The 137,500-nt window shown below is 39.2% G+C and overlaps 7 protein-coding genes and 1 pseudogene across 16 annotated transcripts in view; 4 read left to right on the top strand and 4 right to left on the bottom strand.

The window, feature by feature from the left end:
* LOC146487759 (uncharacterized) overlaps window positions 1–9,480 on the top strand; it is a 32,631-nt gene extending 23,151 nt beyond the window's left edge. Inside the window, exons 15-21 of one of the 3 annotated variants that reach the window (XM_085126730.1) lie at window positions 667–735; window positions 2,317–2,419; window positions 2,704–2,763; window positions 3,756–3,812; window positions 4,134–4,217; window positions 4,811–4,876; window positions 8,711–9,480. In XM_085126730.1, coding sequence (XP_084982856.1) covers window positions 667–735; window positions 2,317–2,419; window positions 2,704–2,763; window positions 3,756–3,812; window positions 4,134–4,217; window positions 4,811–4,876; window positions 8,711–8,808 — 537 coding nt within the window. In that variant the 3' untranslated portion in view covers window positions 8,809–9,480. Of the gene's footprint in view, window positions 1–666; window positions 736–2,316; window positions 2,420–2,703; window positions 2,764–3,755; window positions 3,813–4,121; window positions 4,218–4,810; window positions 4,877–8,710 lie in introns of all 3 variants that reach the window. The other 2 variants (XM_085126718.1, XM_085126724.1) reach the window with 2 other exon arrangements.
* A 2,814-nt stretch (window positions 9,481–12,294) lies between these two features.
* LOC146487758 (uncharacterized) lies at window positions 12,295–13,398 on the top strand. Its single transcript, XM_085126110.1, has 2 exons — window positions 12,295–12,672; window positions 13,278–13,398. Exons 1-2 carry the CDS (start codon window positions 12,331–12,333, stop codon window positions 13,377–13,379), a joined length of 444 nt encoding a protein of 147 aa, XP_084982236.1. The 5' UTR covers window positions 12,295–12,330; the 3' UTR covers window positions 13,380–13,398.
* Window positions 13,399–28,991: 15,593 nt separating this feature from the next.
* On the bottom strand, window positions 28,992–31,580 carry LOC146487757 (mediator of RNA polymerase II transcription subunit 29-like). Its single transcript, XM_085126835.1, has 4 exons — window positions 31,472–31,580; window positions 31,085–31,143; window positions 30,931–31,015; window positions 28,992–29,824 (listed from the first exon to the last, which is right to left on the bottom strand). The coding sequence occupies exons 1-4, from the start codon at window positions 31,556–31,558 to the stop codon at window positions 29,627–29,629; spliced, it is 429 nt and encodes a 142-aa protein (XP_084982961.1). The 5' UTR covers window positions 31,559–31,580; the 3' UTR covers window positions 28,992–29,626.
* A 17-nt stretch (window positions 31,581–31,597) lies between these two features.
* On the top strand, window positions 31,598–53,946 carry LOC146487756 (WD repeat-containing protein 27-like). 2 transcript variants are annotated; one of them, XM_085126772.1, is made up of 24 exons: window positions 31,598–31,766; window positions 32,703–32,844; window positions 33,500–33,627; window positions 34,292–34,405; window positions 34,770–34,821; window positions 35,312–35,382; window positions 35,822–36,144; window positions 36,546–36,649; window positions 37,233–37,324; window positions 38,037–38,138; window positions 38,848–38,966; window positions 39,712–39,800; window positions 40,291–40,369; window positions 40,806–40,892; window positions 41,562–41,668; window positions 42,089–42,178; window positions 42,874–43,049; window positions 44,276–44,412; window positions 45,750–45,847; window positions 46,402–46,523; window positions 47,711–47,911; window positions 50,174–50,272; window positions 51,528–51,594; window positions 53,807–53,946. In XM_085126772.1, exons 1-23 carry the CDS (start codon window positions 31,626–31,628, stop codon window positions 51,585–51,587), a joined length of 2,733 nt encoding a protein of 910 aa, XP_084982898.1. In that variant the 5' UTR covers window positions 31,598–31,625; the 3' UTR covers window positions 51,588–51,594; window positions 53,807–53,946. The 2 variants fall into 2 exon arrangements, with proteins under 2 accessions (XP_084982898.1, XP_084982907.1); XM_085126781.1 differs by lacking the exon at window positions 31,598–31,766 and having other exon boundaries at window positions 32,709–32,844; window positions 33,504–33,627.
* A 4,655-nt stretch (window positions 53,947–58,601) lies between these two features.
* On the bottom strand, window positions 58,602–68,976 carry LOC146487755 (uncharacterized). Of its 5 annotated transcripts, XM_085126826.1 has the most exons (4): window positions 68,859–68,976; window positions 68,104–68,177; window positions 64,716–64,881; window positions 58,602–64,437 (listed from the first exon to the last, which is right to left on the bottom strand). In XM_085126826.1, exons 3-4 carry the CDS (start codon window positions 64,858–64,860, stop codon window positions 63,884–63,886), a joined length of 699 nt encoding a protein of 232 aa, XP_084982952.1. In that variant the 5' UTR covers window positions 64,861–64,881; window positions 68,104–68,177; window positions 68,859–68,976; the 3' UTR covers window positions 58,602–63,883. The 5 variants fall into 5 exon arrangements, with proteins under 5 accessions (XP_084982952.1, XP_084982951.1, XP_084982947.1 ...); XM_085126825.1 differs by lacking the exons at window positions 68,104–68,177; window positions 68,859–68,976 and adding an exon at window positions 66,918–67,051; XM_085126821.1 differs by lacking the exons at window positions 68,104–68,177; window positions 68,859–68,976 and adding an exon at window positions 65,336–65,477.
* Window positions 68,977–70,552: 1,576 nt separating this feature from the next.
* LOC146487754 (pleckstrin homology domain-containing family H member 1-like) lies at window positions 70,553–103,137 on the bottom strand. Of its 2 annotated transcripts, XM_085126740.1 has the most exons (31): window positions 102,437–103,137; window positions 95,656–95,718; window positions 94,162–94,236; window positions 93,187–93,270; window positions 92,891–93,065; window positions 88,630–89,697; window positions 87,756–87,820; window positions 86,707–86,742; window positions 85,723–85,935; window positions 85,457–85,567; window positions 84,697–84,783; window positions 84,192–84,261; window positions 83,989–84,077; window positions 83,752–83,832; window positions 83,410–83,586; window positions 82,996–83,104; window positions 82,040–82,152; window positions 80,790–80,966; window positions 80,123–80,331; window positions 79,352–79,445; window positions 78,836–78,919; window positions 78,160–78,216; window positions 77,726–77,821; window positions 77,097–77,191; window positions 76,457–76,520; window positions 76,074–76,151; window positions 75,324–75,433; window positions 74,141–74,270; window positions 73,497–73,610; window positions 72,537–72,689; window positions 70,553–72,085 (listed from the first exon to the last, which is right to left on the bottom strand). In XM_085126740.1, the coding sequence occupies exons 1-31, from the start codon at window positions 102,593–102,595 to the stop codon at window positions 71,906–71,908; spliced, it is 4,416 nt and encodes a 1,471-aa protein (XP_084982866.1). In that variant the 5' UTR covers window positions 102,596–103,137; the 3' UTR covers window positions 70,553–71,905. The 2 variants fall into 2 exon arrangements, with proteins under 2 accessions (XP_084982866.1, XP_084982875.1); XM_085126749.1 differs by lacking the exon at window positions 95,656–95,718 and having other exon boundaries at window positions 102,437–103,136.
* Window positions 103,138–106,199: 3,062 nt separating this feature from the next.
* LOC146487749 (uncharacterized) overlaps window positions 106,200–137,500 on the bottom strand; it is a 101,962-nt gene continuing 70,661 nt past the window's right edge. Inside the window, exons 4-5 of the mRNA XM_085126025.1 lie at window positions 108,697–112,396; window positions 106,200–107,742 (exon numbers count right to left, since the gene is read on the bottom strand). Of these exons, the coding sequence (XP_084982151.1) occupies window positions 107,677–107,742; window positions 108,697–112,396 (3,766 nt within the window). The 3' untranslated portion in view covers window positions 106,200–107,676. The remainder of the gene's footprint in view (window positions 107,743–108,696; window positions 112,397–137,500) is intronic.
* On the top strand, window positions 122,264–124,369 carry LOC146487753 (kynurenine formamidase pseudogene; annotated as a pseudogene). The gene is made up of 2 exons (XR_014867791.1): window positions 122,264–122,472; window positions 123,639–124,369. The product of XR_014867791.1 is annotated as a kynurenine formamidase pseudogene (transcript).

Here is a 137,500-nt window from a genome sequence, read left to right as displayed (position 1 = left end):
TCAAGCCGATTCGAAGCAATTTTGGCGATTTGCAGGTATATGGCAGTGCTACAGATTTTTGAATGTTGCTGATTCCCATCCCGCGCGACATCAACAATAAAACAAATCGGTTACAAATTGTATCATGCAAATTGGCCGCTGCGATTGAACCTACTCATCGGGCCACTCGAGCGGTTTTCAAATGTTTTGGTGTTGCATTACTACGCTCTGTGTTTGGTTAACAAAAACCGCGCCACTTTCTCAACCAATGGGAAACCAAAACCACACGCCGTGCGCGTGTGCCGCACGCGTTTTCCCGCGCTTGGCGCCAGTTACATGTACTTGCTTCGGATTCTGATTGGCTTGTTGTGTTGTTTACATCAGTTGCAATTGGCCAGAGTAATTACTTTGGTTTTGGTCTCTCGACACTCACCTGGAAACCGCTCTAAACTGATCAGCGCGTGCAAATTAGCCTTCAGAGTTACTTGTAAAATTGATTACTTGAACTTAAGTTTGCAAGGTTACTTTATGGACATATATAGTAGTGAGTAATTTTCTAAGTTGAACTAAATTTTCTAAATTTCTTTCATGCACTTTTGCCAAAAGAAATGAAATATTCCATTCGCTAAATTTGCTTTATCCGATTTGAGTCTTACAACTGAACTTTACGTTCAAATTATTTTGCAGAACCTCTCACCCCGCAGCAAAGAAGGATGGGCTTATTTAAGTCCACGTGGCAGAGAAGTTTTCAAGAAGGTAAAACATTCACATTGAGACCTTATTAGATTTTCCAGGTGAAAAACATCGTAATAGGATACGGGGTCAATTGCAAAACCAAGTTGTGCAATGTGAAGGGTACAAATAAATTGCCCACGACTTCTGCCGTCTGACCTAGCAGCTTAGTCGGTAGAGCAACGGGCGATCATATCCGGAGGTTTTGGGTTCGAATCCCTCGAGGTCGGAGATTTTTTTCTTTGCCTCGTTTACTAGGATAACGTTCAGTAGGAAATTCATGGGTTCGCTTAGCACTTTAACATACAGAGTTAAGTCTCTAATCCATCATTCAAATCATACAGTGGTTGAGGTTCCACTTGCGTTGTTTGCAGTAATGTTACATCAGTGCCTTTTTCAAGTTGTATCCTGTTCCATGTTCTCAGGGTCGGCGAAATGCGCGAGCGCGCAAAGCTAGTTTCCGCGCATTTAAATTTTGCGTTTTAGCCTTTCGCGTGCTCCTACTATGTGAGGGCCAGTTTGTTGCCAAGGTGACACAGTAAGATCAAAGCATATTTGCAACGAAGCGTACCATTTAGCAGAACTTGACGTCAGTGAGGACATCTTGCTAAAAATAGTTTTAGTTTGGCTGCCAAACAATTTAGAACAGCTATTGCTTCTCAAAAATGTTCCTCTAGAAAGTGGTTGTTGAGGATCGTGTTGGCAAGCATTTCTTCTAGGAAACGTTAAACTCGTATTTCTCGAGCATTTTACAGTGCTTAGTCTGTCAAACGTTACGAAAGTCGAAAAGTAAAAAAAAAAAAAACAAAAAGAAAAAGAAACAGAAGAGAGGAAGGGTAGAAGTTCGGGAGGGAAGGCACAAAACTAACCAGGATGTGAGAGTGTGTTGATAAGCCATTTTTCCTGGAAAAGAAACGAAGTAATTCCAAGCAGCTTAAAGGGGCAGTATCATGGGAGATATCATGATTTTGGGCAAAAATTTACTAAATTTAAACTTTGAACACTGTGTTAACGTAATTTCTAAATCGTTAATTTTAAGAAATATTAACAGTGATTCTACTGAGACGAAAGGTTGAACCAAACTATAGTACAACCGATTTTTAGTGCGTTACAACAGCGGTAATTAAAAACGTCGGCCCGACGTTTTCAAATTTGAACCCATGTTTATTTTGGTCATCTGCCGGCGCAAATATCCTTGGATAGTTTCTTGGCATTCTGATAGTCTTTAAATGGAATTTTGGTCATTATATCTTGGCTGCTATCAACCGAATAGCGTCTTTTCGATTTTCAATGTGGTGCTAAAAATAGTGTGATTCTGTCCCTTTAACTTTAACTGTCCAACCGTGGTGTCAACAACGACAAGTGTGACCACGAAGGAATTGACCTGTTGTTACAATGACCTGCTTTGAGAATCCCCGCTGTATAGTGGAGGCAAAACCGAAAAAAAAAATCAACATCAACTTTTCTCCAGAAAGCTTTAGCTTGGAATTATCTTAGAATTTTTGATGAATCTAACTATAAATGGTCTTTCGTGTACCAACAACATCTGTAAACTAACTTGTGACTACACAATACAGATGGCTTTCTTTTCTTTCATAATCCCAGGGTTTTTATGCAAATCCTTCAAATGTCCAGGGGACGAAACGTCAATTGGACTTCATGGATGCCACACCATCGACGTCTAGTTACAGTCTTGTTCGTACTAAAGGTTGGCTGGAAAACTTCTGTTGTGTTATTCACAAAAAAAAAATACATTAGTTACAACTTTGTGGGCTCAACCGTCGAGAACGCCGAGACGTTTTCATATGTAAAGTAAACAAACTATACAGCCGAAGATTTGTTTGCAAAGGACACCCCTTCTAAGCGGTTCTTCGCCGCAACCAAACTCAAAACAATGGTTTGAAATTTCTATAAACCTTTGGTTTTCATTGCGTACCAGCATAGGTTAATTTTATCAACTTCATAAATGATAACTGTTTGTGAAATCTTTAGTTCCGCAAAAACGGTTGAGGCTCAACGAAGGAACAACAGAAGTTTCTCCGCGTTGGCAAGGCAATTTTTATGTTTTCGTTTTTAAGATTTTTAATTTTCATACAGGGACTAGCATAAGGAGAAATTATATTTGGTAATACGTCAAACACAAGAAACAGTATTTCATCCGAGAAGTGAGAAGTGGGTTGTAACAACGAGGCACAGACGATTCTTTTCTTACCAACTTCAAGGTGTTTGGAAATCGGATGAAATACTCTAACGAGTGTTTATGTAGCTTTTCAAGCCATTGATAATTCTTGTAGAAATTCAAAGCAAAAGTTCACCAAATTTTATGATAATTAACACAACACTTCCAAACCGCCTTCGCGGCAGGTTTTTCCTTCGTTTTAAATTCTTGAATTAATACTTATTTGAGAAAGTGTCCGCGTGGCTTTTCTGCATTTAACTTAATTATCTTCTTGAGGTTTTACACAATCCGTAAATGAAATTATCAGTTGTGTAGTAGAGGGCATTACTTTGAGAATGTTCACAAAAAGGTTCATCGGAGAGGGATCAATATGTAATGGCTATTAAAGTTAAAGGTCTTATTTCAAAGAGAAATAGAGATTGTGTGCTAGATTACGTATGAGTTTGTTTCATCCAAATTAAACCGTGTTATAACCCTTTCATCACAAATCAGCTCATTCGCGCCTTCCTTGGACCAAAGAAAAAAGTAGATTTTTAGTGTTAAAATAATTTTAAAAGAAAAATTAACGAAAAAAAGTTACATGACGTTTCGATGACTTCATGTCATCATTATCAAATGCTGTAAAAAATTAAAATAAGTGGCATATATATATACATATATATACATACAGATAGAGATGTGTACAGGTATAAAGGCTTTATCAAGGGTCCATTGTCTATCTTACGAAGGCGACAGAGGGTTATAACCCCTTCATCACAAATCAGCTCATTCGCGCTTTCCGTGGCTATTATTATTCGAACCAAAGAATAAAGTAGATTTTTAGGGTTTAAATAATTTGACAGTGAAGAAACGCTTTTTTTTGAAGAACCAAAGTCCGAAGATAGTGACAGGGACAATGAAGCTGAAGCAGAAGATGAAGAAGGTAAAAGTCGTGATCTTACTGAGCTCATTTTCCCAGGTAAAGTGCGTTTCCACAGTAAAAATCTGCCCTCAATACATCCACCGTGGATTTTCATTTATCCGTGTAAAGTTGGTTACACGTACAAAGGCTTTCTCAAGGGTCCATTGCCCATTGTCTATCTGACGAAGGCAACAGAAAGTTATAACCCCTTCATCACAAATCAGCTCATTCGCGCTTTCCTTGGCTATTTTTCTACGAACCAAAGAAGAAAGTAGATTTATAGGGTTTAAATAATTTGACAGCGAAGAAAACACTTTTTTTTTTTTGAAGAAGGGGAAGAAGAAGATGAAGATGACGAAGAAGAAGATGAAGATGAAGAAGATGAGGAAGAAGATTGCCTTGATATCCCTGGGCTCAGTTTCCCAGGTAAAGTGCGTTTCCACATACATTTACCATGGATTTTCATTTACCGGTGTAAAGGGTTTCACAAGGGTTCATTGTCCATTGTCATTTGACGAAGGCAACAGAAGGTCGCCGAAAATTTAGTTTTTAAAAGTTTTAATAAGATCATGTTTTTACCGTTTTTTACATCAGTTTCAGAAATAGTTTTAATTGAACGTTCATTGTCCACTTGATAGTTTCCAGCAGCGCACTTGTACCAAACATGAACCGTCGATACAAACACACTCCTTGTGTTTTTTACTCTCGTGTTTAACTGCCGCGGTAACAAATTTTAATTTGTTAAAACTCCATTACAAAAGGCATGCCTTTTCCTGAGTTTACTTCACCAAATCAAACCTATTATAACCGCTTCACCACAAAATAACTCATTTGCGCTTTCAGCGGTTTTTTTTTTCTCGCACCTTAAAAAAGGCTTTTTTTAAAAAAGCTTTAAAAGACGATTTTTATGGTTTAAATGTTTTGCCAGTGAAGTAAACTCCTTTTTTCTCTATTGAGGTAACTGGGATTTATTTTTAGAAGAACAGTGGAAAATTATCTGTTTTTCTTTATAAACGCAGGCATTGATGGGAGCGAAGATAGTTACGGGGATACGACTGTAATGTGGCCTCAAGTCGCGAATGAAGGTATTTACCACAGTTATGAAAAGGGGTCAGGGGAAGCAGCACAGATTAAGTCAAATCAAATGTTATCAAAGTAAACTCCATTGTCTAATGACAATGGTACATACAAGAGTTAATATTAATTGATTTTGGAAAAAAAAAATTTTTAACGCAATGTAATTCTAACGCCTATTTTAATAGGAAACCTCTACTCTTGAAATATATTTCTTTTTTAATTGTTGAAAATACAATATAACTTCAAATTTCGTTTAAGTGCCTATGAAGTAATTTTATGTCACGGTTTGTTAGTTTATGAATTTCTCGGTCTGAATATGTGGGTTTTGCTGAACAAAACCTTCTCAATCCGCAATTATGATTCCTGAAAGGTTCGAATTTAGCGCCGGAAAGTGTCTCCGTTTGGCGCGCGGCCAAAACGATCGTATTTCAAGGTTGTGACGTAGAAAATACTTTGGAACACACGAGTGTCATGGCGGGGAAGGAAGTTTCTTCGATCTCGGCGACTTATTATGCGGCTGGTAACTCCAATATGACAACTGCGCGAAAAAAACTGGCATGCCGGGAATAAGTATACATTACTTCCCGAGAGACGAAACTTTACGGCAGAAGTAGATTCGGTTTGCCCGAATTCACAGGAAAGATTCAAGTCATAGCTCTCGAAAGCGAAAGACAACGATGATCAGATGTGTGTGGATATATTAGGCCCGGTTCATACGTCGAACTTTACATGAGCCGAATCTAATCATTTGGTTCGGCGCATGTAAAGATCGACGTATGAATCAGTTAGGATCGACAGATTTGTATTTGGGTCGACCCGCCGTTCTATTCGACTGCGCCAGTCGAATAGAACGTCTTTTGACGGGTTTATTTTGCCAAGATGTTTTGAGAGGAAGTCGTTGGCTGTCCTCGAGATGCTGACAAACTAACAATAAATTTCTACTCAAAGAAAGCCAAATTCAAGACAGTCCCTTTCTTAAAAACAAATCAAAACGAAAAGACACCAATTCGACTGCGCCAGTCGAATAGAACGGCAAAAGTTCGACTTCGATTCAGTCGTCGAACTTTTACATGTGCCGAACCAAATGCATGCGTTACGTATAAATTATATAAATTATATCTATCCCAGATGTCTGCGCGTTCTATCGACTTGGCATGCGCAAAGGACTTCATTCTGAACAAGATGGCGGAAAAAGAGGAATGTGCTTGTTCTTCTTGTTTCGAAACAACTAAATACACTTGTCTGAGATGCGAAGGATTAAAAAAAAAAAAGAAAAGAAAAGAAAAGAATCTATTCTTGATGAGCACTTGCACTTCAAACCGACAGTAACTTTCCAAAGCGGGCTATATCAAAGGCGAAGCGTCAAGACTTCTCAGAACAAAATTTTCAAAAACAACATTTGAAGAAAACATTGCTGTATTCAAACAGAAATTACGCTACAGAGGTTACCTCGATAACCTTATAGACAAAACTCTTTCAGAAGTCAACTTCCGCGAAAGAATGTCCGCACTACAAAACAAACAAAAAACGCGCAAAAACATTTTGCCGTTTGTTACGGAATATCGCCCTTCTGTGCCTAACCTAAAACAATTCAGATGAGTAAATGGCACTTGATAGAAAATCAGCCTCTGATAAGAGAGATCTACAAAGACCTTTCTTACTTTTGTACAGAAAAGGGAGATCTTTGAAAGACGTACTTGTAAGAGCAAATTAGCTTTGAAGGTCATATTCTTCCTATCTTGGCCAATAGGAGTCGCGTTTGGCCTGCCTTTATTATTTTACCAAACAAGCTCTTCCATGTCAGAATTCATCTTTCCCGCCATTTTGAATCTTGCTGCGTAAAAACAACAGCCGCTGACCACGAAAATCTACTTTCTCACTTGAGCTTTAATTAAGTTCGACTTCAGTTAGGTTCGACGTCTGAATCAACTGCCGAATATTAGGTTCGGCTCATGTAAAGTTCGACGTATGAACCGGGCCAACACTCTCACATCCATGATAAACAAACATCCTTCAATCTTACTGCAGTTAATAGCATAAGCGTGAAATCACGGGTAGAGAAATCCACGGATCCTCAGTCTTGGCAGATAACATTTTTTTTAGCGCTCCCAGAAATCTTGCTTAATTCGAGCCGATAAACCTAAACAAATGCCACAGAGCTACGACTGTACCCGGGAATTGTAGCATAGACATTGTCATGCATATCGAAAACTAATCCTAACGAACAGTAAATAAACATTCAGAATATTTGAGGATTTCCCCTCACGATTACAAGCGGTCACACCACATTTTGATCAAAAGGGAAGAATCTCTTTTACAAGAAAGCAAAACTACAAAGGCGTTTATCAACACAACAGACACACAGCGGGAGTCGCTTAGCCGGGTCTGTCAACCTCAAATTAAGATCTTGCGTAAGGACTATCCTGTTGGTCATCACAGAAAATTCATCATGCTTTGTGAGTTAACGCGCTCGATCTGACTTTTTAAAACTATTACTCCCATCAAAAGTGGGTTTTTGACGGGCCTGCGCAATTTCCGCTCGCAGCATCTGTGCTCTCTCGCATTCTCAAATCGAACAAAATCGAGTTTGGAGAGACAATTTCCAGTAAACTACAAAATTCTTCGCCTTTTCATTTCGGCAAAATACATCCAAGTACTCAACAATCATTCACTGAAACGTCGCTTTCGAATCGAGCGCGCAGAACGGTAGCGGAAAGGCCATCTTGATCTTCGTCCTTGTCTTTTCCTTGAGCTGTTCGACGCCAGTATGATCCGCATCGGGTCGAACGATTGCAACAACTTCCATTTTGCCTGAATCGCTCGACGCTTTCAGTTATCCGTTGGAAAAGTTTCTGTTAAGGACATTACTTCGTCATTGTCCGACATATTTTTTTTTTTTTTTTGGGGGGGGGGGGAACCTTAAACACGAAAATTTTCGCGATGAAAATATTGGGTGATTCTGTGTAACAAGAAGGCGAGATGTGTTGTAAACAAATCTCTGACGCATTTCCTACGTCATCAAACGCTAAACTAGTTCCCAGTCCCCGAGACACTATTTTTCTCATTTTGGGCTACTTTGTACGACTGAAAAAGCACCTTATTGTTTTTTCTGGCGCATTTCTTTTATAATTTCGTAATTAAGACATGGTAAACTTCAAAAAAACGCAAAAAAAAAAATTTTACTTCATAGGCACTTTAACAAACATGGAAATAATATTTCTCTGTCGGACAAAACAGGATAGTATCGCGTATTTTCGGTTTTAAATTTCTCGGGCGCCGCTATGTTAAATTCAATGAGGTAATAAGTGTAATTTTTTCACACTAAAGAACTTCTGCTTACTTTCAATACCGGCAACTGTATGACGTCAGAAAATCTGAAATGGTGGCGTACGGGAAATTTAAAAGCGAAAATAGGCGACTTACATGTCTAGTTTTTAGCACACTGGAATGTTATTTCTACTTTTCAAACGAAAGGCCGAAAGGAAACATGCATTTCTGATCGTCTTCATATACTATGACTGAACAAAGCATTAGCAGGTACTTAATTACTGCCAGACCAAAATACAAAAATCCGGTTTAAATTTTCCACCCCTTTCTAATCAAAGGTCAAATTCCCCCCCCCCCCCCCCCCTCGGATACAGTGCGAAGTCAAATGCCCTGCCCGGGAGAGGTGGGTGTGTTGAAATTTCGAATTATTAAGTGGCGCATTAACGAAAATTGGCAAGAAAGTAATCCTTGTTATTGCTTTCGTAGATTGGGTTAACTTAAAAATTTACTTGAACAGCAGTGGAAATTTCACTGTAATGTTTTTTTTTTTTTTTTTGCTCCCTTGATAAACGCAGCAAGTGACGAGGACAAAGAAAACAACGTGGCCACGTTAGATCAAATGTTGTTGCGTGATTGTTACCCAACATGGTACACAAGCGGAAGTAAAATTTGACGCTTTTAATACGCCGCAAACGCCGGGAAGAAAAATTGACAAGGATTTTTTTTTTCGATTGTTATACGAGAACAGGATTAACATTTGATCAAACTTTTACATAGTGATAAAATTCTTTTTAAAGTTTCTTTTATAATTTTTAGGATTGTATTTTTAACGTAATTTTATTGTAAAGCGCTAATGGATTATAGGGAATAAGCGCCATACAAATTGTTATTATTACATGAAAATGCTTTCATGTAAACTTAAAAAGAATATCTTGAAGACGGTGCCTACTAATAAAGAAGTATTTTTGCGCGGTTTATGACTATGTGGGAAAAGCAGATCTTAGTATGGGCTATTGGAATCCAAAAGGAAAATTGGGGGAAACCTCGCATTTTTTAGGGATACTAAGCAACAATGTTTCTAAAAAGCAGTAAAATACAAAGCAATGTATGGCGTTTTTTTTTCCAAATTAAAGCTTTATTATCTCTGAAAAATGCATGGTTACCCTCAATTTTCTTTTTGGATACCAAGAGCAATTGCTAATTTCCCTTTTAGTTCAGTTTAGTTAAGTTTATAAGCTTTATTGGGAAGTTTAATATAAAGAAAAGAAATATATCTAAGAAAAAATCGAAGACATATTCCAAAGGGAAGAGCGCGAACGGGACGCAAGTACCCATGCGAAGCCTGAAAAGTTTTGACTTGCACGCCTACGCTCGTGACTTAAGAATGTGACGTAGTCATTAATATTTAAATATACAAACCCGTGCAAGGCCTTATAGAAAAGCAAGGTCTTTAACTTCTCTGCCTTAAGTTAACGGTAATACTAATGCTAGACGATCTTTGTTAGAGGTGTTTCCAATCCTGGTTTTCAGAATCCATCTCGTTGCTGGTCGTTATACGCTTTCCGTATTCCTTGTCTCTGTATGTAAATAGTATTAAATTTCCCTACATAGGCCTTTTAGGGAGTTGTATTTATTTTTTATTTGCATTAATATTACATTGTTTGATTTAAATAAACACTGCTTGTGCTATCACTCTTCGTGGTAAGAGTTTGTTAAAAATGAAGTCTTCAACTGGGCTGTGTCCGTCAGACATAGCTAATCAGTGACATCAGTGAGTAATCGATGGATTATCAGTGAACATTCCGATGATCAATGAGTAATCGATGATTAATCAAAGACATACGTACATACATACCTACATAGATGCACTTTATTTCAACTCGAATTATCAGAGTAGCTCTATTGAGCTAATATCTTCGAGAAAGAAAAAATACATAAATCAATTAAATTATTACAATATGTTTTGGACAATTCGTTCTTGTTTTTTCTGACATTGACATTTCTATATGTCTACTCTTTATTGTTGTATTTTTATGTGTTAGCCGCGCGCGCTCTTAGCCTTGCGCCGCGCGAGGACTGGACATTAATTAACTTGAGACGCGCGTTCCGCACGCAAGATGGCGTGGAGAGTGGCGTAGACAGTTTTTTGAGTTTTTTGCTTTTCGCCTAAAAGACAGTGTTTTCTTGTTGCTGGAAAAACAGTGTTTTTTGCTTCCAGTCTTGCTGGAAGCGATTGCCATTAAAAGCCAAGAAATCGTCAAAAACACAATACTTTAATTAGAACACTAAGATACTAAAAAGCAATTTTTTGCTTTGGCCTATCGATTACTCATCGATCTCATTGATTAGATGTTAATGATTACTCATTGGGAAATCAGTAGCTGGCGTAGCTGGCGGTTTTGTTGGGGTTTGGTGGCCCACGGAGTCGCGAGAAGAATGGGGATCATAAACAGATCTTCAAAAACTCGTTAATAATTCATAAGCCCATTGACCTATCAAATGGTCGATAAAACATCACGTGCAGTGGTTTTAAAACCCGATAAAACCTCTTCCTTATTAGTATGCGGTGTTTAAAGGAAACCTCCACTCTTGCAATAAATTAACGTTAAATTGTTGAAAATACAATCTAATTTCAAATTTCGTTGGAAAACATGGAAGTAACATTTCTGTGTCGGACAAAACAGAATTTTGATTATCGCCTATTTTTCATTTTAAATTTCCCGCGCACCGCCATCTTGGATTTCATGACGTAAAACGGTTGCTCAATTGTTTCACACAAAAGAACTTCTGCTTACTGACAATAGCGGCAACCGTATAACGTCATAAAATACAAAATGGCGGCGACCGGGAAATTTAAAATCCAAAACAGGTGATAATCATATCTAATTTTTAGTACACTTGAATGTCATTTCTGTTATTTAAAGTAAAATTTAGAATTTAGGCACTATTTCCGACAATTCACCGTCAATTTGTTTGTCGGAGTGGAGGTTCCCTTTAATGTTTTTGTCAAATGCTTATTTCCAACGTTCACAAAAGCATCATTGTTATGGACTCTCTTGACACACGCTTTTCCAGGAATGTTTATGACGTGGTTCAAAAACACTCGCAGCATGTGTTTTTCCCGGTCTAAATCCACTCGGCTGCTCCCCGTGGTTTTAAATCCCGATAAACACTGCTGCTCGTGTTTTAAACATTACATAAACCTCTTACATTTGAGGTCACTCTGAACAATGACTGCAACGAATAGCGACACGGAGGTCAGATTGTGAGTTCTGAGACGAATATAGCCCGGAAAGACACTTGTTTATAATTCGGATAAAACATCAAAACACCTACGATCCCCGGAAAGAGGCACTACCAAGGCTGTAAATCAATGCGTGAATTTTGTGGCTGCAAATGACATCCCCCAGGCAATCAGCAAACCACCATACTAATGGCCTTTGTTTTGACACCATGCAACCGGCTGAATGTCCACCAGCATGGCCGACTTCCGGTGCACGGGCCATTGCATAATTAGATTTGACGTCACGTGGAAACGAAGAATAGGCATAATGTCAGCAGCAGCCTCGGCTAAACCAGGAGATCAGTTCCAGCCAGAACTTTTACATGGAACACTATCTGCAAGGACTTTGAGCAACACTTAGGAAAGGGGAGGGGACGGGAGTGGGGTGCCGGGTCTCAAGAGACCGCTAAGAGAAACAAGAAACTTGAAGCGAAACTAGCAATCTTGCTCCACTTCAGTCTGGAGTTAAGACTGTTGTAAATTTCACGTGTATGCCACTGAGAAAAGTCTGCTTGAAGAGCCAGTTAAGGAGGTAGGCTCCTCCCCCAAAAAACTGCGTCGAAACACTACAAGTGACAGTCACAATGAGGTATCGGAATATATTTTCTCCCAACTAGCCGTCATTATTAAGCCGTAATGTCGTCTCAAAATCAAATTTAGTTTATAGTAATGCTACTAAAACGCCGGAAAATGAGATAGTAACACAAGTCTTCCAGTAATTTCTGATGGCAAAAGATAGACGGAGGGAAAATGTGGGGATGGTGGATTGGCCTATTATACAGGGGGGCACAGGCCCGGGCCCCTCTCTATATTACGTCAATCACACAGTCGGCCAGCGGTCACTATAATCACACAGTTGGAAATGCGGTCACTATGCAAACGCAATTTGCATTGTTAATTTATGCCCTGGGGATGAATATTAATGTATGTATAAAAGACAAGCATGTGCTCTATTCAATGCACTTTGCTCTAGTCACGGTCAGTGATTGTTTGGCGTGTGTTCTTCTGCAAACCCGCCTTCTTCGACGGCGTCTTTCGACTCTGTTCTTCGACTGTGTTCTCCGCCTGTCCTTTTTGCTGTACTCTATGGCTGACCAGGTTCCACATCGCCCGGAGATTCCTGTCCCGGGTTTGGTAGCGGCTGTTGACGTCCCTCCGCTGGTGGCGGCTTTGGCGGACCAGAGAGTCGAACAAGCGAACGGAGGTCAAGCAGGTCAACAAAATCTCCCTGTTAATCCGGCGAACGCTGTTGAGGTAAACGGTAGTTTTTCTTCATTAGTGGCCATTTCTAGTGTCGTTATTTCACCAAGAGTAGTCGTGTAAGTTTCGGTTTTCTTTCTTAGGAAGGTGCAGTTTCTTGCATTCCGTTACATATATTTTCTGCATGATTTTGTGCATATTAGACTTTGTATTGCTTGTGTGGCTAAAGACTGTTTTGCCTGTGAGGCTTTAGGGATTTAACTGCCTCTGTGGCTAAAGAAATTTAATTGCCTGTATGGTTAAAGAGATTTATTTGCCTGTGTGGCTAAAGACTGTTTTGCCTGTGAGGCTTAAGAGATTTAATTGCCTGTGTGGCTAGATACTGGTTTGCCTGTGTGGCCAAAGAGATTTATTTGCTTGTGTGGCAAGTCTGGCAAGAGACTATTTTGCCAGTGAGGCTTAAGAGATTTAATTGCCTGTGTGGCTAGATATGGTTTGCCTGTGTGGCCAAAGTCATTTAATTGCCTGTGTGGCTAAAGTTGGTTTGCCTGCGCGGCCGAAGAGTGGTGTGCCTGTGTGGCTAATAAAGACTATGAGGTTTAGAGTAAAGAGAGAAAGAGTTAGCCTTGAAGGTTTGTGATTTTATTTCCTTGTTCTAGGAGGGGCATAACTTCGATGAAGTTTTGCAGAGGTTAAAGGTTGGAGGAGTCCCAAAAGGCTTCTGTGGATTCCACATTAGCAGACATCAGGCTACTTCTTAAGGCTCCGTCTTTCAGCAAGTATCAGGCGTTAGATCTTCTACTTAATCTAAAGATGGTTGCTAAGGAAACGAATCACCCTAGGGCAGGGTTTTTTGATGCGGCGATTACAAGAGCCTGTTAGTGAAAATGAATTTTCTCAGGATTTTGGTTTTCTCCTTCTGGCTTCGCAACCAAGAACGTTTAAATCTTGGGTTAATGTAAATGGGGTTCCCGATCGGGGGGAGGCATCTTGTGTCTACAATTGGAAAGATGTTTTAAGTCTCTGAAACTGTTCCAGATCTGGGAAGAATTAGACTAAGAGATCAAGACAAGTTCGTTGCTGGAGGTATCCACAGGCATCCTGAAGCTTGGGAGTCGATTCTTGAAGGTCATTCGCTTGCTGCATCAATCAGTGATTGGATCCGGAATAAAGTGAACATTAGGCATTTTAGTTTAAGGGTGCTTATAAGGGGTTTGATTATTGCTGCCGCAAGAGATTTACAGAATTTGTGTCGCAGGAAATTTTGAAGCGCATTATTACTGGAGCAGTTAGGGTGTGGGGGAAACTCGGGGTTGATAGTCCACCTCATTTGGTTTTACCATTAACAGTAGAACCTACGAAACCAAGACTCTGCCTAGATGCTAGGTTTTTGAACTTGTGGATGAGGGATATGCCTTTTTCCCTGGATAAATTAGTCGATGTTCCAAGGTATGTCTATAGGGGGTTCTACATGACAAAATGCGACGACAAGTCAGGTTATGATCATGTGTTACTCTCCGCATGCTCTCAGACATATGTTGGTTTTGAATGGAAGGGTTATTGGTTTGTTTGTGTTACTCTTCCATTTGGATGGAAAATTTCCCCCTACATCTACCATACCATAGGTTTGGCGGCGTCCGGTTTCTTAAGAGCTCAAGGTGTTCCCTGTTCACTGTATATAGACGATCGTCTTAATGGTGAACTCCTCACCTCATCAGGGCCATGGTCAGTCCTCCCGGCATGTCGACAGGAGCAATTTAGACGTGATGCAGCGACTGCCGCAATATTTTGTGTCTTATCAGTCCTCGTTTATTTAGGTTACACAATTGGTATTAGTAAATCGGTTTTCATCCCGACTACCTCACTGGAGTACTTGGGTCTTGTAGTGGACTCTGCAAAGCAATCTTTCCTAATGCCGGAACGGAAGATTGCTCCCTGGGCATCCTTGAGAGAGCACATTTTGGCGTGTAAGAAATATGTGGCAGCGTTTTCAAGGAAAATGTGTGTCATTCTCATTGGCTTTCCCTGCGACCAAGTTGTTTATAAGAGAAATGAGTTCAGCAATTGCATCTGCATCAGCGAATGGTCTTGTTTCGATCTCATCGGTCTTGCGAGAAGAATTGACGCATTGGCGTTTTTTAGACTCTTGGCAGAAGTTCTTCCATGGCGAGAAGAGAAGCACTTAGGACTGACTTTGTCTACGGACGCTTCGGGATATGGCTGGGGTTGTGTCGTTCATCTGCTCTCCGGTGACCAAACTATGAGTGACTACTGGGATGAGCAACACAGGGATCTCAACATCTCTACCAAAGAAATGTTCGCTTTGGTAAACGCCATAAAAGCTCTTCCCGCTGGTTTGAGGGATTGTCGAGTTGATGTTTATGTTGACAGTACTGTTCTTATTGACGTTTTGGAGGGCCAAGGGAGTAAGAAGTCTCCTCAATTGACAAAGGCTTCTAAGGACCTGTTCTACGCGCTATCTGATCGCAATTTTCAGCTTAGCCTGTTCCATGTCAAGTCTAGTGACAACCAGGCAGATGGTCCTTCACGTCGTTTGTCAAAGTCAGATTCAAAATTGTCGGCTACGGCATGGGCCTTGGTGGAACAATCATTTGGGAGCACATGTGGGCACTCATTTGACCTTATGGCCTTGGATTCCAATGCAGTAATTGGATTGGATGGAAGCCCTTTGCCACACTTTACACCTTTTTCAAGTCCACGTTCGCGAGGCATCAATTTCTTTTCTCACGATTTGCGTGCAATGTCCAATATGTCTAATCCATATGTTTTCCCTCCCTTTGGATTAGTTGGTCCAGTTTTGAGGTTTTTGTATGGCTTCCAGATCCCATTTACCGTAATCGTCCCAGAGATCTGTCCACACCTTTTTTTTGGTGGCCTGAGCTGATGGCTCGTTCTTCCTCTAAAGTTTGCCTTGGTACGAAGGGTAGTTTCGGAGTCCTTCTGGCACCGTCCAAGTCTGGCTATAAACCAGCGCCTTGTCCGTTTAACATTTGGGCTTGTAGAGTATCGTTTTGATTCTTTGAGTGATTTTCTCGTTTTCTGTCTTTTACAGTCGCTTCCTAGAGTTCCGAAGCTCTTTACTCCGTCGGTGGCTTGTCCTAAATGCTCTCATGCCAATGATGAGCAGTTTCGGTTTTGTCAACAATGTGGCTATACCAGGGGTGGTGCTTATGTTTCCGAGATCGTACCGCAAGCCAAGAAAGTCAAGATTGATGAGGAAAACATTGCTCAGCGTTTGGATCAGTTATCACAACAGCGGGGATCCTCGCGTTATGTCAAGCAAAAGAGTGCTCTAGAACGGGAATTTTCTATGTTCTTGCGTAATCTTGCAACTCCGAAATCCCTGGCTTCAGCTCTCCCAGCAGATGTGATAGCTTCTCTAGTTTGGAAAGATCATGGGGGGAAAACACAGGTTCACCTTTCAGAGTGCCCAAACTTCTCACATAAGAGAGTTGGCCAGGGTGTTTGTCAATGTCCTAAGAGACTGGCCTTTGGGACTGTGGACTCCCTCATAGGGAAGTTGCGGGCAATTTGTGTGGAACATGGAAGGGGTTCCGAATGGCAGTCAGTGTTGAATATTGGTAATCCTGCTTCTGACTGGTCGGTGAAACGGTATTTAGCGGTCGTCGTGAGGAGCAGTTAAAGGCAAGAGTTGTTCCGCGCCAGGGTGAGCCTTTCCTTCTTGAAGATTTGATGAAGATCTCTCGCCACATCCATTTCCAGCTTATGCTTTCTGCGAATTTAACTCCCTCTCAGATTTATATCCTGGCACGCGACCGGGCCATGTTTAAGGCCTTATTTTTTGCGGGAGATCGCGCAGCCGATTTGTTGGGTTTAAAAACTGTGGATACCTTACGTTTCCCGGATAATTCTGGTTTGTTGTTGAACCATCTTTGGACAAAATCATTAAGGTCGGGGGATGTTCGTGTTTTTGCTTTGAGGAGGGTTACCAATACGTGTGTATGTCCTGTTAGAGGAATTGAATTGTAATTTAGCATTTCTAGGTCTATGGGGTTAAAGTTAAATTTCGGTTTTTTTTCCGATCTCTAACTAAATCAGGGAATATTTCACCCCAGGGGTTGGACTCAACTGCAGCCCAAGCTAGATTAAATGCATATACCACCCCTTTGTCTCATAGTTTACCTAGTGCGCATTTTACACTTCATGGTTTTCGTAGTGGTGCCGCGGTTTCTTTAGCGCTCGCGGGTCTGAGTTTGCATGAAATCATGGATCATGTGGGTTGGAAGAATAGTAAAACGGCGTTGCATTATATCAAGTTATAACAAGTAGTTAACCCGGCAGGTGCGGCTGCAACATTGGCGGACCTAGATATTGAAACTGGCCAGACATGCAAAAGGCTTAATAATTTAAAAGATTTTTCGCAAGCTTTTCAAGATTAGGTATGAGGACAATGGTTTTTTAGACTCTGATTCTAAAGTTTGATATAGTATCGGTTATAGAACTCCTGTTTGACCTGTTTCTATCAGAGAGTCTAGGATATGCGGATAGTCGCTTGATATTTCTTTTACTTTGTATACGTCAAGCCAAAGCGTTTTTTCTTTTGTTATATAGGATATAAGGATTGGGAAGAGAGTGTTAAATAAAGGTTATGCTGAGCTGGATACTCTGTATTGTTTTATGACGAGCGGTGGCGCTGGGCTTGGAGAAGGCCAGAGCGATTCCGCATACCTCATTTACATGTAATAAATAACAATACCCAGGGCAGAATATTGCACTGTGCAAACTCAATTTGCATTGTTAATTTATGCCCTGGGGATGAATATTAATGTATGTATAAAAAACAGACATGTGCTCTATTCAATGCACTTTGCTCTAGTCACGGTCAGTGATTGTTTGGCATCTCGCCCACCCTTCCCGAGAAGAAGGCGGGTTTGAGACCCATGCTACTTCTTTTCGCCTTGGTTTGGGCTTGTCCCAGGCCAGAGCGATTCCGCATACCTCATTTACATGTAATAAATAACAATACCCAGGGCAGAATATTACACTATGTTCTTTTCCCGCATATTATAAATGACCGTTATACAGTAACATTTCTTTCTTGTTTGCCCATGAACTCCCACAGGAGTGGCAAATTTCTTTTTATAAAACATTTTGACAATGTCTGTTCTGTGTTGACATGTCATATCTGGGTTGTTTACGACATCTTGAATGAGAGTCCACAGATTTTGCTCATTTACAGTGAAGCGACTCTTACCCCTTTTCCCAGGGGGCATGTGATTTCTTTTCATATGTTCAACATTAAAGGCATCCTCGTTCCCAGAGCCTACGATCTTCTGGTCAGCGGTTGGATCGTAGGCCCTGGTAACAGCCGTTAACGGATGTCGTGAATTTCACGACATCCGGTAGCGCACGCTCAATGTGATAAATTACCATTGCGCTTGCTCAGTACTGCTCAGTTTTAGGAAGTAAAGACAAATGCACAGAAGCGTAGCATTTTTCACCTTAAAGCGCATCGGGTTTTCGACAGCCAATGAAAAAAAAGATATTTTTGGATGGACCCAGAGCCACTCGTGCAACAATTAAAAAAAAACGTTGGAGCTCTGGGGACGAGAATGCATTAAGGGGAGAGTTTCACGGTTCGGCGCATGTGCGAGCGATAGCGTAAGCGCTGTCAAGCTAATTGTTTTTGGACCAATTAGAAGCGAGCACACAACACCGGCGGGATACGGCGGGCAAGTCTTACGACTTACTGGCATAAAAATAAAACTGACCGGCCAGTGTTTCGGTCACGTTTCAGAAGGACAAAAAGGCTGCCCATGTAAAACACATGGGGATTTTTGCAGCGCTTCGTACAAATGTCCCATGACATTCAAGAAATGCCAGAACTTACGAAATTATGCGAACGTATACGGTTTTATTTTAATACAATGTGAATATCTCGCGGCATCGACCTTTTCTATTACGCGCGGTTCGAAAAACCGAGAAGCTCCCTCAAACTTACGTACTTAAATCCAGTATTTCATCAGCATTCAATGATAAACTTACTATAGTGTGTTCGTTCGATAGCCTGATTTTATGAGACCAGCGAGAAGGCAAAGAACTAGAAATCCGCAAGCTTCAAGAAGCGATGCGACCGTTTAGTAACAACAACACTGAGCGTCCTTCCGAGATGCTGGAATGCATTTGCCGGAGAAAACTCTGCCATGGTGGCAAATCAAAACTGCGTTTGCCATTCGCAATAACCATAATTTTATAGATAAATTGATACCTTACAAGAGATTTTGTAGTTTGCCGCAAATCTTTTTTTTTCTACTGCCCGCCATTCGAGCCCGCTAATAGACAACGACAACTAACTCGCACATTTGGTCACATATTTATTCGCTTCGCGTCTCATTGTTGTACAATTTTTTCCATTCAAAGCAAAACGCTGATGTTTGATACTGTTTGTCCGTCGAATTCTCTGTTTTTGACAGTTGACTTCCATATGAACAAACAGTACGATTGAAATCTAGAAAATCCTCGCAAGTTCATCCAAAGCCAGTTGGTGACCTTTGCCATTACCAGCGAGAGCAGATGTGCCGCGAAATCGTTGTCTATTTTAAACAGACTTATCCCTTTACCAATTTACCACGTTTGGTGGACGTATCTTGTTAACCACACAGGATTTCTACATCCACTCCACTCTGTCCGCTTTAACTTCTGTGCTTCCAGAGAGTCCTCAGAACGTCCCGTCGCCGGTCGGCCGCGACGTCTCCTTTGACGATCCATCGAAATGTCCTTTTTGCATGCTAAAACACTTTTAACCTTACAAAAATCGAACTAATATTTACAACAGGAAACAAAGATTATAAAAAGTGAAGGACGAAGAGCGGATGATCCAAATACGGGCACGATTTCAACAAATTGTTCCACCACTAGCTCGCATCGAATTCTGTGTCCACCCGTAGAATTTATTTTTAAGCGAGTCTGCTCGCGCATGCGCTTGACCATGAACATCGGACTGTGCTTTTCCTCTCCAACCATCCCCGTTGAATAACAACGCAACGGCTCCTATATATTACACTCAGTTGTGTTATTTCCTTCTTTGTGGTAGCCAATGCTCCAACATTTGCTATTACATTGAAAACTTCTACAAACGCATGCGCATTACCGCTGTTCCAGAAAGACGCTTCAGGGTTCCGATTTGAGCGAGCTGTATAGTGTAAGAAATGTATATGGTCGATTTCCTATTTTCCCTATACACATTTGATTCTTTGGTTCCTACCTTGCTGAAGGTATCTAGCCTTTCATCGTTATTTTTCTGTGTGTAAACTAAACGTCGGGTGTCGACTTGTGGCAAATCTAGGTAGCGTTTATCGTGATTGGTCGAACGATCCCGCCGGTTACTGCTGGCTGGCACCAAAGGAGTTTACTTCATCGCTGTCTAGCTCGCAAGTGAGTTTTGTCGTTTCATTTAACTTATCATCTAAGTATTTAGATTGACTATACACCACGTAAATCACCGCAGAGCTACGTAAATCACCGCAGAGCTAGGGAAAGTTAATTTTGTCAAAGAAACAACCTTAGTTCGCAACATATCCATCTGAAGATAATACCATTTTCAGATCGATTTTCAAGAACAATCCAACATGCTTCCGATTCAAAGAAGTAGGGACTTCCCACACAATATTTGTTTTATTAGTGAGTACATCCCATTTTATTCACTGCCTTTTATATAGAATAAAGCTAAAGCCGGCGACACACCTGGCGATTTTATACGCCGATCGCGGCGAATTTGATCGCCAGCGAAAATCCCGAGCGATTTTCGCCACCGATTGATGCGGACACACTTGGTGAATTTTTTTCGCCGATCGCGGCGATGTGGCAGTTTTGAAAAGCCATGTGATAAATTGCCCAACCTGATGGGTTGGCTTTACTAGCGATTCGCAGCAATGACCGTAGAAAATACAGGAACGGGCACACTTGGCGAATGCCGGCGTGTCGCTGGCTTAAGCGTTGTGCTGAATTTTAAATAGAGCAGCTATCTGAGTTGTTTTGAAAAATTTTGAAATATGTTAATTTCTACAGTTAGAAGCTGATATTTTGCTTGTGGATTTTGTATTCTCCGTCTTCACGCCATCACATAGAATATTGTTGTTATCGTCTTGAGGACAGTAGCTTTCTCTGTTTGGCTGGACGCGATTACTTGTAAAGCCACGAGATTAAAATTTTTGTTTTTCCTATTGTTTCAGGTTATCAATGCAAATATTTGTCATCACGTTTTAGTTTAGCTTTTGGAATTTAGTTTATATGTGCATTTTTTCTATCAAGTTAGTTTCTCAGCGTCGCGTTAATCGTTTATTGTTTAGTTTGTTACTTCGTTAGTCCTATTCTTTTCGTTTTCAAATTAGTATAAAAGTTTTGTATTCCGCCCTTGTAAGCAGTTGTTGTTTATCCGGAATTGCCGTACAGATCTTGTAAGTAGTTATTTTTTCGCTTGTGAATTTTTGGTTTGATTTCTTGTTCGATTGTTGTACGTTCACTTTTTCTGTTCGCGTTTATTAACTCTGTATTTTTCTTTCGTTACATTTGTTATAGTGAATCGCGTAAAGTATTAAAGTGTGCATTCGAAACTGTACTTGGAGTGTTCATTACAACTTGAATAACCAGAAGGCTGGAACATCGATTACGAACAAAAAAAGAAACACCGGGTGCGAATCAAACTTTATATTTAAGATTCTCAAACTCATTATTAATTCATCAAAAGAAAACAAAGAAAATCACTACCGTGGCCGTGGTTTGGATATGTGATCCTAATTACCATAGAATTCACTTATGTCCAGGATCGACCTTGTTAGCAAGAATTTGCTAGCAAATTATTTTCGCAATTGTCGCAAAGAAAACGGCTTTTAGAAAAGTATACAAGAAATAGCAAAAATCGCAAAAGTAACAAGACATTTTCTTGCCAAGAGAAAAGACTGAGTAACAAATATCGCAAAAACCGCAAGAATAACAAATGTAGCAAGATTCAAGACTTAGAAGAAGATGAAGGCAAGAAGGGCCCCGAAATGTCCGCAAATATCGCAAAAGTAACAAGGATTTTTCTTGCTAGCAAAAAGCAGTCGTTACAAATATCGCAAAAATCGCAAGAATAACAAATGTAGCAAGATTCAAGACTTAGAAGAAGATGAAGGCAAGAAGGGCCCCGAAATGTCTGCAAAGGATTTTTCTTGCTAGCTAAAAGCATTCATTACAAATATCGGAAAAATCGCAAGAATAACAAATGTAGCAAGATTCAAGACTTAGAAGAAGATGAAGGCAAGAAGGGCCCCGAAATGTCCGCAAAGGATTTTTCTTGCTAGCTAAAAGCATTCATTACAAATATCGCAAAAATCGCAAGAATAACAAATGTAACAAGATTCAAGACTTAGAAGAAGATGAAGACAAGAAGGGCCACGAAATGTCCGCAAATATCGCTAAAGTAACAAGGATTTTTCTCGCTAGCTAAAAACATTCATTACAAATATCGCAAAAATCGCAAGAATAACAAATGTAACAAGATTCAACACTTAGAAGAAGTTGAAGGCAAGAAGGGCCCCGAAATGTCCCCAGATATCGCAAAAGTAACAAGAATTTTTGTTGCTAGCAAAAGCCATTCATTACAAATATCGCAAAAATCGCAAGAATAACAAAGGTAACAAGATTCAAGACTTAGAAGAAGATAAAGGCAAGAAGGGCCCCGAAATGTCCGCAAATATCGCAAATATCGCAAAAGTAACAAGGATTTTTCTTGCTAGCTAAAACCATTCATTACAAATATCGCAAAAATAGCAAGAATAACAAATGTAACAAGATTCAAGACTTAGAAGAAGTTGAAGGCAAGAAGGGCCCCGAAATGTCCAACGGACATTGCGGGGCCCTCCTTGCCTTCATCTTATCCTAAGTCTTGAACCTTGTTACATTTGTTATTCTTGCGATTTTTGCGATATTTGTAATGAACGGTTTTAGCTAGCAAGAAAAATCCGTGTTACTTTTGCGATATTTGCGGACATTTCGGGGCTCTTCTTGCCTTCAACTTTTTTTAAGTCTTGGATCTTGTTACGTTTGCTATTCTTGCGATTCTTGCGATATTTGTAATGAATGGTTTTTGCTAGCAAGAAAAATCCTTGTTACTTTTGCGATATTTGCGATATTTGCGGACATTTCGGGGCCCTTGTTGTCTTCATCTTCTCCTAAGTCCTGAATCTTGTTATATTAGTTATTCTTGCCATTTTTGCGATATTTGTAATCAATGGTTTTTGCTAGCAAGGAAAATCCTTGTTACTGTTGCGATATTTACGATATTTGCGGACATTTCGGGGCCCTTCTTGCATTCAAGTTCTTCTAAATCTTGAATCCTGTTGCATTTGTTATTCTTGCGATTTTTGAGATATTTGTAATAAACGGTTTTAGCTAGCAAGGAAAATCCTTGTTACTTTTGTGATCTTTGCGATATTTGCGGGCATTTCGGGGCCCTCCTTGCCTTCATCTTATCCTGAGTCTTGAATCTTGTTACATTTGTTATTCTTGCGATTTTTGCGACATTTGGAGTGAATGGTTTTAGCTAGCAAGAAAAATCCTTGTTACTTTTGCGATATTTGCGATATTTGCGGACATTCCGGGGCCCTCCTTGCCTTGAACTTCATCTAAGTGTTGAATCTTGTTACATTAGTTATTCTTGCGGTTTTTGCGATATTTGTAATGAATGGTTTTTGCTAGCAAGGAAAATCCTTGTTACTTTTGCGATATTTGCGGACATTTCGGGGCCCTCCTTGCCTTCATGATAATTATTGTATTGTATTATCTTTACAAATTTTCAACAAGCAAAATTACATTCTTTTCAAAATCTCAGCCTCGGGTTTATTCTTCATCAAAATATTTTTAAAATCTCGCAAATTTCAGCCTCGGTATTCTTATAAAATAAATTCTTATATATAAAAAAAACGAGTGTATGTCAATTCGTAATTTTAATTCGATATTCGAGCGAAACTATCAATCTTGCTCCACTTCAGTCTGGAGCTAAGACTGTTGTAAATTTCATGCGTATACCACTGAGAAAAGTCTGCTTGAAAAGCCAGTGAAGGAGGTAGGCTCCGACCCCAAAACTGCATCAAAACACTACAAGTGACAGTCGCAATGAGGAGTCAGAAAATATTTTCTCCCAACTAGCCGTAATGTCTCAAAATCAAATTTACTTTAAAACGCCGGAAAATGAGATAGTAACACAAGTCTTCCAGTAATTTCTGATGGTAAAAGATAGACGGAGGGAAAATGTGGGGATGGTGGATTGGCCTATTATACAGGGGGGCACAGGCCCGGGCCCCTCTCTATATTACGTCAATCACACAGTCGGCCAACGATCCCTATAATCACATAGTTGGATATGCGGTCACTATGATGTTATCCCGCATATTATAAATGACCGTTATACAGTAACAGTTCTTTCTTGTTTGCCCATGAACTCCCACAGGAGTGGCAAATTTCTTTCGATATACCATTTTCTCAATGTCACTTCGGTGTGGACTTATCATATCTGGGTTGTTTACGACATCTTGAATGAGAGTCCAAACATTTGGCTCTCTTACAGTGAAGAGACTCTTACCCCCTTTCCCAGGGGGCATGTGATTTTGTTTGATATGTTTCACGTTAACATTGTGGGTTACTTCTCCAACCATCCCCGTTGAACAACATTGCAAGGGATCCTATATATTACACTCGGTTGTGTTACTTCCTTCTTTGTGGTAGCCAATGCTACAACATTTGCTGTTACTAAATACTTCCACAAACGCATGCGCATTACCGCTGTTCGAGAAAGACGTTTCAGGGTTCCGATTTGAGCGAGCTGTACAGTGTAAGAAATGAGTATGGTCGATTTCCTGTTTTCCCCTGAACGCATTTGATTCTTTGCTTCCTACCTTGCTGAAGGTATCTAGCCTTTCTTAAGGTCCCTTTCATCGTTATTTTTCTGTGTGTAAACTAAACGTCGGGTGTCGACTTGTAGCAAATCTAGGTAGCGTTTAACATGATTGGTCGAACAATCCCGCCGGTTACTGCTGGCACCAAAGGAGTTTACTTCATCGCTGTCTAGCTCGCTGGTGAGTTTTGTCGTTTCTTTTAACTTATCATCTAATTATTTAGATTGACTATACACCACGTAAATCACCGCAGAGCTAGGGAAAGTTAACTTTGTCAAAGAAACAACCTTAGTTCGTAACATATCCATCTGAAGATAATAGCATTTTCAGATGATGATCGATTTTCAAGAACAATCCAACTTGCTTCCGATTCAAAGAAGTAGGGACTTCTAACACAATATTTGTTTTATTAGTGAGTACATCCCATTTTATTCACTGCCTTTCATACAGAATAAAGCGAAAGCCGGCGACTCGCGGCGAATTTGATCGCCAGCGATTGATGCGGACACACTTGATGAATTTTTTTCGCCGATCGCGGCGATGTGGCAGTTTTGAAAAGCCATGTGATAAATTGCCCAACCTGATGGGTTGGCTTTACTAGCGATTTGAAGCAATGACCGTAGAAAATAGCGGGAACGGGCACACTTGGCGAATGCTGGCGTATAAAATCGCAAAGTGTGTCGCTGGCTTAAGCGTTGTGCTGAATTTTTAATAGAGCGGCTATCTGAGTTGTTCTGAAAAATTTTGAAATATGTTAATTTGTAGAGTTAGAAGCTGATATTTTGGTTGTGAATTTTGTATTCTCCGTCTTCACGCCATCACATAGAATATTGTTGTTATCGTTTTGAGGACAGTAGCTTTCTCTGTTTGTTACTTGAATAACCAGAAGGCTGGAACATCGATTACGCACAAAAAAAGAGACACCGGGTGCGAATCAAACTTTATATTTAAAATTCTCAAACTCATTATAAATTCATCAAAAGAAAACAAAGAAAATCACTACCGTGACCGTGGTTTGGATATGTGATCCTAATTACCATAATTTTTTGCCAACTTTAGCCTTGAATTTTTCCAAGAATTATTGATCATTTGAGAAGCCATATCAAACACTCGAAAGTGTGTTTCATCAGACATCCAAACACCTCAAAGTCTTTTAAAAAAACTCGGCCTCGCCTCGTTTTTTCAACCTACTTCTCAGTGTTTGGATATCTGATGAAACACGCTTTCTCGTGTGTGAAATATTACTTATAATTATAAATCTTCGTTTTCTCTGCTACGCTGGCCGCTGGTGTCCCGACCACAGGTAACCTGAGTTGGGCTCTTTGTGCAAGAATAATATTGATATACTCTTTTCTTTTCATAAGAATATTGTTTTACCGGCCCAGGCTAAATATTCTTATTTTTCTGCCGATGTTAGGCTGAAAATATTTTTGTCAATATTCTTAGATTAAAGCGTATGACATTTCCATCTTAGAATGTATTGGGGTATTAATTACAACCGGTTTGGCGTTCAGATCTGTATCGAACTGTCATTAGCATCGAACATTTTTGCTAGTACAGGTTTTTATCGTTTTATTTGCTAGTTTTGCCGATTATAGAAAACAAGAATTTTATAGTTTACTTAAAAACATATAATAATTATTGTATTGTATTTACAAATTGTCAACAAGCAAAATTATATTCATACATGATTAGCTTAGTGAACCGCAAACGCAAAAAGCAACAAACAACTTGCTAAATACAGAATACAGTGTAACACTCACTTTCTCAGTGTAGAGGCTGGAACGTATGGAGAACCAAAAGCTAAGCCTTTATTTAGCAAAACGAAACTTCTTTCTTGGACAATAGTAAAATCTGACTTTACTGTACATAATAATTTGATAGTTTTTGCTCTACGTAGAGATCGAGGTAAAATAACGATAGCGGTAGTATAATCCGGCACCACTCATCGGTTTGTCGAGATTGCAGGGATCACCAGTGATTTCAAAATGGGTGTAATAAAGATTATAATACTGCGCAGCGTAGTTAATGAATGTGAATTTAAAATATTATAAAATTTACGCTGTTAAGAGAGTTGAAACCGACGTAATTCGGTAATGCTGCCTTCTTCAGGATACAAAACTACCGTGTAGCATGAAAATTTTGCGGGTTCTAATTTTTGCGGATCTTGCGAATTGACCTAATTAGTTCCCGCAGAAAAAAACACCCGCAAAATAAAACGCCGCAAAAGTTAACTCCCTCCATTAAATTAAAAACTCCGTTTTTAATAGACTTGTGCCACTAGGGTGATATACGTCATATACATTGGACTTAAACGTCACGACAATAGCAACCAAATAAAAAAATGTGTTAAGCACAGAAAATGTCAAGTGTACAGCAATTCAGTACATTAGATTGGCACGAATGGGTCATCTGAAGGAACACCATTTGCGAGGGCGTCCACGATGCCACATTTTTTCCATCCATTCTCGATGATTGCTGGGTTTTTCTGCATGTCAAAATTAACATTGATCAACCGACGCGAGGAAAGCTCACGCATAAGTAACTGGAATGCCCATCTCAATTGCAATGTTTTGCCCAGCGTTTATCTCCTTCTCAACTTCTCCTGCATACCATCCTTGAATTTTTTTTGTCATGAAATGTGTACAGAGACGATTAACTGATACATCAAGGGCAACCTTGTTCCCTGGGCTTTTCCCTTTCGTGAAGGGAAAAGCCCTGGGAACGAGGTTGCGCATGCCAGCGTGCGAGCAAGTGAAAAACGAGCAATTCACGCAAAACTAAAGTCCTGAGTAAGGCCACTTGCACTAACAGTTCCATATTTGAAAATGAACCGCATCTCCTGCTTCTTCCGGTATTCCGGCTTTGGCTAGGCCTGCCTTCAAAACCGCAACCTTCAGATCTTCGACTGTATGATTCTCTTGGTTGAAATGGGCGGGCGCAGGAAGGTCATTTTCTCCCGTTGATGACATATCTACGGTGCTCCATGAACCAATCCGCCAACCTACGACCAGTCTCCCCTATATAAACTGTCGATCGATTGTCCTTGTCAGTCTTCAGTGGTGCTTTACTGAAGATATTGGTGGTCGTGCTGTCTTCATGAAGGATCAGGAAGTTCCTTCAAATGATTTTAATGGAAACCAGGTTTCTTGGATGGAAAGTGGTGACAAATGGAATTCTATCAATAACGGTGTTGTTTGCAAAGACACTCTTCAAAATTTCAATCCTTGATTTAGTCGATGCTCGTTCTTTTCCCATTCTAATGACGTCATCCGTACCCACGTGATGCAAGAAAAGGCGTCCATTAGAAGATTGGTAACGGGCTGGGGATGTCTTCGATTTCGAGTTTTCATTAGTCGGGAAAGTCTGGAACAGTCGAGAAACTGCGAAATCCCCGATCGTTTGGAATTTTTCCGACATATGAAAACTAGGCTTAAGCGCCGATTTCTTGGTCTCCATCTAGAGTGAGTACTAGCGGGCGTGTATATATTGAAATCGAGTCTGCTTTCTTGAAACAAAGGGGGTTGTCGGGTATTCTCCGAAGCCTCCCGATTAGCGACGCGACATCGCTCCGACGAATTTCGGCTGTGTTCGTCCCGAAGCCTGTTATATCCTTTCCCGGTGATCACCAAAGATATACTGGATGTATAACCTCATACAACCCGAGAATGAAATGAACATTCGAAATCCTCTTTGTATTAAATGTCCGGCATTTGAATGGAATGTTGAACATTTCTCTGGAAATCTTTCCGAAAAAGACACATAAACGGGGAAAAGATGCAAAATACTTAGGGAAACAATTGTCACTCTTGAAATACTTAATGCTGAAATGTAAAGAAAAGCACATAGCCTTATACCGTCAATAAACAGGGAATTTTCTACGGGAACTCCGAAATCTCGTTGGCGATGTTCAAAACGGACACGTAAATTTAAAAACTCGTTCAAATGTCAAAAATACCGGTCACGCATGACGTGGATTGACTGTAATAGACAAGAGTCGTTTCTATTAAAAACTCTTTACCGCTTGGAAAGGAAGAAATGGAAAATGTAGGGACCACCGACTGTCCGGATCTTGAGCCACCTACTGTAATTGATTTTTATACAGATTTAAAATCACAGTAGCATAACATACGAGTCCTGTATACTAATATCTCCAGATTTACAAAGCACCTCGCGTGGGTGCTTTTGAGCTGTTTTGATCACCGAATACTATGAATAAATCAAATGCAACACGCACAGAGAGCGCTGAGAGCCAAAATGACTTTGGCTGCAAAAGCCCATTTTGTGATGTGAAGCCCTGCAGCTGAGCTTCCTCCAAAGCTCCGCGTGATGTTAAGTCTCTGTGACCGCTTGAATACGCGAATCATTAATCATGCGATTGGAAAAAATCGTAAACAAAGCGACACCTTTCTCTCCATTGTAGGAAGGGAAATGAAGTTCAAATACCGCCACAGCTGCCACAGTATGTAACAAGTTTTTTTTTCACACAACATCACATTGGATATATCCAGTATTTACTGAGTTCGATAGATGTCGGTCACAAGCATACACTGTACTCGGAAAAACGAAATCCGAGTGCTCCTATCAGGAGTCAAACCTAAGACCTTCCGATTACTGGTTCGGATGCTCTACCACTGAGCTACAGGAGACTCGTGGAAGCTAAGCCACTAAACTACAGGAGACTCGTGGAAGCTAAGTCACTAAACTAGATTCATATTTGCTTTTTCAGTTCCACAGACAATGTCTGCAGACACCCATCGTGATTTACACACCACAAAGGGTGATGCAACCAAGTTCCTTAATTCACTTCTTTTACAATCTAAGATAGCTGAGACAAGCAGACTCCCTGGAGCATAATTATGTTGAGGTTCCTTGCTAGCTGTTATCACATAATGTCTTCCACTGGACAGAACATGTCTGAAGTCATCAATCCAATGCAATACAGCTGAACAAAGCAGAATTCCAAGAGTACATCTACCCAGACTGTTCCTTGTCAGCTTCTACTGCATTGCCTCTTACTTCACACAGGCAATGTTTGCATGCACTCGCTTATCTCCATTTACCCATCACAAAGTGCAATACACCATTATGAACTAAGGCAGCTGAGCCGAGCAGAAGTCTGACAGCATATCTTGCAGATCTTTGGCAGCAGCTATTTGTGTTCGGACGGTAGATAGATACTCAGTGTATGTTTGTGAGCCTGCACTGTTTTCTGTTCTGCTGTTGGACACAGGTTTTGGTGTGTACTTCAGACTGAGCTGTGTTTGTTTTTCTGTTCCTTTCATTACCTCCTAAAAACAGAATAAGAAGATTTTGTTATATATATTGTATTTTCTACATAAAATGACCAACCAAAGCAATAGTTAAAAAGCAGAGCTGCTTTGAAACACAGTAAGTTTGGAAGTCTGCTTTTTAACAATAATATTGATTTGGTTGGTCATAGCTAGGCAATGGACACGGTTGGATGGTGATTGGTTAGAGTGCAGCAGGAATAAAGCAATAGGAAATGGATGCCCTGATCTGGCACGCAGGTATTAATGTGGGGAAGAGGGTAATAATGCTGATAAGACTGAAGGGAGACTACATAGTAAGTAACAGCGAAGCATATTTAGCAATTATTCCCCGGGCGCACATTGGATATCAGATGATAGATAGCCAACAGGGCACGTAGCGCCAAGTTGGCTATAATCATCTCATATCCAACAAGCACAAGTGGAATAATAATTTAATTGTTTTATTGAAAACAATTAGAAATATTGCTAGATCTTCCTGAGTTTGCCTTGCAAGAACAACCAGAAGATAATTTAATGGTCGCTATTTCTTGGGCATAGTATAATGGCTCATATACCATGGCCGCTAAGCCAATCAAATCACTGGAATTGCATTATACAAGAATCCAGCTCTTAATAATAAAATATATATTAACTTTTTATCTTACACAGCACCAAGTCAATTGTGAATGCCAGCCTAGACTAGTATCTGCAATTAGATCTTAATGAATACTACTGATTGTAAGATTGCTAAGTTGCCACTGATTAGATCATACAGATAATTGCCATACTTGATGTTCCTAATAAATCTGTGAGATGCTATACACTTTTATCAGGCTAAAAGACCTACATTGCGTATGCCTTCTCATGTAAAACGCCAGCTTTAGCAATAATACTTCCTGGCTGGCGTTTTACATGAGACAGCTAATGCAAACTTCTACACAAGTCATGTTCAAGGCATTCAAGAGGTAAAAAGGCATGGATTCAGTGAGATGTCTAAATACCAGGCCAATGTTTATTCCATTAAATACTGTAGTATGGGTGGCAGGAGCAGCAAGCAGAAGAAAAAGTGCAACTTTTAGTCACACAAGTACAAACTATGTAAGGAAGAAAAGTTTTTTTTTTACCAAACAAAGCTGCAGTTGGTCGCATGCGTGATAGAAATCTTCTAAACTCCTTTCAAGTTTGCTGTTTACACCCTCAGCTGATTTCCTGAAAAAACAAATGATATTGTGAGAAGAAAATAGATGCTGGTCAATATAACATTTTATAAAAACTTACACTCCATGGTCAATCTCTGCATTTTGACTGATGGCGGCATTTGCTGATTTCATAACATTCTGTAAAGCAAATTGGGAAAGATGAAACAGCTGATTAAATCAGTTTATCAGAGTTTACATGAAGGACAAATTAATAAAATTAATATTAACAAAAAGTCAAAAACTTTGAATCACTGGATCTCTTTCCTTAGTTTAAATAGCTGGCTGGCAACGTTTTGAGGGACTGAATAAAATAAACCGAATTGAATTGCATACTGCCATGGCATGCTAGCACATTTTTGTTCAAAGATCATGAATTAGGCTGTCGTCTTTAAAAGCTGCTGTGTTAGTGACACTTTTATTCTACTTCCCCCTGTCTACTGATTCTTTAAAATATCAATATGCTTACCGCAAGTGTGTCCTTGACAAATTTGATCATTTTTCCGACGTGTTCTGCATCAATCCCTGCATTTACAGAGGCTCCGGTCGCCGCCATCTTGGATTAGAATCCTGAGCCTGCAATAGCTAAGAGCGGTCATTGTCATGAAGAAGATTTGAACAAAATGGCGGCAAGTCATGATGGTTTGCTGCGAGTATCGTCTTCTCCAGGGCAATTGCAGATGTCCTGTACGAGCGATTTCCTCGCATTGCCTTTAACTAAAACTATCGTAGGTGTTTGGTGGCTTGGAGACTTATCGAAAAAGGTAAATTAATGTGGCATTCTAATCTACAGTAAATGAGCCAGAAGCTTAGGCGAGGTTAGCATTTCGTGAAAATCTGGAAAATAGAAAGCTTTGGTGACTACATATTAAATTTTCTGAACGAGTTTAAAGGACGATCGATGTTTTTCGTGATTAATGTGTGATTTGTAGTTCTTAAATTTAAGCATGCCTATGTTTATTATCTTCTTTGGAGACATGTGATGCATGTGTCCCGGGGAAGGTAAAGAATATTAAGCTTATACAAAATATTCCAATATTTAATGTTAAGCTTAGTTTGACATCAACAGAAACCTAAATTCATTCAGCAGGCCAGAAGGTCATGTTACTGAATATCACCAATTTCGTTTTAATTCCTTCTTATTGCGCTCTTATTCCATAATCAAGATAGCTATTTTTAAATGCAGCATTTAGCAACGGTTACCATAGCAACACTTTCCAGATGATATTCCTGGTATAAAATTTAATTTTCGTTTTTTTTGTTTCCTTATTTTCATTTTCTCAAAATAATTCATAAGAATTGGACAGTTGAGAATGATTGTACGATCATTCATGCCAACTGAGTAGCCAATAAAGTAAACCATCTGAAAGCAATGGCCACACTACACATTGTGGTATGGCCAGTACCCCACTCATGTGCACAGCCATATCACACAGTTTAGGGCAGTAGAATTTTAACCATTTTGGCATGGGAATTTTAAAAGAGGTGAAAAGTTTAGGGGCAAGATATGGAAATGGTATAGATTATAAAGGCCCAGTCTGAAGTAGGGTCAGGATTTGGTAAACCAGGTGGAACACCCTACCAAAAACTGCAAGATTTCCACCCCCTGTGGTAATGCACTGTACAATGCAATGTAATGTAATATAACATAGTGTGATTTTGTAAGTGCACAAGTTAATTTTTTAGTATCATTCTCTTAGCCTTTACAGTTATCAGGCCATAGCAGAGTAGTAAGCGCAACCTGCTTTGGACAGAAAGGCAAACCACTTCTGCTCTGCACAGCCTCTGAGGACTTCATCTTTATCTGGAACATTGACAAACTTCTGGCTGTTGGCAATATAAGTGAGTTTTGAATCATTTGAGTTCTTCCCAGAATATTGGGAATACAGGCGAACTTCCCGTAAGCGGACACCCATGGGACCAGAAGAACTGTCCGCTTACTGGAGGTGTCCGCTTATAGGAGGTTAAAAATGTAGAGTTTGTATATTGCTGAGAATTTGACCAAGTGTCCACTTACGAGAGGTGTCCCCCTATGGGAGGTGTCTGATAGTGGAGGTTTGACTGTACTAAGCTTCCATTCAGCAGGGGGAGGGGAGGGTGGGGGTGTATGATTTACTTATCCATGGCTCCTACCCCTCCTTTGCAATTTTTCTGTTGCAACCTTTATTATTCCTCCCACTTCACGCCCCTCACAAAATGCCATTTTATCTGGTTCTCACCCTTTGTGTCCCACCCTTCTCTTCCAGTATCAAATCCCTTCTGTCCAGTTTCCAGCCTCCTTATCTCCAAGTATCATCCTCGTTCTTCTTCAAGGTTACTTTGTTCCTGCCCCCTGCCACCCTTTAAAAGCATTAAACACAAAAGAAAACAAAGCAAATTACTCTTCTAATGTTCAAGACCTGATGTTGTCTTCTGATTCTGAAGTGTCCTTAGCTTAAAATTACTGTATATTCATTTTAATCTGTACTATTTCTCCCTTATTTATATGGTGAAAAAGCTAGCGATCACAGCAGTGGAATAGCTGTTGGTAAAGACCTGGGGCGTGTCCAGCACATCAGCTTCAGCTTGACAGACAGGCTGATCATGGCATGCATTGGGAAAGAAATATGGGTGCTGAACATCCAGGTCAGTGATACACTGTGGTATGGTAAATTGATAGTTGTCATGTCAGGGTACAAGTGGGTAACAGTGAACATATATTGCTGGAGGTAAAACCATATAATTGGAGGTGGTGGAGCCACAGTTTATAAAGTAACAACCTGTACAAGAGACATGCAAGGCAGGTACCTTGGAAGAAACAGGGACAATCAATGGGAGGCTGGAAGAGTGTCAGTGGGACAAAGCAAAAACAGATAAAAACAAAAAGTAAAATTGAATGACATGCTGCAGTAGAATACGTGTAATAGGCAACTGTAGTTCCCCATGCAGTTGTTGTTAGGGGAGTTGTATTTAAACCTCTAGCTCCTTGGAGAAAGATAAATAAATATAACTTCCCTAATATAACAAATGCATGGAAGGCTTAAAGGCAGCTGCTACTAACTAAGGGAAGAAGGGAATTAGTGGAAGATTGGGATTAAATGGAACAAGACGTAAGAACTTCAGATCCCTCTAGCCTCACCCACATGAACTCTCACACTGATGTGTTTCTCTGTTCACAGACAGAAAATAAAATAATATGCCTTAGTGATCACCCAGCTCCTCGTAATAAATTATGAGACTTGAACTAGACTTACATGTTTGTAGAATTTTAAAGTAAACTAATTTATTTTATTGTTCTGTCAATATTTAGACCAGTAAACTGGACACACTGTTGGAAGGACACACAAGTCTTGTCACATGTGCACAGTTCTGTCCCAACAAAGAATCAATCATTGTATCCATAAGTGAGGACAGAACGTTCAAGGTGTGTTCACATTCTGATCCAGTTATCACCACAAGAAGTAATGTAGATCGAAAGATTGTAACATATATTTAACAACACCTGCTGAAGCAACAAATCAAGTTTATTATTTTGTATGGAAAACTGGAAGTTTGGTGAATTAAGGATATTCACCTCTTCAGCTTTTTTAATGGCAAAACATGATTAATAGAATTTGTTTTATCTTGACTGGTACATGTACACATTCATGGGTAACTATTTAACCTGATTAAAAGACCCTTGAGTCTGTTTATTATCAAACCTTATATTCTATTGCAATTTTATATTAATCTTAATTAGTGACTGTGTTAAAATGTGTCTTCACTATCTTAAACATTACTGTGGTTAGGTTTGGGATATTGAACAGTCATGCCTGGTGTATCAGTCAGCCATTTTATCAGGTAGGACAGCTGATTACTCTTACAGTCAACCCAGGTCACGCGTGAACGATATATTTGAGATTTGAACGGAGTTTTGAAATTTACATGTCAGTTGTGAAAATCGCCAACGAGATTTCAGAGTTCCCGTATAAATTTCCCTAGCTTATTGACGGTATAAAGCTATGAATTTTTCTTTACACTGCAAAATTGAATATTTCAAGAATAACAATTGTTTCCCAAGTATTTGGAATCTTTTTTTTTCAGTAAATGCGTCTTTTTCGGAACGATTTCCAGAGAAATGTCCAACATTCCATTCCACACGTCGGACATTACAAAGAGAAATTCGAATGTTCATTTCATTCTTGGAAATACTGTTCACGCGTGACCTGGGTTGACTGTAATGCATTCAATTGTTGTGTTGAAAGTTGCTGAAATGCTGAAATGTTTTACTTTTCCTCTCAACTGGAGAAAAATGACTTTGTTGTGTTTGCAATTTATGAATATCTTTCAGCCCATCCATTTCTCTCACTGGGTATTGATCCTGTCCAAGAACAGATGGCTATTGGCTCAGCAGATGGCAAGGTAATTACATGTAACACTACTGTTTAACCTAACTAAACTGTTTGAGAAACAATAACTTAATACAAACAAAGGTACACTTTTTGCAGAGATACATAGCAACAATAACTTTAAAAAGCTTGTACATGTATAGATTTTTCCAAATTGAAGCTCAAGTATCTCTGAAAAATGTGTGGTACTTCCCCCCCCCCCCCCCCCCCCCCCGCTTTTTTTTGGATTTCAATAGATCTTCTTTTGCGACATAGTCATAAACCATGCAAAAAACTTTGAATTACTAGGTACCATCCTTTTAGAAATCACAGTTTCTCAGACCAGCTTGAGATGCACAGAACTTGACTGTACAGTAGCAAAAGAAGGCCCCGTCCTTAAGTGCAGTAAATTTCAAAAGACAGACATTTTCAGATATTTTCCTTTTCTTTGTATACGTACATGTATTTTGCAGGTTCATATGTATGACTTGACTCTCGATAGTGGGTACCGCTGCCTCTTTGAGCTGGATGTCAGGCAACTGCTGCAAAGATACTGGGAACAGAAAGAAATCTCCTCTTCTACAGCACTTAAAGGGCCATCCTTCATCAGCAGTCAGCCATCTTGGCAGAAAGAAAAAATCACTGATAGTGAACAGGAGTCTGTAGCTTCACTTGAACCTGGGACATCTGTGCTTGGCATCTTCTTCATTAGGAATCCAGAACAGCCGAGTGCCGTGCATAATGATGTGGGCATACATGAGGTGCTATTTGGGTCACAGAGTGGTGCAGCCATGGAGTAAGCAGTGACAAAAATTCATGAAAGTGATCTGAATGTCTTTTACTTTTGAAGAATTTAGAGTTGTTAGACAGTGAAATTTTTATGTGCTATAACTTTGCTAATTTCCTAATTTTACAGTCCATGTAGTACTTTTCCTATCAAATTATAACTTTAGTTAGTGAAATACCCTAAATGAAATCAAAAGTAGGCCACTGTACATTTGTGTTGTACCAAGCAAGTGAGTTAGTCCGTACATTTCATTTCTGTGGATTACCTGTGGTTCATTTCATCTTTACTAACCTCAAAATTAATGATGGACAGAAATGACAAATCAAGAATAAACCTGCTCTATTAAATGATAACAAAAGTTTGTTATCATGCAACAGTCTTAAATCCTTTTTGTTCTCTTTTGTTTTTAGGGATTTATTCCATGTTCCCTCCATTGTTGCCATAGCAACAACAGCCTGTGTACTTCTGTTAAACTGCAATAGCAGAGAGCCACTTTACATTCTGGACTTCCAAGGTGATAAACTTGTTGATGTCAATAATCAGATTCTAAGACGTTATTTCAAACTTCAGCACTGCCCTCTACATAAGATTACTGAAATTAAAAGACAAAAAGACAACTTACATATTTATTCTCATAAATACTCTCTTGCACTTTGTGTACAAGGCCCTCAAATTTGGAATGACATCCCTCTTTTCTGATGTTTACAATTCACTTACTTCTGGAGTTATAGACAAAAACTTAGAGATTACTTCCAATCATTGCGAATTTGTGTCTTTTTGAACTCTCTTACACTCGGCTTAGCTTAATTTTAATAATTTATTTGTTATTCATTTTAGTTATTATTATCATTATTACCACTATTATTATTATTAATATTAATATTTATCTATTTATCTATTTATTTATTTATTTTTTTTATTTATTTATTTATCAATTGTAAAGTAATTGCACCATCTTGATCAATGTCCTGTATGACTTGTGCCACATAAGCCCCTAGCTTCAGCATCCAGTATTAATAATTATTACTTATTACTGTGCACTCTCTCATATTATTATTATTATGAATAAAGAGCATTGTTTTTTATTATTTTTTTAGAGCCTATTTTGTCCAGTAATGAGTTGGATGAGGTTCAGTACAACGTTTCCACCCCAGGGTCATTCTCATTTGCTGAGAGATCTAACCGAAGTGTAAGTTAATTTTAATATTTAATAAATTGCTTAAAATAAAATAGTTTTTGGTGGTTATTAATACGGTGGTTAAAATAAAACAGTTTTTGGTGGTTATTAATACGGTGGTTAAAATAATTAGTTTTTGGTGGTTGTTAATGTAATACGGTGGTTAAAATAAAACAGTTTTTGGTGGTTATAAATACGGCGGTTAAACTATTTTGCGCTTAAATTACGTTCATAAGGAAACCATAAGCAGAAATGCTATTTAAAGGTAATTTTGGAGCTCCGCTTTATGCTTTAAGCTAAATATATATGTAGCAGTGATGCCAATTCAAACTTACGCTTTTTTGCCTTGTCTCCTGCTTTGGAACAGAAATCTTCTGTTTTTTACGTCCACTATAAATATTGAATATTTAGTGAAAAATGAAACTTTGTACCTCTTTGTCTTTTTGTGTCACACTCCCACTAGATTAGATAGAAAGTTAGATGCCCCCCCCCCCCCCCCCTCCTGCACTGAAACCTTCAATGTAGCCTTGATGACACACCCGTCGGAGGCTCTTTGCCGTTGCTGCACACACGGTTCTGCTGGCTGCCCCTGAAGATTTGTAGACTTCTCCCGCTTTTTGTATTCCGGGGGTTGGCATGTATAATGTAGTCTTATTGACAGCTATTTTTGGTCTTGTGAAAGAGCAAAGAGTAAATTGAAACTGTGTTTTTAATCTTTTTTCAGGTGACATGTATGATTGGTAGCTTGTTTCAAAACACTGTCAACATTGTTAACATCAGAATGCCGTTAGTTAACAAGGAAAAGGATGGCGAGAATGCTTATGAGGTATCTTTGCTCTTTTCTTTTTGACTAAGAACAGACGTAAATAGCACAATGAACCAATCAGAACAGGTGTAGATAGCACAGTGAACCAATCACAACTTGAAGCAAATACTGATGGGCCCTGTATACACCTAAAATTATTATAGCAAAGTAATGAATTACAATGAATGCTTGTATGCTAAAATGAATGAATGAATGCTTGAATGCTAAAAACTTTTGGGCTAAAATATTACAGGATAGAAAAAATAAATAAAAACATTTGCGCACTAAGAAAAATCTATGCAAAATCGTGTTTCATCATTACCGGTAGTCTAAAAATAATTTTCGCCTCGAACTTTCGTGATATGGGAAATTTAAGGCCTGGTGTTTTCAGATTGATAAAAATGTCGTTTCGGGTACCGAAGAAAGGTCAGCTAAGATTTTCGGAAAGGAAATAAGACCTAAGTTTTTTGGGAAATGGACAAAAATGCCCTAGTAATCTCGAAAAGACTCAAGTTCCCCTAGAATGACCGAACAGATAAAAATATTATAGCGCAGCTTTAAATGAATCTACCGAGCTTTAAAGGCACTCCAGATAGCCTAAAATAGCGTTTCAAAGGATCTGAGAGAAAACTCCCATTGGGTGCCCCTGAGGTGGGGGGAGGGGTGAGGAGGGGGGACTTTTACGAAATGGTACAAAATTTATCATTTTTTCATTTCTTTGACTTTTCAGGTCCTGTCTCAAAGATTGTCACAGTCAGTAGGTCTTAGTTCCCATGGCAACCAGGAGGAGGAATCATCAGGCGTGAGAGGAGCTGAGGTGGCATCAAACACTATCACTGTCCTCTCCAAGTATGGTTACTATGGCAACATCACAATATACAAACTCGGGTTTTCTTCACTAGCCTCTGTGATTGGTAAAAAAAAAAAAAACGCCCTTCCCCTAAATCACCCAGAACCAATCGTGTCCTTGTTGTACGCGTTTTCTCACGCTTGCGTTTTTGTTAGTTGTTGCGTGTGTTTGCTTTCGCTTTGATTTGCTCATTAGTTTTAAGACATTATTGAAGAATCATTTGTTTGAAATTGCTCATTGTAAATAGTTTTATACTTTGGTGTATTTCTTAGCTTTTTATTTACAATATTATACGTCTTGAGAATGATGTATTATTCAGTGAATGACGCAGGCATTCTCAGAAAAAAAATGCGAGTGCTCCTATCTGGAGTCGAACCTAAGACCGTCTGATTACTAGTTCGGATGCTCTACCACTGAGCTACAGGAGACTCGTGGGAGCTAGGCCATTAAACTAGGTTCATGGGACAAACATCGTGCATACTGCTAGGATTTGAATGTCGAACGTGTGGTATATGAAAGAAATGTGATGGTATATTTCCAGCCTGGTGAATGAATGAGAATGATGATTATTCAAGAAAGTGACGCAGGCATACTCGGAAAAAAAATCCGAGTGCTCCTATCAGGAGTCGAACCTAAGACCTTCTGATTACTAGTTCGGATGCTCTACCACTGAGCTACAGGAGACTCGTGGGAGGCAAGGGCATTAAACTACATTGTAGGTTCATATTATCGTCTTTTTTACAGTTCCCCTCTGTCTAGTAACTCACCACTGAAGGCGGAGCTTGTTCCAAAAACAGCGTCAAAACAACAACAGAGAAAGTCATCACAAAAAGGTTGGTTTTATCGAATATTTTGAACCATTGAGCAAGAAATGGCATCTTCATGTACAGACATTGACATTTGCTCTTAAAGTAAATTCAAATGCAGCGTGTTTCACATTAAGTAAATCCGAAATATTTATAATGCGATTGTTCCCTAGAAAACGCCGATACAAGTTATAAACCTGCTGAATGGTCGAGGAGTATTTTCTGTAAAAAAAAGTTCCAATGATTCAGTTTAGAGACGAATTAGGGAATAGAGATGTCCTAAAGTGCAGACATCTGTTAGCTGAGGTCCAACTGAGCAAGTTTTCCCCTTGCTCTGTCAATTTTCGTCTAGAGCCATTCTTCTTTGTTTTTTACAGGTAAGCACACAAAGTTAGTGATTTCCACCGTCACTATTTCGTCTTAAGCAAAATCGCTCCTGGAGATAACTTTCATTAATATGTGATTGTATGCAGTAAGTACACCAAGTGGAAGTTTTTTTTTTCTTTCATCTTTTCAGGAGTGAAAGCCGGTGTCCTTGATCAGCCTCTCACATTCCACTCAAAAGTCAAATCATCTGGCTACTCAGCAGTTCCAAGGTCAATTTTGGAATGGCTTTTACCCTTACTGCTGTGAATTAGGCCATCATTCCCCGACATATACTGTTTATGCATCTTATTTTCCGCGGGCATAAAGAACGGGGACCATTGTTTTTACCCCCTTGAGATGCAATTTGCATTAAGAGGACCAGTATGCAAGAGGTGGAACTATCAACCATCAATGTAGAATGGCAATGTGGCGCTGGACTACAGTAAACTAAACGAAAAGTTGTTCTCAGTCCCCATTTGGTACAATAATAATGAATCAGAACTCGAAGCGCCAATAATATATTTCTTTGTGGTAATTCCGCAATACTACAGCTCTAGATTAACCATGAGTTGGATTTTCTTGCCCTTTCTTACAAAGCCGATCATGTTATTGAAGTTTTAAGTAATCCCCGTCTTTTTAAAGTTCAGTTCGTCATCATTTTAACAGGTCTAAAATGTTCTCCCCGAACACCAGTGCTTCAAAGAAAACGTCTACAGTTTCCTTGAAAAAGGCAAGCGCTTCTTCAAGTGTTGGGTAAGATATATTATAGAGCGCTTTTCAATTGGGTGTCAAAACCAAAAAAGGCGTAGACAGTGCCGTGAACCAATCAGAATTCGACGCAAAGACATGTAACCACTGCCAAGCGCGGGAAAAACGCACGCGAGCAAGGCACGATTGGTTTTGGCCTTTTTTTTTGTTGGCTTCTCATTGGTTGAGATGCTTGCGCGAGTTTTGCTAACCAATGACAGAGCAACAGTAAAGCAAAGCAAACTTTCGAGACTCAATTAAAGATCGCTGTCACTGATTGCTTCGTTCTTTACAAGGCCGGCATCATCGTATTATGAAAACTGGTCATTTTTACGCGATTGCACTGTAATTTTGAGTGGGAAAAAAATGGTTGGATGCCTTATTTTTGTATCAAATTCGTCGAGTAAAAATATGTTGGAAATGGGGCTGTGGCATTTTAATTTAAGGTTGGAAGTAGAATTATAAGAAGCGAAACGCTAATTGTGTTATTTTCAGTGCATGTGGAGAGACCTCAAGTTAAATGCTTTTTCACATTAACAAAGTTTGAATAGTTCTGAAGTCATTTTGCAACCGAATACCGTGGAACACTGAAGCTTGCGTCGTGCTTGCATTCAAAATTACGGTAAGAAAGCATGAAAATTTGTGACCTTAAACAATGTATTTCTTTTTTCTAAGGTCATCACGGAAAGAATATCCCTTGAACAGTGAAGCTCCAACAAACTTGCAGCATAAAATACCTCTGACGGGACAACCAACTCCTATCAACAGCGTCGTGTTTGCAGGTATGCGGAGTAAAACTGTTGGGCACGAAACCAAAGTAATCACATCTGACCATAAACAAACAACCAATCACAGCCAGAGCTAATAAAGCAATCAACCAATGGGAACTTCAGGTAACCTCCAGTCCGTGCAAGCGCGGGAAATGCATGTGTGCTTCAAATATGTCCACCCCAGCTCATCTCTGGAGTTTTCCGTCTGACTGAAACGAAAAATAAACAAACAAACAACTTGTTTACACTGTTCGATTAGGGCTCTTTGCGACTCAGCAAACTCCAACCAAAACATGTAACAATGTTGACAGACAATCGAAAACCTCTCACATTTGCGTTTGAGAATTTTGAGTATACTGCGAAATCGGGCATAGTAAACTAACGCAATGTTTTGTTTATTTTTTGTGATCGTTTGTAAATGTTTCTGTACAGGCGATGGAAAGCATGTGGCCTGTGCACTGGCGAACAAGAGTGCGCATGTGCTGAGAACTCCACCTGCAAGCAAGGAAACCGTCTTCACTGGTTAGAATGCCTTTCGTTGAGATAACATTTTAAAACCCCGGCCAGAATTGTACAGAACGCTTCGGCTCGATCAGTCATCTACTATCGCTGTGATGGAAATGAAAATCTAAAAGGCCAAACTCATATGTATTTGATTTAGAAGTGGGATTTTTTTTTTTCCGAGAAAATAGCTGTAAATGTCTTTTGTTTTTTCAGTAGACCTTAAAATCTTAGAGGACGTTGTAGGAATGTTTTTCACCAGATCGAATGGTGTATTTTGCTCACAGCTTTTCCCCAGTTTTCAGCCTTCTAGTCATTAGTCTTTTGTCTTTTTAGTCTTAGGGTGCGTTTCTTTGGGAAAATCCGAATCCGGATTTTTGATCCAAGATCACTCGGATCATGGTGTATCAAAGAAACCGAGGAATCCACTCTGGGTAAGGATTCGTCGGTTCCTTTGATGCACTATGATCCGAGTGATCTTGGATCAAAAATCCAAAGAAACGCACCCTTAGTTTTTGCCTTTTACGTTGCCATGCACAGAAAAAAGAAAACTTTTAGACAAGTTATCTTGAGTTAAACAAATGAGTTTTGTTTCTCGAATCTGTCCTTTGTTTTTCAGTCACTTGTCTTCGTCTCGGGAAACATCAAACTCCTCAGGAAAACAAGATTTGATTCCTCCGAGAGTAACGTATCTACCTTTTTTTTTTCGTTTCTAGGTCATGATGGATCAGTAACCAGCGTGAATTTTAGTCACGACAACAACTGGCTTCTGACGTCATCATGTGACAGGACCGTGAGGCTGTGGAGCCCCACCCACTCGGATCCTCTGTTGATATTCTCATCTGTCAATCACAACTTTGTTTCTGAACTTGGTGGCGCGGCAAAGCTCAAGGTTAGTGCAGAGGGTTTAGTCTTTTTCCTTCCACTGAGTATTGGGAGCGATAATAGGGAGCTTAAGAAGCGACGACGGCAACGGCAACGAAAACGTCACCTGAAAATATAACTTCATTTCATGTGTGCTTCTTCGCGATTATTTCAACTCGCTCAACTTATAGAGAAACGGCGAACTATTCAGGGACCAAATTGGCAGGAGTAGCGTTCAAGTTAAGAAAGAAAATGAAAAATTCACCGTCGTTTTCCCAGATTCTCAAAAAACCTAGAATTTGGTCATTTCACGTTGTTTTGCAGAGGACGGCAAAGAAATGTACCAAAATGAAAACGCACGTGCGGAGCGATTGTTTTTGCTCATTGAACCTATTGTTTTGTGGCGTTGTCGTTGTCGTCGGCGTCGTCGTTGCTTAAGCTTCCTAGTAACTGTTATCTCATCTTCAAACCTTAAAGCTAATTTACACCTAGCGATAATCGGGCTGATTTGGCCCAATTTGACAAAGAAAATAAGTGAACGGACTAAAAGCGACCCGATTTATAAAAATCTGTGGCAGTTTTACATACTTTTTCAAACTTGCCGATTTTCACCCCGTGCTTTCTAAAAAGAAATCGTCCGACAAATTGTGACGTGTTAATAGGCCATTTTCATGATGGCGTTATTTGACTACAACTACCAGAATTCATTTTGTTTTCCTTTTCAAATTCAAATTTTGTAATCTCAGTGGAGAGCAAAGAACAATATCTCTAATTAGCATGATTAAACAAAAAACTAAGGGATTCTGGTAGTTGTAGTCAAATGACGCCATAGTGAAAATGTCCTATTGGCTCATGCGATTGGATCTACTAATCGCATCGACAAATCGTTACGTGTGCTTAGTGACCTGGCCTTGGATTAGAAGCGAGGCTGGGGTGACCTTGTTTTGATACAAACCTCACTGCCGTTTTTCATATGTAAATGCAAACTAGTTAGCATAAGAACAGCATGATCTACATATGAAAAGCAGTGAGGTTTGTATCAAAACAAGGTCACCCCCAGCCTCGCTTCCAATCCAAGGCCAGGTCACTAAGCACACAACTGTAAAATAAATGGCCTATTAGCCTTTACTGTGCAAGAGTTTATGCGTGAGTTTCCTGATGAGTAATAGCTGAATAATAGCTTTGTAATTTGTTGCCATGTGCATAATAGTTCGATATGATCATGTTTCTTTCTTTTTGATTTTATCTTCACAGGATAACTCTCCATTTCCCAAAGAAATCACCCAAGCAAAGTTTTATTACGTTGACAAGTTCGTTCTTCTCTCCTGTGGAAACGGTTTGCATTTGTACAAATATTACATTGACGTCAGGCAAAAAGATGATGTCAAAAGGTTAGATCAACGGTTTGTGACATTTGACCACATTTGTGTCTACAAAGTGCGAAGTTCCTGTACGGCTTTCTCCCAGGCCCTTACGATCAATTCGTTTTGGTGACGTAACCGAGGAGAACGCTTTTTCGCTCGGACCACGTGACCCGAAACGGATTGGCCGAAATGAAAGACAGAGCCTAGGAACAGCAGCATACAAAGTACGATGGAAATTTTAAAGATAAGCGATAAAATCAGCAGAGCATAATCTTTCAATGTCGTCGTGGGTTTGATTTTCAATTTAAGGAGGGTGCCTACTTTTGTCACTGCGCATATGTTCTGCGCATCAGGAGATACTCGGGTTTCCTACGGGTGGTGTCTACTAATACAGGGATATTTTTGCGCGGTTTAAAACTATGCGGAGAAAGCAGAACTTGGCAAGTGCTCTTGATATCCAAAACGAAAAGTGGGGGTAACCATGCATTTTTCAGAGATAATAAAGCTTCAATTTGGTAGAAAACGCCATACGTTGCTTTGTATTTTACGGCTTTTTAGAATAATTGTGGCTTAATTATCTCTAAAAAAATGTGTGGTTACCCCCAATTTTCTTTCTGGATTTCAATAGCCCTTGCAAAGATCTGCTTTTCCCGCACAGTCGTAAACCGCGCAAAAATACTATTGGTATTAGTAGGCACCGCCCTTAAAATGAAAAGAAAAATTGTTCTCTAATATAAGGAGCTGAGGACAAGGGTCCGTTTCTCAAAACTTCCAAAGAGTTTTCGGTCACTAGAAGTAAATTGTTTGTTTGTTTGTTTCGTGCAAACTAGCTTAATGTGGTTCTTACTCTTGTAGAGTTTTCTAAGTTTTAGTTATCGAAATAAATACAAACAGAATTTCTGGTAATGAACATAGAGTGTTTTCACGGCGGCCATGAATGTTGGAGGTGCGAAACAACGGAACAACTTTCCTTTGGAAAAAATATGTTAAATGTTGTGTCGTTGTTTTGAAATGTCTAATATCTATTCTGCTGCTACGAAAATTCGGTAAAAATATTTTTGTTGCCGGGCTCCTCCAACCTGCCCGCCTTGAACACACTCTGTTGTGCACGTAAAATAGGTTTTTGGGGCCCAAATGTTTCCTGGAGTTTTGAGAAACGCATGCCAGGCACTGCCACTGAACACCGAGTAAGCTTTGGGCACGGAATTTAAAAGTGCAGAGCGATCACGCGCCGAAAAAGCTCTCAGAGTCGATTATCTATCTCCGTGGAAATAAAGTTCAGGACTCATTGCTTGGGACGCACCTTTAGCCTTAGTCATCTCCACCGAGTCACTCAGTTGTTAAATTTCCGGCTCTGTACACAGATACCAAACGAACAACAAGTACAAGTTAGTGAAGATATTCAACCAGGACAGGGCTCAGCAGATTACCTGTTTTTCTGCCGTCAACGGATTTCATTCCTGTATCCTTCCTTACCTCGAAGAACTAAAATTGCATTATTATTTGGTTTTGGATTTATTTATTCCTCCAGGTCATCGTACCATTGAGATTATGTTATATGAATGTAAATTTATGAAACATACAGCTATTTCAATTAACGTTGTCGGATCAAAGTATAAAGCTATAAGGCAAGACCTCAATATTCTGTGGATTTTTGTACGACTAAGTTCATCAAAATCAGCTATGCCTCGTCCGTCCAGTGAAGATATAAGATGGCGAGCCATTTGGATGAAAGAAATGTTAGGATATCAAATGGATGAGGTGGCAGCCTCTTTGAAGATGTCTTTAAGCTTTAAGCTTTGATCCGACAACGTTAATCAGAATTGAAATAACTGTATATTTTGAACTGTGGATGAAAGATCAAATAGAAGAAAGATCCTCGCGGAGATTATGTTGAAAGTAATAAAGTGCATTGCTTAAAACTACTCAAGAGAGAGTGCCACTAAAGCTCTGCAACTTAGCTGGACCAATTTGACTGACAGCTGTCACTCGTCTTTTCCTTGACGTTCCATGAAGACATTGTTTTGTGTTGTGGTTCCAATAAATCCATTGAGGTGTTCGACATGAACGCTGCCCGCTCTGTCCGAGTGGTCCTGGACGCCCATACTCGGCCTGCTCACTCGATTTGTCAGAACGAGGTGAGTTACTTTCCACAATGGTTTGAGCATCGAGGGTCGATTGTTGAATCCGGGTTAAATACAGGGCTTTATAAACCACGTCTTAGCGAGTGGTGTTAATAGGTGGCCCGTGCAAATAATTGGCTAACCTCGTTCACCCTAATACTGCTGCTTTCTCTGTAAGACGTGATAAGTATATGATTTGTTGATCCTCAGAAAAGAATTTAAAATGCAATTTTCCACACCTGTAGTAGAACTTTTGGTGTGTTTCTTCGCAAGATCGTGAAATCACCAAATTAAAATGCTTTATGGAGAACGTACTCAGATATATATTGGTGAATTTGTTTTTTCTTCCATCATGTCTTGAAAACCTTTTCCCGTCAATCTAGTCCAGGGAGTTGTCAACATTTTCGAGTTGATCCCAGTCTTGGCTAATTTCAAAATTGCGTCATTCACCTTCTTTGCATTGTCTTGGCATGTTTTATAGTGTGAATCCTTACTTTTTAATTTTATGATTTATTTACACTGTAAAATCTTAGGTTTTTAACGTTTGAAGTAGTAATGTTGATTCTTTTTAATCTTAATGGCTTAGCCTTAAAGAGCACCCTTCTGTAAATCACTTGTTTTTATATAGTGAAGTTGACATCCTCATTAAAACTGGTCATCGTTCATTCAAATCAGCTAGTTGAGATAACTTGAATCCAGTACATTTTTAAGGCCCTGTTTACATGGAGGGAGGAAGATCCTAGCACTAGGTAGATCCTAGAAGGCGGATCATCCTAGTGCCATAATTATGTTTTTGTGCTCAGTTTACATGTAAAAGATTGTACTTGGCACTAGTGCTAGGATCTCTCTAGCGATAGGATCTTCCTAGCTGAGAGATATGAAGATGCTAGACCTAGGAAGATCCTAGCCATGTAAACTACCTTCGCTCGGAAGTCCTAGTACTAGGGACAAGGAAAAACCCACATGACGGCGGCCGGGCGTTCAGCTGCTAAAAGCCGACAATTTCGTCTTGCTTTCATTCTCCACTGATAACCACCCCGACCGAAATTTCTACATGTAAACCAAACGAAAAGTTGTTCCGCCTCTTAGGATCTTCCTCCCTTCGTGTAAACAGCCCTTAAGTGACGTTTTCTTTGGCGTTGCTTTCCGAAGGTGTCGTTGATGATCCAACTTGCGCTCTTCTCTCTTGCCATACTATTCAGGGATCTCTGTTTGTCACACACCCTGCCAGCGCTTATGATCTGTTTTTGACGGCTGCGGTGGCTGATGGGATAAAGCTGTGGGACCTGCGCACTAACAGGTGCGTTCGTCGGTATGATGGTCACGTGAACCGGTCACAGCCTGTCGGACTCGCTCTCAGTCCCTGCGCAAGATTCATCGCCACTGGTTCAGAGGACAGATCGGTAAGGGCCTGCAGGATAAAAACCACACTTATTCTCCCTAATATTTGACGTATTTTTGGTTGCATTTACGTTTGAATTCCATTTATTTTTAAACGGAAACAAAGGACCAACAAAGATTTTGCCAGCTTTGCGTGGGTGTTGGGCGGAAACGAAGCGCGCCCAACCTTTCCTGTTGTCATACTTCAACAAATACGTGGAACATAACAATAACCAATTTACGTAAAGTATACACAAATATTTAATTTTTACTGTATAAATCCGGAAGGATGAATCTTCCAGAAAACAATTCAGTATACATATTTCTCTCTCAGTTACAACAAGTCAGAATGATCTAGACCGAAACTGTGCTTTTACAAAACTGTGTAGAACTAAACTTAGTCAATCGCGATGTAATTTGTTTTTCATTTTAATCCCCAAGCTGCCTTGACAGCAAAGTCTCTCTCGATTTCCCCAGAAGTATCGGGAAGAATATTTGCAGGGGAACAAGGATGGCGCAGTGGTGAGAGCACTCGCCTCTTACCAATGTGGCCCGGGTGCTATCCCCGGAAGTCGTCATATGTGGGTTGAGTTTGTTGTTGGTTCTCGTCCTTGCTCCGATAGGTTTTTCTCCGGGTACTCCGGTTTTCCGCTCTCCGGCCTCAAAAACCAACATTTCCAAATTCCAATTCGGTCCAATTTGATCTGGAGAATGTCCCCAATTAGCGCTTTGCACTAAATACAGTAACACTTAAGTAAAGTGATTTACTTATTTATTTAATAACGGGATTCTGCTAAAAGTTGTGACTGACGCCTTCCTTCTCTTTCTTTTTACTCGAAGATCGGTTTCGGCCAACTTTGTTCTTCGTCGTCTTTTTCGGGTTTTCGATCAACAACAGCAATGGCAACAACAACAAAACTTCATTGCTACTCTGAGTTGAGCGAAAAAATCCGAAATATTTAGTAAAATTGTATAAAATTGTTACTTTGGTCAATTGCTTTCAGAAACACCACGCGTGGGCTGAGTTTCATGGTTATTTGTTTGAGTCATAAGGAGGATCAGAAATGTGTGTGCTCAATAGTAAGGGGCGCTATATATGATATGGCGCGGAAAGGAAGTACAGCTGCAAAACACCTGCCTTTTACGGCAATGTACCTCTTAAACGGAGGTAAAAAAAGATAAAATGAGGGTGGAATGGGTGGGTAGAATGAGGGTTTTGAGACGACAGCTCAAATGTAGGATATTCCAGGCATTACTCCACGGAATTTTTTGTGGGTGTGTGTGTGTGTTAGATTCTCCAAACCCTAAGCCTATTTTAGACCAAAAGTATGTAATATTCCGGTTACCCATTTTCAAACCTGGTTTCTAAAATCCACACCCATTTTCAGACCTTAAAAACTTAAAACCTATATGTTATTTCAGATCAAAACGGTTAAAAACCATTCCTTTTATCTATAGTCAACTCCTTTTATTGCGGACACCCTCGGGTCCGCGAGTTAGTGTCCTTGATAGCGAGAGTCCGTAATAGCGGGAATTTATTTCAGTCAAACGTCTGAAATTTATTTTTGCCGGGTGCAAGGCAAAAGTTCTGTAAATAGCTTATATAGTAAAGTACCATCCCCCTTCCCCACCACCCCGGGGCATTACTGATACAGTATTTCATTTATGCTATTTATACTAACTGCAGGAGCCTACTGATAGACCCTTCGCAAAAATGGCGGCAACAGATTTGAATGAGTTAAAATTGAACTGAATGAAAAACTGATACCAGCACTCGAAAGAGCACCTTTACTTTAGTAACCTTGCAACTGAAGTTTCAGCATGTTATTTGACAAATTTACAGACGTTTGTATGACTGTGGGTATACGTCATACCCCCAGTCATACAAACGTCTGTAAATTTTTCATTTTTCAACTTACATTTTCTCAGCTGATATTACACCTGATATGCTGAAACTTTGCAGGGTTACTAAAGTAATAGTGCTCTTTCTAGTGCTGGTGTACGTTGTTTTCGGCCGCCATTTTGGAGAAGGGTCCATTGGGGAATTGCCAACTGAACTTACAAGATAGTGAGATACAAAGTTTATTAACAAAGAAACTTTATTCAAACGCGCTATTCAAAGATATCTGTTACAAAAAATAAAGGAAAGTAGATTACATATTTACTATGTGGTCAGGTAAGTCATCGTTAACTCCGGGCCAAGGAACTGTCTCCTAGTTCCTCAGGGCGGGTGTTTCAAAGTTTATCCACCAGTCCATGGCTTTGTTATTTTTTTGGTTTTTCAGGCTTACCTCTATGACATTCGAGGAAATACGTTTTGTCATCGTCTCACAGGTCATACAGATGTGGTGTCAGATGTGGCTTTTCACCCCGCTCAGCCTCAGGTATCGCAAAGTAGCTGTTTAGCATGCTAGGGACAAATCGGATACGCGTTTGTTTGCGCGTAGAAATTTCACCTGCCCAAGCAAAATAAACGCACACAACGCGGCTTCGCTGTGTCTATCAGTCTCTTTCGTTTCAATATGAAACGCGACCGAGATTTTCTACGTGAAACTAGGTAAGGTTTATTAAAGTGAACATTTTGAATAAAAACCGACCCGGTCAGTGTTCGAAAACCGGTTAACGCCAGTTCCTGGTTAAGAATTAGCCGAGGATTTCATCTCGCTCGTTGTTAATTTTTTAAAGCTCATTTTAATCGAACGGTAATGAAAAGTCTTGGTTAAAACTAAGAGGCAAAATTCTTTTGGAAGAATTTTTATTGATTTCGTAATTAAACGTGAATCAAAGTTCACGTTAACCCAGGGTCAGCTTAATCGGACTCTGAACAAACTGCTAATCTACTGGCATGCTACACACTTGATCCGAGTGGAAAGAAGTATTGATGCTTTGGATCGCATCTATGTAATTGACAGAATACTTTGTCCTAAATTTATCAGCCAGGGTTTGAGTAAGCGCGCGCATGACACTAAACTGCAGTTGCGATTTTTTTACTTCTCCTATAGATTCTCGCCCCATTCAGAGCTCCCCCTTCCAAACGTAACTTCAGCTTTTGCTACTCGCTTGTCTCTGAAGTAAATAGAAAGCGAGAAAGCGATTCAGTATAACTTAAAAACACCTTCCGTTTTTCTACCAATACAATTGCTGGTCAACTTTACACCAACAGCAACAATTTATTTGCACTTCCATTTTTATGTTGCAGCCCGGCCCTGTGATGGGGCAGTTTTTCTTGCGCGCCCATAGCCTGTGAGCAGGCGTCTTCTTTGTATCACGCGTGCATTTATACGAATACACGGCGAACGCGGCCTAAAATTCGCGCGAAACAATGAAGTTGGAATTCGCGCAACAAAGTGGCGATTTCTCGAAGGCTAGCGCGGTCTGAGCGGGCGGCCTTGAAACCTGTGGGCGTGGAAAACGTTTTACCGACATAAAAAAGCAAGCCCACGTGTGGCGCCGGTCACTTTGGAAAGGGCGACATTGATGAGTTGCTGTCCAATTCACTGATAAATAGGTAGTGTTTTCCTCTATCAGGTTACACATATGACCTGCAAGGCCTGAATAGCAACTGCTCATCCTCTTTTTGTACGCAAAACTTCAAACGACGCGATATTTCAGTTTCGTTTTTCTTGTTCTGTACCATAGCTTGTCACCGCTTCACTGGATGGTAAAGTACGGTTTTACTCCGATCAAGACGTCAAATAACTTCAAGGTAAGTATTTATGAGTATTACCCTTGCGCGATCTTCGGTGATCAAGGCCATAGAATTGGATCATAGGATCATAGGTTTTCGATTTTGAAACAGCCGGAAAGTACTTCTCCATAACTTTCATTTGTATAATCTTACTTTAGGATTTTCACCGTCAGATTGATCATTCAAAGATGGAACTGTATGATTTTAATAAGGCGCAAGGTTGATCTCTAGCAGTGAAAGGGTCAGTGCTTTGCTATGAAATTAGTTCTTGAACATTTGCCCGAGTTTAAACAACAAAACTGGGAAGAAAACTTTTGATGCAGGAATTTAATTAACAATTTGAATGCAAACTTCTGTATAGGCCAATCTAACCAAGTACTTGGGCTTCTTCTGCGATGCTTTGAAAGGTTGAATCGGCACGATTGAAGCTTGTATTCCACCTGCAATCGGCCCATTTATGAAGTTTATACGCCACGAGATGCTTCCGCTTAATTCTTCGCAGAGCGTGTTCAAATTAGCGGCCGCTGGGGAAATCACTGCTCGCAGGGTAAATTCCATTCAAAATAAGCACCACTCAGAGATCTTTGAATCATGCTACAAAGAAAGACGCTTTTACGAGTCTTAATCCCACCATTTTAAAGTTGATTTTGTGGTTTTTGAACCTGTTTCAGTCCAGCGGCGGGGGCCACGTTTTTATTTTGGCACTCTGCATACTTCCGGTCTCGGCCCTAACAGATCGCTTGTTATATTCAAACCATTTAACAGTGGAACACCACTTTGAAAGCAACTTGTACGGATTGGTTCTCATCGCGACTCGCGTTCGCCGCTTCGCGGCTCTCTCACGTGGGGAAAAATCAAGAAAAACCTCTGGGACCAGGGTATTCGTGCATTGAACAATGAATGAATAATGTTACGTCAAGTCAAACGAAAAGACATGCGAGACTTCGCAATTTTATCTTTTGGTCACTTCCCAAATGTTGTAATTAATGCGGCTCACGTCTTTTGAAAATCGAGGTCAGTGGATATCAAATCGAAAAGGTGAATGTGTTATCGCGTAGTACATCACCAGAGCCTAGCCAAATGACTCCAAGTTGACAAAGTTTGCAGAGGATTAGCGGAAGCTGGGGGTAGGAACTTGTGCCCTCACCTTCGCCCACTCGTTTATTAAATGTTTATGTTGTTGTACTCAATTTTACGAAAATTTCGGCTGTGAACAACTGATTCGCTAAGCCTTGTTTGTCTCCTTGGTATTTTCCGTCACACCGTTCGATTTTCTAGCTTGTTTTTCGTTTAAGTTTTCTTACTTTGATGTTAGAGGAGAAGTTTGTACAAACGGAACTACGTGCAGCCATGCAGTGCTTCCGGTTTCAAGTTGATTGTTTGTGAAACTTTTGTCAAAATCACTGGATCAAGATATTCTAGATTGATAATGGAAGAATTTCCCTTAAAAAATGCAACAATATTTCAATTCTCAAGCGTCAGCGAATTTTATGATGACTGCGCGTAAAAAAAATCGAAAGCGAAAGTGCAGTTTGACATTTCGAAATGTAACCGGAAGTGAATCCCGCTGTTTACATTCCACTATTCCCTCCAAATATGGAATACTTGTCAATTATACCTGTCAAAATAACCCAAATAAGGTAAATGACGTCAACCGTCCTCGGTAGTTGAACTTGGAAAAAAGAAGGAAGGTGAAATTTTCACCGGTTTGTGTTCCTTTGAAGGGTTTTATCTTCTTCAGTTCGCGCTAAAGTCAATTTGGAATTTTCTTATGAGCTTCAGTGGTGAACTGTCACTTTAGACAGCAGCGTTTGCAATACGGATTGATATCTCTTCGAATTCTGTGTGAACAGTTGCTTCGGTGAGTTGAATTTTTATTAGGCTACCATTTGTACTACCTGCTAAATTTTGACAACGTTGCCACCGCGATCTCGACTACGGCGATCGCTGGTTTTTCAAGTATTCTCGGAGGGAGCCATTCAGTTTGGCGAACAGTTGGGAACGTTACCAACTTACTGTGATGCGCGTAGAACATGGGTCCGGAAAATCGCTAAACCGTGATTTGTCTGTAGTGAAATTGTAGCGAAAATTTTGCAATGCCTCGCCGCGAAGCGCGGTTGTGTTGAATGTTCGCTTACGGCTTCTTTGCAACCTTTGAATGCTAAAAGGCAGTTAGCTTAGACATTATTTTGTAAATAGTACTCACTGCATACATTCTTCTTTCTCGTAGGATGCTAAGTGAACGTGCGCACGGCGTTAAACGAAAGCTCAGTGAAGTTGATGGCTACGGGCAAGAGCTTCATGGCCGTTGTGTTCAACGACAGACGGTGTTCAACATTTCCATCTGCAAACTGCAGAGAAGCTTTACTCGGCCTGAACCTATCCTCTGCAGAACAGTGCTGATCTCAAACACCCTTCGTCTAATTGAACAAGACATCAGGGAAGAGCAAAAGACTTTAGAAATGACTGTTGTCAGCGAACTTAGCGACGGGAAAACAGTGGAGCGTACGGCCATCAACAATAGCGAGCGAGTGACTTTCGTTGCTCACAATATTGGCACGCGATCACGCGAAGGCTTTGAAACCTCAAAGAGTTCGCTAACTTTCGAGCAAGAGCTAAATATCTTGGGCGATAAAATGGTAAAAGAACTTGAATTTGACATGGACAAGTCGCCGAATGCTCCGCAGGAAATACCTGCCAAATCGAAATTGGAACTGTTAGGTCAGAACGAATCTCGCGCGGCCGATTCGAACAACAATACTTCAGTCATACCCGGCTTGCAGAAAGCGGTCAATTGTAACAGCGAAGACTTGGTCAAGGAAATGACTTGTGGAAGTCTTCTTGGTTTAGAATTAATTGAAGAACTAGAGTTCAAAGACGTGGATGTCTCGCTGTATGACTTTGATGCTTCAAATGGCTCTTTCCCGATCGAATTTGACGAATTTTGCAGCGCATGGAACCTTGGATCGACGAGCGTTGCTGCTCGAAGTTTACCCTCAAGATGTGGCGATAGTTTAAAGCTTGAGCGTGCAAACGACTACGCCTTTGATGAACTTGATCAAGTAATGCAAATATTAGTTGGATCTTAAATGTAAAGTAGTTGTACGTTTACAAACATTTCGCAATGAATTGCCAACGTTTCTCACGTCAACACGCGCAAATGCAGAAGAGATAGAATATATGAGGAACATTTGATAGAAATTTTAAGAGAAGTGACTGTAGTCTATTTATATTCGGTCTTGCCGATTGAATCCAAGTTTTATATGCAGTGCGACATAAATATTTTATGTGAATAATTTGGAGATGTATTTGAAGTTGTACCAGAGTATTTTTGCAGCATATTTCTAGGTAATTTATACTGTATTATAACAATTGATATGTATATACATTACATATACCATTGCAAGCTTTGTAAGTTTAGCAGGCTTTTTAAAATGCTGTGTAAGCCAAATACATAGAAAGTTATTAAGTTAAGCTTCTTCAAAATGTTTTTTGAAAAAATCAAAATTAATTGAACAGAAATCAGTGTAGGCAATTTGTTGGATAGCTGTCAAGGTTTGCATATTTTCATTTCAATAGTGCATTTTTTCTTAATTTATGGATATTGAGTCCAAAGATCGCCATAAAAATGGACATAAATGATTTGAAATAACAAGGTATGTTACCTTATGTATTACTATAAAAAGGAAAGTAGCAAATAAATTATAGTTTTTTGAAAATTGTAAAGTGTGTAATAGTGGATGGTGTGAAAGGAAAAACAGTGTGATGGCCTCTCATCAGGTAGTCTTCTTTCCCATTGTCCCATGGAATGTTTTGCATTGCATGTCAATAACTCAGAAAGTCCTTGCACAATCCCCTGAGCCAAAGGCTCATGATAAAGTGCTTGGCAATAATCCAGATTGGAAATGTTCAGTTGGTTTTTGAAGAAAGGGGAAAACTGGAATGTCCGGAGGAAAACCTCTCAGAGCGAGGACGAGGAACCAACAACAAACTCAACCCACACATGACACTGAGTCTGGGAATCGCACCCGGGCCACATTGGTGGGAGGCAAGTGCTCTCAGCAATGCGTCATCTCTGCTCCCCTGTACGGTAGACGAATGTAAATCTTTATCTAATGGAGGGCAGCAGTGGGGGCCTGTGCTTCTCACAAAAGCCACCCAGTCGAGTCCTTTCTTCACATTTCCACTCTCCTTGGCATATAAATGGCTACCTGCCAGCTTGGGAACCTTAAAAATAATTTGTAGGTTGTATCTGTGAATTCCCCTATTCACATTTGCTTAGGAGCCCCTGGTTTGCCTATTTTACTTCAGATATTCTCAAAATGAAATATTCTATTCAAAAAGATAGAAAACTCGTTTTCCTTCTTTGCACAAGTTCAAGCAGTGCTGGAAGTTTGAGAAGGCTTGAAACATCTGTGGACACGTAACTTTACTGCATTGTCTTGTTCATTTCGTAAAGATTGTGCCTTCTTTTGCTACTATGTATCTCGGCATGGTCTGAGAAACAGGTTTCTTATGGACGGTGCCCACAAAAACAGGTATTTTGCATGATTTATGATGGGGGAGGGGGGGGTGGGTGGGAAGCAGATCTTATGAGGGGTTTTGGAGCTTTAAAAGAAATTTAGGAGTTACGCTTAATTTGGAAAAAGTACCATAAATTAATTTTTTTCATGTATTTTAAAGCTCTTTCAAACTATTGATGTTTGGTTACTACAATCTCTGAAAAATGTGTAGTTACTGCAAATTTTCCTTTTGGATTCCAGTAGCCCTAGTTGCAAAGATGTGCTTTTCCTACATAGCCATAAACTGAGCGAAAATACCTCTGTATTAAGGAGACACCATCTAGCTGTATACTCTTGTTGCAACCAATTTTGTATCACTTTGGAAACATGGCAAATTTTATGCGAGAAAATCTAAAACATTTAGCAGGTAGATTATGAACTGGGGTTTTCCAAATCATGATAGTTGATGCCTGGAAAGAAAAACTTGCCAACCTTTTATTTTCAAAGTCTGGGCATAGGATTTCGTTGCAACTACCTGTCAGTGACAAAAATGAACCCAAAAATTAATTGAAGGACTTGGTCAAAAATAATATTATTATGCTAAGTGGAAATTTGTCTGTAAAATTCAAAATGCTCCAAATAAGTTCAAGTATGGCATACACATTGATTATCATGTTGGAAACATTTCCATGTTTATTGTTTGAATCAGTAGGCTGAAATTTCATGAGCCTGACTATCTTGTTACCTCCATTAATTTAATTTAAAGAGATTGGGGGAAAAAGTTTTAAGCTTATTCTTCAAATTTAAGGACGCTGCCTACTTTTGTTACTGCGCGTATGTTCTGCTCATCTCGAGATACTCAGGTTTCCTATGGGTGGTGCCTACTAATACAGGGTTATTTTTGTGCAGTTTAAAACTATGCAGAGAAAGCAGAACTTACCATACAATTTTGCTTTGTATTTTACAGCTTCTTAGAATAATTGTTGCTTGTTCATCTCTAAAAGATACCCCGCTACCCCCAATTTTCTTTCTGGATTACAGTAGCCCATACAAATTAAGGTCTGTTTTTCCCCCAGTCATAAACTGTGCAAAAATACGTCTGTATTTAGTAGGCACCATACTTAAGCTAACAGAACTATGCTTTTTTATCCAATAATGAGTCTGTTTGCTCAATTTGTTTGCTAAATATGGTTTTTAACTGAGCCTTTCATGGTGGCCATGTTTGAGTTACAGAACAATAACATATATTTGCATGTAAACAGGTTTAGGTTCCTCAAGGAAAGTTGTGCTCTTGTTTTGCTTCTCCAAACATGGCTGCTGTGAAAACACTCTATTGCTTTAGAATAAAGGTGCATGGGGGGGGGGGGGGGGGGAGAGTGCCTTTTCACTTCTATTTATCACAGAGCAGGTGGCAAGTTGTGCGTCCAATCACATTAGCTGCATTTGTGATAGAATGCTTGCAGATTTATACCAAAACATTAATAGACATACATGCAGAAATTCCACGATAATTTCTGTATTTATAAAGGTAAAGATGCTGAAATGTGTGCTTTAATTAAAACAGGCTTTTTTCTGTTTGAATGAAATCTTTAATTGACTTCATTAAAAGTGTTCGTTTTACTTACAAAGTAAGAGCTAGTACAAATACTTAAAATGTGCACTAGCAAGAGTCTTTAGAATTCAAAACATCTCATATTAAAATTTAATTAACACTATATACTTCTGGTAAATGAGGAACTCTATAAAATTGTTATAACAATACATAATGTGGCCTTTTCAGCAAGTTGTTAACCATTTGACTCCCTCAAGCAAAGCCAGTTTGAAACAGGCAAAAAGTACTGTGAAATGGGGAAAAAAGGGCAAAACTTTGTTTTCCAAAAAGTAATTAAATAAAAGCTGGCAAAGCCAGAGGAAAGCACTGATCAGGGGTTTACATCTGGTTACACTTGATGATCCCATCCTTGCAACCATCTTGTAAAATGCAATAAATTTTATACTAAAGCACTGACCAGGGGAATGGTAATATTGTTAAAAGATTTTGGGCAACATCATAACTTTTTAGCTAGGTTTGTGACTCAGACTGCTTTCCAAACAGTACATTTTAACGACAAAAGCGTACACTTCCTTGTTACATATCTAAACCAAGTCTGCATGCAAAAGTTATGATTGCTCAAAACCCTTCAATTCCTCAACAGCTTCGGATTTGATCCACTGACTCAAATGTTCAACCAACTTTTTATACACAAAGCTTGGCTCTGGGAGTCAAAAGGTTAACTGTAACTTTAGGGAGGCTGCCCACCATGCCTCCACACCCCAAAACAGATACACATGACAAATTCAGAGGTATCACCTCCCAGGGTTGACTGCAGTTGAACGTAAAAATAAGAAAACTCAGTTAAAGATAAAATTAGGTTTTTTTTCAGTCTTTTAAAGTGAAGTGTGTGGAGAGTGGTCATCCATGACGTGTCTCTGTTTTCTCCTTGAATGTATGACACCGGGAAAACCGATTCACATAATGGTTTCTAACTTTTTCAGTATACCGTAAAATAATTATCTGGTATTATTATATCTCTCAGTTAGTACGTGCAGTGTGATTGGTCAATTTTGCAGGCCGTATTTCACTATACGGCCCACTAAATTCCCCTTGACTTCAACTAGTTTCCTTTTCTGTGCACTCGATTAACCTCAGAGATATAATAAATGTCTTTCTAACCTTGTTTTGTCGGTCCATACTGTAAGTTATGGATCCTCATTTTTTGCGTTGATTTGTGGTCCGCGTGCTTCGCGCTTGGGCCATAAATCAATGGGAAAAACTTGGTCCGTAACTTACAGTACAGACCTCGAACTTGGTTAGTAAGGGGTATTTACTCCCAGACTCACCAAAAATTTATCAGCTTAGCTTTCAAAGTAAAAACTTTATCTCCCAGGGCTAATGCTGAAATTCTCCTTGGAGGACATGCTAGAACAGAATTGAAAGAGCTAGTTTACGGGAGATGATCTGCTACACATTTGCCACACAATCATTCCAAATGCACCATTAGACAAAACCCATTCTGCATTTAAGTAATTTGTATCTGTAGCAGGGGTCTGTTTCTCGGAACTCCCGGTAACTTACCAGGCCCGATAAGTGTCTTTGGTGATAAAAGTTTCTTAACAGAATTCAATTTTTGTTAGCTTTGAATACTAAATTTTAAAATCTTATAATTCTATGAAAACATTGGCCAAGTACCATGTCTGTAATCACTGTGTAATCGGCGAAAAAACGTTTAACAATATTATACTTATTGGGTCTGGTAAGTTACTGGGACTTTCAAGAAGCGGGCCCCAGTCCTCATCAAAGCCAAGTACTGATAAAGAAACCACTAAAAACTTACATATTTGATCATATGTCCGAATCCAAAAGAATTCTTTTTTAATTACAGCTTTTCCAATACCAACTTTTGGATTGAAATCTGAAGAGCTAAAAAGTTGCATTTACTATTGAAAAGTAAACACATAACAACAAGTAAGTTATCAGAAGTATATAAGATGAAAGTTAGAAAGTGCAGTAACAAAATAAATAAACACTCAAAAGTTAGAAATGTTAAATAAATATTTTTCTTTAAAAAATAAATTAGAATTACCTTCTTTCTAGGTTAACATTTTCTACTAAATTATAGTGTTTTTAGGGTCACCAAACAAAACTTGAAAATAAAGAGGGAATGTGATTTTTTTTTTTGGCCAAATAGCAAATCAAAATAATTATTATAACATATGTCTGTAATGTAATATGATAATAACTATCCAGTCCTCTTTAGATTTTTTTGAATTTTTTGGAGAATATATATAGAACTTTCTCAAAGTAAATTATATATATATTTTTTACTAAATGTCTGTCCTACATGCCCATACTGGTCTGCAATATAACTAAATATGCATGTACATTACAAGATCAAAGCTCTGCTGTAGTACAATAGTACACATTATGTATAATATATACATATATAAATATACAAATCCCTTCATAACTTACCATTAATAGCAATAGTTAATTTAACAATAAAATTACTTTAACCCAAGCTTTACTTAATATAATATTTTTAATACTACTTCTCTGGCATAGCTGAAAACTTCTTAGATGAAATGGTTCTTATGATAATTTCATGAGGCATCGTGCTGTACTTTGCAGGCTAAAATTACTAGTTTGGATGCTCTACCACTGAGCTACAGGAGACTCATGGGAGCTACAGAGCTATTGTTTCTGAGTTTTTAGTTGAGAATGTGGCTGAAAACCTAACAAAGAAGCAAATTGTCAGCCTTCTCAGCTAGATGAAGAGCATTTACAGACACTCAAGCAAGAATCCATGTCCAAAAAACACAAGAAAACAGTGCCAAATTGTTAAACTTGCTCAGCTCATGCTATTATCCCCAAATACCAATTCAGTAATTGCTCCATAATTTTTTTCATTTGGTATTTATGGAATAATTTTGCATTTTTTTCCATTCCAAATTTCACAGCAACGACTGTTTTGGCAAATTCTGCGAGCTTCCATTTTGTGTAAATATTTACATCTGACTTCTAAGAATCCTTTTCTAAATGCCCCCTGAAATTATTATAATAATAATAGAGTTGGGTATAAATATACTTTTGGCCCTTCCCATGCCAGAGCTCAAGAAGCCTGACTGGGGCCAAAAACATAAAATGCCCAGAAAGATCAAGACTGTGTTTTAAAATTAATACATATACACTATGAATGATCTGGAGGGAAACACTATATGAAGTCTTTTTTTTTTACCTGTCAGAAATGCTGAGAATCAAACTACAGTAACTGTATTTACTCAAATAAATTACCTTTGACAAAAAGTGAAAAATGAAATTAATGTGATGATGGTTTACGTGGAGGTGATGGTTCAACCTTCAGAATATTCAGTTATTTTAAGCCACTGATGTTAAACACTTTAGCATGGCAGCTTATAATCAGTTGGTATTTAACATCTCTGGGTGAATCCTGATGGACCAGCCATAAGGACATTTCTCATACAAAACAATCTAAAACACTGTGTTCTCACAATGTTTTCCGGTGGTGTATTCTACAGAAGCCACAACAGGCCATGACTTATGCTGTTTTTCAAAGAAATTACCTCGGTCTAAACCCTTTCACGTAATATATCAAACACAAGGAGGAGTGTTGCATCTGATTTCACCGAGAAGTGGATTAAAAAACCAAGGTGCAGCCAAGTTTTATAACCAACATAATTTAGGTTTTAGAAATGGGTTGAAACACTCTTTCAAGTATTTGATATTAGCTTCCCAAACCATCAACAATTCTTGGAGAAATTCAAAGGAAAGGTTCACCAAATTTTATGATAATTAATATCACATTTCCAAACCTCCCACTGTAATGATCTCCGTTCTTTTCTCTTCATGTCTTATTAATGAGTTTGAGAAAGTAGTATAATTATGTTCATTTTCAGTCACACCTTAAAGTAAAAACCATTTTTAACTGAAATATGTTTGCCCATGTTTTGAAACGAGTGCTTAAGGTAACTAAATAATGACCCCATATTGAAGTGTGCTGTGTATTAATAATCTTAAAGCAAATTCCTTCCACATGGTGGAAGGAAACATGAAATGAAAAAGAGTTGAAAGACTCCAACTTCATAACAATATATTTTCAAGAAGGCTTGTAACATGCACCAATAGCAGCGATACGCAAAATCATTCATTCGCAAGAAAAGTTAAAGCAACTTTTGCAAAGTAAAACATGTAGATCTTCTTTTTTCTGCAAACATTTTCTGCAACATTGACCGTGGTCAAACATAAAATATATTTAAGTAAAGACTGTTAAAGATAAGATTTTACCTTGAGAGCCTCAAAGATGACAATAAGTTTTTTGTGAGTCTGTCTGTGAGTTTGCTAAATCACTTGATGATTTACTAAAAGGGTTTCAAGTCTTTTTTAAAGTGAACAATGTGGAAACTGGTGGTCACTGTGTCTGTTTTCTGTTTGAGGGTGTGGCATCCAGAAAACCAATTCACCTAATAGTTCCTGAAACTTTAGTGTATCGTAAAATGATTTAGCAAACTAACAGACTCACAAAAAAACATATCAGCTTTGAATTCTCAGAGTAAACAACTTTTCTTATTGTTACATTTGACCATGGTTAACTATAATATCGCCTGGAACAATTCTGTCCATTGCACAATGTAAAAGCACTACAAGCCATAAACATTGCCACCTGCAAAGAACACATTTCTGAGGAAGCCAGATGTTTTTCAAAAAAAAAACTAAGCACTCTTAACAACAGTACAATTTCTTCACATTGCTCATCAGCAAGCCACCAAGTTGTTTAGCCGTCACAACAGTGGCTGAAAAAACCCCAAATTAACTATTTCAAAATTTTACTGCACTACTGATTTCGAGGTTTAACAAGTTGCCCATCACAATTTCACACTGACTGCAGTTTCACACTTTCTATTGTTTTTCTAAAAATTCAAAAATTAGTTGCAATTTATTCTTAGCAGTCAATGGAATGCGAAGGACACTGCTTATTGCAAAATCAATGGGTGTTCGTGTGATGGGGCTTTCTGCAAAACCATCAGCACGTCACCAAGGTGCCTTCAAACAGCAAACACAAGATGACAAACTCAAGTTGGCATGTCAAATGACATTCACATGTCAAACATTCACAAACACAACAAAGTAAAAAACAACAACAACGTGGCGTCTCATAAGAGTGTCATGTCGCAGTGGTATGCAAGAGGACTTGCATCTTCCTGCCTGTCACTATATCTTCTTTACCCGGAAAAATGAAACAGAGAAAAGTTGTCAAAAAATTTATATTTCATCGATGAACTTGAGCGCAGATGTTTTCTCGTCTTCACCTGCCATCTTGTTACGTTTGCCACAAAAGATGTCGAAAACAAGAGGAGAGTGCAACATTTGATTGGTTAAAATTGAACATCTCGTGTTTCAGACAGCCATTCTGAGAAAAGTTGGCCAGAACAGAGACAAGTTCAATTTGTCGCCACCAGTTTGCCAACCTAATTTTGTGAAGTTTGCAACTAACAACAGTTATCAAAACAAACTTAAAAACAAACTATGAAACACGCTTGAGTTTGCCAACTTGAGTTAGTCAACTTTTGTTTGCTGTGTGAAGGTGCCTTTAAGAAGGGTTTGAAATGTATTTGGGGGCTTAAAATATAGAAAAAAGGACATGGCAAAGTTTTTGCTCTACTGAAACGTATTTTTCAATACCAAAAAGGCGAATTCTTAGGCTGTTATCTACAGGATCTTGGCTACTATGAAAAATTTAGTTTTAAAGTCACTTCTATTGACTTTCTGAGGGCTGTAGTTTGTTTATCACAAATTTATAAAAACATAACTGGCTTCCCTTGGGAGAAAGATAACAAATCTGCGCGTGTTGTTATCGTGGTCGGGATGTGATACGGCAGGTTTGAACGAAAAATAATGATATGATAATAAATTATTGTAAACTCGTCTGACATATAAGCTTAAAGGTACAAACTGTTCACGCTGTTACAATACATTTGTACAAAGCAACACAGGACGACCTCTGGTCTAATAAGTTAATAACGGGTTATTAAGTTCATTCACAATTTCATTTATAAAATATCTCTCTCGATCATCAAGGGATCAACACCTACTCGTGATAATTATCTATGTACACGCACTATAATTAATATTAATATAAATATATGTTTACCTTGGCCAACTACTGTATTTTTAAATAAACGCCAAGGGTCGATAAGCAAAAGTACAGTACAAACATTTCGATTTCCAAAAGGCTTCTACAAATTCAAACTTACGTTTCGAGGGCACATATGTAACTATGAAAGACGCTGTCGAGTTCTCCAAATATTGACTCTCGGTCGCAGGAAATTTCCTCCGCAGGTACAAATACATCATCATCTTCCACGTCCCCTGTGAAGACTTCGGAAAGTGTACAGCCACTACAAAAGTTTTCCCCAGGTGCTAACGATGTGCTATTATCAACGCGTTTTGTCCGTGAGTCTTCCGTGACATTATTATCGAAACTTAATCGTATCATTTTAGGATTTGAGGGCGAAGTGTCTTCTTTAGTGGGAACTTCAGTCGACTGTAGTGACATCACCCCACCGCAAACAAATGGGTTTTCCTCCGCATAAATCTGCTTGTGTAGCATTTTCAATGTATTGTTTATCAAAACAGTTCTCCTCAGACAGGCTTCCGGGTCCTCTAATCGACGTAACTTCTCAAAAGTTACCTGTAATATAAAGCGACGTTGATCAACTAGCGAAACACTGGCAGTTTCGCTTCCGTCAACAACATTGCAGGATTCCTTTCTTTTGATTCCTCTTTCTTTGACCCGATATATATCTGTGAAACAAGAGATGAATAAGTAAATAGGTCAGGGCACAAATATTAAGTACTCTTTAAATAGACCGAGACCTTTTCACGGCTAAACTTTGCAAAATTAAACAAGCGAAGACAAAAGGATCTTGTTCAATTCAAACAATCAGTCAGGCTTGATCGCTGCATACGAATTAGGGATGATGATATGCACTCAGCCTTTGGCTGCACTTTTCATACATAATAAGGTGTTGTGAGATTGCAAAGAAATCAGGAATTCAATTAGGTATAGAAAATTGACTTACCTTCCTCCCCTGGGTTATTACAAAGAAAATTGAGTTCTCCTGATGGCGATTCCCACTCATCCGCTAGCAATGTATCGTCCTCATCCAAGCACTGATCTTCCATCGTAAACGACCACAAATTTGTCATAGGAATTACAAGGGTCATTCCACATCGCCTAAATCAGACCTATAAAGGGTGTGAAAAGATTTTATTAGTATAAAGTAAATATAGGCATGATACCACGTAATCTTAACGCGGCTTTGATGAAAAGTTAAAAAAAATCCTAACTCGCGCTGTCTGATTGTCAACGACGGCAAAAGGCGAAGGAAAAATATTGACACCGCGCTCTCAAATGGTTTATCGGTGCCACATCACAAACATACCTACACTAACAAATACGAGAGTAAATAGACTAAAGAGATTCCGTAGGTGAATGTACAAACTTCCCCGGTTACTATTTAAAATTATGAAGCTACATCCTTTCCACTTTGTTGTCCTCAAAACACTAATCAAAACCATCAAAATCATTAAAAATGAAAGTTGCTTTAGCGTGCCATTATTCAGGCCCATTACAGCTTTCCCCGCTTCGCAAATTACGTACACATCATCAGTTGTAAAAAAAATATCAAAGCCATAAGACCTTCAATGAAGATAAAGAGGAACTAATCTGGATGTTTTTAGGCCAAGCCGCGGCAGATGTCTCAAAAGGAACTCAACGCTCTGTTTCACACAGCCTCGCACCACCACCCTTGTCACAAATCGTCATTTGATTGGCTTTCCCTGCAATGAGCGGGCTTTTCTATTGTTTTCATTGTCAATAGATTGTCAACACACCTGTCGGTATTTGTCAAAATCAGCCAATCGGAAGTGTCTGATTCCGGATACACAGTTCCTTGAATAATAATTGTCGCTCTACGATTTTCTACCCGTTTTACGATCGCTGTTCCTAAATATTTTATACATGGTTGTACACACGCATCATTTATTTAAATGAAACTCATCTGAGCATTGATCTTTTCCATTCCCGGTTTAATATTTTGCCGCACGCCACATAATTAGATCATTAAAGATTTTTATGGTTAAAATTAGAAATCGTGAAGTTCTATAATTTATTTTATTCAAATTTTCAAGATCGAGACACCACATGCATGCTTTTAGGAGAACAGGGTTAATGTTTCTAGATTTTCTTTCAGATTGCAAAGGAAGCAGGCTGCAGTTTTTAGTCAGCTGAATAATTTTTCCTTTGTTCGGTGCTGCTTGTGACAATATTATCGCTTAAAATGATGGGTTTGTTCCTGCACTGGCTTGAATAAAAACACAACTAGTACAGATGGATGTTTCACTCCAAATGATTTACGTATGCAGTAAAATGGTCATTCTAAAGTGTTCTTGAAGTTAATCCTTCGTAATGTTTGTAAAAAATGACGGAAATGTTCAGGCGAATCTCCATAATAGATAACAACTAAGGCAATAAAGTGCGACGTAAAATAAACTGAAACCTCGCAAGCACAGGGTGAGATGTACCGGGAATCACAGTTTAAGTATTAAGCTAGGAGTTCACAGGCAAATATTATAGACCACAAACACAAACAATCAAACGACGAAAACATGCAAAAGTGAGTGCTTCCTAAATTGCCTTTATACTTGTTTCATGCCACGTTTTATCGTTCAGCCGAAGAAGTTAAATTTAAATGTTATGATTACTGAAATATCGGGAAAATTTGAGAGAAGTATCGGCTGACAAGGCCAATGTCTGAGCTATCCGTTTCACCGCTATCTTAACTTCTAAGGAGGTATAGTTTATTTAAAGATTCTTTCGTACTTTTCCGAATAAATAAATAAATAAATAATATTACAGATATTAAGTCCAACGATAATTTATTTTGAACTGCACACGATTCAGTGAGGTTTAAAAGTCTGCCAGCGCATCTTCGCAAATTTCACTTTTTCGATCTGGTGTTTTGCCGGATCGTTGGAGCAAAAGCGAAAAAACAATTTCCATTGAAAACTGATTATGTGCGAATCAAAGCGAAAGCTTCCTTAAATACGCGACAAATTACTTGATCTCGCCGGGATCACGATTTGTTAGTGAAGAAGTCATAATTTAAATTCATACAAAACCCATCTTTGTTAAAGGCCCACTTGTTGGAGAATGGCAATATCCAAACGTTTTTGTTTTGCTTCCCTATCAGTAAAGAAGTGTCGTTCTTAAACCAACCTACCTTATCAATACACGGTATCCTCGATTCGGTACAAATATTTATCAGATTTTTAGACGGAAAACCATTTCTTTCCCAAATCCATGCGAACGCCGAGAGTAATTTTGAATCCTGGTGAATTTCATTAGCAATTACACATATCACAATGATAACCAATAGGATTGCACATGGCGAATTACTCACACATCTGATTATTTTGCCAAACAATAAGGAGATCTCCTTAATTAAAAATTCATTGTTTACAGATCTTAATCAATGTAGTTGCCCATAAAAAAAGAGAAAAACACTTGGTATAAATGAACAATATTTTGTACCCTGGAGCAAAGTAAAAATGAATGGATGACAATGTTTTAACAATTGCAGAAAGAATATTAAACCTTATGTTGCCAATTTAGCTCCGATCACAACGTAACTTTAATTTAAGTTCAACAGTCACTTTTCTGTAAAAATCCGTAAGGATGATTATATTTATTTAGTCTACAGTGGCTTCAAATACAAAATATATTAAAAGCGCACTAAAAAATGCCAATAAATCAAACAACAGACTACTTACTTAGACATACTTCATTCAGGGACATCATGCGAAGTTTATTTAATTGTTTTGCGTTAAGATAATAATTTCATCTGTTGGCTTTCATATTATGTAAAGAGAAATTCGCAACGTGAGTGTGTTCGATGTATTGAAGGCGGCAAACTAACGTGTCCATGGCAACGCAGGCCCATAACAACTAGCAGCTTCCCTTCAACAACATAATTTTTATTTGCTATTACGGTTTTAATCGTTTTGTATATAAGCCGTTATGCATGTACTTGTACGATTTTTTTTTTTACGATTGTGTAAATTCAACCAGTGGTCTGGCAGCTGATCTCACAATGCCTCTGACATAGTCTGGAAAAAAAAATTAATTATACTGAATCGGTTCGAGTTGTCGTTTACGTATTTCATAGTTTTCGCCGGTGTTAATATCGTTCCAGGATCTTACACAAACAGGGCTAATATTCTGCAAGCACTCATTTATTTAACTGATTCTTGTCTGTAAAGACCTCAGTTGGGCTGCCCGGTTTGTATTGTGATTGACCCCCCCGGTTTTTCAATGTTTTTGCATGAATTGTTCCAGGATACACTTAGTGTTTCCTTTCATGCGATTCCGTTACACGCACGCGGAACCAATATTCTGCAAGTACTTACCACTCGATAAGAAATCTCTGGACCGGCAATATCTGCAACCACGTAATTTTGTATAAACAGCGGAGCTGTTATAGCTGGAAATGAAAGAACAATTATATTCAATGTCGTCTAAAAATGTTCAGGGCATGTGTATCGCAGGAAATCATTTTTCCTGCAGAGGAAGTAAGGGACTCTATTTTTTTTCTGCCGGTCCCAAGAACACTTTTGGGGCCGTCTTGGCCGCTTCCTTATGGTAAAAATGTTTGGCGAGTTTTAATTTTTGAAGCATCTTGATGGACGTTTTCGTATTTTTGCTCGATGGAGTGTTTACATTGGTCCAATGACTCACACAGAAACATTGACCCACAATTACGCAAGACCTCGTAGGATTTCAGTTTTTCAAGAGATTATTATAGACCAAGATTTTTGCAGTATAGTGTAAGGATTACGGTTTTGATACGGATGATTTTTTGTTTGTTTGTTTTTGTTTCTAACGTTTATGGTTTAAGGACAAAAAGCGGACAAGCTTGGACAGATGTAAGTCAAATACAACAGATGTGGTCGAATTTTACTCTCAGTGTTGCCAATTTTGTGCCCGAAAACTTTGTAATTGACATTTGGAATTAATACAGATGAGTTTCAATAAATCGTAACAACCCTATTCGCCGGTTGAATGGTTGCTCGCGTTTCTCTTTGGCCTATACATCATTCTCCGTTGATTCCTTCCACCCTCCCTCATCTTCCCCGCCCTTCAAAATCACAGGCAAACATGTTACCTTTTCGTCCTGTAACGTTTAAATTTGAACAATCACGATTTGTTTCGGCATTTCCTCTGAAAATGTTCTGTTAAGAGAGAAACATACCTGAACCTTGCCCTTCGTTCCCTGGAGGAAAAGCTCCTTAAAGGTACAACGTAATTTGTTTTATCACCGGACCTTGGATTCTTAATTGACGGAGGTCACGCGAGACGAGTCATGCGACATACAGATGACCATCAAAATGCACACAACTTTTGAGATGAGATAAAATGCTAAAGTGTAACCATTCAAATGAAAGGGATTTAGCTGTGGTACTGTTTACTATGCCGAACAGAGTACAATTATGGAACCCAGTTAATACGCACACAAAAGGGACAAGCTAAAGTGTCCCAGTATTACCCGGGTGTACGTAAGTGGGTTCTCAGACGTCACGAACACATGTTTTATCAACATAAAGACTTATAATTTAAGAGGAGCAGAACAATGCTTAATATAATATCTTACCTTTAAGTTACGTTCAAACTGAAGAAAACTTACGCTCATTCAAATAATCTCGGACTTAGATTAATGTTCTCTCAGTGCTTCAACCGCGACTGATAATGTAATCGTTTAAAATAGTCCGTGGCTTTGCCCTGCAATGACATTTTTCAGTTAGTGGCTCAGCCAGAAGGTCTGAATATTAGAATATTTATACAGTGCGCAGATAACTTCCAGTGTCCGTAAAGTGAGGTTAACTTTCTATGAGAGCGTGTCACTCGGGTCACAGAAAAGTGTCCGTTGTCCATATTAAGTGATGTTCGAAATAAGCGGGCTAATGTAAGAGGAAATATATGAGCTTTTTGGCAGCACATACATAACTGTCCGTAATAAGCGGAGTTGTACTATAGTCCTCTGTAATATTCTGACTTTTGATCCCAAAGTATAAGGAGTACTTTCATTTCGCGCCGTTTTTGTCTGAAAGTTATTGAGTAAGTAGGACTTGATTTATTTTGAAGTCGATAGAATAGGGAGTGGTCCATACTGGACAAAAAATTAAACACTTGTAAACTATGGGTAAAGCTATTGAGCAGTACCATCTACCCTCCTGAGGTACTCTTTCCTGTAAATAAACCAAACTGTAACTCTGGTCCTGCGGGAGGCTAGTGGTACCCCGGGTGTGGTACTATAGTTAAATACTCTCTCCTCCGCAGAGGCTCCGCTGAGAAAAGTGAGTGCAGGCGTAAAATTCAACCCCCTCAGCTTTTGCGCCTGCACTCAGTTCGTTAAGCGGATACACATAACACCCCCATCGAACCTCTGCCAAGGAGAGAGTTAAATATTGGCCCAAATAAAATGGCCCTTTGCCGTAGTGTCAACCCTGCAATCAGTTTGGTCTATGTTTACACGTAAAGTGACGTCTGGCACGTGCATTTCTACTGACAAGAGATCGGCAACGGCATGTATTCATTCACAAGTTTGGTAACTCTTTCCTGTGCTGGCGGCTACAATCCGAACAAAGTACGACAAGTCGAGCGAATGCTCCTTTTCAGTGAAGCTTAAATTACATTGTATTCTTCTGAAGTGCTTTTCCTTTTTCCGTCCAACCAAGTTGAAAGTTTACGAGGTTAAACGAGTTTGCTCTTTCAAGAGCAGGTGATTCCCTCCGTTTCTTTCCTCTGTTAGTTTATACGGGAAAGTGGCCCAAATATATACACATACTTCAGGCAAGAAAGAACATTTTAAAGTTCATTTATTAATGATAAGCTTCAAGGCGGTTTGCTAAATATTTCAACATGTCAGCAGCCTGTAGTTCACTGGAGCAGGGATCTCTCACACTAAGAAGAATAAACTCTACTTCAGTTACAAGCGCAAGTTAGTCTTAGCTTCGCATCGTGCATAACAGAGCGATGACAATTACCCGAGCAACCGAGTGCCTTATTTCTTCCTTGTCTGGTGACGTGAGGGCCTGGGAGAAAGCCGTATAGAGGGACTAGACAAGAGTTTTCCAATATATACAACTCCATTTAATATAACTAAATTTACACTTCATTGTTTCAACAAGGAAAACGCAATATTTGTTAGCCATTTTTGAATCTCTTGGAGACAATCAATCCATGAAAAATCAATGCAAAACTTATCTGAGATCACTTTGTTCATGGACTCGCTAATTTGTCTATAATTATACTGTGGTTTATAAGATAAATTAACCTTCAACGCACTGCAACTTTGAATTCAAATCAAACCTGTCCCAGAGCAAATACTGTTTACCTAAATATAAACTACTCTTACTATCTATAGCATATATGAGTTGACAGTTTTACGTGATTATCTTTATACATGAAGCTTGGCTCCAAAACTAACTTACCACACTTGAAAAGTTCATTTTTACCATAAATTTTACAACTTTGGTTGTATAATTTGAGTGATAAATGATAAATATTTAACTCACTGAGAAGGAAATTACTGTATGACTGGTGAAAAATGATCTCACTGAATTGCGCCAGTTTCTCTCTTTCTTTTTGTTTCTTGTTTTGATTTAATTTAGTCAATTTTGAACAATTTCAAAACTTTTCTTAGTATGCTGTTGACACAGTAGAATTTGTCGAAATCTCACTCACATGGAACGGATCTCAAATGGTCATTTAAATAAACGTTAAATCGTTTTTGTGCTATCAAGAGTTGCAAAACAACAGTAGTACAAACAGGTCTACTTTTGTCAAACAAAGACGTCTTCCTTTCCCCCGTACAATTTATATCCCACGAAATATTTTCGCAAAACCGAACAAATTCCAAAAGAAAAGACAAAACGGCACTAACGCATTAGTATCTCATATTTACAACACATCACTGGCAAGACACTTCCGGGTGGTGTGTAAGGCCGCAATATTTACAACACGTTTTAAAACAAACTGATAATGGCCAAACTAGTAACTAAACTAGCCTCCAACGAAGACGATATTTTGCTCTTTGCTCGTCACGTCACGTCACGCATTCCTCGAGGGAGGACTTCGTGACGTCACAAGCCAAAGAAGTTCTGCGCAGACGGCTATAACTAAACGTAATCAGAACTTAAGTTTCCAGCGCCTTCACAGAAGCCCCACAGTAGATCCGGGAACCATGGGCCACTCAGCACTCTCTAGATCCCAGACCTTCACGTCCATTCCCTGTCTGCTCGCAGGTCCGGCTTCTGTGACGTCGCATGTGATGCCTTTCTGTCGGATTATAGCATTGATGTAGCTCGCCATAAGAAGAGTGATTTCCAGGATCTGAGAAGATGAAAAAGTTTAAGAAATTAATTCCGCCTTTCTTTGGCGTAGGCTAACGACAAAGAAACAAACCAAACGCTTTGTGCACCGGCACCAATATCGACTGAAACTGCCTGTCTCGTTATCCACACTCTGAGTCACATATAGACTCACAACCAAAATCACCTCTCCCACTCCTCCCCTACAGTACCACAATGCAAAAAAAAAAAAAAAAAAAAAAAACAGCACAGTTTGCTCGTTAGAGTAGCTTGTGTGGTAGGCGCTAGAAAAGGGGAAGGAGGTTCGCGCTTAACGCGCGAGGGGAGTGAGGCCCACACGCCCAATTAGCGCCTTCCGCGCTGGCTATGGTGTGAGTTCTCAAAAATATTGTAATAGACAGTCGCCTCGATGCAACATGACATTGTCACATTTAATAAAATGTTGAAATGACTAAGAAGAAGTTGAAGGTTACCTTTCCTCTGGACATCACAAACAGCAGTCTCTGTGTACCCTGCTCTACTGTACTCCCGCCACGCATGATGGACTGGTTCACAACTAACATGAAGTCTTCCTTCCATCCGCCAAACGTCACCACATGTTTGTATCTATACCGGCACATCAACCGCTGAAAGACAAACAAACGCATCACATATAAATAACCCTGCACATTTGGCGCTCTTAACTTTACATGGTCGGTAAAAGATGAAACCGCCAATACCCTGATTTTACGGACAGTCAAATGCGAAAGGGCGCGTGATGACGCATTTAACTCGACGCGATAATTTTCTTTTTCCTGTACGCGTTAATTTTCACGCGATTATTCTTTAAGAAAATAAATCAATAATTGATTTATTTAAGTGTCAATGTATTTGACGCAGAGCACTAATTGGATACACTCTCCAGATCGAACTTGGAATTTGGAAATGTTGCTTTTTATTACTATTTTTGAGGATAAGGGAAAACCGAGTACCTTGGGGAAAAACCTTTCGGACCAGAGGCAAGAATCAACAACAAACTCAACCCACATATGGCGCCGAGTCCGGGAATTGAACCCAGGTAGCATTGCTGGGAGGCGAGTGCTCTCACCACTGAGCCATCCCTGCATGTACCCCAGTCCACCCTTCATATACGGAAATGCCTCTTTTGATGCGAAAACGAGAGAATGTACGTATTGACAAAATTCAAAAGCCTTAAAAGATTTGTTTTAAAAGAATACAAGACATATAGAACCCTGACTGGCAATTCAACAAATGAGGAATTTTTCAGACGTGTGTACAACTAATAAATTCGACGGCTTCTCATGATGGTATCAGGGAACAACACATGAACAGCGGAGCTATTGTCAAATGAAAGGTGCCTGTGCATATGCAAAATGTCCAGTAAGTGGCTTTAAAAAAAATTGGGTTGGGAAAGCAGCGATTGACGGACTTACCAAGCTCTGTCCCTCTAATATACTGATACTGTCCTCCTCCACTGCAAGGAACACCGGCTGAGTGTTCTCTGTCAGTGTGGCTCGCCTCTTAACGGCTGAAATTGTGTGCTTTTGCTGTTAAAAAAAAAATGAACAGGTTTTAATACCTACACCATTACAAACCTTCCGTGTGAGCGAAAGGAAATTTCATTGGGCAAGATCTCCGCGCAGCCCCAACATTAATAATTCATAAGCCCACTGACCTATCAAATGGTCGATAAAACATCACGTGCAGTGGTTTTATATCCGATAACACCTCCTCCTTATTAGTATGCGATGTTTAATGTTTTTCTCGTATGCTAATTTCCAACGTTCACAAAAGCATCATTGTTATGAACTCTCTTGACACATGCTTTTCCAAGAATGTTTTTGAAACCGTTTAAAAAACTCGCAGCACGTGTTTTATCAGGTCTAAAACCACTTGGCTGCGCCTCGTGGTTTTAAATCCCGATAAAACACTGCTGTTCGTGTTTTAAACATTACTTAGCCTGCCGGACGGTAGTCAGTACAAAGGAACTATCAGTTAATTCAAAGACTGTCGTTAGCCCTCTGTCCGCATCTTATTATAGTAAGCGTTCTCTAATCTAGACTAGCCTGTCTCATACCTGCGCTTGGAAAAGCTTGCAGCCAAAGAATGGCCATCTACGCGCATTCTCAAGATACTTGTCTACACACTCCTTTTGGCTCCAGCCGTGCAGCGTCGACCACTTTTCTGCCATGCGCAGTGTGAGCGAACTGGAACAAGAGAGTCACAAAATAACAGGTTTAATTAATTGCCAAAACAATCTCGTTGCACATGTGCTATTAAATTTTACTTCATTTTTTCGACTCCTAAACAACAACGTGAAATAAACAAATTCAACGTTTTATGGAGAACGTGCGCACACGACGGTGAATTTTTTCCTTTCTCCTTCTCTTTCTTAACTTCAACGCCGTTCCTATCATTTCAGTTCACTTGAAGAAGTTGGAATAATCGCGTAATTGTTCAAGTAACGTAAATTTGTATCTTCAAGTGACGTTCTGATTGGCGTGGTTGTATAAGGTTCCTGGCGTCTAAGACACACGGCGAGAAAACATCATCCAGTGTATTAGGTACAAAGGTATCTTCCCTTAGGGAACTGGTCATAACAAGTTTGTTCAAAGAGGACCCACCTTGTCTGGGATAGCGGGGTTATCGAAGACACCACGCATCTCATGAACATGGCCGACAAAATTTTATTGGCTTTAACATTTGAGTTTACACAAATATTCAGCTAGCAAGAGTCAGCAATGCTAGATAAACAACAAAAATGAGGTTTGAATCTCATTGTTATTTCTTACTGCCGGATAGAGGGGTGGTTATGCAACAAAGACACCATCTTTTGAAGTGTAGGCAGAGACCAACATCCATTTTGTGGTTTGGTGGGCCCTGCTCGAGTATACTAGTTTTGACCACTTCCCTTATCCAAAGTATTTTTACCTTTCAGTTAGAATTGGCCGATAGATACTCGAAAAAAAATTGATTTGGAATTTATTGCGATGTCGGTGAAAAATTCCTTGAGATAAGCGCCTAAAGGCTGGTTTCCATATGATCGCGGATCGCAGATCGCAATAAGGTCTGCGATCGTCTGCGATCATATGGAAACCAGCCTTTCGATAGAACATGGTTCTATCTTCTGCGATCGTCTGCGATCGCAGCAGAAGTAGTTTCCATATGATCGCAGACGATCGCAGACCTTATTGCGATCTGCGATCAGATGGAAACCAGCCTTAAGGGTCTACTGTGACGCGCATAAATTAATTGCTCACCGCTTGCCAGAATCTTCCCTGATAATCTTAGCACAGAACTGTGAGATGACCGTCTCAATTCTCTTGCTTGGTAGGGAATTGCTGTGAGCTCTGTAGTCACCATATGTGATCTAAAACCGCACGGAAAAAGAAACAGTCTGAATCACACTCCATCCCCGTACAAGTATCTGTTTAGAGCTGATACTGAATACATAAAATAAATTACCTTGATTGCACATCTTCTACTGAATTATGAATATTAATGAACTGGCCCATTTATTACGTTTGCAGATTTTTGTACTAAGCATTGTTACATCCTTTCAGTAGTAATAAAGTTTTTGTTAACCGTTAATCCTTAACTTGATAGCGACGTCTTGCAGGGCAGGAATTTTTATTCTTAAGACGAAAGAACTCGAAAAAACAACTTAGAAAATTGTCAACGAATGTTTGGTCTATCAACAGAGTTGATAACTGAAGGAGAATTAGCCATCGTAAAGAGATTCGAGTGCTGAGGTTTCGAGCGTTAGCCCTAACAAAGGTCTAACGCTCGAATCGTCAGCACTCGAATCTCTTTACGGCGGCCAATTTACCTTTAGTTATCAACTCTGTTGATTAACCAAATATTCGTTTCTACCCCTCACCGACGCAGCACCACAGTTTCTTTGGAAACTAACCCCTTTATCCATTAGAAAATTATCAAGCCTACAACTAAACCGGATAATGAATTTGAGAAAAATGGAAGAACACTCCACAAGCGAAATAAATTAATACCTGAGCCATTAATGCCGCAAACTCCAAGGCCATGTCCTTGCTGACTGGAAATCGACCCTTCATTACATTAACACTTGTCTGCAATAAACAGAGGAAAATAAATAAAAGTTAATATACGGCATTGACAAGACACATGAGAAACCAAATCACATTTTTAGTTAATATATAAGGTCATAGCGGAAATTATTTTCTGCGCTGGATCCATCGCGCGCTACAGAACTTAAGAGAAGAAAAAGACTGCTCGCAGTCTATGAGATAATAAGTATGCAGTGGCGATATGTTAGTAATGGGGTGATCATACTGAACTCGTAAGGAGTGGTCCCACCGTACCAAGGTATCTAAATAATTTCAACTGAGTGAACGGAGTGAAAAGGAATGCTGACCTGAAGAACAAGGAAGAATCTTTCTTTCTCTGTTTCTGTGCTGCTAAGGCTCTTGAAGTGTAACCTGGGGTAAACGGTACACAAAGAAAGATTAATAATCTTTCAGTTCTTACATTGTCTGTTTGACCAAGCTCCTTCAATTAACTCAATTATTGCAATGCGCATCATAGTTAGTAGGGTGTGGGCGGGGAGGGGGGGGAGAGAGAGTCACGTGATGGGCCTGTCCAACATCGGAGGCGGGGCTATTGTTTATCCCTTTCAAATTTGTCGAGCTGCACAACCAATCCATTCTACTAACTATGTGCGCATTGGAATATTTTTACGCGCAAGAAAATACACATCGTTAGTGATAAATTATTACTCGTTATTATTGGTAATTTGACAAAATTCCGCACTTCAGTGTGAAAAATGCTGAAAAACAAATGGAACCAGAAACTGCTGACAAGCTTTCATTGTGGGATTTGTCAGAATGTTCAGCAAGAACTTGATATTCAAATTTTTTTAAAAAACGAATTTTCAGCCCAATGGGCCCGTAAACAGGTTGTTCAGCACACTGAAGAGGGAAAAAAATGAGTCATTTTCGACTCCACCCACCGCCGGGCCTAAAACCTGTTTTGCAGGTAAGTCAAGTGATAATGACCTGTTTTTGTAGGAAAGTTTGATCATCCTACTCGTGTCCAACCTTCCCTGGCTTTGACGCATGGCTTGTTCCCATTTCGATATCACATCACACAACTGCAACAAAAAAATTACACGTGTTTTATATCACATTAATTTTCTAGCACACTTGCTTTCGAAACAACGCAATAAAACGTAAATAGTCCTCAAAAATTGCAGTTACCGGCAGGCTTAATCTTCCTAACCTTCCTAACTTACAAAGTGAGAAGCGAAATTCATTAGGAAATAAAACCAAATTGCCTCTTTTCCACACGTTTTAGCGACTTTTAAAAAACAATACAGTAAGATTTAGTCTTCAAATCCTAAACGACGCCCTGTTTACAACTGATCAAATTTATCGACTGCAAATTGGCCATTTTCGAGTTGCTTTGAACCTCATTATGAAAGTGAGGCTAAGTGCAAAGTTTTTATTATGAAAATTAGTTTTTATTCATATGCAAACAAAACTAATTTTCAGGTGTAAAGCTTTGCACTAGTCTCGCTTTCACAATGAGGTTCACAGTGACTCGGAAATGGCCTATCCCGATCCTGTTGACCAGCTATCACTCGGCCAATACGCACATGATACTGACCATTTGCTATAATACCTACCTTGACGCTGGCCTGTAAGCAATGTTCAACTAAGTTGGTGGGATTGTCAGTGAAGAGCGCGTAGCCACTTTCTGAGGGCGGGCGAATGCCAACCATCTAAAAGGCACAAAAGTCATCAGTTAAGCAGCATATCAGACGTCAGCAAACAGCAAAAGACTTCCAGAGATAAATCAAAAATCACTTTATTTAAGTGTCAATGTATTAAGCGCAGAGCACTAATCGGGGACCCTTTCCAGATAGAATTGGAACTTAGAAATGTGGGTTTTTGAGGAGAGGGCTGAAAGCCGGAATACCTGGAGAAAAATCCCTCGGAGCACGGACAAGAACCAACAACAACCTTAACCCACATATGATGCCGGCTCATATTGATGGGAGGCGAGTACTCTCACCACTGCGCCATCCCTGCTCTCCCTGAGCCTTTTACAGTAACTTACTCTGTTGATTGTTTGTGTGAATTCTTGGACTGTGGTGGAGCCATCAAAACCAAACACCTAAACAACAACAAATCCAAAAGTCACGCACAGTTACTGCTTAGCTCGCTAAATAGCTTGAGTAATAGAAAAAAACAAACCGCAACTACAAAACATGAAGTAAGAAATGATCTGATTCAAGACTTCTTCGATGAAGTGAAAGTAAATCAACATGGTCATGAGAGGCGTTTGCCATCGTAGATTGAAAGGACAGAACAAAATTAATTGTTTATCACTCGATTGTGTAGCATAGGTGTTGATCGCAACATTTCGACCGCCATACAGCTGGTCTTCATTCGTCTTCAAACGATAAGAAAATCCCATCAAAAGTACAAACGTTTGAAAGGTTGAAATACTGAGGAGAATTTGAAGTGGCTTGAAGTACCAAGCAAAAAATGTTTGATATATCCTCAACGCTAGGATTCCAGTGGTAAGAAGGTGCTGAAAAAGATTGGCAAGAGTAAAGACTAGTTTTCTTTCATGCTTGCAAACAGTTTGCCTATGTCCGTCACACAACTTTTGTTACCATGCTCACACGCACCAGTTTGCTTGCAAATTTTGACTTGTAGTCTCAAGGCGCCTTCAGAGGCAGGAACAAGCTGACAAAGCATTGGTAACAGGTCTGAGGTGAATCACTTACCTGACTAGTGCCGTCAATAAAGTGAACTGGAATACTCATAGCACAGGAATGATCATAAGGCTTCCGCATCAGAACAGACAAAACCTAGTACGAACAGGATCAGAAAATACATCACACATGAGAGCAAGCCTACCATCACTACAAGACCCACCCTGGGTGCCAGAGGCTTTTCTTGTGAGGTTTCTGCATGGTTCCGGTCGAGGTCTCTTAGTGTCTTACTCTTACTGTCAGTCCGCGTGAAAAGTGTTTTTTAATCATAGATTTAAAAGTGCGGTTGACATGTCAATTTGATAGACCGCATGTCAACGTGAAAATGAAGCCTGCATCAAAATGAGGTATATTTGCACGACAGAGAAACCAAATGGCCGCCAACCTCGATTTGTGCCGCATGCATTTGTACAGGCAGCCCAACGCAAACACCAAACTAGACTTGCGGTCTCCCATTGTTGACCGCGATTAACTTTAAAGAAAAAAAAACCAAAACAAGCGGCAAAACTTTTGCTTGTACGTTATTACCTCCATTCTAGAAGGTCTGGCCTCTCTTTTCCCATTCACCAATGTTCTTTCCAAGCTTTTGATGCAGTAATTCGCATACTTCCCTAGTTTGGTTCTAAAGAGGAACGAGTAATCAAATTAACATTTCAGAGAAGAATGCTGCGTGAGGGATATGAACTATTTTACAGTAACTGTCAAAATTCCCACGGGCTGATTGGCTTATAGCTTTTGTCTATAAGAGTACAGAGAATAAAAATGACGTCAGATGTAATGCACGCACTTTCTCAACAACAACAGCCAATTCCACTCGTACTTTTCCCACCTTATTGTAAAAAACAAATCAACAAGTTTGACACTTTTGGATGGTCTATACTCTCCATTAACTGACGCCATAAAATGGTCAAAACTTCGCAGTGAACCCACTCACCACTCCACTCGAGCTTTAAAAATTTTATGACACCATTTTTTGGTCAATAAGAGAATAGACCATAGAAAATTGCCATGGATTTTTTTAATGTATAGATCGGTAAAGTGGGATTGCCAAAGGCAGTAAAATTCTAAACATAAGACTGGGGCATATACTCATTCAAATGGCTCTTTCAGGAGCTTATTTTCAGGAAAGCTTGTATTGGAGAGAAAGTGGGAGGAGGGGGCTTAAAGTTGCAGGGAATTTTGGGTGTGTTTTATTCAAGCAAGCTTATTATTATGTTGTGTGTCTGAGATTTAAGCGACTTTAGAGCAGGCTTACTTTTGGACGGGCTTGTATTCGGAGCAACAGAAAATTATGATTACCTGGAAGTTGAGATCCTATTCAGATGCCCCTTGAGGAAAAGCAGAAATTTCTGTTTAGGAACAAACAAAGCAGTGCAGAGTGCAAGAAGCTGCCAGGCCTGGATGTAAACAAACTCCTGAACTGGGCGGAGGTCAATAGTGGCTTGTGATGCAATGTCAAATGGTTCTTCTCGCAGCCATGAGGACTTTCCACAATGTTCAAAGAAATCCTGGGAAAACACAAGAATAAATATAAAGCAAGAATAATTTTAAACATCCCTATAGAGTGTTTTCACATGACATCGCAACGGAATTGAACTCTATTTTTATTCAAATACTTTCTTTTGTTTCAGTAAACCAATATGGCCAGTAGTCACATGAATGAAAACACTCTATAAACCAAGAGTGGTTGATCCTACATACAGTCAATGATCTACGGAAGAATAATGAAAATCTACTGGAACTCTGCCAGATGTCTTTCCACGCGCCATTGCAGGATTGCAGGTGTGGATATCCCAGGTAATAATAAAAAAACCCATCCAACTGTGGATATTTCCAATCTTATGTTTGACAAATTTTAAATTTTTTTCTGCTTTTGTAAAGAAAAGTGTGCCTAACACTCGCCAGCAGTGAAAATGCTCTCAATTTAACACCACTAGTCACTAGAGGGAATAAGTCATCTACAAACCCCCAAATCCTCCGGTCCACTGTACACGTGTTTTGATGTCTGTTTGATCAGCTGGCAGTACACCTCATTCTGGAGTTCAGGGTTATCCAGGCATGTCTGCAAAGCATTCTGGGCTAATGACACGTGGTAATCAATAGCTCCTCCGTCTGTCTGAACTGTTGTAAACAGGTGGATAGACTGCGGAGATAAACATGAATAATCATAAAAAAAAATATTTTGGATACTTCATTTTACTAAGATAAAGTGCACGTGTAGTATTTAGTGTTGTTTATTTATTACATCCATTTTGAAATCACTGGTGATCCTTGCAATCTGATTGGCTCTCAACAGTGCAGTTTATAATTCCGAATCGCACTATTTTTTGCTCTACATCACATCCATTTTTTGGCCCCTCAAAATGAAAATGAAATAATAATACCTGTACTAGCAAATCAGATTGCAGAAAACATAAAGTAATAAGCTTTGTATCGTGCGATTTTGGTCGCATAATTATGATTTCAGACCAAATTGCACTCCACTCAGTTCAATTACCAGTCTTAATATTAGCCAACAACACCAGTCCAATTTACATTGTATCTAGAAAGTACCTTTGACTGGTGCTACCATTCCATTTTTTATCTCAATAGGTTATGAACCCTACCCATGAAATGTAATTTGAATGAAGCTAATGGATAGGCCAGACCACACCACTGGGGACTACAAGCTTGACTCTTTTTCACAGTGATGAAAAATTACAAGAAAGTAGACATACCTGTAACTACATTTTACCCAAGCCATACTTAAGTGACCAGTTAGTTGTTTGGTTGGATGGTGCATTACTATCTCACTACACTGACAAACTGCCGACACTCCTGGACTGCGGTAACTAACTTAAAATTGAGAATGATGTATTATTCTGGAAAGTGACCCAGGTATACTCGGAAAAAAGAAATCCAAGTGCTCCTATCAGAAGTCGAACCTAAGACCTTCCGATTACTAGTTCGGATGCTCTACCACTGAGCTACAGGAGACTCGCGGGAGCTAAGACCATCAAACTAGGTTCAATTTGTCCCATGAACTAGTAATCAGAAGGTCGTAGGTTCGACTCCTGATAGGAGCACTTGGATTTCTTTTTTCCGAGTATGCCTGTGTCACTTTCTAGAATAATACATCATTCTCATCCATTAACCAGGCTGGAAATACACCATCACATTTATTTCATAACTTAAAATTAATGACTACTATCTCACTTGAAGAAAGATGTGTCAAACCTTGAAAAGTTTCAGAGCTTCCTTCTCTAGTTCTTTGGATGGGAGAGTTGTGAGTGGCTCTGGGATAGGTTCCTTAACATGGTTTAGGACATAGCTATTCCATGTTTCACTCTCTGTAAGTAAAGAGATGATGAAGAATAAGAGTACTGTAATGATAAAGAATGATTAATAACAATAAACACTTCAATGCAAGTAAAGGATATCACACTTCAATTACAGTGCGACGCATATTACTGTGGCCATCCAACGAACTTTTTTTACAAGTCAGCCAATCAGGATATGTCAATTTGATTAACAGTCATGCCTCCCTCGAAGTCCATAGGCTAATTTGTAAAAAAAGTTTGTTGGGTTGCCATGGTAAGGCGCATTGCACTGTAACAGTTTGGGGTAAAGTTGTGTTCACAGATGGTCAATTTGCCTGTTGGCTTGGTGGCTGGCCCTTCATGAAACCCCTGCTTATCTAGGAAGTGTTTGAATGTCTGGCCATCAAGTAACACACCAGCAAGAAGTGTAGTGGAGTAATGCAGGCATGCCCTACCTCAGTCAAATTTTGAAACAAGAAGACAACCTAATGACAGCTGATCATGGATGGACGGAAGGTTTGTTTCTGCTGTCTATCTTTGTACTGTACATGTAAGTATTCATGCCATACCTCTTACTAACTGAGTTTAAGATCTGTACTGTAAGTTACAGATAAGTTTTTTCCCATTGATTTATGGCCCAAGCATGAAGTGTGTGGACCATAAATCAACAGGAAAAAATGAGGATCTGTAACTTAGAATACAGACTGAGAAAGCGAGGTTAGTGAGATATTTATTTTATCTCTGAGGTTAATTGGATGCGCGGGAAAGGAACAACTTTCAAATTTAGCAGGCCGTGCAGTGAAATACGGCCCACAAAATTGACCAATCACAACACGCATACTAACTGAGAGATATATTAAAACAGTTTCTTACCAGGATCACAATCTTGTGAGATAAGTTCAAAAATATGCTTCTCAAAACCAGTTCCCATGTCATCAATACCACTGCCTGATGCAACTTTTAGATGAAACAACCACAAATCCTGAAAGCAAAATAAAGCCACACCTCTTGAAAGCAAGACCCTACAAAAGGCAGCTACTTATTTCAAAGAGTTTGATGGGTGAAAAATTGTCAAAAACTTACAGGACCTCTACCACTGAATCAGAATCTCTATGATATTTAAAATGAATTTTTGACTCTGTCTGTTCCTTGGGTTTCCTCAAGACACGTGTACCAGATGTTCATCTGCACTCATTTTTAAAAAGCCTTTTGCTAGCTATAGTATAAAGGCAATCATTTCTACTGGATAAATAATAAAGGTGACCAAAGGGACTTATCAAAACACACCTTCTCTTCTTTTGAGTCAATCAACAGGTATGTACAGGCAGGCTGTCTGAGTGATTTCATCACCAAGGTGTAGTGACGGTAAGGTACTACATCAGTTTCAAGACCACCATCCTCAGAGTCAGGCGACTCCAACTCCTCAACAATCACATCAATCATGTGCGTCATGCTGAAGGGCACCTGTCAGTCAACAAAAGTATCTCATGAATTGGAAGCACAGACGTAAAGATCTCAAACTCTTAGCAGAGTGAATGGAACTCTGTGAGAGTGTACCAGGGGCTCAGGGAGAAGTTGAATTTCCTTAAATTCCAATGAAAATTCCAAATTAATTCAAAAGCAACTCACCATATCATCTTCACTCTTGTAATAACAAAGGTACTGGCCTCGCAAAACACTCCAACACTTCTTAGATGAGCCACGCTTTACCTTTGTAAAACAAAAACGACACATTAAGTGTTAGAAAGTAACAATTTTGTCAAGACTATAGACCATTCCGGTTAATTCTAAGCTGGTAAGGAATAAACAACATCATCATCATCATCATCACCATCATTGATGTCATATTCCAGGCCAAGGTCTTACCTTAGTAAGCCAACCTTTCATCACTTCTTTTTCAACCACTTGTGCAAAGAGTGGTGTGCCAGAGAACTTTCTCATCACATTGTGCAGAACTGAAAAGCAATTGACAATTTATTAATAAGGAATCTGCAGAAAATATCACAATTGATCCTTTGAGAGAACTTACAATCAAGGAACAAATGGCCAAGTGAGTAAGAGGACATTACCTCTGAGCCAGTCATCAACAATTTCTCTTGTCTCCCCAGTCAAGTAAAATGTCCTGTTCGGAGTTGCCACCTTGAGTAAAAGCAATAATTTGAATTAGCTTAGTGCTCTTAACAGCATGTATAATTCTTACAACAGGTGGGCAGGGGTATAGCTACATGGAGACCATTTTTTTAGTGTTGGCACAAAGGGGTAAAAATTGAATGCCATAGGTGAGCGCTGCTGGGGGCTTTGGGGGCATACCACCCCTCCCTCCTCCCTCCTCCCCCCCCCCCCCACCCCAAATCCAGAAAATTTGGAAAACAAGATGCTCAAAAATGCTATTTCCGGCCTTTTCCATAATAATTTTCTTCAATAATTTAACAAGTGAAATGACACATGTTGAGCATTTTTTAGTTAACCAGCATGAATTTTAGCAAAAGGCAAGACAGTCAGCTCCATGATTGTTATTTACCGGCCACACCCTGAATTTCAAGCAATAGATGTTGAAAAAAAAGTGCTTCTTACTTCAAAAGTGAGTGCCCCATCTGTCCTTGCTATTCTGCATGTCCCATCCAGTGGAATCTGACCCAAAGGTTTCCTGTTCATATCATTCTGTAACAGCAAATTATGCAAAAAGCAAGTCTGACATTAGAAGGGGTACCATGCACAGTCAGTGTATTCTGAAGTTACATGTAGGCCACAGGACACCTACACAGCTGCTTCGTAAGGGCTGGTCCACACTGGTAAAGGAATTGGAAGTGGGGTTGGAATCAGAAGTGGAAGGAATCTTCCATTCCAGTGCAATCGTACGAACAGAATGTTTCCTTTTTCTTCTGATTCCATCGCTTGAGATCAAGTGTGAACTGGTTGATCAGAATCGGAAATGCAAGCAGAAGAATCAACCAATCACATGGCTCATTCCCAATCGCTTTACACAAGATTTAGAAAAGAAAACATGGCAGCTTTCTGTCATTTTGAACGAAAGCAAGGCTTCCATTTCTGCCTCAGTCTTATTGATTCGCACTAGATCAGAAGGTTCTTCTGATTCAGACTCTGATTCTGATTCTGATTCTGCCTCTGCCACTGCCGTGAACCATGTCTAACCCTGGTTTCTGTAGCACTAATCAGCCAGTAGCATTAAATATCTCTCCTGGATGGGATTCTATTTCATCAAAGGGTTAACTCCAGTAATTCTCTTTTATAGTTAGCCTTTGCCAGTGGTTTGTTGGTAATCTTACACATTACAGACAGTTTTCATAAATGTATTACTGAACAGTAACTATACCTGTGTCTTGTAGTAGTAAAGCTTGCCATCGCTAAGTACAAACCATCTTTTTTTCCAGTTTTTCACACGGCCTCCCAGCTTGGTAAGGTAGCCTTCCTTCCTTTGATCTCTCTACAAACCAAAAGACTTATTGAGCATTCCTGGCATTAAGTTTTGCTTTAATACAAACTTAGTTAACATCAGATACTACTTATTCTAAATGCCAACTTGCAGATTTTTTTTCAACAAACCTCAACCAATGCAACATCGATTTGTGTTGGATTTACCTTTTTCAAGCTGACAGTTGTGTAGGTAGCACAAGTCTTCAAAATCTGTGTTGTTTCCTCCAGAACATCATCCGTTGTTTGTTTGACTTGTGTTTCATCTTCAGCTGTTGAGAGTTCATCTGGTGGTGTACAGTAATCCCCTGCAGAACTCTCGTTATCGGATGAGTCGGTTGACTCGCCTGAAAATGGCATGTTCCGCAGCTGTGAAGCTCTCTGGTTGAACAAAATAAAATGAAAATTTAAGAGGGCAGATCATGTATGTTGAAAGTTGCTGTACAGAGTGCAAAAACATGACATAATTCAATTTATATTTAATTATACAGCTATTTCAATGAATTCATTATATCAGATTTTAATAACGCCTTGAGCTTATGTAACAAGACCAAAAGCTAATCTGGGTAGATGTAAATCTTTGTAATTCAAGTGTAATTTCACAATATCATTAGTGCCATAGGATGCATCAAAACACCACAAACATTTGCCTAGAGCTGTTATTTATTTCCTGTAGGAGTAAGCCATGGCTTCGCTTGATGAATTTAGTACACTAATGAGAAATGACCTGAATTGACTGAACAAGCTTCCGGGGGAAGGTCATTCTATATGTTGGTATATGTTACATTTCACACAACACACTGTTGTGTAAACCTTCCATCTTTGTTTTTGGTGCTTTCCTATTGACTTTCTTGTAGTCATAACATTATTAAAGGTGGAAGCTTGTAAAAAGATTCTGGCAGAACTGATCTTCAATTTTCACCAGACTATACTGCCCCTAGTAGTGACCCATCACTAGCCACACTACAGCTCCTGCCTCCTCCCCCCTCCCCCACCCCACCCCGGCCTGGCATTTGCCAGCTTTCTCCAACAATGAACCAGTGATTTTCATTTGTACACCAGGGTGAACACAGAGGCACACCACAGATCTACTTGTAGGTGTTGGCTGCAAGGTAATGCTGTGCTATGAAATAAATGTTGTTGACGACATACCCCTTTTAGTGTAGTGTAAACTGGACAGGTTTGCTCCTTTTAGCATGTTGAAAATAAAAATTAAAAATTAAAAACATTGAACAATGGTAAAATATAAATAAAAACTCAACACTCACAAATAAATGTTCAATAGGCTTGAATTTTCAATATATTAAAATTCAACTTTATAATGAAGCTTAGAGGACACATACAAAGGAAATTGAATAATCATGTTCATTTCTGTTGTTTGTGTCCTCTAGGCCTCGCATTCGAGCTGAATTTTAATATTTCAAAGGGACCCTATCAAACCAATATAATTTAAAAATTTGAAATGTTGAACTGCACCAATAAAAAATAAAAAATAAAAAATAAAAATGTTGAATAAAACAATTTAATACAAATCATTTTTAAAAATTAAGAATTTAAACCAGCACAAATAAAAACTGAAAATTAAAAATCCTCAAAGTAACTAAGACTAAACATGAAATGAATAAATGATGTTTGATTGTAACTGTTGGTAAAAACTTTTCCTTGGGAATTCACTATCTGAATTTAGGGCCTGTTCATGTGCATAAATTTTTTATTAATCCAAATCTCAACAAATATCCTGCTTATAATCAGCCATGATTTCAGAATTTTTAGTTTGTTCAAGTTGTGCTTGAGCTACATGGCTGTCTTGCAATTATTGATCACCTTTCCAAATACTATATTAAAGTGAATTCATATTGGACGTCAAGGCCAAATCATTAGTTACTTACTGTAGTGAGAGGCACTTCAAATTGTACCTGTTAGCATTAATTTATGATATTCAAAAATCCACTGTAAATGTCAATGATGGAAGATGTATCTAAATGTGGTGAAATATTGATCTCCGTGAAAATATACATCAAAATACATGTAAATTAAAAGTGATCACACACTCGGGTGTCATACCACAGATCAGAAAAGTTCATCCAAACTCAAACTTTTACAATATCTCATGGACACAGATGTTAAATCATGGTAATTTATTTTTCAAGATGCCACGGCAGTTGTGTGCATACTGAAACAAGGTACTACTCTTGTCATACCGTCAGCATGTTAAGATCCTCATTGGCTGTCTCCAGTGTACCATATGGAGGGGTATCAGAGCCCACTAAAAAAACACAACACTGTCAATTCATCCATTGATATAGGACAGATCAAGAAAATCATTTTCAACCACAACCATCAGTATCTATAAGTGAGTTATATAGACCCCTAAACATGCTTTTCAATGATATGACAAAAAACTTGTGGGTAAATAAGTCTTCAATCTGGAAGCCCAGGAGCCCACAAGGCCATCACCTATCTCAGGCATGAACAGAGAAAAGTGTACAAGCATGGTGGCTTTCTTCTGAAACATTGCTGTTCATTTAGAAACATGATGCCTCTGAGCAGGACTAACCATAGCCTCCCTGGCAGAAGCTCTTTTGGCTCATCACACAATCTTTCCTTCATGACGAGAGGTCTGCTTAAACAACAGGTGATTGGAGCACACTTTCCAATCCTGAAGTGCATATTGGACTTGGACAATAACGCTTTGTACAGATGAAAGTGCATCACTCTGAGAATTAGCTAAAACATCTTGGGCCCTGACCCTTTTATGAAAAATCGCCCCGTAAAATCACTGAAGGGGATGTACTGGGCTCTCAGAAGACACGTTCTAAAATAAATCCTGTTTCAAATTAAAGACATTTATAGAAAAAGTTGCAAGAGAGAATGGTGTGGCTCTCCAGTAACTTTTTGCAACAAATCCTGTAAATTTGGAAAAGAATCAAACTGTTGTAAAACTTAGCTCTTAACTTGGCCATTTCTTAAATTTCAACAACTTAGTTTCACTCTGATACATGTGATCAGATCTGATACAAATAATAATAACAATTATTGTGATCAGTTGCATGGCTAAAAACGTCCTCTACACACCTGAATTATCATTCCACATCCATGACTGGATTCCTATCTGTGCCAAAGCTGTTTTGTCAGTATTCTCCTCTTTTAAACTAACTTGAGGTTGTTGTTCACTATGAACCTCTGTCTCTGTTAAGTAACTAGTAAAATTTGACTCCGTTCTGACTGCATCCCGCTGATTTGACTTTGGAACAGGCGGAACTGGTGGTGGTAACACACTTCCTGGTTCAAACCTCGGAGGAACAGCAGGTGGTGCTGGAGACTGTGGCACCCTGTTATCCAGTGATGATAGATTGTCTGTAAGCTCATCTACAAATGTTCTTGTGGACTCTAATTCCTGCTCAATGGTTTGATATATTGGATTAGGAGTTACACCTTGGTCTGTTAGTGAACTCAAAGATGATCTCTCAGATAAAAGTTCTTGTTCAGTTGTTGTGACACTTGGAGCTAAACTTTGGTTATCTAAATGAAGAGTCACTATTTCCCCAAGCTGTGCATGAAATCCGTTTCCATCATCAATTCGATCAACAGGTTGCGCGTAATCGTCAAAGACATTTTCAAACTCTGAATCCACTGTTGACTGACTATCATAATGTTTCCTACGTGACAAGATATCTGATGGCATTAAGTGTGCATATGGATTTTGTGAATCTTGTACTTGAATAAAAAATTTTGCTTGAGATCCACCAGGGCTTTTTCGTCCTCTCTTTAACGACATGTAGTAGGATATCTGAGCAGCTCGGGCATCTTCAGAATTTCCAACATATCGAGGAATTTTGGATGGTGATTTACCACTTGAAGTTCTCTTGATTCGTATTTCAGCAGGTTGATCAGAAGTAAATGACTTAGTTTCATCCACATTATCAGCCGATACTTCTGCTATTCTATCAGGGGACATGGGTGTTGGCGTAACAGTGGCCGCATCTGTAGAATCTAAAGATGACTGACTTGCAAGTCTGTCAGTTTGAAAAGACTGAATACCAGACTCTTGTTCTTCTTGCTCTGATTCAGGTTCCAGAACGTAATAGTCCGCATACTGAGACTGAGCATTGGCAAGTTCTGTGGACAATCTGATTACTTGATCTGATGAAAAACAGCAAAAACAATAACAAACTGTAAAAATAGTCTACACAATCCTGCAGACAAATAAAACCAACTTTCCGTTGTCTCAAATATAAAATATAGATTTTGATGTCCTGAAGAAATACTTAAATAAATAAATAAATAAATAAAAAATCAAATTTATTTTAAACTGTTTAACGAGGGTAACACTTACGACTGACAAACCTGTGGCCTTCAGATTCTGGATCGAATTGGAATTTGTAAATGTGTGGTTCCAGAAAATATCCATACCCCCACCACGGAGGGAATTTCACATAGGACCCCCCCCACCCCCCAGGATTTTCCATTTTCGAGGTATTTTTTTAACCCCCCCCCCCCCCCACCCCTTCGGAAATTCCTTAAATACAGAATATACCCCCACCCCCCTCTGGAAAAGTTTTATTTCAAAAGAACGCCTCAAAAATCAGTTTGTTGTGAACATTTCAGAAATATCAAAAACTGCCTACACGAGGAGAAAATATACGTTATCAAAGAGCGCGCGCGCCGTTCAATTTCACCGGTAGGAGTTTGCCAAAAAGCTCTTGATACTGAAATAATTGTTGTGTTTTATATTTACCTGTGGTCATTGACATCAAACTTTACCAATTTAGCTTCGCTGAAGATTTTAAATCTAAATTGTTGGAATAAGTCCGGCAATGCAAAAATGTGTTTTCATTTAATTTGCATATGTCATGTTTACGTTCCTATGCAAATTTTAGGAGATCAAAAAGATTATCACTTTAGTTCTACTCAATTGATGATTTTTCTCTAATAGTTTTCCTATTGAATCGGAATAGCATGGACAAAGTAAGCATTAGCAGGGCAGGGAGACGAATAGAGCTTTCAGATCGTAACTTGAAACCGCAGACGAAATTGGAGCCGCAAAACGCAAAATGCAAATTTTGTATGAGATGAATAACGCATAAAAAGAATGTTGAATTGGCTCTATTTTGTTGAATTTCGGCATAGAAATTAAGTTAATAGTTTTGGACTTTAAGTTGAAATACTTTGGACAAAATAAGTTTTAACACGGGTCAGTTTTGACAAACCAGTTATAATTGACCCCGGGAATTGACCTTTGCCCGTAACTCTACACAGCATACAAAAATAACAAACAAATATTTCTATGTTTTATGTAAAATTGGGGCTTTCACTTTATAGCCATACAAAATTTTCCCTTTTAAACATTGTTACAAATTCAATTGTTGCCAGTAATCAATATTTTCTACGTAAGAAAGTTCCACAAACAACAGTTTTATAATAACTGAGTCACGCAACGCAGACATAGATTTCTTGTCTCAGTTGGAGTACTTCGCTTACAAAGGCTTTTCGGAGAAGGGAAACATGTTTTTAATGTAACAAGGGTTTCTTTAAAATAGTTAAACAAAGTAATTTCTTCAAGAAAGATCTACAAAGTTGCAAAGTTGGTAAGTTACAGTTTTGAACATTTATGTCTGACATGAACATGAAGTTGACCCTCTGGAAACTTATCCAACCATTCACCCCTCCTCCCCTCTGGAATTTCCTGGGCCATTGACCCCCCCCCCCCACCCCTCTGGAATTTCCAATTCCCTCCGTGGTGGGGGTATGGATATTTTCTGGAACCACACAATGTTGATTTTAGAGGAGAGGGGTAAACCAATGAACACGGAGAAAAACTCCTTGGAGCAAGGACAAGAACCAACATAAATCTCAATCCACATAGGACATCAAGTCCAGGAATCAAACCCGGGCCACAATGGTGGGAGGTAAGTGTACCACCTGTTTGTCTCTAAGAGACACTGTTATATAGTAGTGAACTTAAGCATAGGTTATTAATTTTGTGGCCAAGGACAGCTTGCTCAATGTTAATTTGGTAGTTGAATATTTCCACAAATTTGGTGCAATCAGACACTACTGCTTCTGTAAAGACAAACCACCAGACACAAGAGTTTTTAAGTCCTGTGCAAGAGGCAAAAACAACAGAACAACAAGAAAATAAGACTGGCACTTAAGGTCCATGGATCACAAATGTCTGTGCTCATATTCTAAAGTTAAAAAGACACCATTAAACCAGGGAAGCCTATTAAGTCAAAAGACTATTATCTAGGGGCCGGAATCCCAAAGCCTAGTCTGAAATGTCACCTGTCCCCCCCCCCCCCCACCCCCACCCCCTCCAAGCCTTACATTTAGATGACTCTCTCCCACGCCCCATGTGTGACTATAACAAAGCCCTCCTAAGTTAAGATGTACTGTATCCTAAGAATTACGTCTTAACAATAGTGTATTATTATTCCAACAATAGACTAGATATTGTTAAGAAACAAGATGCCTGCTACACTGGCATTACGCGTGATGCTGGGGCTGATTCATTTATTCCAACTGTATGCTTTGCCGATTGATAAGACTATCCTTGCTAGTGGAATAGTTTAAGTCACGACGATGGCGTTACGTTGTTCCCCTTGTGTTACGCGACTCAGACTATCACCGGAAATTTTAGCCTCCCACGCAGACGTTCTTAGGGCAGGAACGCGTGACAAACCCCCAAGAACGTCTGCGTGGGAGGCTACGGAAAATTTGTGAAATTCCATTACGATAAGGTAAGCTTCTCAATGACCTCTTTTCAGTCTCGCGTCGTGGTCTAAGACTGTCAAACAAAGCACGATTCCTTCGCCAGGAACTCACTAATTTCCACCGTTTTACGTGTCAGGTGCTTCTTAGAAGTTATTCTTTCGATTTACCGCTTCAAAATGGTGAAATATCCGTTTGAAAACGGCACACTTGAGTCCAGAACATGTTAAAACAATATGGCGCGACTATTTAATCCGTCATTAATAAATATATCAAATGATGCATTGACGTCACACAGGTAGGGGTGAGTGGGTCCCCTCCCTCACGATATAAGCGACAAGAATGGATTTTGATTGGCCTGCCTTTGTTGAAGACAATCAGAACAATACATCCCGAGTAGGAGAGGGGAGAGTTTAATGAATAAATTAATGTACCGATTTGTAGCTACTACGAAGAAAAAAAAAAAAAAAAAAGAAATCGACCCGTTTTAAGACACGGTATGCCCCCTCAGGGCATCCCGCGTAACAATACCCAAGACACATCTTAACTTAGGAGAGCTTCATTAATCAGCCCCCAGAGGAAGTTTATATTGGAGAGTAAAAATGATTGAAGCACTGCACCTTACCCTGAGAAAAGTTGCGTTTCATTTCTATTTCCCTGACTATATTCATAGCCTGCTTGTGTGAACTTCTCAGCTGCTCATTCTCTGCATTAACTTCTTCTAACTTTTCTTCATAGTCTTGAATCCTTTCCTGATACTCCTGAAACTTGGCCTCATCTTCTTGTAACTTTTGCTCATACTGTTGGAGAAAATGATAATCCAGGTTTAAAACCTTAATAACAAGTACCTAATTTCCTTGATTAGCTACTGCACGTGGAGGAGGTAAAGTGTAATATTATTCATTGCCGTAAGTTCAATACCTCACAAATCTTCTTGTGCATCCAGTTTTTGATTTGGGATGCCTTGTCTTCAACTTCTTTTTCTCGAAGGATTCGTTTTTGTTTCTAGATGGGAGATAAAAGAAAGACATGGATAACTTGGTTTTAAGTTTCTTCTCTAAATAAGAAAGCAGCATCATGGAAGAGATGAGGACTTGAAGTTTTACACCAACCATCAAAAATGAAATTCTGATGAAGTCAATCTGCCACAAACAAACCCTTTACATCCCAAAATCAACACATTTATTCTCCCTCACTGTTCTCCATGTTTCTATTGGTACAAGTCAGGAGAATCTGTTTAAATATCAAAACATTCTTTTCTTTGGTGATTATTCTCTCTGTTCTTGTGATCTGCATGTTTGAACAATTTAATATTATACATCGTATTGTGAGGCCAAGGTGGAGGCTAGTCACCACAAGGACTATTAGGGTGCAGAACACCCATGAGTTTTCTACACCACCATTGCCTCACAGCCTGGCCAGACAGTAATGAGAATCAGTCACTGCATGATCCTTTTAACTGAAATCAGTAAAGGCAATGTATCAACTACTGTACCATTAGACAGCAAGAAACTTCTTCAGAAGTTCTACTCAGCAAAAGTGCATGTAGACCAATGTAATAACTTAGTTACTATCACTTTCCCTCCAACTGTATCTCTCAACCCAAGGAGTACCAGACAGAGTGTCTACAAATATTACCAAGAAAGTCCCGTCTAACGTTTATGTCTATATAGCACATCCTTTTTTCCAAGAACCATAAGGACATAGAACCTACTGCCTAGCAATGTGGTCATGGCAGCCACTCTTACAGGCGGCCGCCCGTCCTGCAGTTACATCCTTCCAGGCTCCTGGCAACCTACGCAGACTGTAAGATCTGTTCCTGTGTATACACCTGAATTAGCTTAAGCAACATCTGTACAGTGTATCTTTGTTTATTTCTTAAAGACTTTAAGCTACCTCATTTTCAACTTCAGCTCGTAACTGAGCAACTGTTTCATCTTTCACTACAAGCAAACTCTCCAGATGGGTGACCTGAAATTGATACAAACATCCATCAGTGTTTTCCCCTGAGACTCATAAGGATTCCATTATAACAAAGTTGAAGGATCCAAGTCGAAAAACTGGGGATCCCAAGATGGAAGTCACTTGAAAGGTTAATGATATCATTCTTGAAAAGGAAATATTTCATCTACAGGTTCAAACAGTTTACTAAACAACCACTGTACTGCCAATTATTAGTGTGTTGTTCAGACAACAGGGTGAAAGATTCTTAAAAGGCACCTTCAAAAGTAAGTCTGCTACTGATAAATTTCAGAAGTCTTCTCTGATTTTCTTACAAGGTTCTTTCCAGCTCATACTAAATATGTACTGTATACAACTATAGAGCTAAATACATCATATTATGTATATGCGTCCCACATCAAGGCTGGCTCAGTCATGCTTTTGTGGAGACCTTTCATTTTTTAAGGCCAAAATATGCACAATAATATCATAATACAGTGGAACCTTGATTTAACGAAGTGCCAAGGGACTGAGGAAATTTGTTCGTTATATTGAGGTATAGTTAATAATTGTTTTTTAACGGTGTTACATTGCACTACCCAGCATTTCCGGATGTGAACGATTAAATGACATTTGTGCTTTAATGTCTATATAATTATGAAGCTATCATAATGTTACACTAGAGATCTGTACATAGCGACGGCACTGGAAAACTGAACAGGTCAACAAAATTAACAACAGAAAACTACTACTAAAATTGCTGACGCTTAATAAAAAATTCTTCCAATGAAGATTGCCTCTTTTACTGTCATGCGTAAAAAAGTGTCCTCCATTGAAGAAAGGGACTTGTCAAACGACATAATGAACAGGTTAAGGAACAGGGTAACAACAGAATTTAACTACTGTACCATTAAAACTTCTAATCAAAAAATTGGTTTGTTCTGCATTCATCTCTTGTTGCATATCAACTGACATTTATTTATTGTATCGAGGTACATTTTACGCTTGGGCTTCTGGATTGTGCTCACTATAACAAGGTTTTCGTTATACTGAGGTTCCGTTCCATACATTTTACTGTAACTTTGGCCCGGCTGAAGAATATCATTCGTTATACCGAGGACTTTGTTACATAGAGGTTTGTTAAATCAAGGTTCCACTGTACAGTGTATACACAACTGTTTTAAACCAGCCTCACAGCAAGTTAAATACAAATCGTTAATGCACCTAGAGACAAGGATTAGTGTTAGAATTATGGTTAATTTATAATACACTGTAAATGGAAGCTTCGTCTTGTGAGATCTTTTTCCCTTTGCACAAATGGACAAAAAGATGCATGATCAAAGTCAAATTACAGGCATTATGTGCAAGCTGAGACTAAGTGTATGCAACTAATATTATTGTTGTGACGTTTTGCACCTTGCATGTTACTGATTATCATTAACATCTAACCTGTTCAGCCATTTGTGCAGCTTTTGTGTCAGCATTTCTTGATTTCTCTTCTAAATTGTTTAACTTTATACAACAAATAAAAAGGTTTGAGTGAATATTGTCAGTTGTGAATGAAATGCACCTTTACACCAATATCACTTTCTCAAAAATAGGTTTTTCAGTAGCATCAATAAAGCCTCTTAATATTGTTCACCCCTAAATGACAAATGACCTAGGAAGGCTCATCTTACAATGATATACAAAGCGTCATATGGCCAGGCAGCCATGTCAATCCCTCACTTTGTGATACCAAAGGGACAATTACCAACAAAATATCATTCACAAAAATTGATTTAAATTGGCAGCAACACTTAGCTTCATGGCAAGAACCATCAAAGAATGGAACTCTCTTTATTCCAATATTATTGACCAAACTATATTGAAGGCATTCAAAACCTCAGATGCATACATTTAATTTACCATATTATTGTAGAACACAATTGGCAAATCAGAGAATTAACTCTGCAATGAAAGTTTAAGACCTGAGGTAGGAAACTACGGGAAAATTAAATGAGACAAAGAAAAAAAGTCTTAGTTGTTAGACCTCAGTGGGAGCCCATGACCTCCAGATTAGACCACCCATTACACTGCTGACTGAGCTATGGAGGCCAGATAAAAACAAGCTGTGGAAGACGATGAACACACCCTGATCCCTGATACTTTTCTTATAATTTTTTTTAAACAAATGTTCCCTTAAAGATACCGGCATTTTGTTTACATCTGCACATCTGGGTCATGGGCTAATGTCCCTTTGCAGAATACATGCACCTCTTTAGAACTTCACAAAAATAATAAAAGACTTGACACAAGTTTTCTTGGCTCACATCCCACACCTTCTTTTCAGGATAGCAAAACCAATAATATTGCAATTGAGATATGGAAATCATTACGAAATCGCGCCCATTGAAACACGTCGCTCGTAAATGCAAATGAGCTTCATTTTGGATGTCAATCACAGCAGTCTTTTGCGTATGGTATTGTTAAAGTGACAATTCGCGGGAAGCACCTATTCATTGAAACATAATAGAAAAATAACGCAACACAAAAGAACGAAAGGCGAAGTTTATCATATCAGCAGAAGTTGCGTGACTAAACTAAAATAAATAAAAAGTTGCCCTGCGCTATCAAGGAAGTGATGATATTTAGGTTATACGATGACAAACGACAGTTCCCAATAAGAATGGGCATTATGTATGGTATCATTGCGATAAAAAAGGAGGAAAACAGATAATCACAGTCTCCAGTGAATTGAAAGTAATTTGCATAATGGAGCGGCGCGGTGGAATCAAGCAAATGTAATTTTCAATCAACGAGGCGTGTTTTTATGGCAATATACTGCCATTCCAAGCAAAAATTTTGAATGAAATGATCCTAACTCAACCACATTCGATGTTAGAAGTTTAATACGTTCCTTTAAAAGGGCGCTGCTACCATTTCCTTACGCAAACTCCTTCTTCTTGTGCAACAAATAACCGAACACTCTTGAGGATTCATGCTGCGAGACAAAAGATACCGCCAGCAGCGGCACGCTTTGTAATGCTCGCAAAGCGTCATGGTACCCCAGTTTTATCGGGCAACGTGTTTCAATGGGCGTGATTTTGTAATGTTGCGGCCCTTTGAGGGCCTTCCCCACAAACTGTTCACTGCGCAATGACCTGAAAATTTCGACAATAATGAAAATGTGCCAGATCTAGGTTATGCTTCTGTAAATTCCCAATATTATTTTATAATAATAATAATAATAATAATAATTATAACAATAATAATAATTTTAATACTTATATTGCCAATGCTCCATAGAGATGCTAGCATGCCCAAACGAGATGCTCCCATGGGCATAACAAACTCTAATTTTATGACATTAAGTAAGTTATTGACAATAATGGTTTAAAAGTGCAAACTACAATATGTTAAACTGAATTAATAAAAATGATCATATAATGATAGTAATTATAATAATTGAATGATTTAGAACTATTTGAATCAAGAGATCTTGTTCAGAACACAGGTCACCATCCTTAGAATAAATCTCAGCTGTTACTGCAGGTGACTAATTACGTGGGATGCCTGTGCAGCCCACGTTATAAAATGGGGGCTGTTTGTATCCACAAATGCGCATCTTTCAATTATTAACTTGTTTTAGATGTATCAAATTCAGTTTTCTCCTAGAGGGGATCTTTTTGTCTCCTATTGTCCTTATTGTCTTTAACAAAAACGGTCCAATCAGAATGCAATATCTTAGTGTAGGTCAGGAGGGATCGGAGGGGACTTAATTACTATTGTGATTATTCAGGTCCTAGTGGTCTCTCGGTGGAACTGAAAAGGCTTGACTTTAGTGGCGTGGCCATATTGTTTTAATGTTTTAGATTCCAATGTGCCGTTTTCAAAAAGAAAACAAGATGCCTGCTACACTGGCATTACGCGTGATGCTGGGGCTGATTCATTTATTCCAACTGTATGCTTCGCCGATTGATAAATCTATCCTTGCTAATGGAATAGTTTGAGTCAAGACGATCGCGTTACGTTGTTACCCTTGTGTTACGCGACTCAGACTTTTACCGGAAATTTTTGAAATTCCATTACGATAACATAAGCTTCTCAATGACCTCTTTTCAGTCTCGCGTCGTGGTCTAAGACTCTCAAACAAAGCACGATTCCTTCGCCATGAACTAACCAATTTCCACCGTTTTAATAGTCGAGTGCTTCTTAGAAGTTATTCTTTCGATTTACCGCTTCAAAATGGTGAAATTTCCGTTTGAAAACGGCACACTTGAGTCCAGAACATGTTATAAACAATATGGCGCCAAATTTAGTGCAGTTTTAATTAAGAAATCAAATGATGCGTTGACGTCACACAGGTAAGGTTGAGTGGGTCCCCTCCCTCGCGATATAAGCGACAAGAATGGATTTTGATTGGCCTGCTGTTGTTGAAGACAATCAGAACAATACATCCCGAGTAGGAGAGGGGAGAGTTTAATGAATAAATTAATGTACCGATTTGTGGATACGAGGAAGAAAAAAAAAAGATGCCTGCTATACTGGCATTACGCGTGACGCTGGGGCTGATTCATTTATTCCAACTGTATGCTTCGCCGATTGATAAAACTATCCTTGCTAATGGAAATAGTTTGAGTCACCACGCTCGCGTTACGTTGTTTCCCTTGCGTTACGCTACTCAGGGTTTCAAGGGAAATTGCGGGAATTCCATTGCGATAACGTAAGCTTCTCAATGACCTCTTTCAGTCTCGCGTCGTGGTCTAAGACTGTCAAACAAAGCACGATTCCTTCGCCAGGAATTTACCAATTTCCACCGTTTTAAATGTTGGGTGCTTCTTAGAAGTTATTCTTTCGATTTGCCGCTTCAAAATGGTGAAATTTCCGTTTGAAAACGGCACACTTGAGTCCAGAACATGTTAACAATATGGGGCCAAATTTAATCTGTTTTTAATAAATAGATCAAATGATGCGTTGACGTCACACAGGTAGGGGTGAGTGGGTCCCCTCCCTCGCGATATAAGCGACAAGAATGGATTTTGATTGGCCTGCTTCTGTTGAAGACAATCAGAACAATACACCCCGAGTAGGAGAGGGGTGAGTTTAATGAACAAGATGCCTGTTACACTGGCATTACGCGTGATGCTGGGGCTGATTCATTTATTCCAACTGTATGCTTCACCGATTGATAAATCTATCCTTGCTAATGGAATAGTTTGAGTCACGACGATCGCGTTACGTTGTTTTCCTTGTGTTACGCGACTCAGACTTTCACCGGAAATTTTTGAAATTCTATTACGATAACATAAGCTTCTCAATGACCTCTTTTCAGTCTCGCGTCGTGGTCTAAGACTGTCAAACAAAGCACGATTCCTTCGCCAGGAATTTACCAATTTCCACCGTTTTAAATGTCGAATGCTTCTTAGAAGTTATTCTTTCGATCCGCCGCTTCAAAATGGTGAAATTTCCGTTTGAAAACGGCACACTTGAGTCCAGAACATGTTAACAATATGGCGCCAAATTTAATCTGTTTTTTATAAATAGATCAAATGATGCGTTGACGTCACACAGGTAGGGGTGAGTGGGTCCCCTCCCTCACGATGTAAGCAACAAGAATGGATTTTGATTGGGCTGCTTCTGTTGAAGACAATCAGAACAATACACCCCGAGTAGGAGAGGGGTGAGTTTAATGAATACATTAATGTACCGATTTGTAGCTGCGAGGAAGAAAAAAAAAAAGAAATCAACCCGTTTTTAGACACGGTATGCCCCTTCAGGGCATCCCGCGTAATAAATTAATGTACCGATTTGTAGCTACGAGGAAGAAAAAAAAAAAGAAATCGACCCGTTTTTAGACACGGTATGCCCCCTCAGGGCATCCCGCGTAAAAAGAAATCGACCCGTTTTTAGACACGGTATGCCCCCTCAGGGCATCCCGCGTAATTAACCCTTTTGAAGCGGTAAATCGAATGAATAACTTCTAAGAAGCACTCGACAGTAAAAACAGTGGAAATCGGAGAGTTCAAGGCGAAGGAATCATGCTTCTGTTTGACAGTTGTAGAACCATCCAGAATATGGGGGGGAAAGGTCATTGGTATTAAGCTAAAACGCAGATCGCATCACTTTGTCGAATTGATGCTTAAACGCAACTGGAAATCCACTTTACAAAAAGATTAAAGGCTTGATTGTCCATTTGTACTAAAAGTTTTCATTTAGGAAAGCTTTTTGCCTGTTTTCTTTCCGTGTTTTTTTTTTTTGGTGAAACGAAAACAATTTGTAATCTTACACTTTTATTTACATAACCGGAAACGTGAGTCAGGCCACGTTATTGTAATAGAAATTCCGGTATAACGATAAGACGCGTAACACAAGGGAAACAACATAACGCTATCTTTGTGACTCAAAATATTCCATTAGCTAGGATAGTCTGCGAAGCATACAATTATAAGAATCAAGGGGCATCACACGTAAATGCCAGTATATATAGGCATCTTGTTCAAACCTAGAACATTCAAGATCTCAATAACAGGTTGAACTTGTTTTGGTCATACAGGGCAACATGTTATAGTAAGACTGCAGAAGACTAACGACCTGTTTTGTCATGATAATGGAGGTCAAGACAAGTCCTCAACGTTTTAGGTTATTGTTAGTAATCATCATTGTCAGAATGAAATCTTGTGACCCCCAAACACCATATAATAAATAATATATTAACTAAGCTAGTTCGGGCAAGATAGAATGATATTGGCTTTACTACAGTTTTGTTTTGTTTTTTTTTGAGATAGACCTGAGAAAATGAATTACTAATATATAATCAAGGTATTAATAAACTTATTCAAGGAAAACATAGCATGTGTGTTTATAGTCAGTAAGCTAGTGCAAATATCACAATTCAAGTGACTTTGAGAGGACTTGAGCATGTGCATGAACCGGAAAGTTTTCACAAGTACTTAACTTTCTTCAATCAAGGCAAGCGTGTCAATTTCCTTTATAATATCATAACTATTGTAACTACACCCAACGTGTTACTGTGTTTACACAGTCTAAAATTTTTCTAAATACTTTGTCATCCAATCAAGTAAATATATATACATAAATCAGTATAACATACAATGTGCAAGTAAAGTTTTAAAAAGCTGATTTCTAAGCATGTTTGAAGGGTCACCCGGTAACCCATGGCCTCACATCGAAGGGAAGTCCAACATTTCCTGCGGTTTTTAATATCACGACAAAAGTTATCTTCAAATAAGGAAAAAAAGAAGTGATAATATATTTGCCACATTCTTCTAACTTGTGGTGTGTACCACAGCCTGATGATGAATTGATTTTATCTAAAGCAGAAGTTTACGACAAGGTTCTCTGAATAAACTAATTGCCTCACTGACATATTTCATTAAAAAAAATGTAGAGCATTTATATTAACAAATATTTGAGGCGAAGCTATCAACAGGTCTTCATACATTTTCAAGACGTGATTCATGCAGATAAAATTTTAAATCCAGAATAGAAATTAAAGTAAGCCTACTGTAGAGCTCTGGAAATTTATAAATTCTAGTTTGCTTTGAGAGACTTCGGAACAAAGTGAAATTGAAACATCTGGAACAATAATGATATACTGTTTCATAAACAGACAATGATTCCGACGTTTCACAGCTGATCGGCATTACTAATTCGACGGCTGAAATCAAACCACAAGCCATTCAAAAAAATGTAGTTTGTGCATGCGATTCCCAATTCAAACATCCTACACAAGTAAAAAAGTAAAGACATAATCCACGGATCCTAGAATCCCTTCCATCGCCCTAGCAGCACGTTGCTGCGAAAAAACCTTCGCGTTCCTTCGAACATGGAGGATGAATCTCGAATTTCACCTGCCCGGTGGCGGTTATGCCCTGTTGTCGCCAGTAAGGGTGTTAACTCAAGTTTAATTAATCTTGAGGTTATTTTATTCCGCACAAAACATTTGAGGTTTGCTTCTCTCTATGTGTAGAGTCGAGGAATGTGCATTCTTTCACAAACATCAACAGTCGTGCCATACAAATTGAAAACAAACATTCCCGCTACAAGAACGAGAGAAGCGATCTCCCTTGCGATAAAATCATGTATTTTACGATAACGCTACGAAAACAAATACAATGAAACGAATTACACGAGGCTTTCAGGGTAATTTTAGCCAAAGACAACAGAGTCAAATAATCTAATAAAGCTAAATAAAAGAGACATGAAACAACAAGAATCACATGCATACCTTTTGACTAATAACTTCGCGCACTTTAGTCGCTTGCTCTCGGAATTTTTCAAGTTGGGTTTCCAAATATTTACACCTTTGTTTAAAGTAAACTTCACTCTCGTCACCCTCCTCCGTAGAAAATACTTTCGGTCCGTTACTCGTTGTAGAATTTTCCATTCTTCCCCAAGTACTTGAAAGCTGTAGTTAAGCTTAAGCTCACACTAGACCTTCACGAGTGGAAATGTGCGCGCCATTTCGCTTAACGTTTCTGATTTTTCGCCGGTTTCCAGATCCTCCCTCGATGTGTAGAATGTCAAGTATTTTGTTTGAACATGGCTGGACGCTCAAACGGAACTATGGAATTGTTCACACGGCAAATTATCAGCTCCGCATACAAACACAGCATCGAAAGCGATGAGATGACTCCTTGACCCGTACTCGTCAAAAATCGGGCCGTGATGTCATTAACTCATTCCGCGTGACAAAAAGAATGCCTAATCCTTCAACAAACTCAATACAACTCCAGCCATTCTTTGCAGACAAAAGCCAAGGAGGTGTGTCTGAATGAACAGCACGATAATATACTGAAAGTAACAAATACTGCAATATAAAAGCCACAAAGGTTGCTTCTCAGTTGAGTCACGAACTTTTACGAAGATAACACGACTGTTTACATCGGGCAGATCGGTAACTTCGGTTTCGAACGCTACTTCCGGTCGAGTGGGTGAGAAGTGAATTTTTTTGGCAAGATTGGCTGAGGCGAGTCGGTGCTCTTAGCTTGGGACGTGACCACAGTTTTTGAATACAATTACGGAGGCAGCCAGTTGGGGATATCGGTAAATGGTATTTCCGCCAATTAACTTATCTCAATGGAATAATTGCGAAGAAAAATCTCGATGAATATGCAGGAGCGGCTGAATTTATATCAGAAGGGCCAGTGAAAGATGTTAAGCCAGCTGACAACTGTCACTTTATTTTTACAGAAAATACAGAATCGATTTGTAAAAATACGCATGAATATTTATAATTTTACCAGCGCTATATAATCGCATAATCATCCCAGATATTGTCCGGCGTAATTAAAATACAAAGAACGAGTAAAAAGGTTTTAGACACTGAAAATATTTTTTATTGAACACTGGGGTCATTTAGCTCCGTTCCTAATATAAATTAAGAGATTTTAAAAGGTCGTTCTGAGTTCCGGCACAAATGAAGCGAATTTTTGTAAAACCGGTTGGTAAACTAATCTGATATGTATTAACAATTTTCGACTTCGTCTGTGAAAAAACCGAGTTTTTAAAACTTTTTTCCACTTTATAACCAGTGGTTTTTAATTGAATTAGTGACTATTTTATGAAATTGGCGATATATATCTAGGTTTCCTTACAAAAGAAAAGCTAAAAGCTTAACGAGTGAAGCCGTTGCATAGGTACGAGTTTGTTATCGAAGAATACCATCCCGTATATTTTCGTTTCGGTTCGGTTGAAAAACCATTCCCTCGGGAAACGCGAAAAACAGCTGAATATAGAAATACTGATACAATTTTAGCGAGCACCCACCCTCGGAGACCTTGGGGTAAACAGTTGCGTCAAGAGGAAGTCAAACGGATAAGTTTCTTGGATGACGAGCAACCAAATAATCGGCTCCTAAATTCTGCCTAATCGCAGGGTATTACCACCCTTATTACACCCATTTTGAAATCACTGGTGATCTTTGCAATCTGATTGGCTCTCAACAGTGCGATTTATTCCCAAATTGCACCATTTTTTGCTCTAAATCGCATCCTTTCCTTAGCCAATGAAAATGGAAATGAAGTAACAAAAATAGAACATTGAAATTGACAATAAAACTCTGTGATTTCAAAATAGGTGTAATAAAGTGGTAATTGAACTTTGTGTCGTGCAATTTTGGTCTGAAATCATACTTGTGATTTCAAATCAAACTCGCGCTGCGCGCTGGTTCGATTTGAAATCACGCGTATGATTTCAGACCAAATTGCACTCAACTCAGTTCAATTACCATTATTTATATCTCTCTTTTAGGTGGATTTCCTCTGTCTCGCAAATGTTATGTACGTACCGACGTAAATTAAGCTGGCTTTACTCTGCTTAACGTACGCAAAAATATAAGAAGCGATGTGTGACCCGCGTGAGTAAACATAAAGAGTTGAACAGTGCTCAACTTTTTACGCTTACACAAATCGTTCATAAGCGCGTCTCTTCTTCACGCAAAGCCATGCCCAGGACAGTGGAAACCCACACTTTGACATCAGATTGAACGTTCAACAATTGCAAATGTCAGTTTGATGACATCATGACGCAAACAGCAAATTTTCGCCTCCGGTTCATCTTAAAATCTAAAATTAGCTGAAAAAAGAGAGAGAGAAAAAAAAAAAAACACATTGGGGGGGTGCGAAAAAGTTTTGTTGTTGAGTTGTGGAGACCTCAGTGAACAGTGAGCCCAGGTGTAATTAATTTCCAACATTTTCTTACAAAACAAATCCCAGTCGTGTATTGGTTTCAAATCAAGAATTTACTAAGAGCTTTAATACAACATTTTTGTATTTCCTGCAGACCTTTCATTGGCTTATTGAAATTGTGACATGTCATCATTTAGGTTGGAATTCTTGGCTAAATGTTGCGGTGGAGGCGTAAGAAAAATTTTGCGGAACCAAAATCTTAGACCATGCACTTCAAGATGGCGGATTCTTTCCGTGGCAGACTCAGTGTAACTAAGAATATGACTTTTAGTGACCCACTTTGGTTCAGCCTAAGTAAGATTCTAAATAGCTCTCCGGTTAGCCTATAATTTAGCTTAGGTAGCTTGCGGTTAGCCATTATATTTGGAGTAAGCATATCCATCCGTGTCCGGACCAGACGGATACAAGAGAACATGAACAAGCAAGTGATCATGTACTGCGGCAACTTTAAATATAATTTTAGCATCAGGAGTCCAATCCTTCGAAAAAACAAAAAAATGTAACAAAAGAAAACCAAAGCTTCGGCATAATGTGAGATGTTTCAATTTCAGTTCCTAAGTTTCTCGATCAGTTTGTCCAGTTTAATTACTGTGGCTCTTTCTTCTTTCATTAATCCAAGATCTCATGGCTTTGTCAGCTGTGGGTTTTATGGGCAGACCGAAACATGTGTCAGGAGACTCTCTGTCGCCTGAAAATTGATTGTTTCCGTGGTTCCTACATTCTCGTCCAGCCAAGCCAAGCAAACATGGGCAAAGTTCCGGGAGATTTTATATTAATTATCTGTGGCGGCAGCCATTCCAAGCTTTATCAGGTTTGAAAGCGGGTTTCGAAAACTGGGGTCTGATTTTTTGGACTGAAATAGCGTCAGGATTTGAATAACAGGCTGGCACAGTCCGGACAAAAATTGGCAGGAATCCTACAGGGGCTAAAATTTTATCAGCTTGACCATTTCTACGGGTGCAGGGTAATCCACTTTGCTGAAATCTTGGGTTGGAAATTTTTGAAACTTTCGATGTAACACATTCTTTCAAAACCTGCAATTTCATTGGTGGATCAAAAAACTTATGCGATGGTACAGTGATGGCGCAAAAAGACAAAAAAACTGGAATGACAATTTTGTGCAAATGAAACGGTAATTCCCGTTTCAACATATGTTAGCATTTCAACCAGTTAAACTGAGAATACATGAACTTCGTAAGATATCTAGGTAAGTTCCAACGTTTTCCGAAGACTCGGTATTTCTGACAGGAAAATCAAAGAAGACAATCAAAGAAATTTAAATTCTTATATTTACGTGCAATATATTTTACAAATATATATTTTTTCAACGCAGTTTGCGTTTGCCTGGTGTCCGGAAAAGTCCTCACAGAACTATTTACAAATATATTTTTAAGTTAAATTTGATAAAATGAAATAATAAATAACAAAAAATATTCCTCTTATTTACATAATTATTTACATTTAAAGAAATCAATTTGCTTAGCTTAAGGGGGAAGTGTCACGGGCACTTTGACCTTTTTCGGTGAAAATGGTGAACAGTACCTTCACATAGTTGCAAAATAATTCTAGAACTGGTCGATGAGTTCTTGAAAAGTAAATTCTTGAAAGGCCGGGACAACTCACTATTTGTTCTAGCACTTCTTCGAAAAGAAATTGCATAACTTAAAAAAAGTTCGCCGAGCTTTTTTCAAGTTGCAATCGATTCCAAGCAAGTCTATCTATGGCCAGAGACACTCAACGACAGTTCTGGTAGAACGACTAGCGTGGTAATTTATAAACGGCAAAACTGGAACATGATTTTAAAGATTTTGTTCTGAATAGAAAAACGTTTTTGTGTTTCGGAAATAAGACCAAATCCCTGTGACACACCCCCTTTTCTCTTTTCTCAAAGAAAAACGAAATAAAATTTATACACAGCATGGATTAATCGTGTGCTAAATTTGCAGTAGAAAGTCTTCTAATATATTGAAAAGTGATAGCCAAATTTGTTTCAATGTAGAGTGATTTCACAAATGACTGCTGGCTTACTGAGATGCCTTCATATTAGAATTCAATTATGGAACGAAGCGTTCGGCTAGGAAAGTTATCACTTACTGAAAATTACCAGCTCATGATATTGCTCAGAAGTAAGAAAAATTCCAATTGAATTGCGCCAAGAAGCTTACTGAGAAATATTTGCGGGATGTAAACAGGAAAAATAAATGATTTTCCTCGTCACTACAACCATAATTGAAGTCCAATGTAAAGGCGAACTAAGATACTATTTCACGCAAATATAATAATGTTCTGTTTTTTTTGTGTATTTCGCTTTTGATTTTTGACTGAAATAAGATAATGTGGAACCTCGATTTAACGAACCTAAAAAAGTCCGACGTTTTAAAACGAATGGAGCAGAACCTCGATATATAAAACCCAACCTCCCTAGTCATTTGGCACTTTGTTAAATCGAGGTTCCACTGGACTATGTTCTTTTTTTTTTTGTTGTTGTTTTTAATTTTTTCTTATTTTTTTCTTTTTAATTTTCAATGGTTTTTTTTTACTAAAATAAGATACTGAATGCTTATTTTTTTTTTCAACAGATTTATATGACAATATGAAATCACTCTAGAAAATTAAAATCACTGCATAGAAAAGTTCGCTGGTTTGAAAAACTTATGAAGGAAAAATAGTACTGACTTAGATATTTATACTTACAATAATAAATTACCAAAAAGATTTTACCGGAAAATAAATAAATAAATAATTAGGATTAATTTCTTTCTTTTTTTTTTTCTCAATATTAACAGTTCAGGTTAAGGTCCAGTCTCTCACGGTTCATTTGGTTCCTCGCGTCAAACGCGGCCCACTGCAAATTGAAAACAAAAACAGAAAGGAAAAAATGTTACAATAGCTTGAACAGAAATTCAGTGTAAGGTTGCTGCTTATTGTACTCTTTAGTAGCCGTGAGCCATTAAAGTCATTAGTGACCTTTGGATTCATGACGTGTACGACTACCACTACAACCTGGAAGTCTTAACTTCAAGCCTTTAGTAATAAGAAGAGATATATTCTAGGAAGCTTCATTTTACTGTTTGTGAGCGACGAACTTGACGCAGTAGTTTTGAATAATGATAGCTGAGCCGTTTTCTGATTCAAAACTGACGAGAAAACCTACGTTTCGAGGACTTGTTTTCGTCACTACGACGTTCTCACAAAAACTCGTGGCAAAACAACGACAGCTATCTCGTTTTCCCGCCAAAACGACACTGGGTCCCGCGGGCGCGCTTTTTCTCCACTTATGTCCAGAAATGCACCTAGCCCTGAATTTGGGTAATTCGCTTAAAACAGGCCTTTTTGTCGTTTTCATATGACTTCATGTTTGACAGAATTATGTATGTTTTAGTGAGAATTAAGGTTAGGGGACACCTTGTGACGTCTATCATACAGTTCATGAATGTTATTAGCGTACATTTCTGGACATATCTCATGGGACGAAGACACTGGTCACAATGTCATAGCGCTTATCAGCACGAGCTTCCATGTAGCATGCTGGGATTGATTACGTCTTCGGGCCACCTCTGAAGGAGTGTTTAAATACATAGCCTACTGACTAGGATCCATCATTTCACACATCCGCCCCTTTGCTTTCTTTGCAATTTTTATGATGGTTAAATTAACCTCCACTGAAAAAAGGAATTTATTGATGGAGCAAGGTGAAAGGGAATTGAGGAAGAGAGTTTCAAATGTCCTGGCAAAACAAAATAGGTATAATGTCTGCCAGTTGAGTGCGTTACGACAAGTGAGTGAAGACACCTCTTACCGTTAATGGACGAGAAGGCGCATCTTCTTCGACATCGTGAATCATCTCATCTATCCTCTGTCGTAATACAATATTAAGTAGGCCATAGTTCTCCTGCTTTATTGATCCAATCATGGGCTTTGATTCTTTCTTACTCTGCTTGTGATTGCTGTCATACTCCTGCATCTCTTGTTTCTGGGAACCAAGCCACAAAGCTTGAATTGCTGACTCCGTAGGATCCATTTTCAACTCCCCAATCACTTTCGTTTTTGCCTCTAATTGCTTTAAAGCGGCGTTAAATAGCTTCCATAAAACATCTTTGTCCTTTTGTCCCTTTCTTTTCTCAAGTTCCAAACGTGTAGTAACATCTGTGTTTTCTCGTAAAAGTTTTGTCTTCTCACTCTTCGTACGCGCAAGCTCAGCTAATATGAGTTCACCTTCATCTTGTGTTAGCTCCACAGCACCAAACTTCAATTTTTGGACAACCTGGCTCTTCTCATTATTCAGGCACATCTCCAGCCTTGCTTGTGTTTGCTCTAATGTGGTTGTTCTTTCCTTTTCCAAGGCGTGCATTCTTTCAAGCTCTTCTTGAAGTTGCTTAATTATGTCTTCGTATTTTGACTGTGTACTCTCGAAAAACGATGTTAGCCACTGCAGCCTTGCTTCTGTTTTCTCCAGTGTTTGTGTCCTTTCCTTTAACGAGATGTACAAGTTTTCAAGTTCTTCTTGAAGTTGCTCAATAATTTCCTCATATTGTTCCTCATTTTGGGCAAACACTGACTCTTGTGATTGTAGTTTTCCTTCTGTTTGTTCTAGTGCGTCTTTCTTTTCCTTTAATGAGGCGTGAGTGGTTTCAAGATCTTCCTCAAATTGTTTCATGATCTCTGCGTGCTTTGCTTCGGCACTAGCAAGAATTGATGTTTGTAGTTGCAGCTTTTCGTCTGTGTGCTCTAAGGTGTCTCTCCTTTCCTTCAACAAGGTTTGAGTGCTTTCAAGATCTTCTTGAAGTTGTTTCACGATGTCGTCGTGTTTTGCTTCCCTACTAGCAAGAAGTGACGTTTGTAGTTTCAGCATTGCTTCTGTGTGCTCTAACACGTTTTTCTTTTCCTTCAACAAGGTTTGTGTGCTCTCAAGATCTTCTTGAAGTTGTTTCACGATATCTTCGTGTTTTGCTTCCCTACTAGCAAGAAGTGACGTTTGCAGTTGCATCATTGCTTCTGCGTTCTCGAGCGCTTCTGTCTTTTCCTTTAGCCTCAGTTGCGTGTCTCCAAGCTCCCCTTCAAGTCGATTAATAGTGGTATCAAGATCCTCCATCAATTGAGCACTCTCATAGGTCATCATTTCGGCCATCTGATTTTCTCGAACACACAATTCGTTATTCAGCCACGCTGCAGCTCGATCAGTCGCACGTTGGCACTTTTTTTTCTTCCACGAGTCTTGTTTTTGACCAAGGGCTGTTTTAAGTTCTTGCAGTTCTTGAAGAGATTCTTTTAGGATTTCATACAGATGCACCAACTGTATTTCTACCGCCTTGAAGCCCTCCTCTGCAGTTGCTGTCAGCGAAGTTGCCGTACTTTCTTCATCTATTGCCGATGTCACTTCAGAACCAGGCTTCATTTCCTCTGTAATCAGTTCTTTTGACTCAGGCTGTAGCTTGTTGTCAAAGGACAGCTCTTGGTATCCAGCATTTTCTTCTTCTCGGGTTCTAGCCTCTGCAACCGAACAGAAATCCAGCATCGACGAACAATCATTTAAGCTGCAGTCATCGGAAATGGAGGACAGGTCAGAATTCAAGGTGCTGGAGTTCTCAAATAAATAATCCATTTCTAAGAAAAGTTGTTTGAGTGCTTCCGCGGTCTCTGTCAGGAATGGAAGAGTCTGTTTTGTTTCGTCCAGTTCATGCTCTTTCTGTGAAAGACGCTGTTTCGTACTCACTAGCTCTTGCTCTAGATCTCCTTTTTCTTTCCTCAACTTTGTTATCTCATTCTTTCTCTTCTTGTTCTTTGCCTTTCTTTTAGAGTGCACTTCTTTCCTCACCTCTTCCGAATAAATGACCATTTTACTTGCAGTATCTTTCTTAGTCGCCAGTTCACTGAATTTAAGACGTTTTAGTTCCAGTTTCACTATGTCCAGTTCAGTCTGCAAACTTTGTTGTTCGATCTCAAATGTTTTAGCTTCCTTCTTTAAGGAAGCAATCTGATTTTGTAGTTTCTCGTTCTCTTTCTTGGTCACTTCAATAATTTCCGTCACAACATTGTCTTGTTCCTCTCGTGCAGCATCTTCCAAGGATACTTGCAGGTTCTCCGTAGCTCTACAAAGTGCCTTTGTTCCATTTACAATTTCAGAACGTTCTTCTTTCATATGACAGTGCTCTTCGTCCTGATGGTCTTCTTGTTCAGACGAAACATCACCCTTCATCTCAATTGCTGCAGGCTTTTTTACATAACCGACGGTGAATGTCCTTGTGTTTTGGACTGCAGACAAAGCTTTGAAAATATTCCACAGTTCTTTTTGCAGAAGCTGCTCGGAAATGTTCACCACTGCTGAAATTGACCCCTTGAGTTTCAAACCATCTTGCAAAAGCAGCCTATCATCAAATTGTCTTGTGAACAGACAACCATTCATAGAGAAACAGTACTTTTCAGGTCTGCTACAAGGTAAGGTGAGGGATTCCATAGCGTACCAAGATTCTGGATTATCATGTCCTTCCTCCTTTCTGACAACAGATAGAGCGTCATTTGGGATATCGGGCACGTTCTGATCAGACAAAAATGAATCTTCAACGCGTACATCAGACACCACGGTAGTTGAGTCTTGGATACTTAAATCGTCATCAGTTTTCTTCATGTCGTTGTCAATGACCTCTTTCTGTACCTGACTTTCCTCTCCAACTGACTCAATGTTTTCATCTTGGACTTTTGGGATCTCGTTATCTTCTGACTGCAGGTCATCTTCCTCCTCAGCTGCGTCCATGTCCTTGTGACAAAGCTCACCTATGTCATCCTTACAGCTGCTTAACTCATCATCACCAGCAACAGAAGCGTCCTTTACCACACTCATTTCCACTTTTAGTGACGCAGCACCATCTCCACCAAAGGACAGTTGCTTTGTCTGGATAGTAGAACTGTTATCGTCAGAATAAACCAAAGGTTGGTCACTGGTTCGTTCTTTGAGGTATACGTCCTCTGTTATCTCATCTTCAATATCTTTCGACGTCCTCAGAGTTTCCGTTGACTTCTTAGCCTTTATTTTCTTAAGTTTGCGTTCAATTCTTCTTTTCTGCTTTGCAATCTTCTTTCTCTCCTCGCTTTCCAACTTTTCTCTTTCCACAGCCTTCTTTTCCAAACACTTCATGTCCTCCCTGAGACTGTGAGTTCTCTTCTTTATCTCTTCACACTCCTGCGTGATGGTAGTTTCTTTTTCTTGACTGGCATTTAATTCTTCCTTTACTTTCTCAATTCTTTCTACGGCTTTTCTATTTTCTTCTTCAAATTGTGCTTGAAGCATTCGTGTTGCGTCGTCGAGCTCAGCCACTTTGCATTTCTGGCTGTCCATTGATAAGGAATTACACTGATCAAACTCTTCATCGCTGACTATGTCCTCGTCATTGTTGGGTTGTTCAGTTTCTTCGGCTGAACTTGCAATGATGTCGTCTTGCTTCACATTGTTGTTGTTTGCATTGATGTTCTTGTCTTCACCTTTTGTGGACTGTTCGTCCTCCCTAAACGATAAAACGAGATGATAACGAAACTGAAATGACAATCTGAGTACCACATTACGAGCATATCAGAAGATTGTTCTCTGCAGAGAAACGACCACAAAACTTGAATGAGCTAACACTCACAACATCTGAGTTATACCGATTATAAGCTTCAAACACTTATTTTTAAAATGGAACTTTAGACTTTATTTATCTTTGTAGTTAAATACAGTACACAATAACATTGGACCTGCAAATAGCATTTGCTAATCTGGGCGGGTAGTGCAACTATAGCAATACACAGTTCTGAAAACGTTGCCTTACCAGAACGGACTTATTGCCCTTATTGCAATCGCTTGTCGTTTCTGAGGAAGAGAGTTGGCTTAACTACTATCTTATTCAGTTTCCGTATAGTGTACACAAGTATGTTCCGAACCAAAAGAAACTTGGCCTCAATTTATCCCCTACTTATGTCACCCCAGACCAGTGCATCACTGAACACGGTTATTACAAAAAAAAAAAAAAAAAAATGAGTTCCCAACAGTAGAAATAATAATAATAATAATAATAATAATAATAATAATAATAATAATAATAATAATAATAATAACCTTTATATTTACCCTCGGCAGTGTTTATAGCACAAGTGCTAGTGGGGCCGAGCATTAAATTTCATAAAGCAATAATATAAATTGAAAATAACATGGTTAAAAATCCCAACTGGCAGGAGGCAGACCAGCTGGCTATTTACAAGCGTGGCCGAGGAGTTGAACTTGGGGCTACCGAGAAACAACTCCAGCTAGCGGTCAGAGCGGGACTTGAGCCCGGGACGTCCGGATTTCAAGTCCGGCGCCCTAACCACTCGACCACGCTGCCTCCTACATACAAGGACTTGTCTGAAAAGTGCGCCACACAAGGCGGGCGACGAACGCCCAAAGGGTCACGCAAAGCCCATCGCGCACGCTTAATAAGTGAAACTAAATGCGTTTAATAATTTGTTTTACTTACTTGTTTGTCTCATTCAACAAGGATTGCTCCTTCCACAGCTGCTGCTCGGAAGTTGAGGTTGAGTGGCATAGGAAGTCATCATCGACATCCCTGATGCTTGTGGTGGCCTCCGCTGACACAATGAAATTTGCATTCTCGCAGGCAATGTCCAGCTCTGGTGTGACGTCATCTGTCCTCTCTGGAGGTGAGATATGACTGTCCAAGTTATTGTCACGTGGTGCTTTCTCGGTTATCTCTTTGATCTGTTTGTTAAAGAGCAAAAAAAAAATACTTTCATCCTAAATTAACCTGGGCGATTAATGTCTTAGGGGCGACTATACTTGAGAATAATTAAACTCAATTAAATATTTCGGTGAAACGATTCGCGTCTATTTCACATAGGAAATTTTTTTGGTAGATTTAAGTCCCTTGGTGGAAAACGTGCCCCTAAACTGTTGTTCGATCAGCAGAATTTCCCTTCAACTTTATCTTATAACCTTTAAAAACCGAGGTCGCCTGAAAATTGCTATCATTGACACATGATACGTTCTTGTTACACATCAGTAAAAACGTTGCTAGTAGCACCTTGTCCGCTATCTCATATCCAGGCTTTTGCAGCAAGGTTCCTCGGCCAACGTAGGTTCCTCGGCCAACGTCTATTCTAAGAGATGATGGAGTTTAAGAAACTTTTAGATGCAGAAGACCACACAACGCAAAAATAAACTGTTCTGAATCTTCGTTTCCGGATCTCTTGGTAGTGGAGGTGGAGTTGCTAGCATGAGTGATTGTAGGTTAATTATTTACCTTAGTATTTTCCAAAAGAGCAAACTGTCTTGACGTTCGAGGTCTTACGTCTGTAGAGGCTCTGTAACTGCTGCGTTCTTTGTAGACATGGATGGCTGTTAAAATGATCAACATTTAAATAATCTTTAGTTACTTTAAGTAACTTCCTTTTAAAATATAGTCCCTCCTTCAAGTCCTTTCTCTAACATGCATTAATACATTCTTTTACTTGTACTTCTGAAAAGACCTGTACTTCTTCCCATTTACTTAACAGACCCTGGCACTCTTGTAGTAGACCCCTACACGCCCCTCTTTTCTAAAACACCCTTATTTTCTAAAAAGCCACTCCTTTGACGCGCCCCACTTTTCGTACGCACCCCTTCTGCAACACACCCCGCTATTCTAACAACCCCCTTCTCGAACACACCAATTTTCTCTAACACACCCCTTCTCTTACCCACCCCTCTTTAGTAACACAACCCTTCAGTAACACACCCCTTTTCAAACACAATCAATTTTTCTAACACAAACCTTCTCTAACACGCCCCTTTTTTCTAACATACCCCTTCTCTAACACACCTCACTTTTCTAACACACCCCTTTTCTAACACACCCCTTCCCTAACACGCCCCTCTTTTCTAACACACCTTTTCTCTAACATGCCCCACTTTTCTAACACGCCCCTCTTTTCTAACACACCCCTTTTCTAACATGCCCCTCTTTTCTAACACACTCCTTCTCTAACACGCCCCTCCTTTCTAACACGCCCCTCTTTTCTAACACACCTTTTCTCTAACATGCCCCTCTTTTCTAACACACCCGTTCTCTAACACGCCCCTCTTTTCTGACATACCCCTTCTGTAACACGGCAGCGTCCCTTTTTCAAACACACCCCTTGTCTAACATGCCCCTCTCCTCTAACACACCCCTTCTCTAACACGCCCCTCTTTTCAGACCTACCCCTTCTGTAACACGTCAGCGTCCCTTTTTCTAACACACCCCTTCTTTAGCACGTCCCTCTTTTCTACCAAAACCCTTCTCTAAAACGTCCCTCTTTTCTGACAGATCCTATTTTAATGCACATCTCTCTAACAGATCACTCTTCTCAAAGGCGTGTTTCTTGCTAACAGAATCATAGATTTCACCTATGAAATACCGTTCCTGTTTCTTATTTGTGTACACGCTCCTTTTTCTAACAGAACCCAAATGTAAGCAGCCCCCAATATAATAAATGTCTTTTAAGTGTTTCCCCCGACACGCTCTGCTACTCCTTCCCCTCCTCCTTACATTCCTGATTATAATAGCCCTTTTTCTAATTTCAACCCTCCCATTTTCTATTTTCCAAATCTAGAATGAAAAATGTGTCACGTAAACTAAAGCTGTTTTCTCTATCTCAATGAAAAGCAAAAAGCGTCTCAATCTAATCGATGTTCATCTAATACAAGAAGAAAAAAAAAACTCAGAATACCTGAGTCTTTTGCTGAAGATTTTTTGTCTTTTACAGGATTTGTATTCTTGCCAAGTTCTTTTTTCTCCTCGCTTGTCTTTTTGTACTCTGTCCTTGATGGTGGCTTGTTTCCAAGCTTGTCCACGGAGTTCCTCGACAGATGCTTCTTTGTCGCCGTAGCGCCTCCTGACGATAATTTTCCGTCGCTGTTGCTGCTCAGCCGGGTTGTTCTGATTGGTATTTTGGATTTTTTCTGGCCTGGAGGCAGGCCATTTCTGTTGGCGCCTCCAATCTCTCTGCTCGCAAGCTGCGAAGCCATCGGATTTCGTCCGCAGATTTCACAAGCGAAACGACGACTTCGAACAAAAAACTGTAGATGTTATTGTTTTCGTGCTTGCTTTACTCTGATTTGTTGTTTTTAACACTTTTTCTTTGAAACTGACTTCGTAAATCTCGAAAATTTTCCCGCTCTGAAAATAGGTACTGACCGCACCGAAATCTCAAGCGAAATGATTGTTTTCTGTGCACAACCATGGAAACCTTGCTCCATAATTTCGTCACAAACAGAGATCTCAAGACGTTTCTTGTTCGAACGCTCGCGCAAAATAAAATGTGCGATTATTTTGCCTAAAAGAAATTTTATTTTGAAATTAATTTTTAGCGCTATAAAGTAAACGGCTTTGCCAAAAAGTAGAGTGCTTAGGCCAAAAAAATCGATTTCAGGTTATAAAATGAATCCACATGATACAGTTTGATTTGCGAACGTGAAGAACAAAAGTAAACTTCGTACAGATAAAGAATTTGAGAAATGAATACTTTTTTTGTCCTTGAAAAGAAAGCCCTTCAGTCGATAATGTTTGATTATACTGCTGAGTAGCAAAAGGAACATTTGAAAAAATTTTGTTTGAAAAAAGTTTAGTTTCTATCTATTGTGTGAAGCTAGCTGCCTGGCAATGAGATTCCACATGGCATTGCGTGAAAATGGTGCCTCTTCCTTGACTTGATTGTCTCGTTTTCTCTGGGTGTTATGATCCGTCAAATCTTGAAAGGAAACAGAACTCAGGAACTTCGTTGCCTCCAAACGTAGGTTCACTTACCCTGCTATCAGAGTCATTCTCTGTGTCGTTAAATTTTTGTCAGTTCTTTTCAACCAAGGAACCAAAGTAGTCAGCATAGCCCTGAAAGTCGTCTAGCGACAAATTTGACGTGAGATATCCTTCCATAAACTCCCCACACTTGCTCAGCATTTGTCTATAAAGTGAAAGCCAAATATGATCCATAATTTCTAGGAAAATTAAAGCCGAAAAACGAAAAATTTGTTCAAGTCGTACTCAAGCATTTTTGGAGTCAGTTTCAAGCCAACAGAAGCCAACTCAATGTACTCAAAAACACCAATCAAGAACAAGAGCCACCAGAAGCCAATCAGAAGCAAGCTATTTTGGCAGTTTGACAACCCATTTTGACAGCCGGCTTTTGACTTTTTACTGAGCGAAGAAAGTGTCTTAAAATTTTTGCGGGTTTCTATTTTTGCCGAAATGACATTGCGCGAGGTTGTAAAATTTTAAGAAAGTGTCAGAACAAACTTGATTGTTTTATTTTCGAAATGCTGTTTATCAAAGAACTGCAACCAACACTAAACAGTGCGATTTCATTCGCGCGAAATTATTTGTCTAGATCAGTTCGTAACAAGCCTCATTATTCATTATTGTTTTATTGTTTCATTGTTTTATGTGCTCTTTTAACTTTATAAATACTCATCATAGACATGTTTTATCGCATTTTAGCGGTCATGGTATTCTTACCGATTTTAACTGTTCACTAATATATTTATGCTAAGTTTTGTATTTTTACTTGCACTTGAAAATGACTTCGGAGAGGTCGAAACGTCGTGACTTTTTATCGTTAACTTTTATCACAAGATTATTTCGTATAAAAATAACTAACTAACTAACTAACTAACTAAATAAATAAATAAATAAAACTCATCCCCAACCATAGTTTCCACAAAAAGTTAATTCCAAAAACTATGTTGAAATTAAAAGAGGCTCTGCTCTCAAGTAAGCTTTGTTATGCGAGCAAAATACAGCAAAAAAATACTGAAAGACACGAAAAGAGTTGATAGAAAAAATAAGAGAACTAATGATAATCTCAACAAATCCTTTTTTTTTTCTGAGTTTAAAGGTGTCCTCTGCTTCACTCACCTCAGCTGCATTACAGAACTTATGAGTCTCGCCTGAGTCTTTCTTAGTCACAAAAATTTGTCCGTAGACCCCTAGCCTGCGAAAACAGACGTTTCTCCTCGCTCATCGCCGCTGAGCGAGGAGAAACGTCTGTTTTCGCAGGCTAGTAAATGTTCTCACGGTTCTCTCGCAAAATTTTCTCCCTACTTTCTTCACAGTCGAGCCTGGGGGCGCACTGCATGATAGGAAGAGTTTATTTTGATATCGTGACATCATGACACGCAACCGGAAGTCAGGGAAAATTTCCCTTCAGATGACGTCATAATTGGACGCTCCTGAATTATCGATGGTGAACAGATACCTTTATGGAGAAATGAAGCATACATATCACATCAACAATAACAGGCTACGAACTATGATGATGCTGGTTTTGTTTCTTGTAGCGTTGCAAGTAAGCGCTATGCTAGCCTGTCCGAATCACCAACATGACTTCCGTGAAGAGGGTTTCAGTGTTGTCACGATCTCGGTGCACAGCTCCGTCAAATGGGTCACCAAGGACAAGAGCAGTTTTCTAGGAATCACTGTTTCTTCAAGCAAAGATAAAGGAGCAGTAGAGATCAACAAACGAATGTTGATAAAAAGTGCTGTGACAGTGTGTTCCAAGTGCCGAATGGCTACAGGGATGGTGTTCATGACACTCGAGCAACTGAAGCAAGTCGCTGCCCTGCAGCCTGCTCTACAACCGCTTCTATCAAAGGCTATTGCGGCACAGTAAAAGCAGTATTGGTTTATGGTTCGAGAGACAAGGACTGACTGAAAACGCCGGCACCAGGACAAGATACGAAAGAGATGTTATAAACTAGAGGGGATTGGTTGAAACAGTTGAAACAAAATGGAACTGGAGGACTTGACCTTTACGGTTTGCTCTGATTAAATACTGATTTCTGGCTCAGAAAATTGAGAGCTGGGAGGTTGAAGAAAGCTACGCGAATGAAAAGAGTGTTTTGGTCCCCCTCAGCGAATTGTGCTTGCCGAGCGCGAGGAATATTCAGTTCCACGTAATTCGGCAAGTAGACATCATGAGAGAGAGACTGGACATGAGAGAGATATACATTGGTCGAAGTACTGTGCTCCACACCTGACAACACTGGGGTTCGCTGTGAAACTTTAACAGAAAATCTGACTTATTTTTGTGCAGATATTTCGAGATAATGGATAAAAGAGTGTGTTCTAAAAAACCAGCTGTCATTTGTAGCAATTACTACTAACACAATTATGACTATCACATCCGTTTGAAACCAATTTGTGTTAATTTTATTTCGTTAATAAACGTGAATTCAGCCAGCAACCAGGCACATTATTTCAGTTTGTGGAGTAATTTTATTAGTGAATAGTGGTTATACACCAATGGACCTGAAAATATAGACTCTTGAGGTCAGCTTAAATTGCAAGATTGCAGTAGTTTGATTTTACATTCGTCGAGACACTGACTATCCTTATTATAACCAAAAGAACATGTATCTTTTTCCTGGAAAATTCAATATCGGCTGACGATACTAACTCCTCTTGGCAATGCATAGGTATTACATGCTACTATCAGTACATAAAACATTCAAAATGGTAAACATTCCAGAGCACTGATTAAATTTGCATATTTTCCAGCGTTTAAAGTAAATGTCACACATCTGGATGCTAACTACTCCGGCAGTTGGGCAAAGTATCAGTTTTTGAAGGATAAATTAAAATGGCAAGAGTCTATCCAGACAAATACAACTTGCAACCATCGAGCCTATCCAGCAGCTACGCCTAGAGAAAAAGGTCCTTTCGATTTGTGTTAGAGTTCATCCCTTGGATCACCTCCGCTGAAGAAATGCTGTCCGCATTTTCTGCAATATCTGTCTTGAATTACTGTCACGCCGTCAGCAAAGTGAATCTCAACAGGTTGTTCCGCTTTCACTATGTTATGTTGTCCTTTAGCGCAAGGAGTAATCTTTTCCACTCGATACGAATCCGCGGTGAAAGTGACTCTAGAGTGGGCCAGCTCATATTTGAACTCTTTATAAGTCTTTCGAACTTTCTTGAGTCCTACAGCTTTCAACACAGTTTTCACTGGCTTCTCCACAACTTCCCTGAACACTTTCTTGACTGGCTTCGCCACTTTTCTAAGCACGTTTTTCTCAAATTTGCGCAGGACCTTGCGAATGAATGCAGAACTTTCATCTGGTGTAGAGACAAGAACTAGCAAGCAGACAAGAGCTAACACTGCACGAAAAATTGGATTTGCTCTTTTTTTGATCCGTATCAAAGATGAGGTCAAATATAATAACATTTTTGACAACACATTTGATGCGCATCAAATATTTGACGCCTTTGCATATACCTTTCACTCGAATCAAAAGTGAGTTCAAATGTATTAACAACTTTGACCCTACCTTTGACGCGCGTCAAATTTAAATCAAACAACTTTGACTCCGCCTATGACGCGCATCAAAGGTGCATCAAATATATGATATCTTTGATTCGAAACAAATTTGAATCCACCGTGAATCAAATGCGGCCTTTGTCACCTGTGATTCGAATCAAAGGTAATCAAAGGCGGCCTTTGACAGTCTTTGACCACACATTTGATGTGCGCAAAGGCGTTTTTTCGTGCAGTGTAAAACAGCGCACGTGGAGGTCCTCATTCTGAACACAACTGGACAGCTTGAAGCTGAAAGACTGCGCAAGCTGTCCCTATATAAAAGGTTGAAACGCTTGAAAAAAGTATGATGTGGTTTTAAGGGAAAATTCCCATCACCCTTGTCACAAGATCAAATGATTATGCTTCCTGTTGTTCTAAAAAATTTGAGCACATTTTTTAGGGTCACGCCACGCTATTAAAAAATATATTCAAGACAGTACCGAATTCGGTGAAAACGTCAAGACCCATGAATCACACCTGGTTGAGTTACGTTGATTTTATGCCTAATCTTATACAAGCTACTATGCAATTGAAATAAGATCTTTAAAAGTTAGGAAATTAATTACAGCCAAAGAAGTTTTCAAAAGTGCTTAATCATTCGAGGTAAGGGAAAACTCCCTGATGAATGACGTCACACCCGGTTCTAAGAATTCATCAATCATCTGAATCATGGCCTCCGTTTATTGTTTACCTGTAGAGCGCTTGTTGTTTAAAATGATTTTTATCCTTTATATGTTCAAAATACTAGCTCCACTGGTGTCTTGTGAGCTTGTACCCGCCATGTTCGACCCAGAGACAAAGCAAGTTTACTACAATCCGCAGACACAGTCGCAGGCCAGCGCTGCTAACAAGGATTTGGTGGTGACCGTAGCTCAAGATGTCAAGATGGAGTCGAGCAGTCAAACAAGTAAGTCGGAGAACTTTGGTTTAAATGTTGGGTTTGGAAGCGGAATACCTACGTTGGGAGTAAATTTTAACAAAGTTAAAGTCCACCAAACAAAGCAAGAAATTCATCATCAGGCCCAGGTAGTGATAAAGATCCCGGGGGAATGTAACGAGGGCTGCAAGGAACAGGCCAATCAAGCATTCAAGCTGGCAAACAATGCGCTTCATGGTGGATCAAAGCAGAACAAGATCAAATGACCAAGAGCAGCTTAGATGAGCGGAGGTCTTCTTGGAGGCTGATCGAATGTAGCTATAAAATGTTTTACATGCTCCTTGATAGTCTGAAGTGGAAGTATTTAAATTCTGGAAATATCTGAATGAAGGTCGATCATGTACTACAAGAAACTTTTTTTATAACAATAGGGCGGCATTGGCCGGAATTTTAAGAAATTGACAAGGACGCACTTGGTAGATGACAGTTTGGTCTGAATACATGTACATGCGTAGTACAGTTTAAGCCCAAAATGCCTGAATGCATACATGTATTGTACATATAATTCATGTTATTAGTAGACGTCAACATTAAATTGTGATCCGGTCCAGTTTTAGCAGCGCGGTTTTTATTCCATTGTAAGTGATCACTCGATCACAAACAGCCGGTCAATGAGTCTCGACTAAAAATTAGACGTTCTTATTAGAAAAGGGAGTGACCGGGAGTGTACGCTGTTGTTTGTCTTTACCTTGAAAATAAACACAGCGCCTGGGGAGGACAGTTAATCTCGTACCCAGATCTCCCACGATTTCGACATTCCCGAACCAACTGAGATCAGGGTACGAGATTAGAGGACGGTGTAACAGGGCTGAGATAGGGCTAAGTTGTCCCTTATTCTTATAATTACTTTCGAATCATCTCATTTCCATGAAGACCTAACTTACGAACGGTTCCTTCTTCTTCCGAGGGATAGTGCAGCGACTTGCATGTGGAATACGCGCTTACGTTGCTGCGATCGTTGCGAAAAATAGAACGGACAGGAGCCCATCGGCTCCTGGAACGGACCTTTACCTTATGGATACCTCACAAAAGCTCTGTTTTTGCGGGTCTGGAAAAGGAAAGACTGGCGGGGAGGGGGTAGTATAACCGCAAATAAGGGACATCTCAACCTCACCCCTGGGGTGATGGGTGCGGGGGGACCGGGAGCCCTGTGGACAACTCGACAGACTCCCAAAGTGAAGCGAGCCGAGCGCGGTCTGGGGAGGAATTTACCCTATGCTTCACACAAGCTACACACAGGCTAACCACATTCTCGTCTTTTTATGCAGTAGCTTCGATCATCACAAAAGCAGTAGTAAATAGGTAAGTACTTTAGTAGAATTAACACTAATGTTTTGCAAAAAGCCGTTGGAAGCAAACTCGAGCGTGAATGTTGAAATCCTGTGAAATCGCTTGGCAAAAAACCTGAAAAACTAAGCTTCACCTTCAGCAGAAGATTATAAACTCACTCACATGCACCTCGTGGATATTAAATTAAATACAGTTAACTCCAGGTAACTTGAAGCTCGCGTTAACTCAAACTAAAATTGATTTCTCCAGGATTTACTCCATACATTATTGTACTCAACTCTCGATAACTCGAACCTCTCGCTTTTTTAAACTCGAAGTAGTTTTTTGCAGTTTTTTACCCCTTAGGCGATGAACGTGCTTGTCTTGTCGTACATGGAGTTTCTTTAATTTGTGGGGCATTTATAAGTTGACGATTTCAAATCTAACGTGTCAAAGCTCTCTGGAAAAGGCTATTTCTGTAAAGAATAATTCATTGCGACTTCAGCATTAGTACTGTACAAAATTGCACTGCAGTATCATACCATGATATTTTATATGTTCTTCGACTTCTTCTTTCGCTTTGCAAATGTTTTGTTCAGTACTGTATTCTCTTCAGATCTGTTTTGTTTCATTTGCATAGCAAAATATTGTTCCGTCTTCACTCTTTCTTCATAATAAACCGTAATTAAGTCCTAACATCAAAGAACAGATTCTCCTATCTTGTCCCAGACGTTTCTTATTAAAGAACTGGGGAGAAGTCATTGAAATATCAAGAGAATTCACTTTGGGTGATGATAATTCTTTAATTCTCATGACGTCATGTGTTGAATAAGCATTGATATTACATGGAGAAATTTTTGGGGCCCCATGATATGGGATGGTAGATTTGGACACAAACTTATCTTCCTAAACCTTTTTTTTTTTTATTGTTACAAATAAAAATTAATACAGTCGACTCCCAATAACTCGAGCTTCAAGGGAAATTGAAAATGGTTCAAGTTATCGAGAGTTCGAGTTATCGAGGGTAAAATTATATGGAAAATGACCTGAAAGGAAATAAAAATTGGTTCGAGTTAGTGGGAGGTTTGAGTTAGCGAGGGTTCGAGTTATCGGGAGTCGACTGTAAGTTGTTCTTTTGTCTAAACATAAGGGAAGCAGTTAAGGAATAATAATATGTAATGTAACGTTTTTGATTGCAGATAGTGTAAGACAAGAATTTCAAAGGAACAAAGAAAATGGATGGGAAATCAAGAGAGTGGCTGAAACTGTATTACTCCCCGAGCAGATGGAACAAACGTATGTCTGCAGATGCTGTAGTTGCGAATCATGTGAAAGTATGTAGCGATTACAGTGAAACTGCACGGCAAAATCTGAAAAGTGAACTGGATGTGTCATACAGTGCAAACAAAGCCAAGATGGATATTTTTTATCCCACAACCACGGACCTGGATAATTCACCAGTCATTTTGTTTTTTCATGGAGGTTACTGGCAGGAAGGGAGTAAAGATATCTATAGTTTTGTCAGCAATTCCTGGACACAAGCTGGATGCATTGCAGCAATTGTTGGTTATAACCTCGCACCAGAAGTTAGCATAGATGACATGATCACTGAAACCCAAGCTGCAGTAGAATTTGTTGCTAAGAAGTTCCCTAAATCAAAGATGTATTTATGTGGCCATTCTGCAGGAGTGCACTTGTGTGCCATGATGACAGTGGCAAATTGGAAGAATAGTATGTTTGTTCCGCAAGCCATCCATGGTATGGCTCTTATTGTATGTTTATTACTTGTATGATAAGTTAAATAATAAAACTATATGTTTATCATGTATGGTTAGTATGACTAGTATTAACATTAAAAACTAAGTGAGTCAGACACTTAAGTTTTTCCATAAAGTGAAACTAAGCAGACCAGTACAAACTGACTGGGAAATTGACAAACCTGTGTGTTGAATAATAATTCTTTTAAAGAAATTAATCAGTGATGTTATTATGTTATAGATTGTGAAAATCTAAAATCAGATCAAAACAGACCACAATCCTCTAGAGTCTATCGCCAAGAAACCACGTGATAGGAAAACAAAACGCCTACAAGGTATGCTCCTCAGAAGCCTGACCTACGACATAGACGTCCAGTGCACCCCTGGTCATACCCAACATCTGGCAGACATGATGAACAGATCATCTCCCCCAGCCGATGGTCAGGCAAACCCCAGTGAATTTGAGTCTGTCAATACGGTCCAATTCCTACCCATGCGACAAGAGAGGGTACAGAAAATCCAACTCGAGACTGCAAAGGATGAAACCCTGCAACTGCTTATGAACACCATACTGAAGGGATGGCCTGAGGATCGGTCAAAGATCTCACCTCAGCTGACCCCCTACTACAGCATGAGAGATGAACTTAGTGTTTAACATGGGCTGGTGTTCAAAGAGGAGCGCCTTTTTGCGCCTCAAGGGCTCAGGAGAGCTGAGATAAAGAAAGACATACGTGCGTCTCACGCTGGTGTAGAAGGCTGTTTGGGGAGAGCGAGGGAGAGAACGTGTACTGGCCTGGTACGAACTCTGAACTCAAACACTGGACCTCAACGTGTGAACCCTGCAGATTCTTTGAAGTTTCTCCTGGGAAAGAAACTCTCATGAGTCATGACATACCGCAGAGGCCTTGGGAGAAAGTTGCTGTGGACCTCTTCATCAGAAAGATTGCTTGGTGACGGCCGATTACTATAGTGGTTATTGGGAGCTGGACCGGCTACATAACACAGATTCTGGAACTGTGGTCAGAAAACTTATGGCCCCGTTTGCAAAGCATGGGAGTCCGTGTCAATTCGAAATTCGTTAGTGACAATGGCCCCCAATTTATAGCTGCAGAGTTCCAAAAGTTTATAAGAATGGAACATTGAGCACAGGGTTACCTCTCCTTAGATTCGTAAGGCTAACGGCAAAGTAGAGGCTGCTGTGAATTCCGCTGAAAAACTCCTCCGTAAAACTGCCAAAAGTGGCAATGACTTCTACTTGGGACTACTGGCTGAGCACAATATCCCATCACAAGGCATCGGAAGCAGTCCAGTTCAGAGGCTCATGAATAGGAGGACAAGGACATTACTGCCCACAACTGGTTCTCTCCTGGAACCAAGAACCCTGAGCTCTAGTAACGAGAGAGAGAAGCCGAAAGATGTTCAAAAATGGAAGGCTCGATACTACAATGCTGATGCCCATGACTTACCTGAATTGAATGAGGTAGATACTGTGAGGCTGAAACCGTTTGTACTGGGGCAAAAGGAATGGAAGAAGGGAGTGGTTGTTAAACGACTTGACGAAAGGTCATATGAAGTTGAGACAGCAGATATATCTTCCTATAGGCGCAACAGCGCCCATCTGAAGAAGACCAACAAGTCACGCCCTGAAGCAACCAGTGGTGAATCACAACAAATACCAGACAGAAAGACCAGCAAGCTGCCTCCTGAGGAAACTTTTACTGAGCCAACACGTATGTCAAGCTGCCCTGACGAACCCGATGGGCCCTCACCTACGGTTTGCGAGTATTCTTCGGAAACGGATCGTCTTGGTTTTCTCGCGAAACATCATTCGATTTCAGGCATCAGGAATCAAGAATCAGGCACTAAAGGCCTACCATGTATTGAACCCTATACAAAAAGCAGAGAGAGCCGGACTCAGGGACTAGAACTGGTCAGGAAGATTGGTCACTAAACCTTCGTACCTTAAGGACTTTATTGCATGACCAACCTACAAGCAACTTGTGAACATTGCCTGTTAGGCTTAACACAGAACCTTCTATTTGTCGTGAGGGATTGAACATTTACTGTAACGGGGCGGACGTTGATATCAATCAATTCTTTCAGTTTTTGAATTTCTTAACAGCGCCGCATCGGAGAAATGCTTTATGATAACGGAACTTCCAGGCATCTATCTTTCACAATTGATTTATTGAACTTGAAAGCTCGTAAAAACTGCTATACAACGAGCAGAATTTGGCTATTACTATAAATCTACGCTAATCGAAACGCCCCCAACTCGAGCAGGCGGGGCATGCATATACATAAATCTAAACAACACAAATAATCTTAAGCGTAACGAAACTGCTTTCGATTAAGTGTTATACATTTCGAGGTCTAAACAAAAAGGATAAACGGCGTATCATACCTCTATCCCCGTTCTATTACCTATTCGACGATCGTTGCATCAGTCTGCTTCTTACATGCGCTTATAATGCATCAGTCAATTCCAGCTGTGCCCATCCCCCCCAGGCAATAGTGGGGCATTTTTCCACACTGTCCATCCCGGGGGTCGGGCATTAGCCTTCCACCCAATTACCCCAGGGCATTTGACCATCTCACTTTTTTTCACCCTACAGCATTGTCGCTTCCTTAATGACAAATTCATCGGCAAATACAGTAAGTTTCGTATTAAATACGTCTAGATTGGACATAAAATGGGACGCTCTACGGGAAACAAGACCCATCTAGGACTTAATTTGGCCTGAATTAGCTTACATTTTACTGAAAGTAAGACGAGAAACGAAGAAAATAAAACATTTTTGACATGTCTGAGCTACCACCCCGGGGCATTTGAACAACTATTTTGTCCCGGCGGTGGGGCCTTTGCCAGTTTATTTTCAAAAAATCCTAATTCCCGGGGATCGGCCCGGGGGGGAAGATGGGTACTGTTGGAATTGACTAATGCATAACTTCCACGTGTCGGAAAGGAAAGCTAATGCCGACAACTAATCGATATGTCACATAAAACAAAGAGGTATTGACGGTCACGCAATCACAACAAGAAACCGCATTCGCTACATTTATTACCAGTTGAAACACTTTCACACATAGTGTCCTGTCTCATTCATGTTCCAGTTTTCTTTTTTTCATTTGTCTACCCATTTTATATTGCGGAGGATGTGACATGAAGCGTGACATGTATTACGTCAGTCACTGATTTCCCGTATGTAAAAGTAAGCGAGAGCATGTGCTCGCCATTAAAAAAATATGTAGCTTGTTGTCGTGAACTCAACGTTGTATTTTCGAGAGGACGTCTTGATACATTGTATCGTTGCAAATAATCGCTATGCTCGCGTGTCCGAATCACCAACATGATTTTCGCGAAGAGGGTTTCAGTGTTGTGACGATCTCGGTGCACAGCTCCGTCAAATGGGTCACCAAGGACAAAAGCAGTTTTCTAGGAATCACTGTTTCTTCAAGCAAAGATCAGGGAGCAGTAGAGATCAACAAACGAATGTTGATAAAAAGTGCTGTGACAGTGTGTTCCAAGTGCCGAATGGCTACAGGAATGGTGTTCATGACACTCGAGCAACTGAAGCAAGTCGTTGCCCTGCAGCCTGCTCTACAACCGCTTCTATCAAAGGCTATTGCGGCACAGTAAAAGCAGTATTGCAATTAGTTTTTGAGGACTGACTGATGAAGACAGTAAACTGAAAACGCACCAGGACGAGATACGAGAGAGATGTTATTACTGAAGGAAATGGGTCAGTTAAAACTTAGCTCAAAATGGAGCTGTAGGACTTTGCTCTTTTACTTTAACAGAAAATTAGACTATTTTTGGTGTAGATATTTCGAGATAATGAATAAAAGAGTGTGCTCTGATAAACAAGCTGTCATTTGTTAAGCACTTCCTACTAACATAGTTATGACTGGTCATAACTATCACACCCGTTTGAAAACAATTTGTATTAATTTTATTTCGTTAAATAAACGTGAATTCAGCCAGCAACCAGGTACATTATTTCAGTTTGTGGAGTCATTTTATTAGTGAATAGTGGTTATACATCAGCTTAACTGGCAAGATTGCAGTAATTTGATTTTACATTCGTCCAGACACTGACTATCCTTATTATAACCAAGTGAACATGTATTTTTCCTGAGAACGTAGGTATTGGCTAACGATGCTAGCTCCTCTTGGCAATGCAGAGGTATTACATGCTACCGTCAGTGTATAAAACATTCAAAATAGTAAACATTCCACAACGCTGAGCACTGATTAAATTTGCATATTTTCCAGCATGTAAATAAGTAAAAAGTCATCCATCTGGATGCTAACTACTCAGTTTAGAAAAATATCAGTCCTTGAAGGATACATTTTCAATTAAAAATGGCGAGAATCTATTCAGACAAACGCAACTTTCAACCCTCGTGCCTATTGCAGCTACGCTAAGAGAAAAAACGTCCCTTTGATGTGTGTTAGAGTTCATCCCTTGGATCACCTCCGCTGAAGAAGTGTTGTCCACATTTTCTGCAATATCTGTCTTGAATTACCGCCACGCCGTCAGCAAAGTGAATCTCAACAGGTTGTTCAGCTTCCACTATGTCATGTTGTCCGTCAGCGCAAGGAGTAATCTTTTCCACTCGATACGAATCCGCCGTTAAAATGACTCTAGAGTAGGCCACCTCATGTCTGAACTCTTTATAAGTCTTTCGAACTTTCTTGAGTCCTACAGCTTTGCCACCAGCTTTCAACACAGACCTCACTGGCTTCTTTACAACTTCCCTGAACACTTTCTTTAACAGTGGCATCGCTACTTTTCTGAGCACGTTGTTTTCAAATTTGTGCAGGACCTTGCCAATGAATGCAGAACTTTCATCCGGTGTTGAGACAAGAACTAGCAAGCCACATGAACTAAAACAGCGCACGTGGAGGTCCCGATTCTGACACAACTAGCCAGCTTGTAGTTGAAAGACTGCGCAAGCTGTCCTTATATAAAAGGATGAAACGCTTGAAAAAAGTATGATGTGGTTTCAAGGGAAAATTCCCATCACCCTAGTCACCATGGAGATCAAATGATTGTTGTTTTCTGTTGTTCTAAGAAATGCAAGCACATTTTTTAGGGTCACGCCACGCTGATTAAATATTCATTAAAAACAGTACCGAATTCGGTGAAAACGTCAAGACCATGAATAATACCTGGCTAAGTTACTTTGATTTTATACCTAATCTTATACAATATATACTGATGCAATTGAAATAAGATCTTTAAAAGTTGGGAAATTAATTACAGACAAAGAAGTTTTCAAAGGTGCTTAATCATTCGAGAAAAGGGAAAACTCCCTGATGAATCACGTCATACCCGGTTCTAAGAATGCATCGATCATCTGAATCATGGCGTCTTGTGAGCTTGTACCCGCCATGTTTGACCCAGAGACAAAGCAAGTTTACTACAATCCGCAGTCACAGTCGCAGGCTAGCGCCGCTAACAAGGATTTGGTGGTGACTGTATTTCAAGACGTCAAGGTAGAGTCGAGTAGGGAAACAAGTAAATCGGAGAACTTTGGTTTAAGCGGAATACCTACGTTGGGAGTGAATTTTAACAAAGTTAAAGTCCACCAAACAAAACAAGAAATTCATCATCAGGCCCACATAGTGATAAAGATCCCGGCCGGGGAATGTAACGAGGGCATTAAGCAAGCATTCCAGCTGGCAAACAATGCGCTTCATGGTGGATCAAAGCAGAACAAGATCAACTGACCAATAGCAGCTTCGATGAACGGAGGTCTTCTTGGAAGCAGTTCGAATGAAGTTATATAATGTTTACGTGCTTGTAAGTCTGAAGTGGAAGTATTTTGTTAGTAATTCTGGAAATATTTGAATGAAGGTCAATCATGTACTACAAAAAACATTTTTTTATAACAACGCTTGAGGCTGGCATTGGCCAGAATTTTAAGGAAATGTTAAGGACGCACTGGATGCAGTTTGGTCTAATTAAATGTGTGTTAGGAGAGAAAATCAATAGCTTATTGTAGTTGCTATAGTTTTGAGGCTCTCGTTACTGAATAACCTGAATTGACTATTGGAACTTTTAGCACGCGTAAGAACAAGCCATATTTAGCCTAGTTGCCAGACATTGTATTCAATTGTTCTTATATAAGATTATATTTAACCGCATTTTTCGCAGTCCATTATTGCACATGTAAACAGTTTAACGTATAATGGTTAGTCATAAGTATATCAGGGAATTGCCAGTCATTCGTTCGCTTCCAGACGCGAGGACGCCTCGATTTAAGGAAGAACGAATCAGTGTTACGAGAGATTTTGCGTTTCACTTTAATACGTTTGGCAAGCGCGTTTCAATAGCTTTGCATTGGAATAGAATACATAATCAGGCAGTAACAATAGCTCAGTGTATGTATGATAGGAATATTTAATTAACTCAGCATGTGGACACGAGAAGTTGTCTCCTTCGCATTAACAATCGATTTGATATGTGTTTCATCGCTCGATATTTTACTTGTTTTCGCTTTTGCTGCTTCGTATTTAGCTGCTTATGTTATGTAATTTTCACTTATAGTCGTTTGCTAACATTACAACCCAGCATGACTTTTTCAAACAAAAGCTCTTATTTTAGTTTATTCTAGTTGGACATACGGCTTGTCCATGTGTAACGGTACATTGTACTTTGTTCGACCTGTAATCTTACGACTCAGCAATTCTTTTGAGGTCTTTTGATGTACCTTCTTTTCCGCAATCAAAGTTCAATATTCTTTGTTAAGGATGTAGTCCGGAAAAGTACTCTCCTTATAAGGAACTCTCAACAATTAAGCGCACGTGAAAGTAATATATTCTTAAGTAACATGTTTTGTTCTGTGCTCGTGAGATTGCACCATCAAATTTTGTAAACGAAAGATTATCAAATCACGATAGCGTTGTCGATAAGAGTTTTTTAGGGCTAATCTCCGCTGTAAAGCTGTTTATGATGTGCTGTCTTTTACAGTGCAACGAACTAAAACGGGACCACCCAACATTGATCAGCCAATCACAGGTGACGTTTACAACAAAGGAGTCCGGCTTTGGTAGATTGTAAACCAATCAAAAACGAGAACATTTCTTTAAATTTCAAAGTGTCGGTTTTTTTGGTGGCCCCGGTTGAGTTCTTTGCAAACGTAAGGATTTCTAACCCCGAACATAAGAATTTGTAACCTCCAAACGTAAGAATTTGTAACCCCCAAACGTAAGAAATCTAACCCCCGAACGTAAGAATTTGTAACCCCCACTGGTATTAAGTGCCGTCAATTCTGCCTATCAAATCTGTTTTTTTTTATTATTTAGACTGCGAGCGGTCTCTTTCTTGTCCAGAGTACTATAGCGCGCAATGAATCTAGCGAGCGGCGAGGCCGCGAGCCACCAGTTCACTTATACTGTAATTTCCAAAAGTCACCGTCACTTTCTGCGGTGATCTGAGGAAAAATGTACGGCTACTCACAATTTTTGCCCATTGTTTGTTTGCTTTTTCATCATAGTATGAAAGGGATCTACATTTTCTACGTGGATTGGTTGGAGAGAAAAATCATTTGCGCATTGGCTTTTCCAACCGGTTTCCCGGGAGTTGAGCCACTTGCTTTACACGATCCCTGCATAGAGTGACTCTTTATTAGTTCAACGGCTTCCTACGGGAAAAGCATAAAGAGTAGACCAGGTAGATCCCAAAAATTCTAAAGTGGAAAGGATAGCCTAAGCGCAACGAGCCAAAAACGACGAAATTTTCAACAGCCTAATCCCTCCAGACTGATGTTCGTTCCGATTGGTCGAATTTCGTGACGCTCACCGCGTGCAGAGTGGCAAACGGGTGTTGATAAAAGTGAGGTAGTGAGTGTCCTCCATGATCAACTGGTTCCTAAATCATGATTCTAAAATAAGTTTGACATGGCGTCTTTCGAACATATTGAACAAGAATACAAGTTAGCAATGCTAACGGCTTTAATAAGAACTTTATAGGTGATGTAACCTGTATAATGATCTAAACTGCAATTTTTCTTGCATTTAATATTATTTGTCAGCAGCTTTTAACAATTAACTTTGAAGTTGCGCATTGGACGACTTCGAAACATTTATTCATTTGTATTTTCCTGCGGATTAATTTTACAGTTAGTTTAAAAATTGCTTATTCTCGTGTTACCTTATTGTAGGAAATTAACGCTTGTGTTGATTAAGGTATTCAAAAATAACGCGACTAAAATAAACGCGAAATGAATAGAAAATTACTTCGAAATGATGGAAATTAATACGAAAAATGAAAGGATGTAAAATTTCAAATCGAAGAAAATAATTTACTGAGGAAGTTATCTCAGTGAAGCCAAAAAAGATCCTCACTAATTCAAGGAGGCTTAGAAATACCGATGACCATTGCTGTCGAGTAGAGGAGGTCTCATTTTCTGTGCACGTAGAAAAATTATGGAATCGTATAATAGATTACAAATCTATCTTGCCCGAAATCCATGAGGTAGATGTTGAAAAGTCCTCGTCGAGAGCGACCATGGACCATAAATATTGTAGAAAATTTAGCCAGCTTAATTTGTCAAAGATTCAAATAAATTACGCGTTAAAGGAAAGCTATTGGGTTTTTTTTTCTTGGTGTCAAGAATGTCTGGTTTGGATCCAGAATGTTGGACTGAAATGATGCAAAGTAAGGTTGCGGACATGAACGCTTCACTTAATTAACAGCGAGTAAATGAACCTTTATAAACATTAACATTTACAATTCGCGTTTATATAATGGAGCAGTAATTTCCAATAATAAGGTATTTTATTCTGAACCCAGATTCTCCTTCCCCGCCGATTTCCAAGTCAAACCTAACAAAAATCCCTTCCTTGCCGATTCAGGGCCTTATTTTGATTGTTTTAATTCTATCCGAAATACTTTCGCCCATTTTTTCATTTCATAATTTTGTTGGGTAGTTGCCACATCGAACACAGCGGCTCGACTTCGTGTTTGTGTGTTAATTCTCTTGTGGTTTTCCTTTTTAATCTGTACTCTTAGTTTTGCTTTTGTTTTTCCTTGGTGTATTGAAACTGTTGAACGCACAATTTTTAAAATGAAATTTTAAAGTTCAAAGTCGGTCCCGAATTTTTTCAATTGGTTTACGGACTTGTATATATTCTTTTTTTTTAAAAGGAAGGCTTTAATGATTTAACATAATCGTGAACACACGAGTGACAATTTTTTAAAAAGATGCACGAAAGGTTCAAAACACATTTTGTTTCAGCTAAAAGTAATTAAACCACGTATTTTGTAGCTTCGGCTCTTGTCTAATAAGCGTTCTAGGATTAAGCTAAACGGCTCAGACCAATCAACGACACTTCTTTTAAAGCCAGGCCTGTCTCTGTTTGCTTAAAAATACCAGATATACCCAGGAACGAGTCAAATGAAGCCATATTGCCCCTGGGTTTGTTTACAATTGGATTGCTTTCTTCACCCATCATCACACTGTTGAACGCGATAGTTATAATCGTTTTCAAGCAAAGGAAAGAACTGTGAAAGAACTCGCGTATTCTGTTGTCTAGCCTGGCCTCCTAACAGGTGTTATTTTCATACCGATATGGGTCAGTTAGATTGCTCAGAATAAATAGCATTTTAGTTTTTACTGATTTCGGAAATCGATCCCTCACAGCAGATGGCCTGAGAGAACTATGGTGAATTACGGAATCGCAAACAAAGTAACAATCCCCCAGTCTTCAATAATTTCCATCAGTTGGTGAATAACGAAGTTGTGAAAAAGGTAAGGTTAAAATATAATCAGTTAGGTCGGTTATTATTGCATTGCATGCAGCGAGTGTAAACGGTCTTGTTATTTCGGTTTCTGAGGTACGGTATATTTCCTCCTTTACTTCAATTTCCGTTTTTGCCGCTTCGTTTCGGCTCTTGCCTCTTTCAACAAGACACGGCTTTTCGGATAAATTAAAGCATAATAGAAAGAGGTTTCATGGGTTAAAGATTAATTTATGTCAGTTTTCTGTTTTTTGCATGGTGTAAAGTTTTATATTTCGCAATGTTAGTCTTTAGTTTTAATAGTTTTCTAGTTTGCTAGTTTTTTCGCTTTTAATTGAAGTTTTGAGGGGAAAAAACACGCGTTTGAGTGTCTTCCGTGCAAACAGGTGTACGAAACGCATAACGCTTGTGTCAACTTGTGGTAATAACAAAATCAACAATACCTTCGAAACAGTTTAATACTAATTACTTCAACATATATACCTCTCCTAAAAGGTGGAGAGTTTATATATATCTGGCGGTACGTTTGTTTTCTGTTGGATTAAATTGAAACTGCAATTAGAACTGTCCACGGCTGCGGTAAGATTTTGAATGAAAAAAAAAAAAAAAAATAGAACCGATAGAATCTGATGTCACTAACAGGAAAAAAAAATGAAAAAAAGCTGTTGTTCTGAACCTTTAGATGTACTACATCAACGGTACACAACGGTTTAATTCGGTGAAAATCTGTTCTGAAGGAATAGGCTGAGAAATTCATGCGTTGTGTTGTGCAAATTATGTCGGCTTTACTGCCCGACACTTACACCAACGCATCAGTAAACACCGCTATTCTGCTATCGGAAACACCTTGTAACACAACAAGGCAACAAAAGAGCAAAGATCGATCACCTCTTTAAAGTCGTAAATAAATGCAGAAGCAAGTTTGATTGCCTAATATTCGAGATGCTGTTTATAAAGGACATCAAGCCTTCTCTCAACACCCAAAGTGACTCAATTTGCGCCAAACTTTTCAATTGACACTTTCGTTTCTTTTTCTATTGGTTCGTTTTGTTTTGACGTTGGGTAATATACCCATTGGACACACAAATATTTTATTGTTTTTACGTCTTTATATATTCTTGTTTTAACTTTTACCTTTTTGACTTGATAATGGCGTTACTCTGAAACGTCGTCCGCCTTTTAGAGTTTTAAAATGTTTTTAAAGAACCCTTTAGCGTTTAACATAATAATAATAACAATAATAATAATAATAATAATAATAATAATGATGATGATGATGATGATGTTAATAATAATAATAATAATAATAATAATAATAATACTAATCATAAGAATAAGAATAAGAATAAGAATAAGAATAAGAATAGGAATAAGAATAAGAATAGGAATAAGAATAAGAATAAGAATAGGAATAAGAATAATAAGAAAAATACTGATAATAATAGCGTTCTTTTGGGTGTATCATTACATAAGAGTTTAGTAAAATGGGAAAATTACTTCCTTGTCTTTTCGAAGGGACAAAAATGTCGTTGAGAGAACGAAATAAAAAAAACCTAGCATTTTTGGAGAGCCATCAACAGTTAGAGAGTCCGAACAGATCAAATTATTTTAGCGTACATAAATATTCACAAACTATACACAAGCGTCCTCATCGACATTTTGAAGTTTTCTTCTTAAATATTCTCGTTGGTTTCCCCACTGCATCAGAGGTGTTTATCCGTGTATGGCCAGGCCACCGCCTGTTCCAGGCTCTCAGACTGACGAAGAGCCTCGTAAAAGGCTAAAATCGAGCCTGGAACAGGTTGGACGACCAATTTCATTCCTCTTTCGTTTTGCGTTGTGAACGATTTCATATCAAGCATGTTAGTACATGGTTTTAAGTTATACCGATGCGTGCTTAACGTTACGACCGGGTCTTTGACTGACAACGAGATTGCTGTTGGCTTTGTTTTGATGCAAACCTCAATGCATGATCTACATATTGAAAGCAATGCGGTTTGTATCAAAACAAAGTCACCCAAACCTTGTTTCCAGTTCAAGATTATAATACTTTTCCCAATAAAAGTGTTTATGAAGTGCCATCTACTGATGAGTAATTTGTTTGGAAGCAAAGTTCATGAAAGTGGGTCACAACTAATACAAAAAAGGATCATCTTTGCTTCCACAAGGCGCACAGAGACGATTGAAACGGCAAAATACGCTGTCTTTAGGGCTAATCTTCGCTGTAAAGCTGTTTATGTGCCGTCTATTACAGTGCAACGAACTCAACTGGGACCACCCAACATTGATCAGCCAATCACAGGTGACGTTTACAACAAAGGAGTCCGGCTTTGCTAGTTTGTAAACCAATCAAAAACGGGAACATTTCTTTAAATTTTAAAGTGTCGGTTTTTTCGGTGGCCCTGGTCGAGTTCTTTGCGCTGTAAAAAGTAATTTTCTCGTGCTCTGTTCATTTGTTTCTCCTGCTGTTGGTCACTATAATGAATACATAAAATGATTTTCAAATTTTGTCGTCTTCAAGGTTTCTTTCTGTTTTTCTGAAACGCAGTTGGCCATGCAACTTTCAACCAAACAAACGCGGGCGGCAAAACAAGAACAACAACAACAAACAAACAAACGCTCGCTAAAATATATTTTAGTCCGCTGAATTCCCCATTTTAGCACGCAAAATATGTCGCAATGCCCGACGAAATTATCATAATAAGATATTTCATTTTCAACAAAGATTCTCGTTCCCTGCCTCTTTCCAGGTACTTTCGCCAATTATCTCATTGAAGAATTTATATTGTTTGAAGGTTGGATTCTCGCCACATTAAGAACACAGCGAAATAAAACATTTCGCAGATTTTTCATTTACAGTTACAGCTTTGCGACTTCGTATCTGTCTGTTAAAGTGCGACTACTATTACCGGGGTCACTTACAACTGGCCAATCACTTCACAGTAGTATACAAACAGTGAATAATTTCAAACTTTTGTATCTTTTTTGTTGTTGTTGCTGTTTTCCGTTTACTCGTGATTGGGTCAATCGGCTTTGGTTAAAATTCTTTGTTCTTGTCTCGCAATCTGATTGGCCAGTTTTAATTAAGTGACTCCCGCACTATAATTCGCTTGTGGTTTTTCTTTTCAATCTGTACTCTTAGTTTTGCTTTTGTTATTGTTGTATTGAGATGTGCATAACGAAGCTTTAAGAATGGAAAAATTTTCAAGTCCAAAGGTTCCCTTTTTCTCAATTGGTTTACCGACTTGCATAACTTTCCTTTTCAAAAGAAAGGCTTAACTACTTCACAGAACTCTGACAGACAAGTTTAAAAAGGCCGGACGAAAGGTCCAAAACACATTTTGTTTTAGCTAAAACCTAACAAAAATCTCGTATTTTGTCACGTAGTTGAGGATTTTCTCTAAAAAGCCTTATAAGATGAATCTAAAAGGACATAAACAATTAACGACACTTCTAACGACACTACTTAGTTGGTTTGCCGACTCGATTGTTTTCTTTTAAATAAAAAGATTTACACAGTAACTGATTAACATAATCTTGACTGACAACTTA

Source organism: Pavona decussata, unplaced genomic scaffold (assembly GCF_977016875.1).
Source record: "Pavona decussata unplaced genomic scaffold, jaPavDecu1.1 SCAFFOLD_13, whole genome shotgun sequence".
NCBI lineage: Eukaryota > Metazoa > Cnidaria > Anthozoa > Scleractinia > Agariciidae > Pavona > Pavona decussata.
Note: the sequence above shows the minus strand (reverse complement) of the source record. Positions and strands in the feature narration are given on the sequence as shown.

What these genes read in the sequence shown, in the direction of transcription:
- LOC146487758 (XM_085126110.1), top strand. Translation starts at nt 12,331, where the DNA reads ATGAATATTAATGTATGTATAAAAGACAAGCATGTGCTCTATTCAATG. An exon ending in ATCCGGCGAACGCTGTTGAG is followed by an intron (nt 12,673 to 13,277) that starts GTAAACGGTAGT and finishes TCCTTGTTCTAG; the next exon opens with GAGGGGCATAACTTCGATGA.
- LOC146487757 (XM_085126835.1), bottom strand. Translation starts at nt 31,558, where the DNA reads ATGGCGGCGACCGGAGCCTCTGTAAATGCAGGGATTGATGCAGAACAC. An exon ending in TTGTCAAGGACACACTTGCG is followed by an intron (nt 31,144 to 31,471) that starts GTAAGCATATTG and finishes TTTGCTTTACAG; the next exon opens with AATGTTATGAAATCAGCAAA. An exon ending in GCAGAGATTGACCATGGAGT is followed by an intron (nt 31,016 to 31,084) that starts GTAAGTTTTTAT and finishes TTGTTTTTTCAG; the next exon opens with GAAATCAGCTGAGGGTGTAA.
- LOC146487756 (XM_085126772.1), top strand. Translation starts at nt 31,626, where the DNA reads ATGGCGGCAAGTCATGATGGTTTGCTGCGAGTATCGTCTTCTCCAGGG. An exon ending in ACTATCACTGTCCTCTCCAA is followed by an intron (nt 38,967 to 39,711) that starts GTATGGTTACTA and finishes TCTTTTTTACAG; the next exon opens with TTCCCCTCTGTCTAGTAACT. An exon ending in CAACAGCGTCGTGTTTGCAG is followed by an intron (nt 41,669 to 42,088) that starts GTATGCGGAGTA and finishes GTTTCTGTACAG; the next exon opens with GCGATGGAAAGCATGTGGCC.
- LOC146487755 (XM_085126826.1), bottom strand. Translation starts at nt 64,860, where the DNA reads ATGACCCTTGTAATTCCTATGACAAATTTGTGGTCGTTTACGATGGAA. An exon ending in TAATAACCCAGGGGAGGAAG is followed by an intron (nt 64,438 to 64,715) that starts GTAAGTCAATTT and finishes CTTGTTTCACAG; the next exon opens with ATATATATCGGGTCAAAGAA.
- LOC146487754 (XM_085126740.1), bottom strand. Translation starts at nt 102,595, where the DNA reads ATGGAAAATTCTACAACGAGTAACGGACCGAAAGTATTTTCTACGGAG. An exon ending in GCGAAGTTATTAGTCAAAAG is followed by an intron (nt 95,719 to 102,436) that starts GTATGCATGTGA and finishes TGTTGTATAAAG; the next exon opens with TTAAACAATTTAGAAGAGAA. An exon ending in GAGCTGAAGTTGAAAATGAG is followed by an intron (nt 93,271 to 94,161) that starts GTAGCTTAAAGT and finishes TCTCCCATCTAG; the next exon opens with AAACAAAAACGAATCCTTCG.